Raw genomic sequence first — 107,208 nt, 5'->3', positions numbered from 1 at the left:
AATCCATCACCTGGAGTCAAGATGGCTTAGATGCCTAAAGAGGGACTGAGGGTGTGTAAGGCAGATTCCAAAGAAGGCTGAAGACAGAATCTGATAGTTTCCCATTGCTTAAACAGATATTTTTCATAGGACAGGAAGCCTTTGTTCTAAAACCGCCAATCTCATCTCATGGAAAAACACTGGATCAAAATGGCTTTCAGTACCAAGTGGTACGGTCATATGTGTTTCTGGTACTAACCACCTTCTAGACAAGGGGTCAGCAAACTTTCAGAGCTGGAGTGATGAATAACAGAATGATATAAACAGAATGATGTATTTGTGAGGCAAGCTGTCAAAATTTTAGGCCAATAACTAAACTAGCCAGATTGTAACCCTATTATATAAGAATGATCATGCTGCATCAGCCCCATGGTTTATCTTGCACAGTATCCCATCTTTCAGTTGTGGTTAGAGACAGATGCTTCAGAAGAATAGAACAATTATCAAGTGATCCATCCCATCCTCCAGTCCCAAGATCTGGCAGTCAGAGGTTTAGGAACACACAGAACATGGAATTGCGTCCCCAACCATCTTAGCTAACAGCCTTTGATGCACGTATCTTCCACAGCTTATCTAATTCTTTTTGAATGCAGTTATACTTTTGGCTTTCACAACATCCTTTTGCAATGAGTCCACAGGTTTACAATGAGTTGTGTGAAGAAACAGTTCCTTATGTTTGTTGCTTCCTTAAGTTTATTTGGTGACCCCCTACTTCTTGTGTTATGAGAAGGAGCAAATAACACTTTCCTATTCACTTTCTCCACACAATTTTGAAAATCTTCATCATATGCTTAGTCATCTCATTTCTATCTCTCCAGACTGGGAAGCTGTTCCATACCACTACGCATTTGTTGCCCTTCTCTTTACTTTTTCTAAATTGGCCTTTTTTTTTTTAAATGGGGCGACTAGAAATGCAAACATTTTTCCAAGTGTGTGTATACCATGGCATGTTTTGTCTTCTTATCTATCCCTTCCTAATGGTTCCCAACATTCCTTCAGCTTTTTGGACTGTGGCTGTATGTTGACCAGATGTTTTCAAAGAACACACCATGATGACTCCAAGATCTCAGTCTTGAATGGTAACAGCTAAATTAGACTCCATCATTTTGTATGTATAGATGGCTTTTTTTGCTATGTGCATTACTTCCAATTTATTAACATTGTACTTAATCTGCCATTTTGTTGCCCAGTCAGCTAGTGTAGTGATATACTTTTGTAACTCTTTGCAGTCAGCTTTGGACTTAATTATCTAATTTTTTTCTTATCTTCAAACTTAATGGTTTACTTCTTTTCTGAGCCATTTATGATTATGCAGCATTTGACCCAATGTAGGCTTGTGGGAGACTCTGTTATTTACTTCTCTTTATTCTGAAAAATGACCATTTATTTCTACCATTGGTTTTCTCTTTAAATTAGTCACTGATTCCTGAGAGACTCTTCTCTCATAACCCATGTCTGCTTACTTCTTTGCATAAGAACCTTGTGTGGGATCTTGTCAAAGGTTCCTTATTTGGACAACTGATCTAAAAATAATGTATGTCTTCACTTTTTGAGGTATTTTCAATTTCATCAAAAAGGAAATTGACAAAATAAACAAATAATAATAAACGGTGGAATACTGAAGTAAGGATTTGTAGAGAGCACTACTATCAATAATTACGTATTTTTTTAAACAAAATGTAACCGTCTAGTGAAGTGCCACAGAGTGGTCAGCTAATGAGATCACTAGGGCTACGGCTATACTAGAGTTTTGCAGACAAAACGTGCAGAGCATCTACACAAAAAATGCATTTTGTCAACAGAAATTGTTGACAAAAAAGCCATGTAAATGCTCTGGGGGGCCCTTTTGTTGACAGAGCAGGTCAAAAGATCGATCTGCTTTTATGTATAGATGAGATCTGTTGACACAAATACTGTCAGAACATCTCTTCCAACACTAACTTCTGTAGACAGATGCTTCTAGTGTTGATGTAGCCTAGGCTGATTAACATTCTTAGCTTTCTCATTTCAAAAAGAAAGAGTCCTGTCTCAAGAATTATTCTTTGTGATAGTGGACTGAGCTATATTTTATCCTCAGTGGTAAAAGAGTGGAGAAGAATTACTGCTTTTGTCTAAATTTAAATGGCATCTTTTCTTTAAAAACAAACAACAATAAACCTAGAGATTGTTTCACAACGTATTTTAAATAGTAACAGAGAGGAAGCCATGCTAGTCTATACACTATCAAAACAAAAAGCAGTCAAAAGCTCACCTAATAAACTATTTTGCTAGTCTTTAAAGTGCTACTTGACTGCTTTTTGTTTTGATAACATATTTTAAATTAGAGGTTTCTCTCTTGAAATTAAAAGGTATGTTTCATAGTGAAGACATTAGGATGTCTTAACTATAGGGCAACCATATCTTCCTGTCCCAAATACAGGACAGGGAGATAAGGGGGAGGGGCGGTTCCTCCAAGCCCCCTGGGGATCCAGGAAGGAGGCGGCAGCTGCTGGTGCTCCCTGGGAGTGTCGGGGAAGCCGCAGCTGCCAGCACTCCCTGGAAACCCTGGTGAAGTGGCAGCCCCCAGGGAAGCTGCAGCTGCTGACAGACCCCAAAGCCTGGGGAAGCAGCAGCTGCTCATGCTCCCCCTGCTTCCCCAAGGCTCAGGGAGATCAGTGGGGGGATGGCCCAAGTACAGGACAATGAGTCCCAACTGTCCTGACCAATATGGGACAGATTGTCACCTTACTTAACTGTGCTCTAGTATAAGCACATTGACAATCTCAAAGTGGTTCATAAACTTGTACTAGAGGTCACTGATTAAAGTACGAGTGAGTCAGCAGATCCCCTTCTTGCTGCACTGAGACATATTTGGAAGGTACTTTGTGAAATAACATTACAAAGCCCAATTTTGACACTTTTGTGTCAGCTTCTAGGGCAGGGGTGAGCAAACTTTTTACATCAGGCGCCACTTTTCATCCCTGCAATTATCAGGGCCCCCCATCTTTGTCTAATGTAATCCAAATGGATGGAAATCTCAGTTATGTTCATATAAAAACCCTTTTGGCATGTGTAAGAGAAGTATGTAGAATATGAACATTGTGTTAACCGGTATATACATGTGAATACACATACATAGAACAGTAACATTTCAACATTTTAATAAGATAGGTGAGCATGAGACCCAGCAACCAACTGTGCTGCCCCCCCACTTATGAAATTTCATGTCTCCCCAAGGGAGCCTGCCCGCCCACTTTGCTCACCCCTGCTCTAGGGCACCCTTTGGTACTCTAAAAAACAATGGTGCAATCTTCATCTCAAAAAGTTTGTTTTGGTTATCTCATTTCAAACAGCACTTGGCATACACAAGTTGCGTAGATGAGGATAAATTCCATTTACACATAGCTCATATGGGGAACATGAAGTTTGGTTTAGGTTACCTATTTGTTTTTATCGCTATGACATTGGCAGATACAGTGAAGATCCAGAAACGTGATTAGAAGAGCTCCCATATAAGCAGAGTGCCAAGTACAACAGCAGCAGTGCCCGTACCACTGAGTAATAGTATCAAAGCCACGCAATAGGGAAATAAGTCCAGTGCCAAGTAAGTGTGGAGGGGAGGTGAATGGGGCAGTAACAGTGCCAAGCAAGGGGAAACGCTATCAGTGCCAAATATATATAATTGGAGATACACATCTCCTAGAACTGGAAGGGACCTCAGGAGGTCATCTAGTCCAGTCCCTTGCCCTCTTGGCAGGACCAAGCACCATCCCTGGCATCTATTTGCCCCAATCCCTAAATGGCCTCCTCATGCATTGAGCTCACAACCGTGGCTGTAGCAGGCCAATGCTCAAACCATGAGGGAGTGACACGGCAGTGCCAATTTACAGGAAATTAATGTCACAGACAAAGAAGTAGTGCCAAAGGTGTATTGGTGTAGGGGGGAAAGTGCAGTGCCAGAGCTCAGCATGCAGGATTGAGGAGGTGCAGGGCTGGCAGAAGTGCCAGGGCCCAGCATGCAGATGCAGGGTGGGGGAAAGGAAGTGCCAGGGGCCAGTGTGAGGGGTGCAGGGGAAGAAGAGCCAGGGTGCAGCATGGATGGGGGAGAGGTACAGTGCCAGGACCTAGGTTTCTGTGTGGGTGGGGAGGGAGTGCTGAGACACAGTAGTGTGGGAAGTGCCAGGTCCACTATGCAGGCATGGGGGGAGAAGGTGGCGGGGCTCATTGTGTGTGGGTAGTGCTGGGGCACAGATGTATGGGGGCGGGGAGGGAGGAGCCGGGGCGCAGCATTCAGGGTGGAGATAAGGAAGTGCTGAGGTGTAGCTGGGCGGTGTTGGGGGGAAGAAGCGCCAAGGTGTAGGGCGGGGGAGGAGGAAGTACCGGGGTGCAGTTGTACGGGGGGAGGGGGGGAGAGTGACTGAGCGCAGCTGCGTCGGGCGGGCGGAAGGGAAGGAGGTGCCGGGGGGCAGCTGTCCGGCGAGGGGAGGTGCTGGGGCGCAGCGCCCGGGCGGACGCTGGCCAGGGGGAGAAGCGCACAGCCAGGCGGGGGCCGGGTACGTGTCCCGGCTGCCCCCATAGGCCCGGGCGGGCCAGGACCGGGACCGGGACCGGGGCCCTGGGGGCGGCTCCGGGCGTGAGTCAGCGCCAGAGAGGGGCGGGGAGGGCCGCGCTTGTGACTCCCCGGCGGAGGCGGGAGCGGCAGCGGCAGCGGCGTGTCCGGCCCAGACCCCTCCCTCCTCCTCCTCCTCCTCCTCCTCCTCCCTGCGAGCCTCTCGCGGGGACACTGGGAGACGCCGCCAACGGGCCCGGCGCGCGGGGCTTCCATGTAGCACCCGGCGGGGCGGGGGCCCACGGCAAGATGGCGGGTAGGTACCAACCGCCCTCCCGCGCGCGCGGCCCCCGCCGCAGCCCCAGCGCTGTACTGGTGCGGGCAGCGCCCCCTGCTCCGCCTGCGCCCTGCTGCGGGGCGCGGCCCCGTGCGTGCGGGGAGGGGGCGGCTGGGGGCCCCGCGGGGGGCGCGGCGCGGCGTGCCTGTGGGCGCGGCTCATTGTGTCTCTCCCTAGATCTGGCGCTGCTGCAGGAGGACCTGCCGGAGGAGATCGACGCGTGTGAGTAGTGCCGGCTGCGCCGGGCCGAGCTGGGCCGGGCCGGGCCGGGCCGAGCTGGGCTGGGCTGGGCTGAGGGGCGGCTCCATCGCACTCGCCGCAGACGGAAGCTCCGGGCATAGGGGGGGCCTTGAAGGGGGCACAAGCGGGGCAGGGGTGAGCGGCTGCTGCCGGCGGGCTGGGCTGGGCTGGGCTGAGCTGGCTGCGGGCTGTTCCGCGGCGGGGAGCCGGGTGCCTCCGTGGGCTGGGTCGCGGCAGGAAACCGCTTCCAATGTGCAAGCCCACGTTGCATTGTGGGAGAAGGAGGCGGCGGCGGCGGCCATGCTCAGCTGCTCCGTCCCGCACGTGCGTGGGGCTGTCCACAGCGGTCCTCGGCAGGTCCGCGCGGGGACGGGGACGGGGACAGGCAGGCGCTGGGCTGCGGCGGAGGGGGCAGGTGCTGCCCCCGGGCTGCCTCGGCACGTGAGACTTTAAACTCAAGGGCAGTTTCTGGCCTTAAGAAAGGACTTGCGGGCGGGCTGTGTTTTGCGCTTGTTTTAAGGCTGCTTGGTTGGTTGGCTGTGTGTGTATCTGTCCTGCAGCTGACGGGAGGTATCGGAGACATTGGAGGCTAAATGTTAAGCTCTTTAGGGTTTTATTTAGTCTCCTTTTCTGTGGCGGGCTGGAGCTCTGTGGCAACAGGGGTTTGGAGGGCTGATGTTGTGAAACTGGGAACCTTTCTGTGAAGGGCTTAGGAGGCACATAAAAGGCGGTGTTTAAAAAAAGTTTGTGGTGGTGATGGCGTTGCATAGGAGACCTGGAAAATGGACTAACTTGCATGCATTCCTCTCTGAAATCCCCTTCTTCCCGGGTAGTGATGGTAAAAGTGTTTGAAAGTTATGCGACTGTAAAAGAAGTCTCTGTGTGCAGTTCAGCATTAACAGTGGGGTGCATGCTTAGTTTTTGTTTAAAATAACAATAAATGCTGTGATTTGAAGTCCATGATAACAGCTGTGACTTCAACAATGTGAAAATATGCAACCTAAAAAGTAATATACAGTAAGATAGCACGTAATGGGATGGGACTGTTAGAAAACTCTGGTCAAGGTGTAAAGCTGGAAATATTAACACCAGTTTAACTCTAAGGTGGGGATGAAAGAATGCTTAGCATTTAATGTGGTTATCAAGTCCTTCAACATTTAGGCCTAAATCCTACAGTCATCAGGGCAGTTATGTGGCCCATAGATTTTAGTACAGTCCATACAGTCAAAAGAGTCCTCTTACAAGGAGCAGCTTTCATGTTTGGATCCTTAGGTGGGTGAAAATACAAATCAAAGATCAGACAAGAACCGTTCTAGAATTCTGAAGGAAGTACTGAGACAATTAATTAAAGTATTCAAGACCTTACTGGGGTGAAGAAGGTTCTGATGTATCAAAGAACTAGGTATAATTCTCTTTAGAGAAGAACCAAGAAACTGAATGAAACCAGACTGTACAACATAATGTGGGAAAAATATTCTATATTGACAGACTAGATTAGATCGTTTAAAAGTCTTTTATAATTCTAATTTCTGTAGGTTTCAGTAGTCATAATGTTGACCTCAGTGGTGGGATTTTCCTTAATATGAACCAGTGGCATCCCAGGAACACACAGACATTCTGTGCTGAACACTTGGTTAAAAGGCATTGTGAATAATCATGGATTGGAATTTTTTTGAATTCTTAGTGCTCTGTAGTGACAAGCAATAGCTGTTCACATCAGTTTACAGAAGTTTTGTGAATTAGCTGCAACATTTGGGATGAGGTCTTGCGCTCAGGTATGAATGAACAGTACTCTGCAGTGGTTTCCTCAGAAAGGACAGAAAGCCATTATTGTAACAGCTGACCCTGTTCAACTGTATGTATGATAGAGCTGTCTTAACGCTGTCATACGGCACTGTGGCTCTCATTTTTAAAATACCCCAAAATCCCTCTTTTCAGCAACAGCCTGAGAACTGGTTCTGGGGCATGTTTCAAAAAACACAGAATGCATTCATGAAGTCTTGGATATAAGAAGCCTGTTATGTGAATGCATCCATGTAGTTCTTTCAAAAATAATCCTGTTTTAGACATGCTGAATTGTTAAAAGGATAAGCAAGACAAAAAAGTGTCTTATTTATTATTCCTGCAATAAACTATGTCACAATTTATAGGTCATTTTTTTTTCATAAAGGATATAACAAATGTCTGTGGCTGTGTCTACACTAGCCCCAAACTTCGAAATGGCCATTTCGAAGTTTACTAATGAAGCGCTGAAATACATATTCAGCGCCTCATTAGCATGCGGGCGGCCGCAGCACTTCGAAATTGACGCGGCTCACTGCCACGTGGCTTGTCCCAAGGGGGCTCCTTTTCGAAAGGACCCCGTCTACTTCGAAGTCCCCTTATTCCTGTGAGCAGATGGGAATAAGGGGACTTCGAAGTAGGCGGGGTCCTTTTGAAAAGGAGCCCCCTTGGGACAAGCCACGTGGCAGTGAGCCGCGTCAATTTCGAAGTGCTGCGGCCGCCCGCATGCTAATAAGGCGCTGAATATGTATTTCAGCGCTTCATTAGTAAACTTCGAAATGGCCATTTCGAAGTTTGGGGCTAGTGTAGACACGGCCCAAATGTTTGAAATTAACTCAGTTGACTAGGTGACTGGGAAGCAAAACTTCCTAGTATTTTACAACTCTCTGGATGTAGTTTCACTCATGAGTTTTGCTGACAAAACCGCAGTTTTGTTGATCAGACTGGTGGAATTTCTACACACAGAATGTGTTTTGTTGACAGTTTGTCGACAAAACTCAGCACCTTCACTGGCAGCCTTCTGCCTCTCAGCTATGAGGCATCATGCTGCTGTTGACAAATTCTGTCGGCAGAAAAGCTGTGTGGATGTTTGGGGGGTAAGGGCTGGGAGGGGCTTTTCTCGACAGACAGAGCATCCAGAACAATGGGCAGCCCTGTCTGCTATGTCTGGGTGCCTGTTTTGTCCAGAGACTGGCTGGGCAGTCTGACCACTCTGTCAGCACAGCGGAATGCTCTCTTGTTTGTCTTTTGTGTGTGGCTGCACTCTGTAGACTGAAGTTTTGTCAGGAAATCTCTTCCAACAGGACTTCTTTCTGTCAGATCGCTGTAGTGTAACTGTAGCTGCTGATATTAGACCCATAAAAACCTTGTTTATGAAACTGGCAAGTATGCAATCAGAAAAAAAGGAGTGATAAAAGGTACTTGGATATATGGAGAACTCAGCTGGATTTCGGAGACATGAATTTATGCATTGATGGAACATGTGAACTAAGAGGTGATTAGTGGCTCCAATCTTGCCCCACCAGTGAACTGGAAAAAGAATGTGCTGCAAGTGTGTTCTGATTTGGGAACCCTTTATATTTTTTTAAAGAAGTACTGTAAAGTTTTATTGAATAGTGACTCATAAGTTTATTATGAGGATAAAAATGGTTTTATGCAAGGGAGTGACATACTAATTATTTATTTTAAAAACAGCAGGAGAAAGCTTGGCTGTTAATGGTAGATCAGATTCCATAGTGTTAAAGCACTGTCAGGTGCATGAGGCCAGAATTTCTTTAAAGTAATAGGTTTGTAGAGGATATATGCTATAGACCAGTGGTGGGCAACCTATGGGCCACACGTGGCTTGATCAGGGTTCTACATATAGCCTGTGCACTCCTTCTTTGTCCCCTCCTCCTGCACATCTTGCACTTATGTACTTCTCCCCTGTCCTCCTAGCAGAATTGACTGATTTATTCCCTGTTCCTCCCACTCTCTCCCAGAACTTGAATGCCACAAATCAGATGGTGTTTCATCTCTGGGAGGGAGGAGGAGAAGGGGGTCAGGGTGTGAATCAGCTGATTCATGGTGCTTCAGAAATGCTGAGCAGGGGGAAGGAAGGAAGAAGAAACAGAGTGTGCTTAGGGAAGAGATCAGGTGGAGTCTGAGGAAAGAGGTGGAGAGTGGGTGGGGCCTGCAGTGAGGGCAGGAGCAGGTTGATCAACCCGTAGCAAAATGAGAAGTGATGCATTTAAGCAAGGGCACATGTGAGCTACATGCTAATAGCACACAACATTCTGAAAGTTGTGCATGCTGCCGTCTTCTTTATGTTGTTTTTGATGAGAATTTAATTTGTCCCTAAGAATTGATCACTTTGTGTTCAAAAGGCATGATAAAGAAGGAGAATCAAGTGCAATGTATTTACTCTTATTTTTGGGGTCATGGTTAGCGCATAGGCCCAATTTCAACCTTGCGGCCCACTGCGCTGAAGAAGGGCCATTCATGTGGGCCACATGCTAGCTTTTGGTTGTCCATCATTGCTCTTATCTTTGTTCCTGCTTTTTAGGCGTATATTTTTAAGCCCTCCAGAATTAAATATTTTAAAAAGTGTCCACTTAATAAAAATCTTGCATTTCATTAGTTGTTTGAACCATCCCAATGTCATCATGTCAGCGCATTGGATAATAATTCCTGTTAAAATAAATATAAGATTTTAAAAGTGTTTTGGTTTTGATTTGTTTAACTTAACAATATGTCTTTAACAGCAGCTGGCCTTGGAAAATTAACTGCTGCCAGGAGTTTGTGAATGGACATATAAGCCGAAGGAGATGTTTCTAGTATTTTAACAGAGACTAGTAAAGCTACTTTTGGATTAATGGGTGTACTGCTGGTTGCTATATAGGCGTGGGGAAAAATACAATACTTAAGATACAACCTTGTTCAAAAGATCAAAGAGAAAACAGGAAGTCTTTATAAAGGCATGCTTTATTAAAAATATACAGACAAATAGATGAGGCCTAAGTTGTAAGTTTAGGGAAGTGTTTTTCAATTTCTCTGATACTACGGACCAGCTAGTTGCATTCCTATATTCTGTCACTGAAATTTCAGGGACAATACCAGTCCACGGGCCAGTTGTTGAGAAATACTGGTCTAGAGTGTGGTGAGTGGCTATAGTGAGATGACAGTCTAAAAATCTAATGTGATCCTTATGTCTCCATGTCTGTTTTTTTTTAAATTATTGAATGAAAGGGAAGTGTCTCAAGATACTAGTAATGAAATAATGGAGTCATTCACCCTTCAGTTCCCAGTTTGAATCCAGCCTCTGTTTTTAGTGACTGACTGTTTTACGATCAGGCTGTTACATAAAATAACTGTTGGCCTGCACCATGGGACTTTAATTGAAATAGCTATGTTTCTCAAGGGTGTGAAAAAATCTACACCTGAGAAACATAGCTGTGTGGACCTAACCCCTTTGTAAATAGTGCTAGGTCAATGGAAGAATTATACATGCTAGTTTCTTGAGCAGTTGGAAAATTTATGCAGATGGGAGAACCCTTCTTACCAGTGTAGGTCAGGGATGGGGAAATACCGGACCACAGGCTGGATCTGGTCCTCCAGGGTTAGTCCCTCTGTATTTACCTGCGCTCTGCAGGGATTGGGTTATCATAGCTCTTGTTGGCCATGGATTGCTGTTCTTGACCAATGGGAATGGTGCTCTGCACCACTTCCTGTCCATCCACAACCAATAAGAGCTGAGATTGCCTGGTATACCAGCAAACAGAGGTAAATATAGTGGCAGTGAACCTCCATGGTTTAACTCTGGTGGGATGCCACTTTTTTACTGCCCACCCTGGTGTAGGTAGTTCCTATGCTGAAGCACTACAGCAGTGCAGCTGCAACTGTACCACACTGGCGGTTTAAGTTTAGAGACACCTAGGTTAGTACTTGTAGCTTTATTTCAAGAGAGGGGTATCCACATCACAGCTTAGTAACTGGCATCTTTGAGCACAGGCCATGCTGGAGTTCCACCTGTGCTAGGAAACTGCGTAACCTCAGTTGATTTTAGATAGTTTTCTACATATAGACGAGGTAAATCACATATTTAGCTTGTGATAGCAGAAACAGTGTTTAAATTGTTTCCTGACACTTGTAAAATTCCTGTCTGACTGTAATCTTGAGAGGAGTTTTATATCAAGCAACTTGGCAACTGTTTGCTGGTTGGTGATATATTGGAAGGGCTTGTTCGAACTAGGCATGTAAATATTAAGTCGTTACACTATTAAAATTAGATCATATAACTGAGTAACTGTTGGTGGGGACAGAGTAGCCAGGGCAGGGGATCTTAGCCAGGCTGCGGGCAGTCATAGTGTGACAGTGGCATGGCTGGGGCTAGTGTCCTGCTGGGGGCTGAGTCAGGGCTGGGACCGTGGTCCCATTTGCCTGTGCCAAGACAGCTGCAGGGGAGCCAGGATATCCCCCTGCTGGTCTTGTGGCTCTGCTTGCTTTCCTGACCTGGCTGGGTTCCTGTGTCTCGATGGGCTGGCAGTCTGGTTAACTAGTTACTCAGTAAGCGTTCGGATAATGCTTACCAGATAACTGGTTAACCTTTACAAACATGCTTAGGCTGCACATATTGGTACAAGAACCTGCAATCAAAATTGTCATGCCAGCTTTTTCTGGTTAGTTCATTGCTTTCCTTATGATGCGTGTGTTCTGAAAAGATGCATAATTAGAATCCTGAGTGTGAAATCATAATAACAATGTGATATCAGCCTTCAGCTGTCACACTGTTACTACATATGCACTATAAACTGGCATGATACAAGCACTGAATGTCGGTAAGATATTGGAGTTCACCTTTACCTGCTCTGTCTTTAGTACACGTGGTATCAGTAGGACCTGCTTCTGCTGGGGCTTCTTAGCTCTGCCATTGGAGGGGTAGCCATGTTAGTCTATATCTGCAAAAACAATGAGAAATGGGTCTTTACCCACGAAAGCTTATGCCCCAACAAATTTCTTAGTCTGTAAGGTGCCACAGGACTTCTCATTGTTTTAGCTCTTCCATATGAGCTTCACTGAAGCCTAGTGTTAACCAGGAGTCCTTGAGTCCTGTGAAACTTTTAGCAGCTGTTTGTATGCCCAGATCCAGGAGATTTAATTTCTTAAATTTAATGAAAAGATTAGGTAAGACTCACATTTTATACTTGCCCCTGGACAAGTCACTTTAATTAGTAGTTGCAGTACTAACCTCTGGTGTCACCAAAGTTCCTGCTAACTGAGCCTTCAAAGTAAGAATAACAGAGGATCTAAGGAGAGTTTACTAGTCATTTTGCTAGCATGACAGCCATAAATGCTCTGTTACAAGAAGGTTGCTAGTGGTTTGTGCCAGTACTGTCTAAAGAATCTGTGAGGTAGTAGTTGGAGCTAGTATCACCACGTAGTGGTTGATTCTAGCTGCCACTTTGTGGAAATGTCATGTTCCCTTGGGTTTTAGTGCTCAGAAAGCGTATTACCCATTTTCTAGTTTTCCTTGAACCAAACCTGCTTAGTCTGCTTAGATTTTTGGGCTGCCATATCTTGCTCAGAAGGAGAAGGGAGGAAAGAAAGGTAAAGGCAAGGGGAGACTTGTGTCAGAAGGCAGATGGGGACCTGGTGAACATGTGTGGCTCCACTTTGTCAGTAGACATAAGTAGAGACTGCATGATGGTGGAATAGCACACCTTACTTTCTCTGTGTGCATGGACAGAGGGACCTCTCACTGTAAGAACTGCAGCTGTGGGGGGAGCAACAGCAACATATGGCCGGAAAAAGGGCAGAACAGGGTCTTGTGATGGCCTAGTTACTTGTAATTCTTGGAGAGAGAGAGAGACTGTTACTCCAAAGGACGTGGAGTATTGGATTTCTGCTATGTGCGGCTACTTTGGGATGCTTAAGATTAATGGAATTAACATGTTTTGTTTTCTTGGTGTGGATGGGGCAATGACAATATTCCCTATTATCTTTTTCCATCCATGTGAGCAAGGAATTTGGTTATGTGCACCTGTATCAGTGTACCGTGTGGTTGTGTGGTGGCAGTGTGAACAAAATGCCCAGATATAATACGTGTTTTTAAAAAAGTAACCATACAGCTAATTATTCCAGCCAGGACAGGTTAGGCATTTTAGAATTCACTGCTTGAAGACTTCTATTTAAATATAAGAGAAAATTATTAAATGCATAGATTAGTCAGAAAACTAAAATAACAGCAGTTTTTGAAAGAATCAAGTTACAGAGAACATATGTGCATTGGAGGAAGTACCAAGAAATACTAAGTACCAATAATAACAAGAAGTATGTGTAGGAAGGTGAGTGTGAAAGAAACTCTTTGTTTGCGTTTGCGTGTGCATGCGCACGCACACTATGATTTCTGTTTCGGGATACATTCGTATTCTGAAATAGGAACTGCATGGCCAAACACTGCGCTTGAAATAGCAGAGCTATTCCAAGCACAGTATTTCATTCCCACTACCCCTTGTCAGGTGAAGGTTACCGGGAAGTTCAGAATAGTGCCTTATTTCGAAGCCGGGTGCAGTGCAGCCTGCACCAGATTCAAAATAAAGTAGCTTGGAATAACTTATGCATTTTGCAGTGCGCAAATTGCAAAAGTTATTTTGAGCTAGGGCTGCACTGTAGCCCTAGCCTGTGTTTTGTGTGCATGCATGGCTGTATGGTGGGGAAGTGAATGTGATTGTGTGCCCTTTCTTTAAGCAGAGAGGCACTCATCAGTCTGAAGGCTCCTTCAGATCACAGCAGCTCTGGTGAGCTCCTTAACCCTGTCTCCTCTTCCCTGCTCTTTGGCAATGGAGTAAATGAATGGAGGAGAGGGAGCCAGCCCTGACATCAGCCTCATTTGCCTACTCTGCACAGCAAGGGGCTCCAAGGCAGAGGGGAGCAGCAATGCTGCTGCAGAGCATGAATGGGGCTGGGGAGCAGGAAGGGTGGGACACCAGAACATAAGTCACTGGATGTGCACAGCTCTGGACTGACTCTTGGGTGGCTATGCATCTTGAAAGGAACATAGTACAAAGCATTTTCCTTCCTAACCTTGGTGCCTTAGGCTCAAGAGTTTAACTTCACATTTTTCTTAAGAGAAAAAAAGCTAAGAGTAATAATTATTAATTATTATGCATCTAGGGCTTACCAAAATCTACATAAAACTTCCAGATTTTTTAAACTTAGCAGATATGGTAGGGTCAGACACGATGTTCTAATTTTTTCCATCCATGCATGGAGTATGTTTTGTTATGCACACTGAGGCATGAGCGGATGTGTGCCCCCAGAAGAAACAAATTCTGTTAGTTTTGAACACTCTGCCAATCAGCTGGGCAACATTTGACTATCTCCTGGGTGGCTGCCCAACCCATTATCTTATAGGAAATACTGATCAGAAACTAAAACAACATCACAATTAACACCATAACAGCTTATGTGCAAGATATTCCAGATTTTTTGGAATAGAAATTATTGGTGATGTGTGACTGTCCTCCCATGGTAAATGTGTTCATTTAGGTGGTTCTGTGAAAGATGCAAGCATCTTCCATGTAATTAAAGATAAATGTAATATTTTGCTTCCTCTCCAGGCTCTAAGATTGGTAACTTAATTAGTTTATATGGATGTTTATTTCCGTTTGAGTTGCATAGGGAATTGTAGGGGGAACCTCATTAAAGTAGAGGTAAATCCAGAATTTGGCCACTTATCTTTTGTAAGAATGAGTGCTGAAGGCTAAATCCAGCTCGACTGGCTGTTCATGTACTCACAAGCCGCCTCCTACTGGTGAGATTTTAAGCCTGGCCCACATTAAACTTAGGTCAGCCCAGCTACGTTGCTCAGGGGTGTGAAAAATATATCCCCGAGTGACATAGTTAAGCCAACTTAACCCCCAGTGTAGACGGCATTAGACCAGTGGAATCTACTTCCAGAGATTATCTGTTTAGGGGGAAAAGCCTTTTTATTGATGTAGATTGTATCTTCACTGAAGTACTATAGGAGCACAGTGCCAGTGCTGGGTCTGTGCTGATGTACCATTTCAAGTGCAGATAAGACTTTATTCTCTTCCATCAAAATATAGGAAGTCATGCTTGCAAGAAGCAGTGATAGTCAAACTAGCTAGCTCAGGGATCTTCAACTGAAGTAGCGAGAAGAGCCATTTTTAAAAATTCAGTTACAGAATCAGTCCTTCAAGAGCTGCAATGCACGTGAATATGAGATGGTCCTTAATAATTAATGCCAAACTGTACTTTTTTGTCACCCCTGTTTTAAGAACAGCGTGAACAATGTACCAGTTAGAAAGTTGTTACCCCCATCTCCAGGCTTTACCTGCCTCAAAGCCCAAATCCACCCTATCCCTAAGCTTTACTTGCATCCTGCAAACCGGCTCCCCCAACCCCAAATTTAACCCCTCTCAGCCCCAACTGCACTCCTTCAACCCCAGGTTTAACCCCTTCAGCTCTAACCCTGGGTGTAACCCCATCAGCCCTAGGATTTAGCTGCTTCAGCTGACAAGCTCCATGCACTGCTGCTTCTCCTCCATGGCTCCCACCTTCCCCCGCTCCTCCCTGTTGCCTTCTACTGCACATGGACAGGGCAGGTTCAGCCACCCCTCCCACTGCAGTTCTCCTGAAGGCTGACTTCCCGCACGTGGGGCCCTGCTGGCTTGCTCTTCCGGGGCTCCCTGCCCTGCCGGCTTCCCCACCCACTGCAGCTGGCTCCCCCGCAGCTCTGGAGGCTGCCACCACTTAAACAAAAAAATCCAAATGCAGTTTTAATGGCGAGCTTTGTTTAAGCAGCCTCTGGAGCTGCACTTGGAGTCAGCAGCAGCAGCTCTTGGAGCCACAGGTTGCTGACCCCTGCACTAGGGTTAGTCCCATAGAGGACTTTGAATATCAGGGTAGAAAATTTTGAGCTGGATTATTTGGGACATCAGGAACATTGTTTTGCAATGCAGTCCAGGATTGGAGAGTGGATGCCCTTGACAGTGGGGAAGGTAGTAGAGGAGAGAAGAGCTTTAACATGCTTTGCTCCTCCCACTAGCATTACTGCAGTCTTGCCTGAATTAAGCTTCTAAACACCTGTTTTTCATCTGGGATGTTTACAAAGCATTGTTAGGGAAGGAGTAAGAAAGGAAAGGAAGAAAAACTTTACAAAGTGCTTATTGATGGAAGTGGCAGAAAAATCTGGACAGGAAGAAGGGAAGTCACCAGACAGAATACAAAATAAATAAATCAGCAGGTTGCCACTTCATGTTCTCTTTCTATTTCAATGTGATTTGAACCAAATTATATCTTCATTCATCTACGTACAGCCACTGGTTTCACTCTGAACTTGTCCATATTAATGACCAAAGAACCACATAAGAAACTTTGCCTTTGTTTTTTATGTGGCCTTTGTTTCCTCATAATGACCCCATTGGGATGTTATGAACTGAAATACCATTGAGTCATCCTATTCTGGTCTAGCTGGCCAGACTCACTAACTTCTTCCAGCCAAGCACACAGGCAGGGCCACATCCAGCTGCAGAAAAATAAAAACATTGAGCTCTGTTCTGGGAAGTCTCAGCTTACGAGACTTTTTCCAGTCCCAGGTGTTCTCTCTTGGCTAGTCAGAGAAATGAGGGGTGATACGTGGGGGTGGCGGATCCCACACAGCCACGTGTGCCCCAGGGAGTTGAAACTAGGTAAGCACCCCAATGTTGCCCAGCACTTGAACCCTGAGACTCCTCCTGCACTCCCTCCCACCCAGTGTCTTACCCCACCACCTCACTTCTCCCTCCTGTCCTGACCCTGCCACCTTCAGCCTGCTTCTGCACCCCTCCTCTTCAGATTGCCCACCCACAACCTGCTCCTGAATCCCCCTCCCATCCAGCCCTCCCGGCCCGCTCCTGCTCCGCCAGCCCACCTTCCCAGACCCTACACCTCAAGCCCACTTCCCTCCCACACTGAACCCCTCTTCTTTGGGCCTACCCCAGAACCTAGAGGAGCCCCACAAAATCTACTAGCCCTGGTCCCCTAAGGTTCTGGAGCTGGGATGAGAGGGAACTGAGGGGTGACATTTTTTCTGTTTCTCTGTCACGGACCACATGAGTGAGGTTTGGGGATTTTGGTTTTGTTTTGTTTTTTTCTCACTTGTCTCCTTCAGCTCATTTTTTCAGTGGGTTTGTGGCCCCTGCACAAAAAAGGTTTCCCACCCCTGTTGTAGGACACACATGTATCATCATCATCTTCAATAACCATGGGCTCAGTGCCCATTGGTGTCTGATGCCTCACTCACTATTCCTTTCCATCATTCCCTGTCCGGTGTGGAGTGGCTTAGGTTCTGTAGACTAGCTCTGCACCAATCTACTATATTATCTATCCATTCTCTGTGGGGTCTGCCTCTCCTAATCGAACTATCTGTTATGCACTCACACGTATGGGACATTTTAAAGATTAGCATAGCATGCCTTTTGACACTGTACTGAGAGATGCAGGGATCCAGCCTGCCCTGTGGAATTTATATTAAAGTAGACCCTCAACTTACGTGTTTTCACAACCCCCGTGTAAGTCAAATTTTAACCTAAAGAAATTCACACTTCTGATTTATTTAATTAGAACTTATTTTGAGGCCAGTATTTCTGAATTTAAAATAAGAATATACCTACAGTGTAGTTACAGTGGTGTATGTGGGGATCAGTTAAATCTTGAGAGCACTTCAGCAAAGTCTCAATGGCCATGTCTACACTAGCCCCAAACTTCGAAATGGCCATGCAAATAGCCATTTCAAAGTTTACTAATGAAGCGCTGAAATACATATTCAGCGCCTCATTAGCATGCGGGCGGCCGCGGCACTTTGAAATTGATGCTTCTCGTCCAGAGGGGGCTCCTTTTCAAAAGGACCCCGCCTCCTTCGAAGTCCCCTTATTCCTATGAGCAGATGGGAATAAGGGGACTTCGAAGGAGGCAGGGTCCTTTCGAAAAGGAGCCCCGTCTGGATGAGCTGCGCGGCGGCCAGCCGCGTCAATTTCGAAGTGCCGTGGCCACCCGCATGCTAATGAGGCGCTGAATATGTATTTCAGTGCTTCATTAGTAAACTTCGAAATGGTCATTTGCATGGCCATTTCGAAGTTTGGGGCTAGTGTAGACATGGCCAATAACTCTTATGTTGTTATAGAAAGGATCAGAATGTTTTGATGATGCTGGATTGAGCTTCAGTTGAGGGCTCATAGGATTATAGTCTGGTTCAGTAACATGACTGTAGTACTCTGGTTGCTGCCTACACATATATTTTAATAGGGTTGAGGACTCTGGAGCTACTGTGTGATCAGGTTATTTTAAAATAACATTGCCAACATCTAAATGACGCACATGCTATTTTGAAATAAAACTGAAGTAGTGGGTGTGTTTCTTCTCATTCTGATAAACCTCATTCTATGAGGAATAATGCCTATTTCAAAATAGCAATTTTGAAATAGGCACCATTAAGACATGGAATAGTGCTATTTTGAATAAGCCATAACAGGCTCTCATGGCACTGTTTCAAAATAGTGCTATGTGTCTGGAAAATCTGTTTTGAGATAGCTAGGTGTATTTTGAAATGCATTTTGCCTGTGGTTGTGTTGTTTTGAAATAAGGCTGTTGTGTAGATATAGCCTGGGTTACCTGTTGGCATTGAAATGTAGTATAGGTGTGACCTAAGCCATATTTGTATAACCAAAGAGAGCCCTTTCTAAATTGCCTGGGCAATAGAGCTAAAAGAGTGCGTTTAAACTCCATAGTCAGAAATGGTTTTTCAGAGGCTAGTATATTTAATCAAATGACTCATTACTGCACCAGTACCAGTGCAGCTCTACAACTGATAATACTAATATAGACTGTCTACTGGCATTTTACCCCCGCGTGCTAAACTAACCAAATGGTATATAAAGTGCTAGTAGATAGTAAACAGCTACTGTCATTCTTGATAGTAAAATTTTCTTTATATTAACATAGCAGCAGGGAAATTTTGAAGGAAAATGCTAACATAAATGAAGGCAAACATGGTTCTGAACAATGGTCCCTCAAATCTTTTCCAACGTGTGCAGAATAAATTTTGATGTGCATTGAGGTGTGTGTGAAAGTACACACATAGCCGGCGGGAGTGGGGTAGCGCGGGAGAAAACCTTTCTGTGGGCACTTTGCTAATCAGCTGGGTGGCATTTGAATCCTGTTACATCCCCCAGTATCCCAATGTGATCTTGTTCAACATGGTAGATGGGACCAAACTACGTTTCTGAATAATACTGAACCTGAGACACAATGCACCAATTCTTCCGTGGGGGGTGTCCCCCTGTGTGCTCTGCTCTAGGTATTTATGCAGCCCTGTGCCTTTGTACGGACATTTCTGCAGCAGTGTCCCTCTGGGTGTCTCATGCACAGGGTCCTTCCTATGTGCCCCTTCTTCCACATTATTTAAAGTGCTGAACAAAGGACCCAGAGGCAGGAACCCTGAGTTCCCTTTATACCACCCCTGGGTGGAGATGGAGTGCAGCAGTTGTGCTGTCAAAGCGCTCTCCTCAGGCCTTCGTTAGAGTAGCTTTCCTTGTTTCTCCCTCTTAGGTACTTGGTGTGGTTTTTTGTTGTTTTTTTTTAAAGCGGGGGGGGGGGGGGGGGTGTTTCAAAAAAAATCCCTCCACTTCAGTGGACCTTTAACTGTTCCCAGTCACCTGGATACCCAACCCCCTGGGCTTCAAGCAATGTGCTTTCTGCAGGGAGGCTGTACCCATCTTTGATGGGCACAGCCAGTGTGTCTACAGTCTGGGCTATGGGCATATCCTCGAAAAATGTGTCCATTGTGCTAAACTTAAGTCCAAGGTACAGAGGGACGCAGACCTGAGGCTGAAATTTCTCCTAATGGAGAGATCCCTTCAACCATGGGGACAAGGGAGATGCTCAGCAACAGGTTCCCCAACAAGGTCTCTCACAAGGTTCCCGAAGCCGCTGAAATCAGCAAAAAAGTGAAAGGCAATTTCGCTGTAGAGAGTTCAAAAGAGGAAAAAATGCTCTCCAATGAGATCTGTGCCATTGCCACAGACTGCTCTTAAAGTGAACACTGTTAGCACTCTGGGCACCTCAAGATCAGCCCATCTTACTCCCATGAACAGCATCGGTGCCAGCATGATGACACCGCCCTCCCTCTCACTCTCCTGCTACTGGTGGCACCACATACAGACTTGGCACTGACAGCCAATCTGCTCCCTCCGAAGCAGCTCGGTGCTGACGCAGGGACTTGTCACCCTTCAGCTGCAAAGAACAATACATCTTTGTCAGCTCAGACCTCAGTACTGCAACTGGCCACACCCTAGGCGTGTACTCACCACAGAGACTTGTGAGTCTCCCCATTACCAGCATCCCCCTCTCCACCTTGCTGCACCCCTCTTGCCTAATTCAGAGCCTCCCCACCATGGCTTTCCATGGGAGGCTTCCCCCTTTTCCACTGAGGAGGATGCAGCCTTATCTCCTCAGTACTCCCTACAGACTTGACAAACAGCTGACTTACCACCCCTATTACAAATACCCACCTGCTGTGGTATGGCACCAATAGGAACCATCCCCCATCACTTTTGGATCCCTGGACGTATTGGAATCTGTGGGGACCCTATACATCCTATGATGGAACTCCCCCCAGGGTACACTCCCACTCTGCCATCAACTCCATAACTCACTGAGGCAAGGAAATGGAACTTACTTGTCAACAAGTACTCAGAAGACATGGTCCATGAAACGTCTCAGGCTAATGAGACCCCCTTGCCATAGACAAGGCTGCTCTGCCCCCACAGCCACTGACTGAGGATGATTATACCCCTTTCCAAGGCCTGTTTTAAATGGTGGCAGCTAAACACCATATAAATAAGGAGGAGGTGCCAGAAATCCAACACAAATTGACAGACATATTGTAATTTGTCATCTTCAGCTAAGAGAGTCTTGTCAATCAATGGGGCAATTCTAGATCTGGCAAAATCAGTATGGCAGACTCCACCCACACAACAACCACTTGCAAGAGTGCTGATCATAAGTATTTTATCCCCCACCCTCCCAAGGGCTCAGAATATTTCTTCACCCATCCTGCCCCTAATTCACTTGTGGTGGTCTTTCCTGTGCCCATCCACATCACGTGACTAGCCCCGACCCAATAAAAGGACTTGTCTTTTGTTCAGTGTGGACCATTATTATCACCAGGGGGTGATCCTTCAAGGGTGTGGGGAGCACATGTACTATATCATATAGCACAGCATGTCTGGTCCTCAACCGAGCAGAATCTGCCCATAAACATACTGCAACTATGGACTGCTTGCTTCCATTTCCTTCCATGCATCATGGGCTCTATAGTTCAGGTGCTCATAGACAATGTTCCATGTGTGTTTTGTATAAATGGATGGAGTGGGTTCTCTCTTCCTCCTTCTGTGCTGAGGCCATCAAACTGTGGAATTGATGTACCCAGCATAATATTCACTTCTTAGCCTACTACCCACTAGGCTCCCTGAACACCACAGCAGACGTTCTTAGCGGACAGTTCCCCACAGACCCCGAATGGGCACTGAATGAAGTGATCTTGCATTCCACATACGACTGATGGGCTTACCTGACTAGCTCACTTTTGCCACAGCTAGGAACATGAAATGCAAAATCTTCTTCTACAGAGAAAGTCTCAGCAAATACTCAATGGCGGCGTCCTCATCAACAACTGGCACCCATACTGGGCCTAAGCGTTTCCACCCAATTCATTGCTACACAAGGTGGTACACAAATCCAACTTGATCAGGCAACAGTAATTTTAACAGACCCAGCGTGCTCCAGACAAAGCTAGAACGCTTAGCTCCTTTGGGTGTTCATCTGTCCTCCTAGCACACTAACCTCTGTCAACAACCTGCTAACACAACATCAAGGCCAAATCCAACACCCAAATGTACGGATGCTTCAGTTCGAGGCATGGCTCCTCTCTGGCTCTCACACACTGAATTAATGTAATTACAGCAAGTCCAGGTTGTCTTACTGCACAGCAGGAAATTATCTACCTGTGTGACCTAAAACACAAATGTAACAAGTCTAATGCTGGTGCACAGCAAAACATATAAATTTCAGATGGAACTATCTCCTAGAGTTAAAATAAGTGGGCCTCTCCCTTAGCTCTGTGAGGGTATATCTAGCAGCTATCACTGCATTCCATGTCAAAACAGGCAATGTGGTGTTTACCTACCCTATTACCGGAAGCTTTTTAAGCCACCTTCTCACTACATTACCTATCCATGAAAGTCTTCTTCCTTGTGGCAATCACTTTGCCAGACATTGGGGTACTGGGGGCACAGATGGCAGACCTGCACCAGATATATTTTTTCAAGGATAAAGTTACCCTGAGAACCCACCCTAAGTTTCTCCCTAAAGTTTGCACTTCTTTTTATGTTAAATTACCCATACATCTCACAGTATTCTTCCCGAATCCCTAGAGCAGTGCACTAGGAACCACTGTGCACACCCTCAATGTCAGAAGAGTGTTGGGATTCTATTTGAAATGAACGAAACCATTTCAGGTCTAATTGAAACTTTTTGTCTTCACTGCTGAACATTCCAAGGGCAATCCAATTATTGACACAGACAACTGCCACTTATATCTATTTATTATATAAGTAGCCCTTACTGCTACATTCAGCAACAGGAAAATATGCTTATCATTAGTATAACCACTGCTCGTCCTTAATTTCCTTTTTTTCCTGATCTTTCTGCTAGATGAACACTTTATTTTTTTCCCAGTGCTGGTGCCAGCCCCTGCCCCACCACACCACATGGCAGCTAGGCTGTCGGGGGTCATGCTTGTATGAGAGGCCAAGAAACTTCTTATCTGTGGTCCTGTGGTTTCTCTCTCCCACAGGTGCTATGCAGTTGGGGTCTTTCCTGCACCCAACCACATCACGTGGCTAGCTCCTGACCCAATAAAAGGACATGCCTGCTGTTCAGTGTGGACTATGCTGCCAGGCAGCACAATGTCCTGGCTTGCACACAGTAACGGCTCCAAGGGCAGGAAAGATGCTCGAGTGATGCTGTTGCCTGGGGGTAGTCTCGCCCTGTGGCTAAGATTTTCAGGGGCTTGCTGCCACACGGGTATCGTTTCAACTGGGCCCCCCACCCCCACAAAAATATATTCAGGGGCTTGCTGCTGTCTGGAGGAAGTCTCCCAGGTGGTGAAGATGGGGGGCTTGCTGCCCCCCAGGGGGAAGGCTTCCCCAGCAGCTATGATTTGCTGCAGCCATGGAGCCTATTTCAACTGGCCCTCTAGCCATGGACCCCACGCCCTCTGCCCAAAAAAGATTTTCGGGGACCATGTCAAATGGCCCTTCATCCTCCGATGCACCCCACCACCCCATGGGATGAGGGGGTCCAGCATCCTGACAGTCAGTCTGGGCTGCCTCCCCACACGAGCACCACCACTTGGTGGATGGGGCTTCCCAAATTTCAACATGTTGAACAACTCTTTAGTGAACTGAGAAGCCAAAAATCATTTTTCTAATCTTTTCTATCCTCTTTCTTCAAGTTTTGACCTCCTTAACACAGGGAAGAATGTGTGGAGGGCTTGTTGAGAAGACACAGACACCTGGCTGCACTTGAAAGCTATTGCAGACACCTACTGCTTTTTGTAAAATCTTTGCTAATTCAGTTATAGAAACAAGAGATTTCAGTTAAATTGGTGATCTTTGTTGATGCCCTACTTTTCCTTCCTTCCTGCTGGAAAAAAGGGTGTTTGCTTTCCACAGGAGGGGAATGAGGGCAATGCAATGTGGGAGATGACATCACATACCCCCAACCACTAGCAGGGTATTTTTTCCCCATGATGCACCAGTGAAAAATAGCCAGAATTCAATGGGGATGAGGCAACTGTGGGATAGTTCCCACACTGCACTGCTGCAACACTCAAAGTTTGGCCATTGAGTGAGAGAGCAATACGTCAACTTTTTGGGAAGCTTGAAGGTAGGTGAGGATACTCAAATTCGAATTTATAAAACACAGCCTTACAAAATCTATTTTCATAAAGTTGAATCTGTTTCTTCGTGTAGACGTAGCCTTTGTCTTATTCCTCTAATGAAGAAAAGGACCTATTCTCAAAAGAAGTGCTACATTGCAGTCATCTTTCTCCTCCTGAAGGGCCTTTTAAATTGATCAAACAAAGGGTTGCTAAGTATATTTTCCCTTTTGTTCGGCAAACATTTGATTACCCAACAGATCTTTTCCTGATCCCTCCTCGTCAGTAGTTCAGTATCTCTCCACCCATTGTGACTTCATATTTGCAGATCATTATCTTCTCTCTTCCTCCCACTGCAGCTCTATCACCACTTTATGCTCCAAGTTTCTCAGCTGCTACTGTACTAGATCACCACTATCCATCTGATTCCCAGCTGTCTTCCATCCCAAATCTTACCTCCTTCCTTTCTGTCTGATTCCCTTAAGAAACCCATACAGTTGACTCCCAGCTACTATGGAAGCTGGCCATTTTGCCCTATTTTCCATGTGTTTTTGCAGCTCATGCATCAACTTTCGTGTATATCTTCATGTATATTTTCTAGTCATCTTATTATGTAGCAATTACAGAAGGCCAATTGTTTCCCAGATAGAGAAGGGATTCGTGACTTTACCTGTAAAGCAACACTGTTAATATAATGAAGTCGCAAACTCACTCCCTTATGATAACCATGTATAATAGTGTGATATTTAAGAAAGGTACATTTGGAAAACTAAAATGTGTAAGATCCAATTCAGAAAATTACAGATCCATGCATTAGAATATAGAAAAGAAATTTCATGTCTGAAATGTCGACTTTTAAGATCTTGTAAGGTATGTCTGCACTGCTGTTAAATGCCCAGATGCCAGCTGACTTGGGCTTAAGGGGCTCAGGCTACAGGACTGATTAATTGTGGTGTTTGCAGTTAGGCTTGGGTTGCACTGAGACTTCTGGGATGCTGCGACCTCTCAGGGTCCTGGAGTGCAGGATCCATCCCAAGTCTGAATGTCTACACTGCATTTACACAGCACTTGCTTGACTCCATGAACCCAAGTCAGCTTTCACCGGCCAGCTGCAGGTTTGTAATTGCAGCGTAGACACACCCATCGTATAATTTTTATGAAGAGTGAGTAGAGGAGTGTGTTTGTTTTTTCCGATGTTGCTTTTTAAAAATAAAATCCTAGGCTGATGTACCAAGTGTTTTGCGTTGAAAATATTATATGGCCTGACTGAATTAGCCAAGACAGACTAGAAGTAATAACAGAGAGATTGTCTGTGCTCCAACAAAACAAAATAGCAGAAGTGTAGAACTTTGAAGACTAACAAAATGATTTCTTTGGTGATGAGCTTTTGTGGGACAGATCCACTTCATCCAATCAATTTCATTTCCAATACAGACTGATATTTACAGTTACAGGGGACCAAAAAAAATGCAGTAAAAACTGACAAATCAAATACATAGAACTGAAGGAGGGGAGATGACGGGCAGGGGGGATGTTAATTGTCCTGCCTGAGATAATTATGAGCGTCAAAGGAAGGGAAGCAGTCCTTGTAATGCGTGAGGTAATTGATGTCTCTGTTCATACCACATTGACGATGTGCCGACCTACTCCGGGTCCCGTGGGTGCACGTGGGGTGTGATACAGCGGGGGGAGTCGGGTGGCCCAGGACCAACCACCCCACCTTTATAGCAGCCTGATATAGTGTAGCAGCAATATGTGATTCAGTGTATTCACTTTAAAACCTAGGTTTCCACAGTATTATGAATACCAGGAACAATAACACTCCGATTGTGAACACCACAATGCCCTGTGGCTGTTCTAAGTCCCAATAATTCTCTATACAGACCCAGCTAGACCAGCTAGTGGTATTTACCAATAGTGATTTATTCGTAACTACAATTACTTAACACTTGTTATATATAGATAGATAGATAGATAGATAGTTATTTATTTGGCATAAGCTAAATACTAGGTTACATATAACTATATATAATTACATGTGACTTACCAATAACATCCAGTGCTCCCACATCTCACCAATAACTACGTTACAGCGGCCCTTCAACTCAGAGATACGGCTTGGTTGGGACCTTTCGTGGTGGTGACGTCCGGGTGATCAGGCCGGGGTCTGCTGTCTGGACTGGAAGTTGCTAGCCTCCGCCTTGTGTCCAGGAGCCCACACCCTTATTCCTGCTAAATCACCTTTTATACTGTTTCTTACTTGGGGGTTCGATACCTGGCCAATTAAAGCGTTTGTTACCTAATTTGGGCTTTCTATCCTCCCGGCCTGTCAGAACATGTTACAAGATTTCCTCTGTCCTTGGTCTTTTTCTGAACCTCCCCTGGGACCCTCTGATGTTGTACAACCAAGATGTTCTCTTTGGGGGGCTTCCAGCTACTAGCCCCAGCTGTTCTCTTTGGGGGCTTACTATCTGCTTGTCAGGATGTTCTCTTTGGGGACTCTCCAACTACTTGTCAACTTTCTGATTTCTTTCTCCTGGCCTGACTTCAGACCTTCCCGCCGTTGTATGATAGCATTCCAAGATGGAGTGTATGGTCATTCTGCCTTGCGAGTGAGGCCCGGCCACCAGGTGCTCGTGCTCCCACACACGTTAATGTGTTGAATTTGAATGTGAATTCCAACTTTATGATAAATTCCAACTTTATGAAATTTCATAAAGTTGGAATTCATATTCAAATTCAACACATTAACATGTGGTATGAACAGAGACATCAATTACCTCACATATTACAAGGACAGCTTCCCTTCCTTTGATGCTCGTAATTATCTCAGTCAGGGCAACTAATATCTCCCGCTCCCGCCCCCTCCTTCGGTTCTGTGTGTTTGATTTGTCAGGTTTTCTTGCAATTTTTTTCCATCCTCTGCACTTACAAATGTCAGTCTGTATTGGAAATGAGACCAGAAGTAGTTATACAGTGCTGTAGCATCAGTTTTTAGGTAGAAAAATAGTGTCATTTGAGCCTACGGGGGAGTACTCACATAAGACAACAGTTTGTGTCCTTGAATGTACACGTTCAAAGAATCATAGAATACTAGGACTGGAAGGGACCTTGAGAGGCCATCAAGTTCAGCCTCCTGCCCTCGTGGCAGGACCAAGTACTGTCTAAACCATCCCTGATGGACATCTATCTAACCTGTTCCTAAATATCTCCAGTGATGGAGAGTCCACAACCTCCCTTGACAATTTATTCCACTGTTTGACCCCCTTGACAGTTAAGAACTTTTTCCTAATGTCCAACCTAAACCTCCCTTGCTGCAATTTAAGTCCATTGCCTCTTGTTCTATCCTCAGAGGCCAAGAAGAACAAGTTTTTTCTCCCTCTTCCTTATGACACCCTTTTAGATACCTGAAAACCGCTATCATGCCCCCCCTCAATCTTTTCTTTTCCAAACTAAACAAGCCCAATTCTTTCAGCCTTTCTTCATATGTCATGTTCTCTAGACCTTTAATCATTCTTGTTGCTCTTTTCTTGACCCTCTCTAATTTCTCCACATTTTTCTGGAACTGCAGTGCCCAGAACTGGACACAGTACTCCAGCTGAGGCCTAACCAGAGCAGAGTAGAGTGGAAGAATGACTTCTCATGTCTTGTTCACAACACAACTGTTAATGCATCCCAGAATCATGTTTGCTTTTTTTGCAACAGCATCACACTGTTGACTCATATTTAGCTTGTGGTCCACTGTAACCCCTAGATCCCTTTCTGCTGTAGTCATTCCTAGACAGTCTCTTCCCATTCTGTATGTGTGATACTGATTGTTGCTTCCCAAGTGGAGCACTTTGCATTTGTCCTTATTAAACTTCATCCTGTTTGCCTTGGACCATTTCTCCAGTTTATCCAGATGATTTTGAATTATGACCCTGTCTTCCAAAGCAGTTGCAACCCCTCCCAACTTTGTATCATCTGCAAACTTAATAAGCCTACTTTCTATGCCAATATCTAAATAGTTGATGAAGATATTGAACAGAACCCATCCCAAAACAGACCTCTGCAGAACCCCACTTGTTATACTTTTCCAGCAGGATTGAGAACCATTAAGAACTACTCTCTGAGTATGGTTATCCAGCCAGTTGTGCACCGACCTTACAGTAGCCTCATCTAAGTTGCATTTGCCTAGTTTATTTATTAGAATATCATGCAAGACTGTATCAAATGCTTTACTAAAGTCTAGGTATACCACATCCACCGCTTGTCTCCTATCCCCAAGGCTCGTTATCCTATCGAAGAAAGCTGTCAGATTGGTTTGACATGATTTGTTCTTTACAAATCCATGCTGTCTGTTCCCTATCACTTTACCACCTTCCAAATGCTTGCAGATGATTTCTTGAATTACCTGCTCCACTATCTTTCCTGGCACAGAAGTTAAGCTGACTGGCCTGTAGTTTCGTGGGTTATTCTTATTCCCCTTCTTATAGATGGACACTATATATGCCCTTTTCCAGTCTTCTGGAATCTCTCCTGTCTCCCATGATTTTCCAGAAAAGATAGCTAAAGGCTCAGATACCTCCTCTACCAGCTCCTTGAGTATTCTAAGATGCATTCAGAGACTTAGTTTAAACCTCCGTCCTTTTGTACAGGTCCATGCAGATCTTCCCATGCACAGCCCCACTAAGTTCACTGAGGCCATATGGGGAGGCAAGTAAGTGCCAGCATAAAGCTGCCTGTCAGAATGAAGCATGTAAGCAATTAATGTTTCAGATGTGTATTTTCTGCGTTGAAGTAGATAGAGGCATTGGTAAATATTTGATACTACATTATGATGTTACAGAAAATATTTAAAGTTCATTTGTATGCATATTTATTTTAGTTTTGTGATTACTAGGTATTATTTTCAATTACATTAATTTTAATTTTTAATTTCCTGTTGGTCCAGATGTACAATCTCTGCAAAACTATAACTTTCAGTCATAGATTTTTATTTTATTGAGATTTCATGGGGATATTTTTAAAAAGTTAAGTCAACTGAAGATTCAGGGTTAGTCAACAGGCATTTGATGTATGCAAGTGGTAATATTGTGTAACTCCTGCAGCTTTAAACATTTTGTGATAGTTCAGACTTGGGGAAGTTGTATCAAATAGCATGAAAGTTGAAGCAAACAGTTTTTGAGATTAAACGCTGACCTACATAAAGAGTGCTTCATAGAAGGAAAATGGCTGTAAGGGAAAATGACGGTATCTTTTGAATGTGATTCGATATGTACTCATTTGAGACAGATTCTTGCCTAGACTTGCTTGTCCTCAATCCAGAAAAGGCTTAATTTTAGTGTTAAAGTACTGTGATTATAAGGAATATTTCTGATGTCTCTGATAGTTGGTGTGGATGACTACAGCTCAGAGTCTGATGTGATTATTATACCTTCAGCCCTGGACTTTGTCTCACAAGATGAAATGTTGACGCCTTTGGGAAGACTGGACAAGTACGCTGCAAGTGAGAACATATTTAACAGGTATGCTTTTTAAATATTCTGTTTCTGCTTAAAGAACAAGGTGTATAATGTATATTAACCTGATATAGAGATCTGTTTAGAGTTCATCTGTGTGACATGTGAATGTTTTGAAACGTGTGAAACGTTCTTTTCAAAAATGCACAGTTAGATTAAAATGCATAGGCTAACACTTCCCAGCCCCTCATAAATACCCCATCATTCCCTCCTCCACCCACTAAACATTCAAAACATTTCTTACTTATTAAGTAACCTTAATTCTAATATGCTTTACAGAAAGTAGATCATATTCTAATAGGTTCCTGTAGGTAGACATTCCCCCCCCCCCCCCCCGATCATTAACAATCATATAGTGGTAGTTACCACAGGGCTGTCATAATTTATATGCAAAAGTTGCACTAGGAAAATATTTAATGAAATGTAGCATCTGGAAACAAGAAGCTGATATTTTCTGATCTGCCAACTTTCAGCAGGGCGTTAGAACACTTTAAAAATCTATTTTGCTTTTTCCCCTTGTATGCACTTTGTGTATCATCCCACTTAGTCTTTGGTAATGCAAGCAGGCTAGTTATTCATGTTCTGGTTTTCGTCCAATAGTATGCTATAGTGTTTGGGTTTCACATGCCACAGAGGAGTGTTGGAATCTAAACCAAAACTTCTTTTTGTGGGAATTTTGAAAGGTCATGAATATTTTGATTTTAATATATTAAAACACCAAAATTGTACAATAACATAGCTTACATTTTACATATAAATGCCTTTTAGTAATATGTGTTTACGGGCTGTTTGTAATTTTTGAGCTTGCCTTATACTTTTCAGGACCATTGCAGATGAACCTGCTAATCTGCTTTGGTATTTAAGGTCCTAGTCCTTTAAATATTTACATGTGTTTAATATTAAGTATGTGTATAGTCACTGAAAAGTTCTGTTGTGACATGCCCCCAAGTTACCAGACTTGTTCTTCATTTTTCAGACTGAACTAAAGATTTTAAATGTTCTAATTTAGTAAGGTTTCGCTTGTCATAGCTATGAACGTTTTTCTTCCTCTTCAGGTATCTTGCAGTTCTTGGTGGCAATTTATGTAAATTACAACTATGGAGAAAGCCCTGATACCCAGCCTTTCCTCACAGTTTTGCAATTGAGGGTTGAATCAGCAGATCATGAAAGAAGTAGTTTGTTTTTTTTTTAAATAAACTTTCTAATCCCTATGATATTTTATTGTGATAGGTAATAAAAACTAGTTATTCAGGAAAACAAAACTTTTGTCAATGTCAAACCTGTGAGGTTCTGACTTAGCAGGAATAATTCTTAACTTTTTCCCAGCATGCATTCTTGAGAGGTTTTCAGTTCTGCATACCAAAATAATCTTTTTTGCTTCAAGCTACCCCCTTTCCTATGTATGCATGATGGGTTCATGTCTCTGTTTTTCCTGTGACCCCATAATGAATTGAGGCATACATTTTCTTACAGTGGTACTTACTGCTATTAAGAGTCTACATTTCAAATGAAAATTATTCCATTTTTGGTGAGTGACTGCTGAAGTATACTTCTTCCAAATATAGACTCAGAGTTTAGATTAGGAAGGTGTGTTGTAATGATGTCAACAAAAGTTGGATTTATAGATTTGCCATTGCTCTCAATCCAATGTAAGAGGTCTTAGTCTACTTGATAATCACTTCTGATATTTGCCAAGTCCAAGAGGTAGGGTTTAGGTATTAATCTTTCCATTTATAGTGGTACATTGCAGGTCAATGTGTAATTGGGAATTGATTTAGAAACTCATAGGATTGTTTCCATGTTTGACAAATACTTTAATTACTGCAGTTTGAAACTTTCTAGTCCAGCACTCTCAGTATCTGCTGAAGGAGACAATTTGCCAGACCACGGGAGGTCAGCATTTTCTAGCAGCAGTATCAACACTTCCACTGCTTACTGGGCTCTTAGAAGACATTTAGGGAGTAAAGTAGAGCTCAATAACATCACAGAACACAGAACACTGAGAGCCAGTACTGGTGACTGTAAACAAACTGTATGGGATCATGGGAAACTTTGCTACACCCTTAAATGGTCATCTGGCTAACTAAAATCATGCCACATTATGTATATTGCCAGATGACAGAGTGCTGGATTAGAGAGGTTCAACCTGTAGTAGTAGAATTGCTCATTTTCAAATCCCATTTATTTTGCTAAACTCAAAAAAAATTCTAAACAGCAATTTTTTCTAAACTTCCTTTTATTTTTTTCACCTACAACCACACATTTAGGCATTTATTTCTTATATAAATCTCTGATAAAATTGTCTTGCACTGTTTAGACCCTGTGATAGAAATTAGGGGAAGAAGAAGGTAAAATGGCTGTGCTTTATAGAGACACCTCAGTGCTGATTTCAAATCAGCAAGTGCAAAAAAGGGATTAAGTGTACTTTAGTACATTTATGTATGGCTCTTCAAGTGTATAACTGCAGTTCTGTAACTGTAAGTGTGTACTAGTCTTGTCCACATAAGGCAAGATTATTTTGAATAGTAGGTGTGTTCATCAGGGCAGCTGCTGCAGTCACGATATAAAGAACATCACAGTTTCAGACATCAAGAATTCTGAAAGACACCTACAAACCATCGTAAAGAACCTGTCCTGTGAAGGGATGGAGTTGCTCAGCAGTTACACAGCGTTCTTCATTCTTTGCAAAATTTGAAGGGTGAAATCCTTCAGAATGTATGCACTGCCTCCTTATCAAAAACCATACAGTTAAATACCTCAGATGAAACAGAAAAGCTGGTCATTGCACTAACAGCGTAGTTATCCACCCACAAAAACCCAGATGTACAAGGTGATGTCAATCTGCTACTTCTCAGTGACACATTCTTCACCAGTGACATCTAAGCATATTTGGTGGGACTGTTGGGAGCCACACAAGGACTACTCAAGTGAACATAACCTTTGAAAGTCACCTGGCACTAGATAGGATCTACCACCAGAAAGAAGGATGTCAGGTTAGCCTTTGACATTGATTTCTATCAAATTTCATTCCTTATTCTTCCTCCACCTCGTTTTCTTCCCTCTTCAGGGACTTCTTTCACAGGACCCTGCTGTAGGCAGAGGTGGTTTAATTGCTTTGTTTAGGAACCAAAGGAAGTGCTACTTAAATACAGGGGAAGAGATGTCTTTTTCTGTAGTTCCTCTTCTGAAAAAAAAAGTGGGTCTTCATCCTGTGGTAGATCTGAGAAGACTCCACAAATACATATATCAGGTTAAAACTTGCCTCTCTCATTCCATCTCTTCAAACTCAAAGGTGATAAGCGGCTTATCCATACAGCCCATGGGAAGTACCTGTGATGCACCATGGGGCCCACACCATCAGCAGTACAAGGCACTGTCATTTGTACTGTCCACAGGATAGATGATCTTCACAAAATGCCTAATGTGATGGCAGTCCATTCAAGGAGAGTGGACATTCACTCCTGCCTGTACCTAGGTGATTGGCTGATCAGAGGCAGGTCACAGGAGGAGACTAAATCTTGTCTCAGTCTATCACAAATGATTTTCATACAATCATCTCTACATTGGTGAAAGTCTGTCTCCAGAGATCTGGTTCCCCTCTCCCTGATCAGTGATAAACAACCTAGAGTGAAGTCCAGTTATGACAGTCTAGACATGCTGAAGTCTCATAGGCCTCTTAGTGTGTACGTAATATCATTTACCAAACTTTACTTGTGATTCCTGTAACTTTGGCCAAGAAGCATGTATTCCCTGTCCAGTCATCACATGAGCAAGAGAGTCACAGACCCACTCCGAAGTCCTGAGAGACCTTAGTTGGTGTTTAGATCCCAAGAACAGGCAAAAAGGTGTTCAATATTCTGCTTCCTCTGACAATGACACTCATTACACATACATTAAAATCAGGATAATGAACCAAACTAAACCAGCTGTAGGACCAAGGAACCAGAAACACAAACATCCCAGAGCTCATGAATAAGAGTGGCTTGTATTGCATTTTCTATCCTGCTGTGGAACTCAGGATACAGCTATTGATGGCCAATACGCTATATAAATAGAGGAGTTGGTTTATCACCCCTCTGCTAGGAAGTAATCAAGCTGTGCCGTATTGTCCAGTACTTCACTAGTATTTTTTTCCTTCCAGGAATCAGCAGTTAACCTGGCAGACTTCTTGAGCAGATCTGCAATAGGCCAACAGTGGGTGGTTGCTGTGGAAATCCATCACAGATCCAATAGTTGGTCAGTTTGGGATTTGCATAGTTGATCTTTCCTCTGCCAAACTGAACCTGTTTGCTCCAGGGGAGTAATATGCCCAGTTTTGTTGTCATTCTGCTTCCTGAAACAACAAACTCAAGTCATGCATGCATGTTTACCAGTTTTCCCACCAATCTCTGGGTTGATAGCCAAGATCAGAAAGGGCTAGGCAAGACTGATCGTCAGAAATTGTTACTGGCTGACTCAGTTTTGACTTTCAGATTTATTGCGGGTATCCATCTGACACTGCATCCATTTCCCCGCCTATCCAGGTATACTATCACAGAATCACAATTAGATTCTGCACTCAAACATACTGTCATTGCGTGTGATGACTTTAATGTTGGCTGATAGCACACCACTGCAGAGAGTGCTTCTAGCAATTCAGGAAATTCTCATGAAAAGTAGAAAGCCGCATACAGGAAAAAAGTGCTCTTTTAAATGGAGGAATTTCTACATATAAGCAGCCCAATACAATTTCAGTCTGGTAGAAACCATGATATCAAAGATCCTCAACTACATGCCGCACTTAAAGCACGCTAGCCTTTTTTCGTGATTCACCTTGCAGGAATATTAGCACATTTGTTTGTTGTTCAGTCATACTCCATTGAATCCTCATCTGTATCCAAGTTCCTCAAAAGTCTCTTGCATGCTTAACCACTCAGTACAGATCCAACTTTGTTACGGGTCCCCCACATCTTCCTCCTGAAGAATGTGGGACTTCCTTTTTAATTGCACTCACTCTGTTCATTGTACTGTCTTACCCTGATAGTTTTTCTGGTTATCAGCATCTAGGCAAGGAGGATGAGTTAGTTCTAAATTCTCATGGCTGACTTGCCTATATGTTCTTTCACAAGGACAAAGTTGTACTACATCTGTTTCCCAAGTTTATTCCTAAGTTATTCCTGGAATTCCTCCTAAAATAGTCAATGTCTGTACCTTTTCTTTCCAACTTCTGACTTGTTGCAAAGAAGCTAAGTGCTATGAATATTTCCAGAGCTGTCCTCTGTTACATTACAGGACCAAGCCCTTTAAGACTATCCCCTTTCCTCTTCATGGTTAGGTCGATCCTTTTCAAAGGACAGACCATCTTATCACAGAGAGGCTATGTGGATCATTTCCATCAGTTTGATGTCTGGCCACCTTCCCACTCCAGATGTTGAGGCTCACTCCACCCTGGCACTGGCATTGTCTTTTGCATGCTTCAAGAATATGTTAAATCTGCAAGATGTCAGTGGGCTGTCCAACACTGCTGTTTCCCAAACATTACATCCTTGACATAGCAACTAGGTTGGCAGCCAAGTTTGGGAGAACAGTTGTTGTTTGAGTAATATGTCTCTATCCTACAGTAGGATCCACAGTGATTACAGTATCTTGAACCATGCACTGGCAGTGTAAGTAACCATTCTTTCCCTACAGTTCTCTGTCTAGGGTTCTAGTGGACAATAAAACCTTGGGGAAGTGTTGCAGAGTGGTAGTGGTAGGACTGGGAGATGGCAGGGGAAGCCTGTTAACTGCCTGCTACTTGAAGGGAGGGAGGTCATTTATGTCCCCCCGTAGATTTTCTTACACACAGGCTGAGTTTTCAGGCTAAACTTCCCCTTTTATGAGCACTACATAAATACAGGAAATCCACCATCATTTGCGGTAGTTACTTTATTGACATCACTACGAATGGCGAAATCTGTGAATACAGGGGTGGAGAGAGGGGCAGGGCAGGAGCCAACCTTCCTTCCCTCCTCTTGCACTGCAGGCTCTGCCCCATGCTGCTCCCTTTCCCCTTCTCCCTAGGCAACAGGACTCGGGGGGCGGGGGGCCGGGGGCCTACTGGTAGATGCTGCAGGGGTGCTGTGGGGGACAGCAGCAGTCTGCTCCACCATGCCACGCCACCCTCCTAGCCTCCTGCACTCTCTTCCCTCAGTGGCAGGAAGCGGAGTACCCTTACAGTTCCTGCCAGCTGCAGAGAAGAAAGTCACAGTGGGTCATGAGGGCAGTGTGGCATGGTGCAGCAGGATGCTGCTCCTGTTGCCTACATGAGTGCAGATGGGAGGCAATCCCTGCATCCTCTGCTGATGGCCCTTGTCCCAAGGTAAACCCCGACTACAGGAGTGATGGATGGAGCCTGACAGCTGCTGCCACCCTGCAACAGGCCCCCCTCAGGGCACTTCCTCTCTCTCCCCCATACTCCCCCCAAGGCTGGGGGATGGGGTGCAATGACAGGGTGGTGGCAGGAAGGGGAGGGGCTTGGGGACAGGAGATGTCTGCGACTATGCCAAATTGCAAATAATGATTTTGCAAATTGAGGCACTCGTATTTCTGGTCATTTAATTATAAAATATTTGGACTAAGCATAAATTCGCATGAAGATGGGTATTTTTGTTCCATTGCAGTCAATGAGCATGTTTTTGTTGGCTGTTTCTCTATTCAGAAATCTGTAATACGTTCTGCAGTTCAAACTTGGCATAGCTGATCTTATTTCAAGAGCAAACTTGGAAAAAGTGAAAAAGAAAATATGGAAGTCAAGAATTGCTTAATATCTATACACACACTACACACACTAGCAAATTGACCCCACATTACTCGGGTTTGTCAGTGAAGTAAGGGCATCTTTGTTTTTTTGTTTTTTACCCTGTTTGGAAAATAAAAGGAAAGTACATATGGTTTGTGCAAATGACTGTGTTTTTTGGAAAGTGGAGGAAAAAAGTTTGTATTAATAGAAGTCTGACAATGATTCAAAGATTACATAGAGCTTGTTGGTAGACAACATTTTCAGTCTTTGTCATTTGCTAGAATAAATGGAGGGGGGTGGGTGAGTCTTGAAGCATGGGAGCTCTGGCAGGAGGGGGGTGGTTGGCATAAGAATGAGAGCAAGGGGCTGGAAGAGTTGTGGGGGTTGGGACAGGAGGTGGAAGTTGCTGCAGTAAGGACATGGGGCTGGGGATAAGGGCAGAGGTCTTGTGGTAGGGCTGAGGGTAGGAGTTGGAGAAGTGAGGGCAGGGGTTTCAGTGGGGGAGGCTCAGGACAGGCAGTGGGAAGTGCTGGGTGAGGGCAGAATGGTGGGGACTTGCAGCACAGCATTTGTGAGCAGGGGGTTCTGTGTAGAGGATGGGGTGTAGATGTCACAGCAGGGGTTTTACTGTAGGAGAGGCTTAGAGTGCGGGGTGTGTGGTAGAGTGAGGGCAGGGGCTGGGGGACAGCTGAAGTTTGGGTGTGCAGAGGGGCTTAGAAGTGGTGTTGGGCTGTGAGGCTGGGTTGTGGCTGTGGGTGGGGTAGAGGAGTGCAGGAACTAGGAGGGTGAGAAGGGGTGGGGTTGGTGTGGTGAGGGTAGATGTGCGGATGAGGGTTCGGTGTGTGAGACGGTCAGGGCACAGGGTGGGGGTTCAGATGTCGAAGTAGGGGTTTTGTTGGTGGTGATTCAGGGCAGGTAGGGGGAGGTGGTAGAGTAAGGGTAGTGGGCCAAGAAGGGAAGTGGAGGGCTGAAGGCAGAGTTCGTTGTATGTATGTGTGTGGTGGGGAGGGTGTCAGAAGTGGGAGTTACGTCAGGATGGTTGGGAGATTTCAGGGCTTTCTGGGTGTGGCCACAGCAATGGTGGAGCTGGGGAAGGGGGACAGTGCTGTGCTGCCCTGCACTTTCATCTCCTTGAGGAGGTCTGGATTGTGGTACTTGGCCCCAGTATCTCCACGGGGGACAGCTGGGCTGGGCCAACCTCTGCAGCCTCAGACGTAGCTCCTGGGCAGGAGAGGCACCTTCCCTCGTTCTGCGGGAGGTCAGGCTTGACTCTTTACTGGGGGTGGGAAGCCCTTTCCCCTTCCCAGTGTGAACTGGGGTGAGGGGAGGGGCGGACCAGAGCTCTTTTCCCAGGTCCTGGTGCAGAAGCAGCCACTCACAGCATTTTTTCCTGGCACAGAGACAGCAGAGGACAAGGGCAGGTCAACAGCGCTTTTCCACCTCCTGGCACAGCAGCACCAAGGCAGCCTGAGCCATGGCTTTTTCCCCTGGCCCAGCCAAGCAGCAGAGTGCAGGGGTCAGCCTGGGGCCAGGGCAATTTCCCTGGCCTCAGTACGAGCTTGTGGCAGGGAAGGGCTGGGGTACGTGGCTTCAGTGCCTCAGGGGGTAACTGGGGGGAGGAGGCTTATTGAGCTGCACAGAGGGAGTCCTGCTGCCCTCTGCAACTCCTCCCCAGCTTTGGCTGAGTGCTGGGGAGTGGGGCACTTAAGTCTCCTGGCAAAGTGGGGAAGCCTGTCTCCTTGTGGCCGCTGTTTTCCTGATGCGGCTGCCCCCAGCTGTCACGCCGCAGTATTGCTCTTCCTGTGCTCACTGCCTCCAGTGGTGAGTCTGAAGTATATTGTCCATTCTGTTGGTGCTCCTCCCTTTCCACGTTCTGGGTATTCCATGTCCTTCAAGTATTTCCCACTTGCCAGGCACAACCAAATCCTGACCTTGGTTTAAGTTAGGGTAAGACGAAGCTGCATATCTGATTTTGTGATTGTAGCTCTTATGATTGAAGTGGAGTTGTTAGACAAACCCAACATCAACAGACAGACACACACTGTAAAATATGTAGTAGAAATATATAAAAATTGGTTTAAAACCATTTTGCACATGATTGTTATGTAATGTGGATGGATTATTTTTGTTAGTATGGAAAAGTTGACTCATTTTAATTCTAGAGAATTTTAAATTACTGTTAATGTTGAGGCTTTACATTCATGGAAAGTATCTGTATTTTCCTGGCTCCAGTTAAATGAATTGCAGAGTTCCTAAGGCCCTGCATATGAGAGAAATACAAACACGTATTAATAACCCAGTCTGTGACACTTACGTGATCCTGTTTTAATGAACATGGTTGATTTGTCTGCACCAGCTGAATTTTTCCATGGCCCTCCCCTTTGTCGTCAACCTTTGCTGTCCGAACATACGTCACTGTGTTATTACCAGTCCTTTCTGGGAATACTAAGCAGTTGTCTCTTAACTGTCTCAGGAATGGAACAGATTGCTTGAAGGATATGCAGAAAGAGCCAGCAGCCTGTGAGGGCAATGCACTCTGTGTTTTCTTACTGTGCAGAGAGCCAGAGGACCATCCAAATGGGTGATAGTTGTGTGTCCTATCTGTGCTGCCAAAAAGTCCAAACTGGTTTCAGAAGAACCACCACATGCCCTGTGTAGGCTGCTTACAAGGAGAAAAGTTAGTAACAGCTACCATTGCTAACCAGCCAGTAACCGTGCTATATGAACACATTTCATTTAGTGCCATCTATGTCAATAACAAATTACGGTTTTAGTTAACTTGGATCTTGTCCTCCACATTTCGTGTCTAGTTTGTAGTGTCAATGTCAAAATGTTTTGGGTTCATTAGCAAAATGTTATTAGTTAAAAGTAGTGAATAAGATCGTTCTGATTTTTTTCATGAATGCTGCATATCTATTACTTTTCTTTGGCTATGCCCCAAACAATAACAGGGTTGTACATGTTTTCTCTTTATTTTCATGATACATGTACATGCCTTTGTGTAGACTTTGGACAAAGCACAGTTGGTAAGTTTATTAATTTGGCTGTAGTTAGTCTCTGCTGAGTGCTCATACTTTCACTAACCTGTAGTTCCATCAAAAGCTGTTTAAAAGCAATAATCTCACCTCATCTTGCCTCAGCCATGTAAGGGAATTCGGAGTTGAGGATAAAAAAGTAAGTCAGTCTCTCAAAATTCTTCTCCCCAAATAATCCTCACATGTTGTCATAAGCTCTGATTTCCCTTATTCTTGCAAACTAAAGAGAAACTGCACATTGATTCAACTTTGTATTATGTTAATAGCTCTTAAAATTCTTAGCGTTTTCTTAAGATTATTTTAACTGAAGTTATTACTTAAAATTAATTAGACCCATTTTTATCGTGTGGTTGAAAGGGTCTCCACCCGCAAGAAATATTGAGCAATCAGAAACATTGTTACTTCTTCCAAAAATTGTATGATATTTATTCTCTTATGAATTAGGCAAATGGTGGCTCGAAGTTTGCTGGACACTTTGAAGGAAGTCAGTGATGACGAGAGAGATTGTATTGCTGTGCTGGAGAGAATCAGCAGATTAGCTGATGATTCAGGTACGTATTATGAAAGATCATAATGGAGGAGCATCTGAGCTTTTAGGGTGGGATCAGTGTGTTCTCACTCCTGTATTTGCAATAGGCTTTCAGAATTCCATAATGTTCTTTGTGATCTTCTTTTCACAGTTTCTTCCTCTCTATGTTGCTTTTCTCAATAGTACTTTACCAAAACAGCTGATGTCTAATCCATTGATCATGCTTTTCATTAGTAGATCTCAACAAAAGTTTGTATTATGTAATCAAGTGTCAGGAAGTGTGTAGGCGAGTGTGGCTCTCACTTACTGTCAGCCTCTAAGGGAGGCCAAACAAAGGCACGCCTCTGAAGTCATGGTCTAAGTCAGTGTTTTCCAAACTTAAAACATTCAAGTACCCTCTTCGGGACTTCGGCCTTATCAGCGTACCCCATCTCCCAGTGCTTAGCTGCTGATTTGTAATAATTTTTTCTGCTGTGTACCCCTTGAAATCCTTGGTACTCAACCACACTTTGGGAAACACCGGTCTAAGTAAACGGGTTTAGTTACCCATCTCCAGCTCCAGCTCTTAGGCAGGGTAGAGGTGCAACTACTTCAGGGGCCCAGCCCCAGGGCGGTGCACCACACAGTCGACAGTTTTAATCCTTAAGACAGGGTAGCTGCAAGTGGTTCAGCACCCAGGCCTTCAGCCAGGGCTGGGTACCTAGTAAATGAACGAGGGGGTGGGCAGAGGTTAGGTGCCCAGATGTCAGTCATCCATCAGAGGCAGAACGACAAGTGTGGGCCCTTTGGCTAAGGAAGTGGGTGTATTCCCAAACCAAGGAAAGGAGGATCCAGACCCACCTAACCCTACCATGTCCCAGCCTAGAGCCCTAAGAGTGGCAGAATGGTCTGCTGCCAGATCAGTGGGGAATTCTACTATGATGTGCTGACCATGTATCAGATATGCCTTCAGACAGGCTACAGCTGGCTATTCCTGGGCTCCTTCCTCCCCTCCAGGTATACACGAACCCCGAGGTTGTCCTCCATCTCCCTAGTATACGCTTTAAGTGGCAGTCTTAACAGCTTCTCAGTGTTGGGTGTGTCTGGCAGTCTGGGTACCTGGGAGCAGAGGTGGAAAGTCACTAAGTAGAAATATTTGGTTACACTACCCACGTACATTTTTTCAGAACTTATACTTTATTCAAGTAATTTATTTTCATGAAACTAGTACTTCTAAGTATTTTTTTAGAAAATAGCGTACTTTTTACTCACCGTTTCTGAAAGTATGTAGTTACTCACCACTTTCATCACCCCACTAGCAGTTGTGTAAGCCAGCATTCCAGTTTGCTAAATCACAGCTGTACATGCCTATTATCCAATCGTCATGCAGTGACAGATTTTTTTAAAAAATAACCAACAAGCACAATGTTTCTGCCAAAGACCCCTTTTAATAGCTGCATCAACACCTTTTCATTCAAAAACAGTATCTATGCAGCATCTACCATCCCTAGTGACCAAGGCTGTTACCCAAGGTGATGTGCTGAGGGGGGTGCATATGAAGAGTCTCAAGTGACTTTACCTGTAGATCAGCCAGCTACGTAGGAGGGGAGATCCAGCATTTCAGCAGGGAGGACAGCAGCACTTACTCTATCTCGGGGAATTCCTCTGCTCTGGTGGGAGAAGCAATGAGGTGGGTGCCCAGGGTAGGGACTACCCATTCCCCTGGGACAGAGCACTCCCTGTAGAAGCCCAACGGGAAGAGGGTGGGGCAGGCTGTGCTAGAAGAGGTTCAGGGTGGGTGGCTGAGGTTGCTGGGGGTTGAAGAAATGTGTGTGTATACTTTCTGTTCTGGATGACTGGGATTTGCAGTATGGGGTGGGGATTAGTGTGTGTATGTGGCATCCCTCTATGTGCTGGCTGACTGGGTATGTGTTAGTGTGGAGCAGGTCTGGGTTCACCTCCTATTCCCTTTCCTCCCAAGAGCCCCACAGGGGAACTGAAGAGTTGGTCTGGGCTACAAGTTGGAAAGTGCAGTAAGACACTTGAGTTGTTGAAATGGTAGCCTTTAAATTGTGCCCCTCCCCTATCAGCAATTAGTCCTGTCTTCCTGCTTCCCTGACTGGCTTAGAAGTTCTGCTCACTTTTTTGGGATGGAAAGGATAGGGGGCTGCTGCTGCTGCTTTCCCAATATGAGGCAGATGGGTGGGTTCAGGGGAGATAAATGTTACTGAAATCAGCTCTCCCAGGAGTCCCCGAGGGAAATGAGTCACAGTGAGTGATGTCTGGCTGGATGGCTGAAACACATTTACCTTTCAGTATTCCATTCTTGATGTAGCCACACCCTTAGGTTTTGTTTGTTCTCACTACACATTTGACTTTCCAGTATGCTGAAATTTCTCAGGCACTGTGTTTGAAATTTGTGAGTGCATTGTTGTTCTTGCGTCAAGATTAAGAATAAGGATTTCCTTGGCTCCCATCTTGACCTGTAAACCTGCTTCATTCTCTGGAAGGATGAGGTGTGACTGTTGTGACTTGCAGTTTCAATGAGGCACTTAAGTTGGAGGAATAGTGGGAATATAGGCTCTGCCCATCCCCCTCCTCCCCATTCCTCCCCACAGTGTTTCACCCTTGCTGTTCTAGCTTATAAAAAGGCTTGGTGGAACGCACTTCTTATTTTTTAAAATTTTGTGTAATATGTTTTAAGCTTTTTGTCTTTTTTTATAATTTTCAAAGTTGTGGGAAATTAGGGAGAGAGGTCTGATCATTTTTAATGACAGGCGAAGTTGAGATGCAAAGAGTTCAAGCTTAAAAGCTGTTAAAACACAGCAAGACAAGGTGGGTGAGATGATGGTTTTTTGTTTTTTTTTTATTTTGGAGCAGTTTTAGCTGGTGAGAGATTTGCCCTTTTGAGCTTCACACATCTGGAGAAGAGCTTGGAGGAGTTCCAAAGGTTGTCTCTCTCACCAGCCAGGCAGGCGGTCCTCAACCTATGAACACATCAACTTACGACCACACCCCCCCCTTGCAACCCAGCTCACCTCCCCCGTGGGTTGGTCCAGCCACACACCTGGGGCTCCCCTCCAGCCCGCAGACCTGGCTCCAACATCTGTACCCCAAAGCCCTGCACACCCAGGCCTCACCTCCCCCTCCACACACCTGGCCCCAACACCTGCGGATCTGGACCCAACCCCTGCGTGGCCCTCGGTCGGTCTCTCTCTCTCTCTCTCTCTCTCTCTCTCTCTCTCTCACACACACACACACACACACACACACACACACACACACACACACACACACACACACACACACACACACACACACACACACACACACACACACACACACACACACAGAGAGCGTGGGGCTCCAACCTGCCCCCCCTCCCGCCCTGCGCAAGCACCCTGCCCTGGTACACCACTGTTTAATCCCTTTGCTACCTGGCTTTACCCCCCCATGGCCCCACCTTACTCTCCCGTGCATGGGGCTCTGACTTCAACCTGTGCATGGGGCTGCAGCTCCTAGCCCCTGGTGGGGCTCCAACCCACCTCCCCTCAACCACCCTGCCCCAGTGCACCCTCTGTTCAGCCCCCACACCCGGCTCATCCACTCCCTCCTGCAGCCCCAGCTCACCCCACTCTCCCTCCCCGCCACTTGGGGCTCTGGCTGTCAGACACCACTGGCGTGTGCAGGAGCTGTATCCTCCCTTCCAGCTCAACCCACCCCCGTTCACCCCCATTCAATCCCCCCTCCACCCAGCTCAACCCCACCCCCCAGCTGACCCTCCCCCACACGTTGGGCTGTCAGCCACCAATGTGCACAGGATTCTAGCTGTCAGTCACTGCAGGTGCATAAGGGTCAACCCCCACAGCTCACCCCTCTCCCTTGCTTCACCCCATTCAACCACCCAATCTCCGACGGCCCCAGCTCACACTCCTCAGCACGTGGGGCTTCAGCTCCAACCCCCTGGCCGGGCTCAACCCCTGCTCCAGCTTCCTGCTGCTTGGTTCCAACCCCTGCAAGCCCCAGCCCAACTGCTCCCTCCCACCACCCCTGCTGCCCTAATCTACCCCAGGCTTAACCCCCTTCCCTCTCTCAGGGCCCCAACTCAAGCCCACTCTGACTTAAGCGAAATTCAAGGTACATGGGGGTTACATGGAATGCAACCCCTGTGTACCTTGAGGGATTATGGTATAAGGGTATATCCGATTTATGACCAAATCAAGTTATGACCAGGAATGTAACCCATTCGTAAGTCAGGGACTATCTGTATTTAGTCCATTTAAACATATTACTTCCCTCATTTTGTGGCTTTCATCCAGGCACCAATATGTCTACAATAAAACAGCAAAATCCACTGTATCACATGTCAAGATATATAAAATAAATACCCTCATACCAGACATGATTTGTGGATTTAACTATTCATTCATTACTCCATTTGTTGCAAGCCCAGTTCAGAAGTTTGTATCACTGAATTTTAACGCTAACAGGTTCTCAGGTTTGCCGTGTACCATGAAATCGGCTAATTTCTAAGTTCTTTGGAACACTCACGACTCTCCCCCTCCAAAAAAAAAATCCTCCCAAAAACCTAGACATTTCTGTTGTCTAAATATCCTCTAGAATGACAGTTTAAGCTGACTTCCCTAGTCCCACCACAATTTGAAATGGCACTACTGGTGAATAAGGAGTGGTCAGAGGACTGCAGGAGAGGCGTGGGCAAGATGCAGCCTCCAGCCGATAGCATGGAGCTCACCATGAGCTGCAGGCCAAGCACCAGGCATAAGAGGCAAGTGCTGCCGAAGCAAGCGAGCTGCCAGTGCTGCTTCATAGCAGCTCACTGTGGTGGTAGAACCCAATGAATGGCAAGTGACTCCCTCAGATTATTTTAATCAGTGTTTCATTTCACAATCTGATGCCATTCAAAAACAGCAGCCTGCTTTCTGGGTGTCGTATTTGGGGCAAATGTTTAATTTGAGGTAGGGAACTTATTTTGGGTCAGGGAGCACAGTGCAGAGTCACATGCAAGTTAGAAGCAGAAATGAAAACCAAACCAAACAGAGCCCTCACTGGTGTGGCCGCCAGCTAAGAAGAGGAAATACATTCCCCTCGCATACTGGAGCCTTGGAGGGCCCGGGCTAGTAGATTTTGTGTGCTTCAGCCCCAGGAGGGGATGGCAGGAGGTTGGAGTTCCAGCATGACCTTCTCACAACTGGGGGGAAGCCCTGAGTTTCGGGGGTGGGGGGTGGAGTGGGGTGGGCAGTTCTAGGCAAGTCAGACCCCCAGGCCATGGGTTTCCCCATCCATGATTTAAGTGAAAATAATCCATTCCCCCATGTAGCTCTTAAAGGAAGGACTTGGCCAAAAAGTACAGTTCCCTTTACAAGGGGGAGAGATGATAGCTCTCTACTCAGAGGGGCAAGGGACTGAGCAGCTTCCAAGGGAAATGTGGGGAGGAAGGGGCACCATGCCCACGATGGGGGGCATTGGGGGACAGAGGCAGCAAAATGCAAGCTTGCCCAGGGCACCATTTTCCCTAAGGCTTGACTCTGATAATTTTGGAAATCAACTGCTTCTAAGGTTCAACAGGCATTTTTGTAATTAATCATTAGAGTGGTAAAATGCACACTTGTAAATGTGGACAAAATAAATACATTTCTGTAATTTGACTCCTGTATTTAATTTGGTCACTCTTTAGCTTTATAAATGAAGGCTACAACTACATTTTAAATTGTAGATTTGAAATATAAATGCCATGTCATAGAATATTAGGACTGGAAGGGACCTTGAGGGACCATCGAGTCCAGCCCCCTGCCCTCATGGCAGGACCAAGTACTGTCTAAACCAACCCTGATGGACATCTATCTAACCTGTTCTTAAATATCTCCAGTGATGGAGAGTCCACAGCCTCCCTTGGTAATTTATTCCACTGTTTGACACCCTGACAGTTAAGAACTTTTTCCTAATGTCCAACCTAAACCTCCCTTGCTGCAGTTTAAGTCCATTGCCTCTTGTTCTATCCTCAGAGGCCAAGAAGAACAAGTTTTCTCCCTCTTCCTTATGACACCCTTTTAGATACTTGAAAACAGCTATGATGTCCCCTCTCAATCTTCTCTTTTCCAAACTAAACAAGCCCAATTCTTTCAGCCTTTCTTCATGGGTCACGTTCTCTAGATCTTTAATCATTCTTGTTGCTCTTTTCTTGACCCTCTCTAATTTCTCCACATCTTTCTTGAACTGCGGTGCCCAGAACTGGACACAATACTCCAGCTGAGGCCTAACCAGCGCAGAGTAGAGTGGAAGAATGACTTCTCGCGTCTTGTTCACAACTCACCTGTTAATGAATCCCAGAATCATGTTTGCTTTTTGTTTCGCAACATGACTCAGATTTAACTTAATAAGCATACTTTCTATGCCAATATCTTAATCATCGATGAAGATATTGAACAGAACCGCTCCTGAAACAGACCCCTGCAGAACCCCACTTGTTACACTTTTCCAGGAGGATTGAGAACCATTAAGAACTGCTCTCTGAGTATGGTTATCCAGCCAGTTATGCACCCACCTTATAGTAGCCTCATCTAAGTTGTATTTGCCTAGTTTATTGATGATAATATCATGCGAGAAAGTATCAGATGCTTTACTAAAGTCTAGGTATACCACATCCACTGCTTCTCCCCTATGCACAAGGCTTGTTATCCTATCAAAGAAAGCTGTCAGATTGGTTTTTATCTGCTCCATTATTTTTCCGGGCACAGAAGTTAAGCTGACTGGCCCGTAGTTTCATGGTTTATTCTTATTCCCCTTTTTGTAGATGGGCACTATATATGCCCTTTTCCAGTCTTCTGGAATCTCTCCTGTCTCCCATGATTTTCCAAAAATGATAGCTATAGGCTCAGATACCTCCTCTGTCAGCTCCTTGAGAATTTTAGGATGTATTTCATCAGACCCTGGTGACTTGCAGATATCTAATTTTTCTAAGTGATTTTTAACTTGTTCTTTTTTTATTTCAACTTCTAACCCTACCTCTTTCCCACTAGCATTCACTATGTTAGGCATTCCTTCATCAGACCTCTCAGTGAAGACCGAAAGAAAGAAGTCCTTAAGCATCTCTGCTATTTCCAAGTTCCCTGTTACTGTTGCTCCCTCCTCACTGAGCAATGGCCCCACCTTATCCCTAGTCTTCCTCTTGTTTCTAATGTATTTATAAAAAACCTTCGTTTCCCTTTATGCCTGTAGCTAGTTTGAGCTCATTTTGTGCCTTAGCCTTTCTAATCTTGCTCCTGCATTCTTGAGTTGTTTGCCTATATTCATCCTTTGTAATATGTCCTTGTTTCCATTTTTTATATGATTCCTTTTTTATTTTGAGATCATGCAAGATCTCCTGGTTAAGCCAAGATGGACTTTTGTCATATTTTCTGTCTTTCCTATGCAGCGCGATAGCTTGCTTTTGGGCCCTTAATAATGTCCCTTTGAAAAACTGCCAACTCTCCTCAGCTGTTTTTCTCTTCAGTTTTGCTTCTTGTGGGACCTTACCTACCAGCTCTCTGAGTTTACCAGAATCTGCCCTCCTGAAATCCATTATCTCTATTTTGCTGTTTTTTCCTTCTACCCTTCCTTAAAATTGTGAACTCTCTGATTTCATGATCACTTTCACCCAAGTTGCCTTCCACTTTCAAATTTTCAGCCAATTCCTCCCTATTTGTTAAAATCAAATCTAGAACAGCTTCCCCCCAGTAGCTTTTTCAGCCTTTTGGAATAAATTGTTTCCAATGCAGTCCAAGAACTTATTGGATAGTCTGTGTCTCGCTGTGTTAGTTTTCCAACATATATCTGGATAGTTGAAGTCCCCCATCACAACCAAATCCTGGGCTCTGCATGACTTTGTCAGTTGTTTAAAAAATCCTCATCCACCTCTTCCACCTGGGTAGGTGGCCTATAGTAGACCCCTAGCAGGACATCACCCTTGTTTTTTACCCCTCTTAGTCTAACCCAGAGAATCTCGGCACATCCATCTCCTGGGTCCATCTCCACCTCAGTCCACGTGTGTACATTTTTTTAATATATAAGACAACGCTGCCTCCCTTTCTTCCCTGTCTGTCCTTCCTAAGCAGGCTGTACCCTTCAATACCAACATACCAATCATGTGTATTATCCTACCAAGTTTCTGTGATGCCAGCGATGTCATAGTTGTATTTATTTATTTGCACTTCCAGTTCTTGCTGTTTGTACACATACAAATGTGGGGGTGTGCATTTTCTGTAGTGTGTGTGCGCGCGCACGTAAAATATAATATAAATAAAAAATAATAGAGCCTTATGATAATTCAGGTGGTTAACCATATATTACTATAGGATGGCTACTTCTTGCTTCTGGATACTTGAATACTATCCAGATGCGACAACTTTGTACTTGTACCCAAGTTTTTTTCCAGAAGGATATTTTGATTTTTACTTAAATAAATTTTTTGCTCAGTAACTGTACTTTGACCCAAGTAACTTTTTTGAGTACTTTCTCCACCACTGCCTTGGAGGTATCCTGGGGGCCCTAGAAGTCAAAGAAGTTGACAGTTGAAGGGTGCGTAATCCTACGTGCTCTGTGCAGAACTCCCGTAGTCGTCTTCAGTAGGAGTATCACATGCAGACAAGTGCAGGTTCTGGCCATATGTTGGTCAAATCAATTACATGATACCATATGTTGCTGAGGTAAAGGAGTACATGAAAATTGGTGGTGAAGTGGGGTGATAGTAGTAGGGGTTTTAGGATGAATTTGAATTTGAGAAGGCTTTGCCCATAGAACATACTGAAACTTGGGTGTTAGAGAAGTCAAGTCAAGAGTAAAAGGAAGACAATGAAAAATGGAAGTAAGAGGACTGGGAAGAGAGATGGGAGTGGGTTGAATAAAGAGGAAAAAGAGCAGGGAAGTAGATGTAGTAAAATTGTGTATGTTGTGGTTTCTAAGTGAGACTGTGGAGATTAAATTTGATGTGGTAAGAAACAGGAAGTTATGGAGATATTCACATTAGGTAATTCTGTGGTTGAAGTACCGAGAGAAGAGGATAACTCCTGCAACAAGAGATGCCCAACATCACAGGAGGCACAAACATTATTTATACTTTATAGCAAGAGTGTCTAAATCACTATGCCTAGCAAAAATAAAATCAGTGTTTTAAAATATGTATATTTAAATATACAAAAATAGTAGTAAACCATTTGTTTCTAGAGCACTTTCTGGCTTAGGTTTTAGTTCTGAAATTTGTGTAAAGCATTAGCTTGCCTATATTTGTTTTGCCAGGTACGCTGAGCAGTACCATCTCCCCTGGCCACCAGTTAGTTTTGAGTTTTCAGCACACATGAAAATAGGACACGTCTGAGGCAAACTAGATCTGTGTATGCTTGGGTGCAGAAATATCAGCAGTCTTTATTGCTATAGTGATGACCAAAAATAGTGAGTTTGCTGTGTAAAGCTTTCATACGTAACTAATGTCAATTTGGCATAGCTGTTTGTAGACCAAAGACTAAGTCTTAATTTGCTTTGTTTCCTTTAGCAAGAGTAGAGCATACTTTTGCCTTGATTGGTATTTGCTCAGTCAGCAAAAGCAGAATTTCAGCTTTTAGTGCACTGTAAAATTCTAGTTTCCAATACTATTAGTTTTTACGTGCTGCAGGTTTGATTCTACAGCTGCTTCTTGAATGATTCTGTCACTAACGTTATTGTGAGTTTCATGCTGATACAGATGTAGTATCAGGCCTTAAATTTTCTTTAAGACAGGCATTTGAACATTCATTGTGTATCTTAAAACAAATTAAAACTTCGTTACAAATGTGAATAAATCTGTTGTGTTGAAGGAGGTGAAAGAGTTTGAATACTTACAGCTTTACAGTCAACAATACAGCATTAAATAAAATTACTAATTTTGTATGGTTAGAAGTGCTATTTTTGATACTTAGGTTATTTTTTAAAGAGTTCCGTAGGCTAATTATATTTTTTGTGGTAAAAATGTTTCCTCTTTCATATTTGCTACTTTTCAGTTTCATTGTCTGCCTAGTTCTGAGATAACAAAACATGAATAATGGTTAATGTGCAAACTGATCTCCCTTGTGTATTTGTGTTTGTATGAAGCCCATCACCATAGCGTTTGAAGGTATGTCTACACAGACGTGTTACTTCAGAATAGTTTATTCTGGAATGGCGCGCACACACACACACACACACACACACACACACACACACACACACACACACACACACACACACACACACACACACACACACACACACACACACACACACACACACACACACACACACACACACACACACACACACACACAGTGCATTTCAAAATAATGCCTAGCTATTTTGAAGTAGAGCATCTACGCACAATAAAGCCTGTTTGAAATAGAGCCATTATTTAGAGAGAGGCTCTATTCCCTATTTTAACAGCACCTCTTTTGAAATAGGTGCTATTCCTTGTACGATGAGGTTTATCAATTTTGAAGTAAGGCATCTGCTATTTCAAAATTATTTCAAAATAGTGGTGTTGTGTAGATGCTTGAATAGTTATTTCGAAATAGCGGTTGCTGTTTCCAAATAGCTTTGCTGTGTAGACATGCCCTGAATGTTTTACAACTGTTAATTAGTTTATCCTCCCAGCACTTTTCTGAGGTGTATTGTGTTCACCCATGTGAAAGTTTGTCTTGCAGTGAAAGAACTGGGTTAGGATTCAGGGGGTCACTTTCCAATTTTGTCACAGTCCCCTCTGTGAACATAGACAAGTCACTTGTGGTTCCTTTTGCCACCTATAAAAATGGGGATAACCATATGTCACTACCTTATTAATAATCTTAAGTCTCTTTATTTGTTTTTGTAGTGTCTGTTTGGTTTATCCAACATGTAGCATGATGCTGCAAGTCTTGTGTGCATGGAGTGCCATTAGTTCCCCTTTGAAGTTAATGTTTCAGTTCTCATTCAGATTGTGAGCTTTGCAGTGTCTGTTGTACTGGGCCCCTTTCAGTTATAGCATTTGTAGGCAGGGACTGTATCTTGATCTATTTTTGGAAAATGCCGTGTATATTTAGGATACCTTCTAATGCAATAAGCCTTTTTAAAAAGGCTATTGAGGAAGATATCAGGCTTTCAGAAGAGTCTCCTGCAAGGAAAAAGGGTATATTTGTCCAGATGTTGAGATTGTGTGGACATTGTCACCATAATGATAAACGAGTCAGTTTTCTGTATACATCTATCTCAAATACAACTTCCTTGATAAACGTAATGTTTATGGGAGGAGAGTAATTATGAGGCTGTAATCAAATTCAAAATGAAAAATATCTTTTAGCTGTAATTAATCAAGTATCATATATTAAGCCTAATATAAATAATCTGTCGTCATTCCAGGATACGTGCACACTGTGCATATTATGTCTATACTCAGAAATGACTACCAGAGTTTTTTTCTCCAGCACATGTATGGGATGACACTAAACATTTCTGAAAACATTTATGGATATCAATAGCAATGCTGAAAAGTCTTCGTTAAGTAACATTTGTGATACTGCCTCATAGCCTGTTGGCAGCATAGTAAGGTTTTTTTAATCTGCAGCTAATGTGGGTCCCTAAGATTTTGTAATAACTTTGTAATGACTGCAGTGGTGGTGTGTTCTATTCCAGCTGCTGTAGCTCCACGCCCTTCTGCTCCATTTTTAGCTTGTCAGAACATCCACACCCTCCCCTAGTTGCCTTAGTATCTCCTCTCACTTGGCAGTTACTAGCAGAAAGTCTGTCCTTAAACTGTTAATCACTAGCTTGGTCAACTCCTAGCTGACTAGCAAGTCTATGAAAAGAGCAAAGTATCATATCTGGCAGGCTGAAGTTGCAGGCTCGGGGGCATGTCTAAATAGAAAGGAGCATGTTCTGCCTTCAGGAAATGATCAACATTAGCCTAGTCCAGTTTTTGGCTGAATGCCTCCCTAGCAAAGTCTATTCAGGTTAGAGGAACAGGTAAAAGGGAGGGGGAACTGAGTGAAAAACTAAGAGGTAGAGTGGGGATTAAAAGCATAGTGGGAGAGAGTTGGAAGGAAGAGGAGAAAAGGTAATGGAAAGAAGTAGGAGGAAAATGCTATATGAATGAGAGTGTACACCAGATGGAAGGAGAGAGGGGAACAAAGCTTAAAGATGCATTAACATTTATTACTTTTTTAAATTATTCTGACTATATCATGATGCAACGTAAATTGACACAGTTCATATAAACTATATAACTGTATAGGCAAATGAGTCAGCCTTTAGGATCTTAATAAATTGCCATAGTGAATCTCAGGGCTGGAAATTATGTGAAGCTCACTACATAGGTGGTGATGTGTGCGGGGGAAAAGTACTTTAAATCATTGCCTATCTGGCCAGATACAGCCCAGTATTGTTTAGTAAGTGTCTTTCATCAGAAAATGGTAATTTATTAAGAACAGAAGTTTTTTAGGGATTTAAAATTCTGTTTAATTGGTAACTGGTTAAACAGTAGATTTAACTAGCTAACCAAATAAAGTGAGGAAAGACAGCTAATTCACCCAGGCAGAGCAGCCTGGGTTCCCAGCACTCCATGTGCAGGGGTGCTCCAGCCCCCAGCCTTAACTGTGTCTGCTTAGCATTAACATTAAGACTCCTAGACACTTTCATGCAAAACAATGGATATATCCATTACAAAAAACTAAATTACATAGAATTAAGGGTTTTCAAATTTCCTGAATAAGTTTACCAGAGATCAAGGAAAACACTGGTTATGGCAGCAATAACACCAACAAGACCTACTGTTCTCATATGTTATTACCTTGCAAATCTTATTATAAACAAATACACTGGGGCCTCCTGTATCTACTTGGGAGAAATTGACCTGTATAGTTATTTCACAATAAACTGTGGTGGAAAAGCTCTGCATATGGACACTATTCCAGAATAAAGGTACTAGGTTTTTTGCAGTAATACCCACCTAGGAAGTGATTCCAGAATTGCAATGCCAGTTAATTTCTCCTGTGGAGTAATGCATCATATGCTTTGTCTACAACTCTCTTTTAGTGCAACATGTAAGTCACGCCAGTGCACAAATCTAGTGCCTCATAACCACATTGCAGTCTGAACCTAACCCTCTGTTAGGTTAAGATATGTTTCCTGTTGCATATGTGTAATATTAAAGAAGTCTATGTAAACAAGTATCAGTCTGCATGCGTCTGTTTATGTGTTGATATTCAATTTCATAGTAAAAGTTGTCAGGGAACACTGAACTTTTTGGCACTCCATAAGGGGGTGCCCAGTTGAGCTTTTGGCACGTACAGTGATGCAAAAGCCACTTCTTTTGGATTTTTGGATGAGCAATTTAGATTAATGTTTCTGTTTAAAATGATCAGTGGTGAAATAGTTAATAGTTCAGATTTAAAGATGAGAATTGAAGTTTCCTGTGCAATGTAGGATCATTCTCAAGATACTGCAATGTCATTATTCCCAACTTGCTGAAATTCAATTCATACTTCGAAGAGTACAGTAAAAAAAACTCAGAGTTGTGAAAATTTCAAATTGTTAGTAAGGCAGAAAGGTGTGCATCACTAAACAAAACGTCGTGGTTCTTTCCAGAGTTTACAGCTGAACTTTGACATAATACAGCTTTAAAACTTCATGCTTCAGAAGAAAAATGCTGCTTTCCCCTCATCACCTTTAATTGTTTACATTTAGTTATTTACATTTGAGTACTGTACTATATTTGCATTTCCTCTTTCCTCCCTCCCCCTCCTGATTGTATACTTGCAGCTCCAAATGAGGTGTGTAGTTGACCAGTCTGTTCATAATGAAGTTCTACTGTAATTGTATCAGGTGTTTTACAAACCGCAGAGAACAAACTGCAATGTTTTACACTCAAATCATGTTTTCAAGTGCACATCCAGGAAAATTAGAAGAAATGTTTTTAAAAAAGATAAATCCTTAATTTCTGGAGTAAGGTTCCATGATTAGGCAGTTACAGAGAGTTTGTATGAGAGTTTGGTGGAGCTAAATTTTGAGATTTGATAAATGCGAGAAAGAAACAGAAGAGACTTAAGCTTCAGAAGTAGCCAGTCTTTCAGATATTAGGAGAAAGTATGTGCTTTAAAAGTTACAAACTTGTTTGTGCTAATTTGCTACAAGAGGGTACAGTATGGACTTTCAGGCAGGGTTCTGCAAACTTTGCTGCACTGTAACTCCATGCTGACCACAAAAATTACTTGACCCCAGGAATGGGGTCCAAAGCTTGAGCTTCACTGCTCCAGGAAAGGGGGGCAAAGCCTGAGCCCTGCTGCCCCAAGTGAGGGTGTGTGTGAGGTGTAGTAAAGCTGAAACTCAAGCCACACCACACTTTAGTCGGGGCTGAAGCTTAGCTTGCGGGCTTCAGCCTTGGGTGGGGGGGGCTGTAACCTGAGTCCAGCTGCTTCGGATTGAAGCTTGAGTTTTGGCATCAGCCCTGGGCAGTGGGACTCAGACTTTGGCTTCTGCCCAGTGCCTCAGGAACTCCAACCAGCTCTAGCAACGCCATTATAACAGGATTGCAACCTACTTTGGGGTTCTAATCACAAGTTTGAGAGACATGGCTCTCAGGTGGCAACATTCATAGAGGGGGCATTTCAATATGTTTCCTCCAATAAAGGCAGAAAATTGTTTTTTTTTAAACAAAGTTATGGAAATTGTAATCGTCCTCTGAAGATTTATTTTGTGTGTTGGAGTACAAACGTGATCATAAAAGTTTGAAATAGAAATTTTTAATACTGATTGGGTTGAGATTTTTCCTTTAACTCCATTATCTATTTGTAGAGTAAACTCTCATTTACTCAGTATTCAGTCTACTGGAATTCCCAAACAACCGGCCCCAGGCGCCATCCCAGCACCTAGACTGCTGCATCTGGGGGCTGTGCTGCTGGCAAACTCCCCCCATCCCACTCCTCTCCTGCCCATTGGTTACACAGGGAGCAACGCGTGCCTGGCAGTCCCACGCAATGGGGCACCCCATAGCCGGTGGCTCGGGCCCACCAAGGGGCAGGCTGCTCTGGCTGGTGTGGGGCCCTGGAAGCCCCCGTGAGTGTCTGAGTGGCTAGCCACACTGAAGCTGGAGGTGTCTGGAGAGCAGTGCACTGACCTGAGAGGAGGGAAGCCGCACCATTTGGGCAGGCACAACGGGAGCAGGAGTGGCACAGTGAGGCCCTGCTGTGGGCTGCCTGAGAGAAGCAGGTGCTGGTGAAGGAGAAGATCAGCCCGGCGGTGCAGCTGGCAGTGGGAGGAGCTGCTGCACCGGCCAAGCCACAAGAGGGAGGAGCTTCTGGCTCACCATAAGGTGGAGAAGGAGCCGAGCGAGACTACTGCGCTGCAGCAGGAGTGGAATGAGAGCTCCCTGCATGCAGGCATGGAGCCATGTCAGGGACTAGAGGAAAACACCTCTCTACCATCTGGCACGTTTGATTATCCAGCAACCATATCTGAGGTGCCAGATATGAGAATTGGCTGTATTGTGTTGGCAGGTAGAATCCAGTCCTGTTGAGCCATGCCAATTTTTCACAAACTAATTTGGCCACTAAACACTTTTGGGCTTGGAATATATTGACACAACACATACATGCTGGTCTGGAGGCGGGGGGTTCATACTGAAAAATTGCCACAAGTAATGCTCAAAAGGTGATTTAAGAGTTAGTTTTTTTTTTTTGTTTTTTTTTAAGATATCTCTTACCTTATGGAATAGCAAAAAATAAGAGAAAATCATCTGACTAAACAACTGATCTTCTTCTGATAGGAGGACGGTTAACCACCCTATAAGTATAAAAATTAAGTACAACCCAAAACAAAACATCAGTGTAACAACCAAAGGAAGGATGGTTAGTGTTGTTCTTTTGCACTAAAAGAGGACTGTCCTTCCTTAAAGCTTAAAAATATTTTTTGTGAAAACGAAATGCAAAACAAATGAGGTATGGAAGTATTTTTAATTTTGAGTTTTTATAAATGTGTTATTTTTAGAGAACTAGTGGAAAATAAAAATAACATTGACAGGTTTTTAATGGGAAGAGTGTTTTTGTATCTCTGTTCCAGCATGAGTCGCATAATAACTATACTATTATGAATACGTTATAAACATTAATATACCAACAATCTAAATATTATTTAAATACCTTAATATTTTTGAAAGACACACAATTTCTTATTTAATATTTTAGAAGGAAACATAGTTAGCATTTAAACTTTCTCATGGGACACCTTTTCACATCTCATGGAACTGCAATGTTCAACAGAACACAGTTTGGGAAACACTGAGCTAAGCTAGGGTACTTTTTTTTTTTTTTTTTTGAAAAAGATGTACTTTATTTAGGGAAAAATAAAGGTTGAGAAACAGTGTGAGAGGCAATATTGACTGCCTATGGTCCAACAAATTCTCTCATCTGGTACCAGTCAGACTCTGAGGGTGCCAGATTAGAGAGGTTAAACCTGTAATTATTTTCTTCATGCATCAAGCTTCTTCAGGAGCTGTCACTAAGGCCAAGAAACCAAGAAAAGCAATATCTGTGAGCTACCAAACTTGAAGTTATTAGAAGAATTGAAGAAGGCCAGCATTCGAAAGATATAGTATGCTTGGCAATTAATTTGGTGGCATCGACAGTCCGTACGCTCTTGTAGAAAGAAAGGAAAGGAGAAATAGCAGAAACGTACATTGGTGGAGCTAAAAGTTGCGCTGAATAACAAAGGCCAGGGTTGCAATAATGGGTAAACTTGAAAGACTTTTAATACATTGGCTCAATAGCAGTAATGAATACAACATGCCTTTGAGTTTCCTCCTCATAAAGGTGAAAGCCCCGTCTTTGTTTGAGGACCTGGAGAAGAAACCCAAGGGGGAGGCAAGTTGCGGCCACTGAAGTAACATTCAAAGAAAGTTATGGTTGGTCTGAGCACTTCAAAGCGTGTTCACATTATCACAGTCTGTGTGTTGCAGGTGAAGTAGCATCTATCTGCTGATATTCAGGCAGATAACATTTTCCCAACTACATTGCAATGAATAATTGAGGAATGTGGGTATTCTCCAAAACAAACCTTCAATGTTGATGAAATGGGGCTTTTCTGGAAAAGAATACCTTCTCAAACCTTTATTTCAAGGGATAAAACAAAAGCAACAGGTTTCAAGGCCTTGAAGGATAGACTGACCTTATTTCTTGGTGGACATTTGGAAAGAGACATGAAATTGAGGCCTCTCCTTTACCATTTGGAAAAGCTGAGAGTGCTGAAAGGCTTAAACAGGACATCATTACCTGTGGTCCGGAATGCTAATTGAAAGGTGTGGGTGACAAAGCAGGTTTTTGCTGTTTACATAACAGGCTACCTTTCATCATTCATCTCTAAATACTGTGCTGAAAATAATTGGGGTAATACATTTCTGCTGATCCTTGATAATGTTCCCAGTCACCTTATCAGTGTCAAAGACTATGGCAATAACATTCAAGTGGTGTCCCCAAATACCACTTCCATCCTTTGGCCAATGGATCAAGGTGTCATTGCTACATTTAAAGCTTACTATCTACAACTGGTGATGAGGTATCTCATATTTGCATCAGACAGAGAAGACAAACCAACAGTAAAGTAGTTGTGGAAGAACTACATCAAGATGGCTATAGAAAATACCACAACTGCATGGAATAAAATTACTCCAAGTATGCTGAATGGTGTTTGGAAAAAACCTATGCTGAAATATATTCATGATTTCTGTGGTTTTGAGGGTGAAGTGAAAGACATTCAAATTCTGTTACCTGGCAACTCAGGTGGGATTCAATGAGGTAGACGCAGATGATGTTCAAGACCTGTTACTGTCACATGGTGAAGAATTGACTAAAGAAGAATTAATTCAGCTGGATGGAGGAAGGTTATCAGAAAAGGAGAAGGAAGAATTGGATGAACCACAAACAACGCTGGATACTAAAACACAAATAATTCTTCAGTGCATTGGAGGCAGCTACACTAATTATTGATGATAACAAGCCAAACTTAGAACAGAGTTCAGCATGCAAGCAACAAATCCACAAAGCCGTTCAGTGCTATCAGGAGTTGTATGACAGGAAAAAGAGGTCTGTTGTACAAACTTCAATTGTATCATTTTTTTTTTTTTTTTCAAACCTCAACCTCATCACGTCCTTCTAAACTCTCATCACCATCAGCTGATCCTCAACCTTAAAAGCTGAAGATAAAACCCCAATTAAGGAGGTTGAAGTCGCTACGGAGCTGTTTCTGATAACACTGATGATCCCATGGAACTCAGGTCAACACCACCTTCTTCACCATTAAGAACTGACTACTGGTAATAAGGTCATGAAAAAACAATAAAGTAGCTCTATTCTTGTTTTTATGATTGTATAGTATTGTAACGTGTGGGAAAAGTATTGGGTGATTTTTTTGGGGGGGGAGTGGAATTGGGAACCAGTCAAAAATTTTTTAATTGAAATTGATGGGAACTTCATTTTCGACTTATGAATTTTCACCTTACAAGAAGTTTTTATCGAATGAATTACATTCCTAAATTGAAGGATAGATGTACTTACAAAAATATGCAAAATATCACAGAGGAGCACTACTGAAAACTTGCTAGCTTTCCACCATCTTCTTATCAAATAGGAATAGAAATATTGTATTTAGATTTCAGCGTAAGGCATATTAAATAGCAGAAAGAAGTAATTGTCTGAATGAACTTTTAGATTGTACTGACTTTACTAGTGCTTTTTATGTAGTCTGTTATTAAATTAGGCAAATATCTAGATGAGTTGATGTACTTTCTAGAAGACGTTGGTATTTCTGTAAGGGTACATGTGCCCCTGCTTGAACACTGCTAGGAGCATTACCAACTGGTCTAGGAGCATTACCAACACTTTCACTGCTTACTAGGTTTTTAGAAAAAAATTGGGAGGTAAATTATAGCTAAATAGCAGCACGGAACACTGAAAGCCAGAACTGGTGGCTGTAAACAGACTTTATGGGATCTCGGGAAACTTGGCCACGCTCAAGATAAAGTGGTCATCCAGCTAACAGAAGTCATGCTGGATTGTGGATGTTGCCAGATGAGAGAGTTCTGGATTAGAGACATTCAACCTCTATTCAGTTATTTTTGGTGGCCAATAGGACCAGATTTTTCAGAATAATTAGCCTTGTATTGTATATTATGATTAGCACTTTGTATGTTTAAAAATTCTTCTCCCATTGACTTCAGTTGCAGCTGTAAATGTTCATTTATTCTGTAGATCTAGCCTCAGGATCTCAAGCTGGACACCCACATAATGAAGAACACAGTTAGTGACCAGCTGTGAATATTTTGATTTAAATGACTTGCATAGTATCACACAGAAATTCTGTATCAGAGGCAGGCTAGAAACTAGTTTCCAAAGATGTCATTCAGCTGCCTTAGCTAAGAGAGACGACTTCTCTTGCAATCTCTTCCCTCCAATCTCATGATGTATTCACTGCCCACTTCCCATGTTCTGTAACAAATGAGGCATGGATTCTGCAGACAAGCCTTTACTGCACAGCTCTGATTCTTCTCACGAGCAGGTTCTTGTGCATTGAATGAGGCTGTGGTTCTATGAAAAAAAAAATTCCTCTCTCCATTCCCCATCACCAACTGGTACCTGTTCCAAGATTCCTTGTCAAGCCAGTCCCAATCTCTCTCCCTCTTGCCAGCCAAGCTTTTCATCCAAATTGTCCTCTCCATTTCAATCATCAGCTTCCAGTTGCAGCCTCCTTTCCCCCAGCCACTTCTGTCTCCTTAACCAGTCCCTCCCTCCCAACTCGTAGGCACAGCTCTTCCCCACTTCCCATGTTCCTGCTTAGCAGACTCCTTGTTCCATTTTTTAGCCCTTCCTTCCCGACTATTCTGGCTTTTGTCCTTCATTTGGATCAGACAGCTTCACCCTCCATGTTGCATGGTTGCTAATAAGGTTGTTGAGAGCACAGCAAGGGCAAGATACCTACGCTCAGTTTTGGTGGCTGGCTTCATTCTGGCTCAAAGTAGTGATTACAGAGAAAGTGTGACTGCTCCTTAATAGTCCTGGGCAGGAGTGTGGCCATTTGCTCCTTGGAGATTGTGCAAGCACAGCATGATCAGTAGTAGGCTGGGAGGTGTTCAGTCAGTCTGATTAATGGTTGGAGCTATGAGAGGTAATGAGCTTGCTTAGTGAAAATGCAGTCTTTGATTTCTAGTAGCTAAAATCTCAGATGTCTGTACTGTACTTGTACAAACTGAGATTTCTCAAAGCCTTATAATTTAGCATGGATTTTTACAGGGATGGCAAAAGATACACTGCTAGTAGAAAGGCAATCCCCCTTGCCAAATATGAAAGGTCTGCCCCAAAGCACAGGACTCTGAAAACTTAATAATTTGCATATATTGCATTTTGAAATATAAGTTTAAAGTTAACTTAAACATATGTGTTCAACACAGTGTCTTAAAGTGGATAATCTCTTCGGTTGTACAATATCTCTTCCTCCCTATTAGTGGTGGTTTGGCTGGCTGATGATGTTCTGCCAAAAATTTGTGCTCAATCAGTAAACTGGAGTGTAAGCTTTTCTCCCCCTCCCCTTTTTTTAAATCAGTTAATGTTCACTTATTCAGTTTTGATTTAAAGTTCAGATTTAGTACACTAAAAGTACTTTAGGCTTTTATTTCTAGATATTTGATTGTATAGGGTTACAGTTTGTACTTGTATATCTTTTACATGTATCTAAATCACCTTGATTTTTAAATACATTTATGTTTCTATTATACGAGTGCTTAGAAATGTCATACGAAGAGAAAGTAAATGGTCATTCATTTCCATTTATGTCTTCACTGTCAGTAATCAAAACAGATCAAATCAAATCAAAACTGGATAATTTTGGGATTGACTTAGCAGCTCACAAAAATGAACTCTGAGTTTATTTTTGTATTCTACTTGACTGTTAAATAAATTTTAAATGTGTGGTACAAAAAATGGAACTGCTAGGCATAAATTTGTTTACTTTACCAGTCAGTTGGAACCTTTACTTCTAATTTAGATGCTACACAGAGTTAATTTGCTCTATCAACTCCTGGATATAGTAGTGCAAATAGCAAATTTTGTTTAAATTCAGCATGCAATTAATACTAAATATAAATAATAGCCTTCCTCTTAGAATAAGACTGTTGATTTGTTTTTTAAAAAATTGGTGTGTTTTTGATAAGTTTTATAGTGATGGTGTTCAACAAAATGATACAATTAGTGCCAAATAAGGTTTACCTGAACAGTTGATGTGTGAATGTCCAATAAGGAACAAATAGTAAAATATACATCTGTGAAGGAATGTTAGAGAAACATTTTTAATCATAAAAATTATCATACTTTGAAAGTATTGTTTGATTGTTATAGATCTATCTTCCAACAGCAGGTACAAGTGTTGACAAATTCTGGAGAGGCAAATTTGTCCAATGGTTAGATCTGAAATAGGTTGTTTTCTGGGCACATGGAGTTTTGGCATTCAGGGATGTCCCACTGTCTGTTAAATTGAGGATGTTCAAAATACTCATTTTGAATGTGATCCATATTCAGTATATGAAGACATTCAGATTAACTACAATATTGTCCCACTTCCTCCACAAAAATGAATTAATATTCATGAAATGGTTACAAATATTATTATAAAAACAAACATAAAACATACAAATGAAAAGGCAGTTACTTACAGTAAACGCTTACAATAGAACTAAATAGAATGAATATTAAACACTAACAGATCTTTAGAAAAAATATTAGTAACAGTTGCAGAAATTAAAATTTCAGAAAAAGCTGCTGTAAGTGCGTGATCACTACTAGATGCTTTTAGATGTGCTCAGTTCACAGCTGGTTAGGTTTTTCTTTCTCTCCCAAATAACTTGGTGGCAAGTGTTATCACCTTTTACCACTTTCCGCAAAATAAGTCCTTTGTTGCCCACCAGTATCATGGAATTGATGTGATACATCCACCAGTATTTTGATATTACTAATCAAATGAATGCATTAAGCAAGGGTGACAATATAAACACGAAACTTTTATAGCTCTCTGTTTTTTGGTCTAATGTGGAGAGGAGTTGCTTGTATATAAGATCTGATCTGTGGTTGCTTTGGGGAGATAAAAACCAAATAGGAAGAAGGGGCTTTTGAAATCAGGGGTTCTTTCAAAAGGCTTCCATTATACAGGCAGCATGCATTTTGAAAGCGGCACTTTTGAATCACGTATGGCTGCCATTATACCAATGTAGTACTGCATATTCATGGCAGTGCCTCATTAGCATCTGCCAAACTCCCTCATTAATATGACCCTTTTGAAAGGGGGGGCCAGTGTAGATGCGGCCAGTGTATACTCTAGCTTGTAAGAGGGTTATATCCTATCAAAGTATATTTAACATAGACATATTGGGATGTGATTCCCCTGGACTGCCTTGTGAAAAGACGTCAATATTGTTGTTTGATCTACAATGCCCTTTTTATTTTATTTTATTTTATTTTTATTTTGACATTTTTGTAGAGCCAACTGTGCGAGCAGAACTGATGGAACAGGTGCCTCATATCGCTATATTTTGTCAAGAAAACCGGCCTTCAATACCATATGCTTTTTCCAAATACTTGTTACCTATTGTGGTAAGATACCTCGCAGACCAGAATAACCAGGTAAGAGTTGTTTATAAAACAGACCTAAAATTAAAATCTTAAAATTGAATGGGTAATACACCTTGTCAAATAGGATAATATGAACATTTTATACTAAGTAAATAAGATTTTGATCAAGAAGAAGCAAATTGAACTCTGAACTTCTGTGAAAAAAGGTGGTTTTTGTTTTGTTTTGTTTGTTTTTTTTGTTACATAGAAGGCTCTGAGCTGGTCTTAGACACTGTGACTTTTCTTATGTAGTGCTAAAGCCCCCCTGCCAAAGCATAGCACTATCCTTTTATAGGCTTACGTATTGTAAATTCTTTGGAAGAAAGGAAGAAATAAAACAATTTTAAAGTGTAATTTGAAAATTTTAAGGCCAGAAGGTGGTCACCTTTGATTTCCTGCATAACAGACTGTGAATCTCACACAGGTACTTCTGTTACTTTTGTTAGAGCTATAGCATAACTTTTTAGGAAGTTATTTAGTTTTGATGTAAAGATTTCAAGTTATGGTGCGTCCACCATGCTCTTAGGTAAGCTCTTCCAATGAGTAATTACCCTCACTGTTTAAAAATGTGAGCGTTTTTTTTTCTAGTCTAAATTTCTCTAGTAGTTGCATCTTTTGATGATTAAAGTTCATTATGCCCTTTTCTGCTAAATTAAAGAGCTGAATCTCTTCTCTATGTAGTTACTTTCAGACTGTGATCAAACAATTTCATTACCTTCTTTGAAGAAGCCCAGTCTAGTTAGTTTCTTGTAATCTGTCACTCTCAGGCATGTTATCCAGTGCTCAAATCATTCTTGTAAATCATTTTTGAACCCTTTCAGTTTTTTCAGCATATGTTTTGATATGTCTAGAATTACTCATAGTACTCTAGCTGTAGTTTTGCTAATGCTGTATAGAAAGGTATTATCACATCTCCACTACTTTGATATTTTTCTGCTTATCCAGCCAAAGACTGTATTACCCTGGAAGCTTGTGATGAGTTGATTACTACATTAACTCCAAGTTCTTCCCAATGTCACTACAGTCCATGATACAATCCCCAGATTTTCTTGTCTATAGTCTTTTAGTTCTTTACCTGTATTCTATAATGTTACCTATATTCTTTGTTCGTAGCTGTATAATCCTTGCATTTGTTTCCATTAAAGTGTGTTGATCTTTAAGCCCACTTGACCAAGAAATCCAGATCAGTCTGTAGTTAATCTTTCCCATGGTTTATCACTCCATCAATTTTCCTGTTTCAATTTATTTTTAAAAATTAGTCAGTTAATCATTTTCGTACATATAATATGTACTATGTTGATTTTTAGAATAGTACTACATTTTTCTTATCAAAAAGGGACTAAGTCAAATGCCTTACAGATGTCTAAGTACGTTATGCCAACATAGTTACTTTTACCAATTAAACTTGTAATCCTTTCAAAAAATGAAATTTGACAAATATTTTCCATAAAACCACATTAGACTGGTGTTAATTATGCTGTCCTTTAATTGTTTACTCATCATGTCCAATATCAGCCTTTCCATAATTGTCTGTTTTGCATCATTTTGATTTTCAGGAAATTTGAGGGAATTTTCTTGCAGTATTTGTAATATTACAATAATTTACAGTACATAACTGTTCCTGGAGATTACTTTTCATTTTTATGTTATGTTATGGTTTGCAGAAGGATGTAAGAATGTATTTGCCATATATGGCACATCAGCATTATATTCCAGTGTACGTCTGAAAAACAGCTCATATAAACTCTTGTTTCCACTTTGTTTTTGTGGTAGGTGAGGAAAACAAGCCAGGCAGCATTGCTCGTTCTGTTGGAGCAAGAACTGATCGAGAGATATGATGTAGAGACCAAAGTATGCCCAGTTCTTATAGACCTGACTGCACCAGACAGTAATGATGATGTGAAGACAGAGGCTGTGGCTGTGAGTAAATCAGTGAAACTGAGTTTTATTGTCTACAGTTTGAATGAGCAATTGGTGTTGTAACATATATTATTTCCTATATATTTTCTTTCTGCAACCAACTCTGTGCATTACTTTTTCATGGGCGATGTACCTCAGTATTTTGGATTCCAGGATCTAAACGGTATCATTTAAATTTATTCACTGGAATTTAGATTCTTCTTCGAGTAGTCCCCGTGGGTGCTCCATATCAGGTGTCGGGCCAGTCCTGGTGCTGCAGATCGGAGATTTGCAAAGCAATTGCTGTTTGAATCGTGCATGTGCAGAAGCGGGCCAGGCCCTTTGCATGCCTCTAATCATGTGCATGGTCCGGTTTGAGCCAGTTCCTGTAAGTCACCCTCGGCTGCAGGCAGACTTCTCCTGAACTTCTCAACAGCACATCTGAAAAATGATTTTGATACCTGTTGTTTATTATTCGTAGTTCTTAACAAGTTTTCTAATAATAGTTTTGTATTTAATAGTTATAGGAGAAAAAAAAGGTAAAGTGGTATAATCAGTTCTCTAGTAGTCAATACGTTTTAATAGTGTGTGTTATCACCTCATTTGAAATTCCAAGAGCTAAGCTGCTAACAGCTCTATTGTTTTGTTGAAATGCCTGCATCAGGTTTTTAAAAGCGTGACTATTGCCAGGAGGCAATGCTGGCCTCAGTTGGTCACTCTCAATGTACACACTCAAAACAAAAAAGCAGTCAAGTAGCACTTTAAAGACTAACAAAATAATTTATTTGGTGAGCTTTTGTGGGACAGACCCACTTCTTCAGACCATAGCCATACCAGAACAGACTCAATGTTTAAGGCACAGAGAACCAAAAGCAGTAATCAAGGTGGACAAGTCAGAAAAAAAAATTATCAAGGTGAGCAAATCAGAGAGTAGAGGGGCAGAAGGGGTGGGGGGTCTAGAATTAGATTAAGCCAAGTATGCAAACGAGCCCCTATAGTAACCCAGAAAATTCCCATCCCGGTTCAAACCACTTGTTAATGTGTCGAATTTGAATATAAAAGAGTTCAGCAGCCTCTATTTCAAGAGTGTTGTGAAAATTCCTCTTCAGTAGCACGCAGAGTCTTAAGTCATTAACAGAATGGCCCACTCCATTAAAATGCCGGCTAACAGGTTTGTGGATCAGGAGTGTTTTATATCTGTTTTGTGCCCATTAGCTCTTTGTCTAAGAGAGGTTGAAGTCTGTCCAATATACAAAGCATCTGGGCATGGTTGGCACATGATGGCATATATGATGTTAGTTGAGGAACATGAGAATGTGCCCTTGATTCTGTGAATTACCTGGTTAGGTCCAATGATGGTATCTCCAGAAAAGATATGTGGACAAAGTTGAGCAGCGGGCTTTGTTGCAAGGAAAAGTTCCAGGACTGGTGTTCCTGCATTATAGACTGCGGCTGTTGGTGAGAATCCTCATAAGGTTGGGAGGTTGCCTGTAGGAGAGAACAGGCCTGTCACCTCAGGCCTTCTGGAGTGTGGCATCCTGATTAAGGATAGGTTGTAGGTCTTTAATAATTTGTTGCAGTGGTTTGAGTTGGGGCTTGTAGGTGATGACCAGTGGTGTTCTGTTCTTGGCTTTTTTGGCCTATCTTGGAGTAGCTGGTCTCTGGGTATTAATCTGGCCCTGTTTATTTGTTTTTTTATTTCTCCTGTTGAGTAATTCAGGTTTATGAATATTTGGTTAAGATCTTGTAGTTTTTGGCCTCTGTCAGTCGGATCAAAGCAAATTGTACCTAAGGGCTTGACTGTAAACAATGGATGTAGTTATATGTGTAGGATGGAAGCTAGAAGTGTGTAGGTAAGTATAGTGATTAGTGGGTTTCTGGTAGAGTGTGGTGCTGATCAGGCCATCCTTGATTTGTACTGTAGTGTCCAGGGAATGTCTCTCTCGTGTGGAGTAATTGAGGCATAAGTTGATGGTGGGCTTCAGATTGTTAAAGTCTCTGGGGAATTCTTCTAGAGTCTTTATACCATGGGTCCAAATCATACAGTATATGATTTGTACAATGTACAAGTGTATACAATGTATACACTATTTAGGATAGTCTTCTGTGCCTCACAAGTGCCCACATTGCTCTAAACTTATAGTGAGAGCTAGAAAAGACAGAGAGATGAGCCTGAGAATGATTCTCTTTGAAAAAGCTCTCCAGCCTGATGCTGCAGATGGCAGCAGGTCAAAAACGCCGAGCAGCCTCATTGGTCTCCCCAGAAGGCCATAAGAAAAAAAAATTATCTCCAGCTAGATCTCTGCCCGTTTCATCTGGTGACAAGACAAGTCGTATTGGGAACCCAGCTTCCTCACTAACTAAGGAGGACAAACGGCCTAAGTCTAAGAAACTGGCTCTGCTGGTGATGATGCAAGAATCCCGCTTGAACCTATGGGTTCACAGAACTCACCGGTGCTGACACATACAGATCAATCAGCACTGGAAGTATGAGCACCACATACTGTGCGTCTGGCACCAGTGGCACCTAAGCCAGCAGCACCGAGTACGGCACCAGTGCTACCCGCACCAGTTCATCTGGAACCGCGTAAGGTACTGATGGGCACTGACTCCCAGAGGGAATCCAAAAAGGCACAAGCTAAGACTTGGCACCGTAGCCCATCACCTCATTCACCGATTCTGACATTTTCTCCTCAACCCATGTCTCTGTGCTCTCCAACGGTACTGTCATTTCAATGTCCAATATCTCCTCCATCGCCATGCCTGAGACCACCACCTTTCTTACAAAGACCGCACCACGCCTACAGCTAGGGTTACTGCAGGTCCCCTTCACCCCCAATGTCTTCTAGGTTGTCATACCTGCCTCACTGTTATCACCATCACGAGTACAGGAAACACTTCATCTCTCGCTCCTCATCGCCAGGTAATCGAGTGTGCTGCTACCCACACACATACAGGGGCCACCAGCAGCAATACCAGTATCACAGCAGATCTCTAGATATCTCTCCTGAATCCAGACAAGGGTATAGATGTTCAATTACCCCTCCACCACCTCCATCACTTCCATCTCCATGGGCCCAATCCGTAATTCCCACCCTATTGGAACTGGCAGAGGACCAATCAGGGGACTTAGAGGAATGTATAGAAGCTTACCATGTACACATATCCTCCTCGTCCCCGGACGAGGCGGTTATTCTGGGCGATTCTCTCTCCCGCCTCCCCGATGATGTAAGACAATTTCAAGAATTGTTTAAAAGAGTAGCTCAGAGTGAGGACATTCAAATAGCTGAAGTCCCAGAAAAACAACACAAACTTTTAAAAAACTTGAGACCTCTGGCACCATCCAAGATTGCCATTCTGTTAGATAATGCAAAAACGGAAGCAGCGAATAACATCTCGCAAACCCCTGCCTCCATCCCAGCCACTAACAAGAGGTCTGACAAAAAGTATTTTGTGCCTTCCTAGGGCATGGAATTTTTATTCAACCATCCCCAGCCTAGCTCGCTGGTGTTAGAATCATCACAGCAGAGGTCTAAGGCACCCCAGTATAAATCCAGTGTCCGACAAGGATGCCAAAAGACTGGACCTGTTTGGGAGAAAAGTATTTTCCTCTTCTACCCTCTTATTGCTCATGGCTCACTACTCTGCGCATTTGTCTAATCGTAACTTCAGTAACTCTACGAAACTAACAACCCTTATGGATTACTTACCAGATTCCAAGAAACCCATTCTCAAGGCAGTTGTCTAAGAGGGCTATGCAGCATCTCATACTAATGTACAGATAGCCTTATATGTTGCTGACACTGCTGCACGTTCCATGGCGACAGCAGTGGTTATGAGGCGAGTATCCAGGCTCCAGACCTATGGGTTACCTAAAGAATTACAGACCAAGGTTGAAGACCTGCCTTTTGACAAAAGCAAGTTATTTGCGGAAGCTACAGGTACTGCATTACAGTCCAGTAAAGAATCTCGAACAACACTGAGAACTTTACGGATGTATACTCCACACTACCAAAGGAAGAGAGATTACCCTTATCGAAGATGATACAATTACCCGTGCCAGCGGCAGTCCTATCAGCGCAGGGTCTGTGATGAATCCAGTAGGCTGTCTAGAAGGCATAAACAACAACAATGCAATCCGCCTCCACAAAACCCAAGGCAGCAGTTTTGACTCCTATGTCAAGGCCTGTGCTACCATCTCCATGGCCCAACACGAACCACTGGTGCAACATCTTTCATTATCAGCTATGCCCCTTTTACCAGCAGTGGTCCAAGATCACTACAGGCAAGTGGGTGCTGAAGATAGTCTCAGTGGGCTATGCCATCTGATTCCCTTCATATAAACCTTCTGTAACCAAGCACTTTCTGCCTCGCATTTGAGGGGCCTGGGTGAGAATATTCACTGACTGTTACCACAAAGTATTATATATATTGGCAAGGGGGAGCAAGATCCCGGTCTCTCTTGTGTGGAGGCCCTCCGATTGTGGAACTGGTGCATATAGAATGGCATAACACCGGCAGCCTAATTTCTACCTGGGGTGAACAATGTCACGGCCTTTTGGTTGAGCAGACAGTTTGCATCAGACCACAAATGGGAGATAAGTCCGACATTCTCCATCCTATTTTTTTGGTCTTTGGGCATTCCGTCAATAGACTTGCTTGCAACCTATGGCAACAAGAAATGTCTCCTTTATTGCTCCAGAGCAGGCATAGGGTGGGGTGGGGGTCTCAGCGATGCTTTTCTTATCCCTTGGAAAGGTACTCTCTTATTTGCATTTTCCCCCAGTGGTCCTCATCCACAAAGTGTTGGAGAACGCCAGACTGCAGGTGATCTGATCCTCATAGCTCCAGCATGTGTTTGACAACGTTGGTTCCCGATCCTGCAACGCATGTCAGCATGCCCTCCACGGTCGAGTCCTATCGTTCCGAACCTGCTCACTCAGAACCGCAGGTTATTGATGCACCCACATCCGCATATGTTTCACCTCATGGCTTGGCTGATAATAGGTTCAATAGCTCAGAGGCCTTGTGCTCTGAACAGGTCATACGTGTTTTGATGCACAGCAGGCAAACTTCCACGAGAGAGACATACATACTAGTGGAAACGCTTTGTCATCGTGCTCCACGTGGGGTGAGCTTCCAGAAGAAGCCCTCATACAATCCATTCCGGACTACTTACTTTATCTTAAACAAGAGTGGCTTGTTCTGCCATTATTAAAGGTGCATCTAGCAGCCTTCTCGACTTTTAGACACATGATGGATGGGATGCTAGTATTTGCGCCCCCGACCACATTGCATTTCTGAAAAGGTCTCACCAACCTGTACTAAACCTATAGCACCTCCTTGGAGTCTAGACCTAGTTCTGGATACAATATCAAGACCTCCATTTGAACCATTAGCAACTATTCCATTACGTCTCCTTACCTTAAAAAATAGTGTTCCTTTTGGCTATCACATCCGCTTGTCGAGTTAGTGAAATGGCTGTCCTCATGGCCTCTCCACCACATATGATATTTACCAAGGAGACGGTGACGCTTTGATTGCACCCTGCCTTCATCCCAAAGGTCGCTTCCGAGCTCCACCTGAATGAGCCAATCATACTTCTATCTTTTTACCTAAGACCGCATACTTCCAGTAGGGAGACGAGACTGCATTCTCTGGATGTGAGAAGAGCTTTACCATTCTACCTAGAAGGAACAAAGCCCTTCCAAAAAATAGACAGGCTATTACTGTCTCTTGCACAGAGATCTAAGGACGAGGTGCATTCGTCACAGAGAATCTCGAATATTATCACGTTGTGCATAACTACATGTTGTTCTCTGGAAGACTGCATTACCTGTCCCTCATAAAGCTCACTCTACTAGGGTAATAGCAGCATCCACAGCCTTCTTCAAGGGCGTCCCTTTGAGGGACATTTTGCCAAGCAGCGACATGGTCGTCTTACAGCACTTTTGCTGAGCATTATGCCATATATCACCAGATGGCTGGAGACACGAGCCTTGCAACTGCTGTGCTCTCGGTGGCTACTGACATCTGACTCTGGTACTTGCCTCCATGTTTCTGGGGGGCGGGGGGGGGCACTGCTATGTAGTCACTTGATATGGAACACTCATGGGGACCACTTGAAGAAGAAAGAGAAGTTACCCACCTTGGTGGTAACAAAGGTTCTTTGAGATGTGTCCCTGTGGGTGCTCCGCTACACGCCTGTCCTCCCCACTTCGGAGTTGGTCTCATTATGTCTTTCAGATGCGTACTTCTGAGGCAGCTTCGAGGATCTGGCTCAGGTCAGATCGCACACATGACTAGAAGTACACAAAGAGCTCAGCGCGCTTCTGTGCACGCGCAATCCAAAAGGCAACTGCTTTGTAAACCTCCAATCTGCGGTGCTGGGGCTGGCCCAACACCTGATATGGAGCACCCACAGGGACACATTTGAAGAACCATCGTTACCACCCAGGTGGGTAACTTCTCTTTATTTCAGTTTTTGTACTATATGTATCTTGTGACTCTCTTTAAATCAGATTTTGTGGTTTTGGTTAATCCGTGCAGGTGCTCAGCCAGGCTTTCCTAACATTGTGTATCAACATTAGCTTTAATAAAGGTACTCAGATATTTCTAAGGCACTTGCCATGTGGTGTTTTGGAGAGAAATGGCGCTAAGTAAATTAATCCCTAGCATTTTTTGCCATGCTTGTCACTTAAATCAGGGTCATGTTTGAAATAAATTATTTGGGCACCTCTCTAAAAAAAGAGACCCAACTGGACAAGAAAATCAGGAGGCTAATTGTATTATGTGATATTAAGTGTTTTTCATTTTGAGGAGCTTCTCTTAATGACCATTGGCCCTTGCCTGTTTTCATTCTGTGTTCTTTAGTAGAGAAATCTTATTGCATGAATTGCATTGGCTTGTTCTCTCTTTCATCTCAACTACCATCTGACTGACTGACTAATTCTCATTCAGACAAACCTGAATGAATTTTATCAGATGTAGTTTAGATTAAGATGAGAAATTTAGCAGTTTAAATGAGTACAGATTTAATAAACAGTTATCACAGATTATATATGTTTTTGAAGAAATTAATCATTTAATTAAGCCATTTAATGAGTTAACTTATATTACTGCTAGAAGAGTTACCCAGTGTTTCTCAGGTCCTTAACTCAATTTCTCTTTTTCATCATTTAAATCATTGTTCTGGTGTGGGGCTGAGGATGAGGAGTTTATACTATTAATTCTGTTGAACTAGAAATTAAGCATATTTGGTTTAGAATAACAGAAAATAAACTGGAAATGAGAAGTGAAATCACTCATTTTACTGTTTAAACTAATACATTTGTGCTACATCTACACTGTCCCCTCCCCTTCGAAAGGGGCATGCAAATGCAGTGAATAGAAAATGCAAAGGAAGTGCTAATTTGCATGTTGAACACCTCATTTGGATACTGACAGCCACTCTGTGCTGGAAGAGCTGCTTTTGAAATGTAAAACAGCCGTGTAGCTGGGGTTCCTTCTAAAGGAAGCCCTGTTTCCAAAAGCACTCTTCTTTCTAATTTTTTTCAGGAAGAGTGCTTTTTAAAGTGGGGCTTCCATTTGAAGGAACTCGATCTACACAACTGTTTTGAAATTCGAAAACAGCTCTTCCAGAATGGGGAGTGGCTACCATTATGCAAAAGAGACACTGACTCTGCAAATTAGCATATAATTTGCATTTTCAATTTGCTGCATTTGCATGCCTGTTTTGAAAGGGAGGGGCCAGTGCAGACGTAGCCTGGCCATTTCTCTACACTATAATACTAAGCATTGTGAGGTACCTACATTAATATTCTTGAATTCTTTCTTACAAAGCATTCTGGAAAGCTGGTAACCAATTGTTTCTATAACTTTCTGATTTTGCTGCTTTTATATTGGGAAGATTCTTGCATATTGTGTTGCTGTTTGATACAGGGAAAGAAAATAATCGGCCTAGCTGCCTACGTAACGCACACACTTTCCAATGTGAGATTTAAAGGTATCGGAAGAATTCAGGGTCATGTGCAATCAGTGTTTACCTTGACTGTAGTTACAAATTTAATAATACAAAAAGGTCATTATTTAATGCTTTTGTAACTAATTTCTCCATTTTGTAGCCATTTTTAATCAGTAGTTTCCTTTTTATTAGATAATGTGCAAAATGGCCTCCATGGTGGGAAAAGACATCACAGAAAGACTCATTCTTCCTAGGTTTTGTGAGATGTGCTGCGATTGCAGAATGTTTCATGTTCGTAAGGTATGGATTGTCCTCTGCCTAGTTTGGTTCAGTTATTTTCTTTAGAGTTAAAGCAACCTAGTCAACATTTAAAAAAAGCACGTTTGTCTGATTTTTATCTGTTGCTGTTAACCTGAAATATGTAAGATAACTAAAATTGAAAGATGAAAGGTACAGGATCAGGGCCACCATTTCAGATTTTGGTGGGGAGGGCAGTGGCCGGATTGCAGGGAGCTATCTTAAGTGGTAATAGTTAATTTAGATCCTGTAATTTTTGAATGTATAGCTGGAATTATTTTTTTCTGTGTATATTACTTTGCATTTATCAACATGGAATTCCACCTACCATTATGTTGCCCAAACACACGGTTTTGTTCGATCCCTTTGTAACTCTTAGCAGTAAGATTTCGACTATCTGTTTTCAGAACAACAAGAAGTCTTGTGGCACCTCATAGACTAACATATTTTGGAGCATGAGCTTTTGTGGTTGAAGGCCCGCTTCATCAGATGCATGGGGGGAGCAGTTTGAGGGGTATTTAAAGAGTGAGGTTCCAGTAAGAGGGAACACAGGATAGGAACAGATTTACACAGACACACCCCTTGAACTCAAACCAGGTTTATTCTACCCACCACCCAAGATCCATAAACCTGGAAATCCTGGATGCCCCATCATCTCAGGCATTGGCACCCTCACCACAGGATTGTCTGGATATGTGGACTCTCTTCTTAGACCCTATGCTACCAGCACCCCCAGCATTCTTCGAGATACCACAGACTTTCTCAGGAAACTACAATCCATTGGTGACCTTCCTGAAAACACCATCCTGGCCACCATGGATGTAGAGGCTCTTTATACCAATATCCCACATGAAGATAGATTCTAAGCTGTTAGGAACATTATGTCTGATGAGACCGAGGCACAAATGGTGGCAGAGCTTTGTGACTTTGTCCTCACCCACAACTATTCAGATTTGGGGACAAATTATACCTTCAAATCAGTGACACTGCTATGGGCACCCACATGACCCCACAGTATGCCAACATTTTTATGTCTGACCTGGAGCAACGCTTTCTCAGTTCTTGTCCCCTAGCGCCCCTCCTGTACCTGCGCTACATTGATGACATCTTCATCATCTGGACCCATGGGAAGCAGGCTCTTGAAGAGTTCCACCATGATTTCAACAGTTTCCATCCCACCATCAACCTTAATCTGGACGAGTCCACACAAGAAATTCACTTCCTGGACACTACTGTACAGATAAGCGATGATTATATAAACACCACCCTATACCGAAAACCCGCAGACCGCTATGCTTACATACATGCCTCCAGCTTCCATCCAAGGCATACTACACGATCCATCGTTTACAGCCAGGCACTAAGTTACAACCATGTTTGCTCTGATCCATCAGACAGAGACAGCCATCTACAAGACCTTTACCAAGCTTTCCTCAAACTACAGTATCTGCCTAAGGAAATGAGGAAACAGATTGATAGAGCCAGACAGATACCCAGAAACCACCTGCTACAAGACAGGCCTCGCAAGGAAAACAAGAGAACACCACTGACCATCAGATACAGCCCCACCAAAGGCCTCTCCAGCGCATCATCAGTGATCTGCAACCTATCCTGAACAATGATCTTTCACTCTCACAGACCTTGGGAGCCAGGCCTGTCCTCGCCTACAGACAGCCTGCCAACCTTAAACAAATCCTCAACAGCCACTACAAATCACAAACCAGTGCTCTAGGCCTGGAACCAGCCCCTGTAACAGTCGTCGCTGTCAACTCTGCTCACATATCTGCACGAGTGACATCATCACAGGACCTAATACCAACTATACCATCAGGGGCTCCTTTACCTGCACATCTACTAATATAATACATATGCCATCATATATGTGCCAGCAATGCCCCACTGCAATTTACATTGTCCAAACTGGACAGTCTCTCTGTAAAAGAATAAATGGACATAAATCAGACATCAGGAATGGTAATGTACAGAAGCCTGTGGGGGAACACTTCAGTCTCCATGGATACTCAGTGGCAGATTAAAGGGTGACAGTTCTGAAACAAAAAAATTTCAAAAATCAAATGGGGAGAGAAATCTCTGAGCTGCAGTTTATTTGCAAATTTGACTCCATTAACCATGGATTAAACAGAGACTGGCTCACAGTTTACAAAGGCATTTTCTCTGCTCTGGGTGCTAATATCTCCCCATTAGACTATGACAAAGGCTCACATTCCCCTGCCTGATCTAAGTTATTTTTTGCTCTTTTGATAAGTACTGTTGATACTGGGCCATTTCCACCTTGCTGAATAGACCTTGTCAGGTCCGGCCCTCCCTCTTACTGGGACCCCACTCTTTAAATACCCCTCTGAAACCACCACCCCACTCATGCATCTGATGAAGCGGGTCTTTGCCCACGAAAGCTTATGCTCCAAAATATCTGTTAGCCTATAAGGTGCCACAAGACTTCTTGTTGTTCTCGAAGCTACAGACTAACACGGCTGCCTCTCTGATATCTCTTTTTAGTAATTTTGTATCTACAGTTTTGCTACCTCTGTCTACCCCTTTTTGAGATAATATCTGAATAAGTTGAACAGCACTGGTCCCAACGACGTACCCCGGGGCACGCTATTTGTTTTTACCTTTTGTTTCCTAGCTTTTAAATATTTTCTTGGTTATCTAATGATCCTTCAGTTACTTAAATGACAAGCCCTATGTTATGTTACTCACTCTGCCTCCTTCAGTTTATAAACTCCCTGCTCCAAAGGCAAATCTGGGAGCACACAATCTCTGCAGTTAAAGTGCATGTCTTGGACCCAGACAAAGCCCCTTAGGCAGACCTCACATGTAAAATTCAGAGGTTCAGACTTTGTGGGGGGGATCTGTACAGCACCCCTTAAGTGGTACCTCTACATAGGGCCCCAAGTATTCTGTGATTAAGCTATGGAAATTGCTGCAAGTGTATTCTAGAATCTGGTATTTTATTTAAAAAGAAAACTATGCCTCTACCCCCTTATGTTTGTGGAGTAACTTTTAAAAACATGAATCAAATGTAAACTGATGCAGTTTCACCTACGTGATCCCTCCACTCTCTGGGAGGAAAGGAAGTTTGCATGAGGGCAGAGGCAGTGCTAAGCATTATTGGATTAAGCAATTGCTTAGGTCACTCAGCAGCTCAGGGGGGCCCCCTAATTATTTTTTAGGGTTAGAATGTATTTGTTTTAGTTGTGTGTAGATAATTTTGCCTAGGTGTACCCACTGAGCTAGCACTGGCTTTAAATCAGGATATTAAAATAAATTAACGCTTCCGTGGAATTTAGACATTACAGCTATGTAGCATGGTTCCATTTCGTACCAAAGATATTTTTCTGGGGGTGTTTTTATATGTTTTGCTGTGTATATTTGTTAGCAACTTGGGGTATAGTTACTGTCACTTTCCCCTTTATATCTAGTTAGTGTCCCACAGTCTTTGTTGGATTCTGTCATATAGAAGAAGGGGAGAGAAAACATATTTAAAAATAATATGGTGTGATTTTAAAACCACAGAAATTGGTGGGTCTAAGGTGTAGTACGCAAAGCAGCTACTAATTATTCTTCGAAATTTACTTGATTTCTGGTTGACCTTATTATGGTGAATATATTAAAATTGTGGTTTTGCTGGCTATTACAATACCTCTGCACACGATGAAACACTGTAATGATTCATAAATCAGTTATTAGTTCATCATCATCATCATCATCAATAACTGTAGGCTCAGCGCCCATTGGTGTCTGATGCCTCTCTCACTATTTCCTTCCATTTTTCCCTGTCCAGTGCAGAGTTGCTTAGTTTCTGTAGACTAGCTTCACACCAATCTACTATATCATCTATCCATTCTCTGTGGGGTCTGCCTCTCCTATTCGAACCATCCATTATGCTGAATACTAGGGTCTTAATTTTTCATTCGTCGTTCATCTTGCAAATATGTCCAAATAGTTGGAGCTAGCTTATCTCTTTTTTTATCTACAGGTATGTGCAGCCAATTTTGGAGATATCTGCAGTGTGGTTGGGCAGCAAGCCACTGAAGAAATGCTTGTAAGTCTTTAGTACAAAAGTCAGGTGCTAGAGTTATGGTTCTAGATACATATAGTCTCCTCATCCTCTCAAATAATTCTTTACTTGCAAAAAAAAAAACAAAACCCAAAAATCTACTGAACTCAAAAGCTGAGAAATGACAAAGTTAAGTTTGCGTGGGCACCTGAGCTCTAGTCATTTAAAACTGTATTGTGATATGTTTACACAATTACATAACATATTGTATACCCAGAACCACTGTCTCTTTCATCATTTATTCTCTGAACATTCTGTATTTAAGTGACTTCCATCAGTTGGATCTAAGTAAATGATACTACAGAATTTACTTTTTTTACCTCTACAACCTGGGATGCATGTAAAAAAACAAAACAGCAGTCATGTAGCACTTTGAAGACTAACAAAACAATTTATTAGGTGATGAGCTTTCATGGTACAGACCCACTTCTTCAGATCAAACTGTGAATGCATATGTAAGATGCAGAATTGTATGAAAAATATGGGATCGTGAAATGATTGAATGCTATTAGGCCCATGCATACGGAGGTAGAGATGAGGTTGCTTGCATCTCTTCAGCTTCGGCTTTTCCAGCTTGCAAAAAAAATAGAAATGAAGTCATAGAAATGTAGGGCTGGAAGGAACCTTTAGTAGTCATCATGTCCAGCCTACTACACTGAGACAAGGACCAAATAAACCAAGACCATTCCTGACCAGTATTGGTCCAGCCAGCTCTTAAAAACCTTCAGTCATGAGGATTCCACAACAACCCTTAGAAACTTATTCTAGATCTTAAACATGCTTATAGTTGGAAAATTTTACCCAGTATCTACCTTAAGTCTAAATTGCTGTAGATTTTCATTTGTCCTGTGTTCAGTAAGCAGTTGATCATAACATATTTCAGTAGTGTATGTGCATTTCATAATCTGAAATTACAGTACACTCATGTCTAACATTCTATCATCTGGCACTCTCATATAACCCGTGTTTTAAACATAACTACATTTTAGTTCCATTTTCCCTAAGTGCAGTATAGTAAAAGTAAATACAAATAAATACAGCAAATACAGTGTACAATAGTACAGCTGTTGGTAAATAAAGTACTCTGCATACATTTTTGTTTCTTAATATCTAATCTTGTTTTTCTTTAGTATTATGCATTGCTAGGTATACCTCTCTTTTGTCCAGCATATCTGTCAACTTCCTCGTTCTGGGGCTGCTGGATATGAAAGAGGTTACTGTAGTAGGGTAGACACTGACAGCTATCTTGTTTTATGTAAGAGGCTTACCAGAATGTAGAGTGAAGCTTCATATTTGGCACTTGGACAAAGCTCTCCTTAGTCCTTTGTTATCCTCTTAGAATTTTCATGGTAGAATTCTCATTTTGGTCCCCAAACTATTGCAGTTGCTGAGCTGTTTTAAAAAAAAGAGGTGGGGGCCAGGGGAGTCAGGAATGGTGAAAGAAATGTTTGTTTCCCACTTGTCTTGTACTTCAGTAACAGCTGAAAAACTTCTGCTGAACTTTTACTTTTTCAAAAAGCCCTTTAAAGTCTGGAAAATTTCCACACAGAAGGAGATTGCTTCAGCAGCTGGTATGAGGAAAATTGTCGTGCTTTCTTCCTAGGACTCACTGCAAGTCTTGTTGCATTTTCATGGGGTGGTGATAGTCATGTGATGAATTTCATGCTGATTGACTCATCTGCATCTTGCCCACTGATCGATTTCTGCTGAGATTAACAAAATTCCAAACGCCAAAGAAACTTGTTCAGTCACCAGTTTTCATAAAAAATGCTCCATAAAACTGTTTTGTCTTTGGAGAGTGTTCTGAATGGTGTCCCTAAGAGTGCTCCCCTTCAGGTGCATATGCACCTCTGATCAGATATTTTCAGTAGCAGTGCACATTTAGCACATACACATGTGCTGGACAACCTCATACCCCATACTTTCAAAAGGGTTTACATAGTGAAGAGTTTGTATTTTGTGATCCTTTTTTGTAGGTTAGTGACAGGTACTTTGTATGTAGGAGAAAAACCATGATAAGAGACTTCAGAGAACATCTTTGATGTCAAAAAATATTTTTCATCCTGGTGCAAAAGCATTGATGTCTGTCATTGAGATGTAATTGGAAGGCATCTAATTAAGTGGACAGTCGAAATGGCATGCTCTTTTGCTTTGCCAAACCTTTATAAATATATCCTGCTGCTCACAGCAGGATAGAAAGATCTTACCATGGGAAATAGAAGGTAAAGGAACATCAATTCAAGTTAAACCTTACGTAAACATTTATTTGTTATGTTTTACATAGCTACCAAGGTTTTTCCAGCTCTGTTCTGATAATGTTTGGGGAGTTCGGAAGGCTTGTGCTGAATGCTTTATGGCAGTTTCATGTGCAACGTCCCAGGAGGTCCGGCGGACAAAACTGTCAACACTTTTTATCAATCTGATCAGTGACCCTTCACGATGGGTAAGAGTTTTGTTTCATTTATCAAATGTGTGGTTTTTTTCCCTCTGTTAATTTTTTGGTGATAAATGTCTTATTCTTGTACATGATTGTGTCAAGTAATTGTGTATAATGGTGGTTTTGCTGCCTGGAGGACGGCTGTACTACATTATCTTGGTAAAAGGTACTAGACCCTTCTAGTGAGACAAGGCATGTGGAACAATAGGGTTCCCTCCTATTCAGTGTTGTCAGAAGTCTGTTCATTACCAGAAACATCAGAAAGTTGCAGATGTAATTCAATTTAACTTGAGATTTTCTTTATACTTCACTCCCCCACCTGCATTTTGAAGCTCATCCTACAAATCTCTGTTGGGTTTGTCAACAGCGAAACTCTTCCTTAGGTCAAAAGGAAGCTTTACTGCCCAGGAGGACAAGCCCTGTGGCTCTGAGAAGGCATGTGAGCCATAATCAGATACAATGAAAAAAACAATAGACATGGAGGTGAGAGCGGCTAGCTAGAAGGAAATGGACACAGTAGAAGCAAGGGAAGGAAAATACATAAATAGGTGGGAAAAGCACAGAAATTTAAGGCTGTGGTTCTTATCAAGTCAACTTACATTCATCTTAAATTCAAGTCCACTTACATTCATGACCAATTTAAAATACGGTTCCACTAAACTAACAATGGATCTTCCACTTGGTTGGTGTTCAGACTTACCCATTGAAACCTTGTGGGAGACGGATGAGTCTGTTAGACATGCTCAGTAGGAAGATGTGTACAATGAACAGCGAAACAAACACTTTGTTTTATCACATCTCACACTTATCTCTTCCTGCTCAAGGCTTTTTGCTGTGCACTTTCCCATATCTAGCTTGTTGACACTGTTCCCAGATGCAAGACTCCCCTTGTCACTTTTCCAAGGCCCTTACAATTCCGTTTCCCAACAGTTGGTGTATTTATACGACAGCTGTATATAAATTATTTTCTCTGAAACCCAATACTCTAGGTCCGCCAAGCTGCTTTTCAGTCCCTGGGGCCTTTCATATCAACTTTTGCTAACCCATCCAGCAGTGGCCACTTTTTTAAAGAAGAAGAAAGTAAGAACACAGAGGATCACAGATCTGCAGAAGAAAATAGGTATGGATTTTCTTGCCTTTGTAATTTTCAGTTTTCTTTTGCATATCAATATTGCTGCTTAGGAAACTTTAACTGTATATCTTTATTTTTTCCTGAAAATTGGCCAAACACAGATTGTCACCTGGTGTGCTAGTCATGCCACTGAACTGGCCTACCAGCCCACTAGGGTACGACGCCACTCTGTCCTGCTGGATGCTAAAAGCTCTGGTCTCCCCCAGCAAAGTCACACAGTTGGGATAACAGTCATCTCCTCTCTTCAGACATCCCACCCCACCCCCAGCAGAGCAACACAGATGTTGAACCAGCTTGGCACTGGGAGGGCTCAGCTATAAGGTTATGACAGCACTTAGGAACACATCTCCAAAGAGGAGCTAAACCCCAAATAAATCCTTCTTATTCTCTATAAAAGTTTTACACAGAGGAAGCTCATAATGTTAGCCCCCTATGTTAATGAAAGAGAGAGATGCACAGTGGTTGCTTCTTCCCAGACAAAAGTTGTTTGCATTGGCCTTGATAAAAAGTGCTTTCGTTAAGAATAAAACGTAGGATTTAAGTAATTGCAAGTGAAAATAGGTCAAAGTAAATTATTAAGCGAAAATATACAAAACATGCCAGCTAATCCTAATGCACTAAGAAATTTGTTACCTGCAGATTCTTACCCTAACGGTAGTTCTAATCATCTCTTTCACAAGTTAGGCAGCTTCCTCCCAGATTCAAAATAGGTTCTAGCATCAGGTGGCCTGGCCACATGACCAACTCCAATTCAGGCTTATAGGAAAAAGAAAACTCTTTACATATTAAGCACCTTGAGTACTGGGCCATTAAGTTTGTGGAGGGTCAGTAATGGCTTTCATTAGCACATACAGAATTGTAAAACAGATCCACACTTCATATTTCTAACTTCATGTACAAAAATGATACATGCATAGCAATAGAGTATACACATTTGTAACTTACATGGTGCATTTGGCCTAAAGCATCTGAGTTATACATATTCATATTAGGTATGTAAAATCCTGTTTAACTGGTTAAACATAATGTTTAGCTAGATAACCAGTTAAAGTGGGGGGCGGTTCTCCAGCCCAGCTGGGCTGAAGCAGCCCCTGCCTGTGACATGCCTGCTGCAGACAGGACCTGCTCCGAGCATGCCCAGGTTTGATGTTCACGTCGGCCCTTGGGCAGTCTGCTGTCTGCAGCGGCCCCAGTGCCCACCAGTTAACCTTTCACATCCCTAATTCATATTCCTAAGCCAATTTTCTTAATACAGGGGAGGGGCCTGTGACAGAACCCTCTTTATGTAAGCTGTTGCTCAGTTACTAATTCTGTAAACACCAAAATAAGAACATGACCATGAACTGGCATAAGTGTCTAAATGTATAACCTGTTTGTTTTTTGTTTTTATTTTTTTTTAAACTCATGCCTGTTTTCTTTGATATCCAACAGCGAAAAGACCAGGGATACAGAAGATGTCACAACAGAGCAGCTACACAGCGGGACAGATGAGTTGCCTTCAGATGCTGATATTCATAATTTTACAATAAAACTTGAAAACACCTTGGAAGATCATAACTCTGTGCCAAGTAAATCTCAGAGTGAAACTAATTACCAGACGGAGATGTTCTTATATTGCACTTTGCCTTCAGCATCTTCTGGGGAAACAGCTGATGAGAATGAGCAAAGTTCTAGATTCTGTAGTACAGCAGGGCTGCAGGAGTCTGGGTTGAGATCCAAAGAAACCTCCCTCTCAGAACAGGAATTGTACAATTCTTTCCATTTCTGGAGGACTCCACTTCCTGAAATAGATATTGATTTAGAGCTTCAGCAAACTGATCAGTTAATATCCAGTCCAGAAATTAGGACAGAAACAAAAGACGTGACTATACCAGCTTCTTCAAATATCGCTATGGCCACACGGAAGGAGCTAGAAGAAATGATAGAAAATCTAGAACCTCATATTGATGATCCAGATGTTAAAGGTATAGTGAAGGTATTTGTGTATTTTTAGTGTCTAGAAATGTTCTTGTATAATTGTTTGCTGTGGAGGTTTTGATTTTTAACCTTTTGAATGAACCTTTTACAATATCTCAGAAACTCACTTTGCCAGTAGGTTTCACAGCTATTCACTGGCAACAGAGGAATATAGATATGCAGGGCACCTGGTTTCAATTCCAGTTTTTATAGAAGAATGTTATATAGTGGTTGTAGACCAGTGCTTCTCAACTTTTTTTTCTATAATAGTGGTATTCAATTGGATTCAGCCTGATCGCACCCCCAACCTCGCAGAGCTGGGCACCAGCCCCCACAACTGCTGGCAGCTCACGAGAGCTGCTGCAGCCAGAGATCACACTGGGCCCCGCAGACAGAGATGCAGCCAGACCACTTGCACCCCCACTCCCCTCCAATTGCCAGCTCTGCAGCTGGAGCTGCAGCTAGAGCAGCACTAGTTGCTCAAGGCCATGCACTTTTCCCAGAAAGTGGTGAGGCACATGGGCAGGCAGAGGGGATTGTAAAAAGTACCACCCCCCAGCACACACACAAGAGTACCTACATTTTGACACACACACATTTTTTTTTCTACCATTGCAACACATTTGTTTAGACAACTTAATCGTAACCAGTTGGTTGGAAGAAATTGCCTATAGGCAATAACTTGCCATTGTACTTGTGACTGATCCAAAAGAATACAGTAGGGTCTCAAGATTCACAAACTTAATGTTTGTGAATTCAGTTATTTGCGAGCGGCCCTTGCCTCGGGGCTCTGGGCAGGAGCGCTGGCAACCGCTGCTCCCCCCGGTACCCCAGGGCATGGATCACCAGCAGCCAGGCTGCAGGCGGGAGCCATATTCGTGAAATTCAGCATTTGCAAGGGTTCTCAACATGGACCCCTTGTTCATGTTGAGACCCTACTTAAATAAAAAAGTTAGATGAACATAAAATAAGTCAATTTTTTATTCATAAGAAAGGTTGAGAAACATTGTTAATATACCTTCTGGAAACACTCTGTATACCCCCCCAGGATACACTTACTCCTGCTTGAGAAACACTGTTAAAGACCATTCTTTTTCTGTACCCCCAGTCTGCACTGTCCCCCTCTGCATATGTGTACCTCCTAAGACCATCTCAAGTGCTTGACCCCTGCAGCCAGGAACATGCACAGGGTAAACAGAATCTTTGGAAAATTTAGCTGCCAAACAAGGATAAATTTGGGCAAATTTTCATGGGGATAACAAAAGACCTATACTTATCGCTAGACAAGCCACCCTGTCAAATGTCAAGTTCTTCTTCGAGTGGTCCCCATGGGTGCTCCACAATAGGTGTCGGGCTCGCCCGGCGCCGCAGATCGGAAATCTTCCAGCAGTTTCTCCTGGATCGCGCATGCGCCGGCGCGCGCCGCCCCCCCCGCATGCCCGCCGCCACAAGCGCAATCCGGTCCCCGCCAGTTCCTTTTCAACCACCATCGGCTGCAGACGGAATCCACTCAGGCAAAGGCCAGAGTCAGATTAAATAGTGTTTTTTTTCTACGTGTCATTTGTTGTTTTTGGTTATTAAACAAAAAAAAAAAAAAAAAAAAGAGAGAGAAAGCAAAGACAAAGAGAATATCAACAAAAAAAAAAAAAGGAGTGGAGAAGAGAAGAGCGGACGTGAAGGCCATTTAGGCCGCCTGCTGCCCCGCAGGCCGGTGATCACTATTTGGGGTGGAAAGGCACGGATTAAGTGCTAAGTACCCTATTAACAGTAAAGGACTCACCGCAATGGCCTCTTCAGGTTTTAAAAAGCGTAAGTCATGCCGTGAAGCTATGCCGGCCTCCGTGGGGCATAGCGAATGCATCCGATGCCTGGGGGAATCACAAGCTACCCAGAAGTGTTCTCACTGTGCTAAGCTCACAGCCAGGGCCAGGAAGGACAGAGCGATGAGGCGTAAAATGCTCTTGTTGATAAGGCTCTCAAGCTGGACTTGCCGGAGAAGCCTCACCCAGAATACAGAATGGGAAAGGACTGCCTAGGAATGAGTACAGCAGAAAGGGATCTAGGGATTATAGTGGAACACAAGCTAAATATGAGTCAACAGTGTGATGCTGTTGCAAAAAAGGCAAACATGATTCTAGGATGCATTAACAGGTGTGTTGTGAACAAGACACGAGAAGTCATTCTCCCGCTCTACTCTGCGCTGGTTAGGCCTCAGCTGGAGTATTGTGTCCAGTTCTGGGCACCGCAGTTCAGGAACGATGTGGAGAAATTGGAGAGGGTCCAGAGGAGAGCAACGAGAATGATCAAAGGTCTAGAGAGTAAGACCTATGAAGAAAGGCTGAAAGAATTGGGCTTGTTTAGTTTGGAAAAGAGAAGATTGAGGGGGGACATGATGGCAGTTTTCAGATATTTAAAAGGGTGTCATAAGGCAGAGGGAGGGAACTTGTTCTGTCCTCAGAGGCAAGGAAGAACAAGAGGCAAGGGACTGAAATTGCAGCAGGGGAGTTTCAGGTTGGACATTAGGAAGAAGTTCCTAACTGTCAGGGTGATCAAACACTGGAACGAATTGCCAAGGGAGGTGGTAGAATCTCCATCACTGGAGCTATTTAAGAAGAGGTTAGATAGATGGCTTTCAGGGATGGTCTGTAAAGTGTTTGGTCCTGCCATGAGGGCAGGGGGCTGGACTCGATGGGCTCTCGAGGTCCCTTCCAGTCCTACTCTTCTATGATTCTAAGGGCCCTCTGGGTTGCATAAGAGGAGAGCAGTTTTCTCTGACCCCCTCAGTGCAGAAACGGAGGAAACTCTCCCTGGCTCGATCCTTGCCGGTGTTTGCAGCGAGCAGGACGAGCGGAGCGCACAGCCCCCAGCCGCATACTCAGGCAAGCGGCAGCGCACGTGGCAGAGGCTGAGCTTCTGGTTATACAACAGCCGGCATGCGCAGCGCCTAGAGCGTCAGCGAGGCAAGCACCGGACCCGGCGGCACCGCCACAGGCGGCACCGGCCCCCGCGGCACCAACGGTGCAGGGGCGCCAGGCACAGAGCCTGCAGGCACCAGAGCAGGATACCCGCGCGGCACCGACAGCGGGGCCGAGATCCCTGGCACAGGAGAGGGGTGGTGCCGGCCCCGCAGGGGAGGGGCGAGGCAAAATCAAAAGCCCGGCACCGCAGTCCATCTCCGGACAGGGCTGCACTGCTGTTAGCACCAAGCCCTCCCCCTGTGATACACACGCCGCACCGAAGGCCTGTGTCTCCACCAGCCCATTCGGAACCTCCTTCTCCATTCCTCCAACCAATGTCACCATGGCTTGGGCCACCTTCACCATTTCTGGGATTGGATCCCCTGGAGTACTATCACAAACCAGTTTTACCTCTGTCTGTGTCATCGCGGAGGTCTTGCTCTCCTAGACATCGGGGGTACACACCCCGTGAGTGGTCTAGGTCTCCATCCCCAGACCCTTGCCCATGCTGCCATGGTCGTCCTTATCATGCTGGACACAGACACCATAGGCCTACACCCAGGGGCAGGTCCTCCCCGGCCACTCAATATCCCTGTGGGCACTCCCGATCGGGCACGGAAACTCAGTTGTCTCAAGGGGAGTTAATTTTAGAACCCCGAGACTTTCCTTCACAATCCTCCAGCGAGCAAGTGTATCATCGACTGCAGGAGCCCGAGGGTTCGAGGGAGGTTTACCCTAGTGGTTCCTCCTCATCCTCCCCAGATGAGGCCATGGCCCCCAGGGATGTCTCTCCCCCGGATGACCTTAAAGAGTTTCAGGAGCTGTTTAAAAAGGTGGCTTCATGCAAAACATTCAAACGGCAGAGGTGCAGGAGAAACATCACAAACTCCTGGAAAATTTGAGACCCCCGGCTTCATCCAAAATTGCTGTTCCACTGGATGAAGCCATTCTGGAGTCAGCCATTACTATATGGCAGACTCCGGCCTCTGTTCCGCCTACGAACAAGAGAGCGGATAAGAAGTACTTCGTCCCAGCAAAGGGCATGGAGTTCCTCTTCAGTCGCCCACAACCAAATTGTTTGGTGGTCGAGTCATCCCAACAGAGGTCAAAGGCTTCTCAGTACAAATCAGAGGGATCGGACAAAGATGCGAAGAAGCTAGAGCTGTTTGGCAGGAAGGTATATTCCTCTTCTACCCTGCTATTGAGAGTGGCAAATTATGGGCTCACCTAGCAAACCATAATTTTGATAATTACTCCAGGCTTACTCCCCTCATGGATTCACTTCTGGAAGACAAAAAGCTGGTGTTAAAGGCGATTATTCAAGAGGGCTATGCAGCATCACGGACGGGAGTCCACATTGCCCTGGACGTGGCGGACACGGCGGCACGTTCAACGGCTACAGCAGTGGTTATGCGTAGAGAATCCTGGCCCCAGACGTCGGGTATCCCGATGGACCTACAGGCGAAGATCGTGGACCTTCCCTTTGATACACACAAGCTGTTTGCAGACTCAACCAACTCGGTCCCTCACTCCAGTAAGGACTCGAGAGCTACACTTAGAGCCTTGGGCGTTTATACTCCCTCATACAGGAGGGAAAAATTTTATCCTCAGCAAAGACGCTACACTTAGAACCACAGCGTGCTCGATATCAACGGGGCTACGGCCAAGGGCGCTATCAACAGCAGCAACAGTGCAGAACTCCTAGGTGACGTTCTCAACAAAGCCGTACGCCCTCGAGTCAGGCCCAAAGGCAACAAGTTTGACGGGTATGTCGGGGGCTACACTATCAATACCCTCACTCAATGCCACTCTCATCTCATGTTCCATCATCGCCTCAGACTGTTCCACTCCCAATGGCAAAAGATCACCACAGACAAATGGGTGCTGGAGATTATAGCCATGGGTTACGCGATCCCCTTCTAGTTGCTTCCACCGACGAAGCCTCCCACCAGGCCTCACCTCAGGGACGCTGCCATGAGGCGAGGCTCAAGCAGAAGGTGAATCACCTTATGTTCATAGGGGCGGTGGAAAGAGTGCCGGAATAATTCCAGGGGTAGGTTTTTATTCACTCTACTTCCTACCAGAGAAGAAAACAGGAGACTGGAGGCCCATCTTAGATCTTAGGGGCCTCAACCATTACTTGCGCAAGCAACGTTTTCGGATGATCATAGTTGCCTCGATACTCATGGCACTGAACGATGGAGACTGGGTTGCAGCACTCAACTTACAAGAGGCTTGCTTTCATATAACAATCCACCCGGCACACAGACGCTTCCTCCGCTTCACAGTCGGCCAGGAGCGCTTCCAGCACAGGGTTCTTCCATTCGGCCTCTCCTCGGCCCCCAGAGTCTTTACCAAAACCCTGGCAGTGGTGTCAGCCTACCTGCACAGACAGGGGGTGTTTATTTTTCCCATATCTGGGCGACTGCCTGCTAAAAGGGGCCTCGAAGGCAGAGGTCTCATGCATGATACGTGTCACAGTGGACACGTTTTTCTTCGCTGGGCCTAGTCATCAACCTCGCAAAGTCAAAGTCCGAACCCACACAACATATAGAGTTCATAGGGGCACGCATAAACTCTATCACAGCAAGGGTGTACCTGCCCAACGCCCGCTTCCGCGCCATCAGTTCGCTGGTGCAAGTCATCACATACAGCCCCATGGTGCCGGTCTTAACGTGCTTACAGCTGCTGGGCCACATGGAGGCAGCGACGTTTGTGGTACAGAATGCCAGGTTGCACATGTGAAGCCTGCAGCATTGGCTGGCGAGCGTTTACAAACCAGCATCCCACACTGTCCACAGGGTGGTGTCGCCCACAACAGAGGTGCGCAGATCCCTGGCGTGGTGGGAAAACCCCGAGAATCTGCTAGTGGGGGTGCCTTTTCACCAACCACAAATTTCTATTTTTCTTACTACCAACGCCTCCCACATAGGATGGGGAGCGCACATCGACGACAAGGTAACGCAAAGGCTATGGTCCCCTGCAGAACAGACACTGCACATAACCATACTGGAGCTCAGAGCAGTGTTCAACGCGTGCAAACATTTTCGAGATTACCTACATGGCAAAGTAGTCAGGATTCAATACCGACAATACCTCCACTATGTTTTACATCAATCGACAAGGAGGAGCACGATCCCGTGCCTTATGTGCGGAAGCAGTCCGATTGTAGAATTGGTGCATCGCCAACAACATAATGTTGAAAGCCTCATACTTGCTGGGCGCTCACACCGTGAAAACAGATCAGCTGAGCAGGCGCTTTGCAATCACGCACGAATGGCAGATCCGCTCCGATCTGCTACGGTGCAATTTTCGTACATGGGGGTTTTCCCCAGATCGATCCGTTTGCCACCCAGTACAACAAAAAGTGTCCCCAGTACTGCTCCAGGGCAGGAGTGGGGCGGGGAGTCCCTGGGGGACACATTCATGTTTTCATGGAGGGGCTCCCTACTTTACGCGTTTCCCCCGCAGGCTCATCCACAAGGTCTTGCACAAAGCCAGAAGGGGGAGAGCTTGCATGATGCTCCATAATCCCGCTTGGGATCGGCAGCAATGGTGTCCCTTGCTTCTGCGCGTGTCGGACCACCCACCGCTCCCTCTACCGGTGGCGCCGGACTTACTCACGCAGGCTCGGGTCCATAGTGCACCCGCACCCTCAGGGTCTGCACCTACAAGCATGGCTAATCTATGGCTCAGCTCCTTAAAGAGCACGTGTACGGAGGGAGTACAACAAGTACTGGAACATAGCCGAAGGACCTCCACTAGGAGGACTTACAAGCAGAAATGGACTCAATTCACAGCCTGGTGTTCCGCCAAGCAGTTAGCTCCCCTTGACGTTCCTATACCTGTAATGCTAGAATACTTATTGGACCTCAAGAGAGGCGGGCTTTCTCTATCCTTGCTAAAGGTCCACCTCCCCGCTATATCAGCCTTTCGGCATACAGAGGAAGGGCCCACGGTATTCACCCATCCTATCATTACCAGGTTCTTGAAGGGGCTGGTAAACCTGTACCCCCCTCGGAAACCACTTCCACCATCGTGGAATTTGGACTTGGTGCTCAGCACGCTATCGGGTCCGCCTTTTGAACCATTAGCCACAGTTCCCCTACGTCTCCTTACGGTAAAAAACAACCTTCTTGCAACTACGTCAGCCCGCAGGATGAGTGAGCTCGCGGCAGTGATGGCAATGCCGCACTGCACAGTATTCTCAAAGGAGGCGGTAAGCTTAAGGCTGCACCCAGCCTTTGTTCCAAAAGTCTCTTCGGAGTCCAATCTTAACAAGCCAATAGTTTTACCCTCGTTTTACCCGAAGCCTCACATCTCCGGCAAGGAGGCACGCCTGCATCTCCTGGACGTGAGGAGGGCGTTGGCCTTCTACATAGACAGGACTAAGTCCTTCCGGAAAATGGACAGGCTCCTAGTCTCTCTCACTCCCAGGTCAAAAGGAGAAGGTCTCTCTTCACAGAGAATCTCTAAGCACATTGTGTCCGGTATAAAAATGAGTTACGAGCTTCAAAATGCTCCTTTGCTGGCCCCGCCCAGGGCTCACTCCACCAGGGCGGTGGCGTCGTCAACTGCCTTCTTCAAGGGCATTGTGTTAAAAGACATCTGTAGAGTGGCAACCTGGTCATCCTACGACACCTTCGCCGAGCATTATGCCCTGCCTCGGGTATTCAAAGAGGATACCAGTCTGTCAACAGCAGTCCTCTCCGGGGGCAAGCTGCATATAAACTGATTACCCACCTCCTTACTTGGGTTACTGCTGGGTAGTCACCTATTGTGGAGCACCCACGGGGACCACTCGAAGAAGAAAGAGAAGTTACTCAGCTGTAGTAATGATGGTTCTTCGAGATGTGTCCCCGTGGGTGCTCCACCACCCGCCCATCCTCCCCGCCTCAGATCTCTGTCTAGTGTTTTTCAGGAGCATGCGAGGCGGTTGGTCAAGGAACTGGCGGGGACCGGATCGCGCACGTGGCCGTGGGCATGCAGGGGGGGCGGCGCGCGCTGGCGCATGCGCGATCCAGGAGAAACTGCTGGAAGATTTCCGATCTGCGGCGCCGGGCGAGCCCGACACCTATTGTGGAGCACCCACGGGGACACATCTCGAAGAACCATCGTTACTACAGGTGAGTAACTTCTCTTTCCTGCTTTAAAGCAAGGAGGAGATAGAGTTTCTCAACAAAATCGTTGTAAAATTTTAAGATATGGGGCAGAAGAACAGTTTTCCATAACCATTTTAGCTGAAACTTACCCAATAATGTCAGTCTGAGGCAGATATGAGAAAATGGGGCCTTAGCATGGAAAATACTGTTCATCCTTAATTAGATGTGTGTCTATCAGTACACCTGTAATAAATATCAACTAGTTAAAGTAGGAAAAAACCTTTTTTAAATCATTAGAGCAGCCTTAAAGAAATTTGAAGTTCCTACTAGGTGTTTTGGTATAGTTTTATTTTTTAAATAAGTATGTGTGCCATTGTAGCACTAAAAAAAATTACAGGAACATTTTTTGCTTGCTAATAATAAACAAACACTAAAGAGAGACACAGAAAGCAAAAGAGTGAAAACAAGGGAAGCAGAAAAGAGAAACTGCAGAAAATAGAGGGAAGGTGTGCTAGCATGTAGAACTTTATTTCCCTGAGTTATTTATGTGCTTTTCTTTAAACACACACACATTTTGAAGTGTCATGCATCTTATAGATGATGTCTGTTTAGAAAAAGCCCCCTAATCTTTTTAATTGAAAATAAAAGGCCTATATTTTAATGTTTTTGGTTGGGAGTGAGGTGAGGAGAGGTAAGATCTCCTAAATGTACATTAGGGTGAAGTTCAGTTGAATTACTTGTGCAGGTTGTTTGCCTGACAAAAATTAACTCTCCTAAAAATCTGGAATAATATTTCATGCCAAAATAATCTGGTAAGAGGTAGTAATTGCTTTCCCTTTTCAATTTTAGTAGAAACTCAATCATTCATTTTGCTTATCCATATATCTGTTGTTTGTGCATTAATTTTACAAAGCTTACTGTAGAGAACTTGCGTTATACAAAAGATGATATTAAGACCAATGCTTTCTAAAGAATCTGATGCATTTCATGGTATAGCATTAGTACTTTTTTTGTATATTTAGTTTCTGTTGGGCTTTCATGTCCGTGTAGATTATTACAATCCTACTGTAACTCTTTTCTTTCAGGTATTATATTTAATGCTTGTCATTTACAGAACTGGCCAGGCTGCATAATAACCAAATCTTTACTTATTTGTTCCTGCTGCTATTATCCCCATCCAGAGACTGTCCCAGAGACATAAAATAACAGTTTACATTTGGCTTTTACTAGTGCCTTTTCTATAAAATAAAGAGGTACCCGTACTCAGCCAGCTCCCTGCCTCCCCCACCCCCAGCCAGTCTCAGTGCTGGTACTCAGTACTGGCAGATACTGGCACAAAAAAAGCACTGGCTTTTGTATTTGATGTTACTTACTGGTCTCCACAACACTGTGTGCATTTCAGTTGTCCACCTGTGTGTTTTAGTGTTTAATATTGTGCTGAGTTGTAATTCTGCTTTATGTAACAGTCACTTGTAAGAAAAGTTAGGTGCGCCATGCAAATTAATCTCGCTTTGACTAAATTGTGATGGCCTTTTATGCGTAAACTTATGTGTGAGGCCAGAGGCGACGATTAAAATTGCAAGAGTTGGTACAAGGCCAGTCACATCCTGTGTGTCCAGAAGTCTTGTAATTCTAGAATGGCTGTGCAAAGTAGCAGCCCAATAGTTTTCTTTGGAGCAGGAGTTATAATTCCCTTCATTTGGAGAAGGAGAGCCTGGGATTTATTAATAGGATTGGGGAGGTGTATGAGAGAGCTAAAATTCTTTAATTTGTGGTGAGAAGAAGAATGGCAAAAAAGCCAGATGAAGTGAAATGTCAGATTTCATTTTTATCTGTTTTCAGGGTGTGAGCAAAATTTTCGAAGCCCTGAAACTTGTAATTATTACTGAATAACATACTCTCTGATATGTTGTCTGCATTTCCAGAAGAATTGCTTTGTTCAGAATTAGTTTAGCATATTGGGACCAGTCAATCTTCTGGTAATTTGCAGCGTGGAAGCATCTGTATATGTATTTTTCAGGATCCCTGATCTACTTTATACAGTTTCTCTTGGAAGAATTAGCAAACCTGCTCTCCACATAGATTTACCGGGATGCAACTAGATGTACTTTTGCAACTCTTTCATTCAGTCCCTAAAAAAACCCAACTTTCTCCTGATTTCTAAAAACCAAAAAGTCAAACTTTTTAAATCAATCAGTACAAGTAAAAAGTCTAAATTCTCCTCACCCTTTATTTGCCATGTGCTTTTAACTATAATTGCCAATAAGCTGGTCTGTGTGTTCTGCCTGTTGCAGGTTGTGGACATCTATTTATCTAGCCTCAACATAAGTAGCTTGTCACGTTTTTATAAAGATAATTCTTTAAAGGTACATTACCTCAGCAGCCTCTCATTCTTGAGTCTCTTGCTTCACAGACAGATACTCCCTTAGCTCCAGTGCTTCTTTTGAACTTCTGAGGCAGTGGCAGCCAATGAGACCTATCTCATCTCGCAGTTTTATTCTATTAAGGGACTTACTATAATCTGAGTAGGACATGGTCAGCTGCCCTCTTTAGCTGTTCCATAAATTAAAAAATATTTTTCAAAGGTAGTTATCAGCAGTTTTGTTGCTCTGTAATGGAATTGGAAGGAAATGTTAATGTGTTTCACTTTGCATATAGCACAAGTGGAGGTGTTGTCTGCTGCACTCCGAGCCTCCACTTTGGACCCTCAGGAGGAGACAGCGGCAGGCATTGGCAAGGGAATGGAGTCACAAAATGAACTGAGCATCAAAGACCAACTAAATTATAAACTAATTCAGGATGAGAATGTGCCTTTAATTAGCGACACTGTTGAGGTAAGAGATGTGGCTGTTTGGCAGACAAATGGTTTGATTCAAAAATACACAGCTACAGTAATATGTCTTTTGCAGCAAACACAGCTAAACCGTTCCTGTTTCAGGCTGAAGTGGTGCCCGGGTTTGTTTGCTGATTTTGCAGTTCTGCCTGTTGTATTAAGTAAAGTTTATCCTCCCAACGATCTGAACCATTTGAGTAGTTGAAGATAAACCTCACTACTGACTAATGGTCACCTACAGTTTACTGCAGTGAAATGTTCTTAGTAGAAATAAAGCCCTTTTTAAAATAAATTAACTGTTTCTATTTGATGAGAGAGAAGCATTTTGTTTATGGTGGAAATATTTTACTGCATGAGGCAAAATGTTTTTCTGACAGGGAAACAATCAGGAGATGTCGCAGCGGACTTCTGATAATACTCTGGCTAATAAGGACAGATACTCCCACTCAATATTATTTTGTTTTTTTATTTGTGGCTCTTCTCATTCTTTCACTTTCCCCACCCCCCACCATCCCAGTCAAACAGCAACATTTAATAGATGCTGTGTTTTTCATTGTGTGGTGTGGCAGAAATGTTGTGACCACTCTACTTGGAGCAACAAGTGTGATGGTCTTCGAGACTTCAGTAGCATAGAGGAATCATACAAGCTTGATGCAGCCTTCATGGATTGTTGTTTGCTAGTTTGCACCGAAAATAGGTTTCAGATTATACTGTGCTACCATTAAGCTGCTACAGCAGACAGCATTGCTCACTATGTTGGTAAAACACTCCATACGTACATTTGTATATATGTAAAGTCGGATTATTTTGTAATTTTGAGTGTTTGATGGAGGATCTGCAGACTGCCCTCATTCCAAAATCTTAAAGTTGCCACCATGACCTAGGGAGTGACCTAACCTACAAGCTCTTAACAGTGAAGTTCTTACTTTTTTAAAGTGAAGTTACATTTTGAAGAGTGCCTAAAAAAGGTACCTGTGTCAAAATATGGAAGGGTTGTCTATCAGATGTTCTCTGCATGCTTCTGCATTGGCTACAGAGTCCAGCCTTGAGCTTCCACAGAGCTGTGGGGGTACAGGGGCCCCTTTCCTGGCCCTCACCCAGCCTAGCCTGGACTTGCTGTGGCTGGGGGACAGTTGTCCCTCTCCAGACTGTGAGGCCCCTTTCCCTGGCCCCAAGCTGCTGTGGTGAGAGAGGGTAAGGGATAGTCCTTTCTCCTTGGGGCAGCCTGCTCCTTGAACCCTCCAGCCTTACTCTGTGCCTCAACTTTCTTCTCTAGTCCAGAGCTCCCTCCCATACCCAACCCATCAGCATAATCCCTGCCACATGCTGTGTATGTGCAAAATAACTCTTGATAGATCAGCTCCATATTGGTGCACATAACACGTTATTCTGAATATGGATGTAAAAAATTAGGGGGAACACTTCCCCTGGGTTCTCTTTGTTCCCCTTTTTAAAGGTAGGTGCTGTTTTTTTGGCGTTCTTCTGGAACTGTGTGCGTTCTCCGTGAGTGCTCCAAATTAAATGTTAATGGTTGAGTTCCTTAAGTATTCTATGATGGATTTCACCAGGCCCTTCTTACTTGAATCCATCTAGTTTGTGTAAATATTCTTTATCCTGCTTGTTTCCTATTTTGGCTTGAGTTCCTTTCCCCTTTGTTGAGAGAACAACATGTGACAGGAATTATTGTCTACTGCATTAATGGAAGACACTCAGCTGTTATGGTGGTGGGAATGGTATAATTAATCATCTTCTAGTTTATAAAGATTTTACATCACCTCAAACTTGGGATAGAAATCTGTATTGTTTTGGACCTAAATAAATACAAGTTTTATGTTAAGGGGTATGCGTGCGCGTGAGTGTGTGTAAAATCCTTGAATGTCCCATTTTGTAAGTGACCCTTCTCCACCACTTTTCCCTGCACCCTACCCCATGCAGAACATAGACTCCACTCTCTGCTATATTCATAATGATTCAGACTTGAGCACCAATAGTAGTTTCAGCCCTGAAGAGGAAAGAAAATCCAAAGTACAGGTAAATGAGATTTCCCCCCTCCCTTTAATTTGGATTAAATCGAAACTTTATCAACGGCAGGTGATTATGGAAAGCTCACCTTTAGTTATGTGGGCTGTAGTAATTTTCAGACAATGGTGTAAGTGTCACTAGTAGGTCTCTGTATAATCCAGCCTTGAATACTTTGTAGAGACGGTGGTTACATTGGCTGCTTAGTCCACTGTCACTGACCATTTCATTTTTTGTTTTTAAAGTAGTAGTGTAGTTTTGGCAGTAGAGCTGTTAATCAAGACTCCCAGGGTATTTTATTTTATTTTTTTAACTCTGCCACTGACTTGCTGTGAAACTGTCTATGACTTGTTTATAGAGCCAGTCAAAAATTTTTCATTAAAACAGATTTTCAGCAAAAACTGTGTTTTTTCTATTCAATAGACATTTGCACAAAAAATGTGTTGTACATTGAAAACTTTGGCTTTAGCAGAAAAAAAAAGTTAGATTTGATGATAACAAATAGAAGTATTTGGGTCTAATTTGATATGAAACTATATCTTCCTGCGCCACTGGGATGTGTGATGGGAGGTGTAGCGTAGGAACCTAATTTGCTCATATTTCTCTGTGGGCTGGGTACTCCAAGACAGACTACAACTCCTGTGAAACACTGCAGCTACTCAGCAAGGGGATAGAATGTAGTGTATCATGGGAGAAGTAGTCCTACCCAAAAGCCCAGCACATAAGGGAGAAGCATGAGGCACCCAAACTGCCATTCCTATGAGACACCTAGCAGCTCAGGCAAACACATTTTCATGTTGAACTGATCCAAAATGAATCATTTCAATTTAATCTTTTTTTTGCCAAAACATTTTCTGTAGGGTGGGAAAAACATATTCTAACCAGCACTGGTTACTTATTTTTGTGTATATTTTATGTATTTGTTAAACAGGCATAAAGTCTGCCAGTCTCACAGGATACTGAGTTTTTAATATTTGTGTAAATATTGAGCAATACTGTAGAAGTCTAAGTCTGTGTTTACCCTGTCACTTTCAGTGCTAAAATTTCAGTTATTCAGGGGTGTGAAATTAAAACCCCAGAATGACAAAGTCTTAACAGCTGAAAAGACAGCACTTCATTTCTGGGAGCCAGACGAGAAGGCTGCCACCCCTCTTTCAGGGTAGTGGTTTTTTTATTGCTGGGAGAGCTACCCCCAGATCCCACTCCCTGGGGCAATAACAGATGACTACACTGCCCACATCACAGTGCTGTAATGTGAGCAGTGTAGAGACTACACTAAATGAAATTGTTTCTTCTTAAGTTTCAAACAGTGCTCCTACTGTGTGACAGTAGTCTGAAAGTGACGTAGACTGGGTATTTAAAAATAATCAATCATACCTTCTCAGTTATTGTTTCTGTATTAATTAATGCTTAAGTAATCATAATATTTGTTTAAAATACCAACTTTAAAAAACTAAAGTCAATCTGATTTTTATAGATGATACTTCTATTATAAAATTTATATGTTAAATCTTTAAGCATTTTTGTCCATTATTATGAGCTGAGAAAAATTCTCTCAAGAGGTAACTTAGTTTTTGTACAGTAGGTTGTATGGCAATTACTTGAAAATATGGCAAACTAAGTCTTGCTGTCTCTCTAGGATGTTGTACCTCAAGCCTTGTTGGATCAGTATTTATCCATGACTGATCCTTCCCGTGCACAAACTGTTGATACTGAGATTGCTAAACACTGTGCATATAGCCTTCCAGGTGTGGCGCTTACATTAGGTAGACAGAATTGGCACTGTCTGAAAGACACATATGAGACACTAGCATCTGACATGCAGGTATGTTAAAGAATTTAAATTCAAGCAGCTTTGAAAACATATTCCATGTAAACTTCCATAACTGCTTCTGTATAATGGGTATTTTTGAATTAATGATTTTCATAACTCCTGTCACTGGTATTGGTAATTTAGCAGGTGATGCTCTTTTTCTGAATAATAATTTGACTAGTGTCCCAGAACAAAGCTTGGACACCAAATTTGTGAAATGCTCAGATATTATGGTAAAGGGGGGACCATGTAAGTGCCTGAAATAGATGCACAAATGTTGCTGAACTTGTCACCTTGTGGGTAGATGAGAAACTAAAAGTCTTGATCACTTCTGGTTGATACCATACTTGTGGCACTTCTAATGAAAATAGGGGTATCATTTTTTTCAGGAAGAAGGGTGCTTTTGAAAGCAGGGTTTCTTTTTGAATGAACCCCGTCTTCACGGCTGTTTTTGGTTTTCGAAAATAGCTCTTCCGGAAGTGAGATCCCATGTGATTGTGCAAATGAAGCACAAGATTTGTAAATCTACACTTCATTTGCATTTCTGATCAGCTATATTTGCAATCCCCTTCCGAAAGGGGAATGTAGCATAGCTGCAGCCATGGTGTATTTATACAATATAGTCCTGATTTTCCAAACAGCAGAGGTAGCAGGGTGGTGTTTGAAGAACTGATATTTTGAATAATCCAAAGGGCAGGAGCCCTGTAGTGATGTGGCTTCCTTTTGTGCCAAAAAACCACTACAGCAGCTGAATCTTTTCCTTGTCCCCAATATGACATACATGCTACGGGAGTCCATGTATATGATGCATCTGACAAAGTGAGTCTTTGCCCATGAAATCTTACGCTCTGATAAATCTGTTAGTCTATAAGGTGCCGTAGGACTTCTTGTTTTTGAGAGTGCATATAGTTCTTGTATGTCATGCTGGGGAACAAAAAAGTGATTCAGATAATGCAGGATTTTTAATAAACCACATTTGTCAAAATGCTTTACGGTAAGGTGGGGGGAAGCACTCAATCAGTAAGGAAAAATAAAAGTAAAAAAAAATAACATTACTAAGTTTACTATGTGTTTAAGTTACTTTGAAAGTCTTTCCTAAGAATAATGTGAGACAAAACTGCATGACTAAAATAGGATTAAGTGTGCAAAGATCTCATTTGGTAGTTTGAAAGTGCTGGTCAGAAGCAGAGGGTAGAATTAAATACCGATACTTACTTTTTATATAAATGAAAATACATTAAACATTAAAACAGTGTGTCATGTTTCCTTTTCACCCCCTCTGTCCCCAAAATAAGGCCACATAGAAACTAAAAGGGCCTGACGCCTCTTAATTGGACCAGTGCTTGTGCCAAGATGTTTTTTGGAACAAAATATTGGCTCATGTAGGTAGGTGTCAGAGGCCGGCTTCCCTAACAGGAAAGTCTCTTGTAACCCTCTGAGATTTACAGTATAGCCAAGTACCTTATCCCCATCTGCATATCCAGGAACTGAACAATCAACAAAACGATTGGCACAGACAATTCTTGTGTAGTCCAATTTATATCTTGCTTTTTTTGCCTCTGAAAAAAGAGCTCTGTTTTATTGAAGCGAATAAGTGAACTAAGTGGTTTTAATGAGGGTTCCTATATTAAATTTGGACAACTAGAAAACTGATCCTAACACAAAAACAACTATTGTGAGGGATAATTTATTAATAAATGCAATTACTTTTATTTTTTGCAGTGGAAAGTTCGAAGGACATTAGCTTTCTCTATACATGAGCTTGCAGTTATCCTAGGTGACCAACTCACAGCTGGAGACTTGGTTCCAGTCTTCAATGGGTTTTTAAAGGACCTGGATGAAGTTAGGATAGGTGTCCTTAAACACTTACATGATTTCTTAAAGGTACATTTCAAGTTCATTTCACTTTGGACTATTAATGTATTATGCCTAGCAACCAGTTGTTTTACCTGTGTAGATCTGTGCCTATAGATTATACTAGTATAATTCCTTACAACAGTCCAGCCAAATACCTATGTGATACTAGAGAAAGGTGTTGTAAAAGCTTTATGAAGCTAATACTTTTCCTCCTCTGAGCTAGTTGAAGACATAGCAGTTATTTACCACTTTCTCTTTAATTTTAAATTATATACAGCATAAAATTTTGTTTAATAGCATCCCCTTAACTTTGCTGACTTTCTTGCAAGTCACAGCAAAATTTTACCCAAAATGTTGTACAGGCATTATACTGTTATATATCGAAGGGTAGTTTTGGAATCAAAGTGGGCATTGTATGATGAATATCTTGTTTATATTCCATCCATTCACCTGAAGGGCTTTCAGTCTGCACCACTCTGATTATATTTATTGTTCCAGCTTCTTCATCTTGACAAACGACGAGAGTATCTTTATCAGCTCCAGGAATTCTTAGTGACTGATAACAGCAGGAACTGGCGTTTTCGATATGAGCTGGCAGAGTACGTTCAAGAGATTTTGATTTGGATTTGGGTATTTTTTTCTGCTATGCTATGTGGATTTTAAAGTTTCAATTTGTAAATCAATGAAATACACTATTTTACAGTGGCATTTTAACATGTTATCTTGTGCTTATCTGCATGAGCTTTCAGCTTCTGCAGCACATTTTACTCATGTCTGTGACAAACTAGCAATACCGACAAATAATTTAATGGTTTATAAATTATTTTGTGTGTCCCTTTATAAAATTAGTTGAACACTTCCACTTCAGTTGTCCAAGCAGTAACTATTTTAGTATACTTATAAGGAGAGGATAGAGGGGTGCATGCTTAATACTTTGTTTGATCAAACATGATGTATTTACTTTAATCAGAATAGATATTGATGTTATCTGTACATCCTGCTGTGTGTCACACTATTGCTTGCATACACCTTGTCATACTGTCATTAATTATAAAATCTAATAAGTGCAACTTTTTTGCCTTTTATTTTTTTCTTTTGCCAGATTATTTTAATGATTCTTTAATGATCTGCAGAATTGGGATCATATTTGCTGAATAAGTGGCAAATTATAGGAGTGGAATTATTCAATATTATGACAGAAGGCAGTTAAAGCAGACTTAAGAATGGAAATGTTTATCATCAGTATATGTAGTTTGGTTTCTGTTATATTAAATGGCAGGCATTGTTGTGTTAACTGTATTTTTCAAGGTTAAGGGTACCTTTTTATGTCTGATCTTTTTTAGACAGCTGATCTTGCTTCTAGACCTATACAGCGCCAGAGACGTCTATGATTATTTACGACCTATTGCCCTCAGCCTCTGTGCCGATAAAGTTTCCTCTGTTCGATGGATTTCCTACAAGCTGGTATGAGCTAAGAAACAAATTTTAATATAAAATAATCTCAGTGACTCCAGTGTCTCAGACTTCCAGTTCATGGTCAGAAGCTGTTATATTTGAATTTACATATTGGTAACTTAACCTTTCTTGTAGGTTAGTGAAATGATAAAGAAGTTACATATGGCTTCAACATCAACTTTTGTGCTAGACCTCATGACTGAACTTGTAGAAAAATTCTGTAGATGCCAAAGGTGGTCAGGTCGGCAAACGTTTGTCTATATCTGCCAGGTAAGAGTTTTTATGTAGATATTTGTTTGAGAGAGGGAAGACAGCTTTCTTAAGAGGATCCATTTGTATTTTCCTGAATCATTCAGAGAAATCATTGCCAGAGAATCTTTCTTCTGATGGGGTGGCAGGGAAGAGTGGACACAGAGTTATTTCTTCCCTACCCAGGAGAGTTTGATATAGTACTTTGTTCCACAGTCACGCTTGCTTCTAAATTCCCATGTTGCATGCTGCTGAAGTTTGGCATGCAAACATCATCTGTTCTCCTCACTGTTCAGAGAATCAAAGTGTAGTGTTGAGCAGAAGCAACAAACTGAAAAAAGGTGACAGAATAAAATTAGTCTGAATGGTACACAGGGTACCTGGGTTGGGATTACCCTGTAGCCACTTATTCCATGGACTGATATGCAGTGAGCACCCTCTAGTGGTGAGTGATAGTTGCTTACCATTTGCTGAGTGATCTGTTCAGGCAGAAAGGGCCAGAGGGTGCCATTGCCTACACACCCAGCTGGTGCAGGTTGTTCAGAATCAGTCAGAAATACCATCAAGGAAAACAAGCTGGCCCTGAGTGATGGAGGTGGAATAGACCTCAGGTGTGGCTTCAGTGGCCAGTGACAGCAAAGGAACGGTTTGGGCAGATCTCCTGCCATGTGGGAAATGGTTCCCAAAGTGTGTGTTAGAATGGGTCTCTCCTCCCTGGGGTTTGATCTTGTTTAAAGAAACTTGCGGAGCTTTGAATTTGATGTGTTGTGCCCCTTTTCTAGAACTCCTTCCCTCACTGCCCTGCAATTGAGGAGAAAATTTGTCAGGATCGCTGTGAGGCAAGCCCCATGGAATTTCACTGGCCTTCTCTGGTTGTCCAGTGAATATTGTCAGGAGAGACTGTCACCTGGTTCTTAGTTCTCTGCGGTTTTGTGTTCAATCAACTAAATCTTGTGCTCTGTTGTTCAGCAGGGGTAGGATTACATATCTGGATAAGTCTGTGTGTTAAGATCACTCTTTGAAATTAGAAGGAAAACTGCAGCATAACTTAACCCCATTCTAACCACTACATCTAATTACAGCCGTGTAAATCAGTAAGGATTTCTAAATTATGTGTAAGTTAAGACCAGCTTCAGTTACAAAATGCCCCTATTACTGTAAGTAAACATGAACAAGTTATCGCTCTGTAAAGTAACTTATGCTGATTTTAATGGTCTCTTTTTGAGTCTGCATTTTCTTAGTTCTGTATTCTGCTTTGTAAGGCCTCACCTCCTATTGAGGCATGCAGTGTCCTATATCTGTAAATCATTTTGTGTTCTGTAGACAGAAAGTGCTATATGAATGCTAAATATTCTTATATGTTGATTATTACGAAGTTTGTAGGATCCTTGAACTGTCATTGTGGTCTGTATTGTTTTTTAGCCCCTTCTTCATGGGGGTGAAATCTAATGCAGTTGCTTCATTCTCTTTGACAGACTGTCATTGAAGATGACTGCCTTCCAATGGACCAATTTGCTGTGTACCTACTGCCTCATTTACTACACTTGGCATCTGATAGGGTTCCAAATGTTAGAGTTCTACTTGCAAAAACATTAAGGCAAACCCTTTTAGAGAAAGGTTGGTGGTACTGGAGTTCAGAGTGTCTTGTTTAGTGGATGATGAATGTCCAAGACAATGAATGTTTATCATGTCTCCTTTTTGGGTTACTTTGCTGTAACCAAGTGGAGAAAAGATCACCAGTGAGACACCACTTATGCCATTGTACTCTCATGACCCTTACTGTTAGGGGTGTCCAGGGTTAGCCTGGTCTGACCCTTGAGGCCCTGGTAGTATCTATAATCCTGTTGACAGCATCATAACTTCAAAAGCTAGTTCTGTAGCATTGGAGAAACGGATTGATTCCATTTTCAGTCTTAGCCCATTTTCCTTGGTAGTTTTTCCTAAATGGTCTAGTTTTAGGAAATTACGGACATTGCTCAGCCTGCATACTGGTGATTCACTGATGTGATGTAGTACAAATGTGCAGTGTTGGAGTCCAGAGCTATCCCATCCATAGGATGCTTTGGGACCCTGCAGCAGCTGCCTTAACCATCCTTGGGGGTGGATGGGGGATTACCTGGGGATCCCGACACCGGGGCAGGGGAGGTAGCAGTGGTCAGCTACCCCTTTTACCCCCGTGCTCACCATGGGATGGGACCCAGCAACATAGCAGCCTGCTGCACTCCACACCCCACCCTTGCCCACTGTGCTCTGCTTTTTGCTGCTGCTGTGAAGCAGAGCAGAGCGGGCTTGGAAGACATGGGGCTGGGTGGAGTGGACAGCTGGATCGCTCTGGCTCCTGCTGCAGTGACCCATGCTGCTACCCTTTGCTCATGTCACCTGCCACCTACTACACTGAAGGAATTTAGAGGTCTTATACTCCAACACAGTGAGCATAACTATATTAAACTTGAGTCTTCAAACACATGTTTTAAGCACTCCCAACTATTTTAAGTTATTGGGTACATTTAAATGAATGTATTAGTTGCCTGCTTGCAAGGACTGAGTGTGATTATGTTTAGAGTAGATGTTGCCTGGATTTTTCATGCCGTTGAGTTGAAACAATATGTGCCTACAGCATAATAATTACACTAAAAAATGGAAAATCTTTGATTTAGCGCACAATTTCAGTCTTATTAATATCCTTTCCATATTAAAACAGAAGCCTCTGTTTGCCCTTGGTGTGAAGGCGTGCTCATGCTTTTCAATACAACACTGTAGCGTAATGGCTGAGGTTTGTACTAAAATGTAATGCTGTTCTTATTTTTCTCATTTATATATTATCTTAAATTCTTCCTTATTTACAGAATATTTTCTGAATTCTGCCAACTCTCATCAAGAAGCTGTGGAACAGATAATTGTGGCCCTTCAAATGGATGATGACAATGATGTCAAATATTTTGCAAGCATACACCCTGCGAGTACCAAAATTGCAGATGATGCCATGAGCACTGCTTCATCGACTTACTAAAAGAAATCCCTGAATGTTACTATAATTTTAATAAAAAAAACAACACACAAACTATCCTCAAACGCTCCGAAAATGGATGATTTAGGACAACCTCTTCTGAAAAAGGAGAGATTTCTTGCCAGACTTAACTACGGGTGGATGTTATCTAAATCTGATACCAGGGATTTTAAGTGTCAAGAAAAAGTAAACATTACCTGTCTCATCTTGACTTTAGAAAAACATTGCTCAGAGGATTATATTTGCCACTGAAGCCTTAAATCTTCTGTCTTCCTGAACAAATGAAACTTGAATTGGCAGAGCATTTTCATGGTAGAAGGGATGTAATTTCCAGTGACCTGCGTTGTTTCTCCTGAGGAGTTCACTTAGCAATTTTTTTCCAGAGCAACTGATAGTTGAAATTCTTATAGCCAGAGAGGCAGATTTATACCAAGGTGTAAGATCTCCAGTATTAGCTATAAATGTTTTTATCCATTCAAAGAACCTGATTGTGTGCAGCTGGGCACATCTTTAAGTGTGAATAGTTTTGATGTGTGTAAATGGGGAAGAGTAGAGATTTGAATTTCTCTGAAGGGCTCAGTGGTTAACACTAAACTAGAATCTGATTTTAATCTTTAAATGCAGCATATTGCTGTACCCATTAGCAGAAAACTTTGCTGAGTACCTGTGTCCTAATTATTTTCATGCTGGTCATGACCTGAAGGAAATTTATTAGCACATGTACTTTAAGTCAGGTATTTTTAACTTGATCATGATCGGCTCTGAGGTGCAACTTTTTCTTCGTATACTGTACATATCTCTGACCACTCTTAGGAGTGCTGCAGTCTTTAATCATGTTGTTTAAAAATGTTGTGATACAAGTTGTTCTCTACTTGTCCAAATAAAATTTATTAATAAGATTGGATACGTTGTGACCTTTTAAAGACATTAAAAGAAAAAATTTGAAATGACTGTGTCCTTCCTTTCCTAGTTCTTGTATGGATTTCTGTAGATACCATTTAAATTGAATGACTTTTTCCTGAAGGATTTTAATGTAAAGCTTAGGATTTATATTTAGAAACGAAATATACCACAACACAGAGACAGAGAAGTAAATTTAGCTTACAAAAGTACTTCCTTTAAAATTGGTGAGTTAATTGAGTAAGTTTGTAAGTAAATCTTTATCAATAATCTTTTTACTCATATTTGGAGCTCATTGGATCGCTCATCACCCATGTGCAGAATGACACATCAATTGTGGGAAACCCAGACAACCACCTCCATCCCGATTTCAGGAGCCAAGTTGATCAAAATTCCTTCATCTAGCTGAATACAGTTTATGGAGTTGCTAAGAAATCCACTCTGTTCTTGGATCTCTTCTGATAAAAAAGCTAACTTGAGTGACTGAGGAGGTATATTCCCCTCTGTCTTTTATAGGATTTCTGCTTATAGTTTCTCTCATCCAACCCATGATAGTGGAAACTGAGGTGGGTGAGGCTTATTCTTCTGATGTAATGGTAGTTAATGCACCTTCTTAAAAAGTTTCTGCAGAATTTAGGAATTATGGTACCTTATAAATCATATGGGTAATATCTTGAAAATTTAACCCCAAAAGGAACTAGGGTTGTTGAAACCAGAAGTGATTTCCATCATCTACAGGTTATATAGTTTTGTTCGATGGCTTTCAGCCACTCCTATTATAAAAATATTCCAGTGCCACTGCCCAAAAGCAGAACAGCATGTGCACCATTCCTCTGTTTTCTTGGGAGAGTCTTTTGTTGAAAAGATCTTCCCAGTTCTGGCTTGTGTAAGCAACATAGTATTAGTTGCATGAATCTCTCAGTGTGTGTGTGTGTGTGTGTGTGTGAGAGAGAGAGAGAGAGAGAGTGCGCCTGCCTGAAGTAAGTTCAGATACCAAGTCATCTGGATTGTCTTGAAGCTAGTTTTGCCTTACGACATTGGGAGGAAATGAAATGAGTATTTAGGAGGAATTTTGAAGCACTAGTCTGCTTACATTTTGAGTGTCTCTGGAGTGGACAGTGGCTCTCCAGCCAGATTTTCTGTTCACATTGTCTTGTGAATGGACTATCGGAAGTCCTGTACAAGTTCCAGATCTCTCTCAGGTCACGTTGTGATGTTGCACAGGATGATACCAGGCTGTCTGGAAAATATGGTGCCCTTGTCCATGGGCTGTAGCCGTGGTTTTATGGCATGAAGAGAATTTATTGAGGGAGAACTATGGAGAAAGGTAGTCTTCCAAGCTCTGCTTACAGACCAACATCTCCCACTTAAGAAAAATCGGATACAATCAAGTAGATTATGCAGATTTTCCCAAGACAATCCTTTCTTGCTGCCTTAATCTTAGTGACCAGTCTGACATTGGTAGGACAGTGGTTTTCAATTTTTTTCTATTTGAAGACCCCTGAAAATGTTTGGAGTTGTGTACCCATATTGAAATATTAGACATAGTATCTGGGCCCCAAGGGGTCCACAGACCACAAGTTGACAACCACTGGATTTGCATGGAGTTAACATCACATTGAGATGAACAGGTACATTTTGCAACTTCAAACATTTTTTTAGATAGTTTTCATCTTTACAATAGAAAATAATCTTCACTAAGCTGGGCTGGAGACTAATTTAAATATTAGATTTGGAGTACAAGACAGCAGCCTCCCCATCAAACAAACACACGTGCTCTCTCGTCGTCATGTTGCCATGAGCAAGCTTAATTCCACTTTTCCTTCACCTCCCAAACACTTTGACAGACATAGGAAGCATTATGGTATTACCACTCATTTCTGTCCATAGCTTCTTCCTCCATTAAGCCCAGCCTGGTAATGTCTCTGCATATGATGTCCTGCTGGTTGATAATCAGCTTCTAGACCTGACAGACATTGGCATTGTTTTCTTTGGTGTCCTATCCATCTTTTTTATACTGTACTCCATCACTGTAATCTTGTTTTGATTGCAGCTCATCACTATTGCTTCCAGCCACCTGTTTCAGTGTAATGTTTGTTCCAGATCATAGTCACACTGTTTTAGTGCACTCGTTTGACACATTTTTTGCTTTGGTACCAAACACGTTTTTCTTTCAAATTCATCCTTGATGGAACCATTGGCGCTGATGACACTTCTTCAGTACACACAAAATTTTACTTTTCTTTTACTTTACCAATGCTACATTTCGACACCCTGCTGTGCTTTTCCCAAGACACAACCCGTTCATTTTCTTGGCTTTTAGTATACATGCAAGTAGACCAAGTGGTGGACAAGACAGATTTGCTGATAGCATATTTTTCCGAAAGTCCAGCCTAAGCCTCCCTTGCTACAATTTTAGACCATGGTTTCCTGTTATATCCTAGAGGTTTGGATAACAATTTTTCAATCACTCTTCTTTCATGTCTTGAAAATTATGTCCCACCTTAATCTTTTCCAAACTGGACAAACCCAATTTTTCAATCGTCCCTCATAAGCTGAGTCATTTAGTCCATAGGGTGTTTGGGGCAGTTGCCCCTGGGCCTTGTACTTTGGAGGCCCCCCCCCCCACTTCTGGTGGTCATGGGGCATGGGTGTTGTGGGAACTGGCAGCAGCTCCACCAGCCCCCGCTCCTTTCTACCCTGCCCCCACATACAAGGACATGGGGCTTGGGTGGCAGAGGGACTGGTGGCAGTATGACTGGTCCTGCTCTGCCCCACCCTGTCTTATGGGGGATGCAGGGCCTGGGCGGCATATGGCCTAGCAGCAGTGCTATCAGCCCCACTCTGCTACATTTTGCCTCACCAGC

At 43.0% G+C, this 107,208-nt stretch overlaps 1 protein-coding gene across 3 annotated transcripts; it reads left to right on the top strand.

The window, feature by feature from the left end:
* The first annotated feature begins 4,623 nt into the window (after positions 1 to 4,623).
* On the top strand, positions 4,624 to 104,385 carry PPP4R1 (protein phosphatase 4 regulatory subunit 1). Of its 3 annotated transcripts, none has more exons than XM_074987451.1 (20): positions 4,624 to 4,883; positions 5,082 to 5,126; positions 29,330 to 29,414; positions 39,648 to 39,754; positions 62,254 to 62,396; positions 64,158 to 64,304; positions 72,439 to 72,546; positions 76,544 to 76,609; positions 78,909 to 79,067; positions 80,051 to 80,181; positions 81,625 to 82,157; positions 92,867 to 93,042; positions 94,977 to 95,072; positions 96,700 to 96,885; positions 98,596 to 98,757; positions 99,229 to 99,329; positions 100,074 to 100,194; positions 100,321 to 100,455; positions 101,910 to 102,051; positions 103,281 to 104,385. In XM_074987451.1, exons 1-20 carry the CDS (start codon positions 4,877 to 4,879, stop codon positions 103,442 to 103,444), a joined length of 2,814 nt encoding a protein of 937 aa, XP_074843552.1. In that variant the 5' UTR covers positions 4,624 to 4,876; the 3' UTR covers positions 103,445 to 104,385. The 3 variants fall into 3 exon arrangements, with proteins under 3 accessions (XP_074843552.1, XP_074843551.1, XP_074843553.1); XM_074987450.1 differs by having other exon boundaries at positions 29,279 to 29,414; XM_074987452.1 differs by lacking the exons at positions 4,624 to 4,883; positions 5,082 to 5,126; positions 39,648 to 39,754.
* The last annotated feature ends 2,823 nt before the right edge of the window (positions 104,386 to 107,208 follow it).

Source organism: Carettochelys insculpta, chromosome 2 (genome assembly GCF_033958435.1).
Source record: "Carettochelys insculpta isolate YL-2023 chromosome 2, ASM3395843v1, whole genome shotgun sequence".
NCBI lineage: Eukaryota > Metazoa > Chordata > Testudines > Carettochelyidae > Carettochelys > Carettochelys insculpta.
The sequence above is the reverse complement of the archived record's forward strand: the minus strand, read 5'-3'. Positions and strand labels throughout refer to the sequence as shown.

Coding starts and splice junctions, on each gene's coding strand:
- PPP4R1 (XM_074987450.1), top strand. Junction 5,127..29,278: donor GCCGGAGGAGATCGACGCGT/GTGAGTAGTGCC, acceptor TGTCTCTGATAG/TTGGTGTGGATGACTACAGC. Junction 99,330..100,073: donor TTTCGATATGAGCTGGCAGA/GTACGTTCAAGA, acceptor GATCTTTTTTAG/ACAGCTGATCTTGCTTCTAG.